The 130,040-nt window shown below is 45.0% G+C and overlaps 3 protein-coding genes across 12 annotated transcripts; all 3 read left to right on the top strand.

Annotated features, from left to right (window-relative positions):
- The first annotated feature begins 2,915 nt into the window (after positions 1 to 2,915).
- Positions 2,916 to 21,793, top strand: LOC128352214 (pancreatic lipase-related protein 2-like). The gene is made up of 6 exons (XM_053312589.1): positions 2,916 to 3,489; positions 4,213 to 4,325; positions 9,934 to 10,063; positions 11,896 to 12,007; positions 14,814 to 14,978; positions 21,656 to 21,793. The coding sequence occupies exons 1-6, from the start codon at positions 3,429 to 3,431 to the stop codon at positions 21,717 to 21,719; spliced, it is 645 nt and encodes a 214-aa protein (XP_053168564.1). The 5' UTR covers positions 2,916 to 3,428; the 3' UTR covers positions 21,720 to 21,793.
- Positions 21,794 to 36,552: 14,759 nt separating this feature from the next.
- Positions 36,553 to 83,033, top strand: LOC128352213 (pancreatic lipase-related protein 2-like). 8 transcript variants are annotated; one of them, XM_053312582.1, is made up of 14 exons: positions 36,553 to 36,644; positions 41,830 to 42,121; positions 48,174 to 48,222; positions 49,816 to 49,970; positions 53,143 to 53,268; positions 55,286 to 55,420; positions 57,854 to 57,983; positions 59,050 to 59,166; positions 59,249 to 59,368; positions 63,502 to 63,620; positions 70,063 to 70,192; positions 72,951 to 73,062; positions 77,380 to 77,547; positions 78,146 to 78,681. In XM_053312582.1, the coding sequence occupies exons 2-14, from the start codon at positions 42,119 to 42,121 to the stop codon at positions 78,207 to 78,209; spliced, it is 1,428 nt and encodes a 475-aa protein (XP_053168557.1). In that variant the 5' UTR covers positions 36,553 to 36,644; positions 41,830 to 42,118; the 3' UTR covers positions 78,210 to 78,681. The 8 variants fall into 8 exon arrangements, with proteins under 8 accessions (XP_053168557.1, XP_053168562.1, XP_053168559.1 ...); XM_053312587.1 differs by lacking the exons at positions 36,553 to 36,644; positions 41,830 to 42,121 and adding exons at positions 36,744 to 36,877; positions 38,435 to 38,767; XM_053312584.1 differs by lacking the exon at positions 36,553 to 36,644 and adding an exon at positions 36,748 to 36,877 and having other exon boundaries at positions 42,035 to 42,121.
- Positions 83,034 to 92,891: 9,858 nt separating this feature from the next.
- LOC128350748 (inactive pancreatic lipase-related protein 1-like) lies at positions 92,892 to 129,412 on the top strand. 3 transcript variants are annotated; one of them, XM_053309386.1, is made up of 12 exons: positions 92,892 to 92,949; positions 95,175 to 95,329; positions 95,641 to 95,766; positions 97,459 to 97,593; positions 99,715 to 99,823; positions 101,815 to 101,934; positions 103,810 to 103,929; positions 116,229 to 116,347; positions 119,126 to 119,252; positions 120,217 to 120,328; positions 126,569 to 126,736; positions 129,299 to 129,412. In XM_053309386.1, exons 1-12 carry the CDS (start codon positions 92,901 to 92,903, stop codon positions 129,360 to 129,362), a joined length of 1,404 nt encoding a protein of 467 aa, XP_053165361.1. In that variant the 5' UTR covers positions 92,892 to 92,900; the 3' UTR covers positions 129,363 to 129,412. The 3 variants fall into 3 exon arrangements, with proteins under 3 accessions (XP_053165361.1, XP_053165362.1, XP_053165360.1); XM_053309387.1 differs by lacking the exon at positions 92,892 to 92,949 and adding an exon at positions 94,122 to 94,276; XM_053309385.1 differs by lacking the exon at positions 92,892 to 92,949 and adding an exon at positions 94,303 to 94,519.
- Positions 129,413 to 130,040: the final 628 nt, after the last annotated feature.

The following is a 130,040-nucleotide window of genomic DNA, read 5'->3' as shown; positions in this document are numbered from 1 at the left end:
GGGGCAGCAGGGAGGTACACTGCCGCCCCCAGGGATTTTACAGAACTCCAGCTACGGTGGGGCGGAAGCAGGGGGAGGGGTAAGTGCACCCTCCCCCACCCTTAGTCCTACCCCCCACTGCTTCGAGCCACCTTCGCCTGGTTCCGTGCACATCTCTAACTTATACTACTATTACTCTTCACTGTTTCCTAATTGGAATCTATTTCCTTGCTGAGAATGCTGTATATTTCCATCCTTTCTCTCCTTTCACATAGAAAAACTATGGATATTCTCCTTTCAATGTCCATATTATTGGACACAGCCTTGGAGCACATGCTGCAGGGGAAACGGGAAGGAGGATACGGGGTGTCCGCAGAATAACAGGTACCATACTGTGAGGTATAATTTAACAGTTATGAGCAACAGAGGAAAACGTGTGAAAAACCAGAAAATCAATTGAATGAGGAGTAAGCCATGATACCCAGGCATCTTTTCTAAGAGTTGTGGTAAAATATGCTGGAAGGCCATGTGGCCTTATTCTTGCTCATTGAGAGCTGGAACTGACATGCAGAATTTGTGGTTACCAAACCAGAACTTCCTAGCTTTTGAATGAAAAGAGAATCTGCTTCAGCAGTGGAGAGGAACAATTTCCATTCTTCATGAAGCCCCATGCCACTAGTGTTTAATGTCAAAAAGCAGAGCTTGGGGTAATGAGCCTTATAACTCATGTACTGTTTAGTGTCCCAAACAAATCTCCTCTTCCAGTAGTAAGCCTTGATGTTTGGAAACAGGGTGGTGGTTTTTATAGAAATATATGTTAGAACAAGTATATAAATGTAAGTGCTATTGCTATTGCTATAGAACAAGTGGGCTAATAAAAGGGAGTTCAGAGAACTGAAAGGAGAAGCTGCCGCCCAAGATAGTCACAAGGCAGGCAGAACTGGAGCATGATTCTTTCCAAATAACAAAATCGTGTTTGGGCATGCTTTGCTATAAGGCCCATTTCATGTTAAATATCACTAAAGGTAATGTGCTGTCAAGTTAATTTCAACTATTGGCGCCCACAGAGCCCTGTGGTTGTCTTTGGTATAATATAGGAGGGGTTTACCATTGCCTCCTCCCACACAGTTTGACATGATGCCTTTCAGCATCTTCTTTTATCGCTGCTGCCCAATATAGTAGCAGTGGGGACTCGAACCGGCAATATCAGTAGTATGCCATATATTTCATTAGAAAATGCAGACCAACCATCTCTGTTTTATTTAGGTTTGGACCCCGCTGGACCTTTATTCCATAACACTCCTCCTGAAGTCAGATTAGATCCATCAGATGCAGAGTTTGTTGATGTCATTCACACAAATATAGGTTTTTTGTTTTTTGAATTTGGTAAGTTTTCTAGTAGCACAATCCTGAGCCTGGCAGTAGGAATGTAAGTGACATAGAGGCTGTATTCAGATGTACACCATAACTGTGGCTAATTGTGACTGGTGTTACAATTCCTAATTCCAATTTGCACCACATACGTACAGCAAACCATGGTCAGTCTAACAGGAGTTAAAGGAGAGGGCCCTTTAATTCCTGGCGCTTGGCCTCCCAGCCCAGTCCCAGCCAGCTGTGCGGCCAGACTGTGGGCAAAGTGTCAGCATGTCAGCTGCTTGGCTACGATTGGCTACAATCTCCAACTGGGCATATCAGGCATGCTTGTGCATTTTCAGAGTGCTCCGCTCACTCTCAGCAGGGGAAGCGCATGGAAAGCCCTTTAAATGCCCTGCAGTGCCATGCTGCTTCTGCCAGCCATGGCACCACTGCCTCCCCCAAGTTGCTCCACACCCTGAAAGCACCACACAAACTCCAATTCCCGAGGGGGAGGGGTTGGGGACCCGGCAGGGGATCTCACTCTCAGTGCTGGAGGGGAGAGGAAAACCCACATTCGCTGAAAATGGATCTGCAGATGGTTAGGGCAAAGGATGTGTGTGTGTGGGGGGTCTGTCCTACCATGACCAGAGATGTCACGAGGAGAGACCCTGGCAAAGCAGTCCAGCCAGACCCATCACAAAGCCACTGCAAGCAGCTTGCTGCCCAGTAGGCTCAGTTCAGTTTCAGTTTATTTGTGGTCTCTGACCAGAAAAATATATACATACAGTCCAAACAGTAACAATAACTAATCCAGGTATTCATAAACTCTGTGGCCTGACATTCTTGTGAGCAGGCGTAGTCCGCGTGGGCTTTGGTATCCATCATCGTCACAGAGGAAGAATCACTCCAAAACATGGAGCGATTCTGATCCTGCTGGCTCTGGCATTTTCAGGGATGCCTGCCAGGCCACGTGGGTGTGGTGGGCAGAGAAATCCATGCATATTTGCAGTGGGGCGACCTGATTGCCAGAGTGAGTGCTTTTAAGCCTGCTGACCACCAGCCACTGAGACCGGGAAAGGTGTTGTTGGGCTACCCTTCCCTGGGGCTTGCAGGGACATAGTATCGTGGCTGGGCAGCTGCAGCCCTCCAGCCCGCATGTGTGCCTCCATGGCCTGTCACTCTCATGAGAGAGCAGACTGGTCTGTAATGGCAGGGCAATATCTAGATGTGACACAAGAGAATCCTGATTGTTACCCAGGGTCGTTCTTCTCATGAGGTATGGCCAATATTGCATGCATGCACCCCAGGGGAAAGGGCTGGGGCCCCTTCCCCACCCTTTCTGTCTAAAAAAACAGAACTGACTTTATTTCTCCCCCCCCCAACCAGTTCCCGCCCTTCTCAGAGCCATGATGGGGTGCCATGCTTGTACTACCACTTGGAGTGTTTCTGCTTGTGGACATACATGACTGTTGCTCCCTTCTTGGGGAGCAACGCACTGAGTGCTTGTCCAGTCATCCCTTGCCCTCACCCTGCAGCTTGCAGGGTGGGGGGAGCTATGGATGGAGTGGGAATGGGGGGTGCCCACAAATGACTGTGTGTCTTGACAGGCTGGCTAGTCCAGGGTTGGTGTGTGTGTGTGTGTGTGTGTGTGTGTGTGTGTAGCATCCCCGTAGCCTGGCAACTCCATAGCTGCACAGCTGACAGGAGGGGCATAGCCTTTCCCCCCGAGCGGCTGCCAGGAAGAAATGCCGAAAGCATGGAGCAGCCACTTCTCTGGGCGGGTCTGCCTCGCTGTCTCTGTGAGTGGGTTTTGGAAATGGGCATGAAACCGTGGTTATAACTGGGTCAGCAGTTGGGTGTAATGCTTCGATGGCAAAGCCGCAGTTGTCGGTGGTGAAGCTTTGAGAAAGCCAAAGCTGCAATTGGAGTCTGGCAGGGCAAAACAGAGTTCGCAGTTACGACCTTGGCCAGCTATAACTGCGGTTAAAGTGTACATGTGAACCAGGCCTTAAAGTTACCTCATCTGTATTTCAGCTGCAGGATATATTGAACCGTGTGGCCATCTTGATTTTTACCCAAATGGAGGGAAAATAATGCATGGCTGCAAACAATTCCTGGCACCTAAACATTGGGATATCAATCAAGTTATGAGAGGTACATACAATTTATAAATTTAGCACCTCTGATATTTGAACTGTATTCGAATGGTAAAATTTCTACATATTAACTAGAAATACTGCTTTTAAAAATGTGCTCAGGTACATACGATTAAGTGCAAATGATAAAAAATCTCCATGCCTGGATTAAAAGAAGAAAGCAGTGGCCAACATCCAGACAACCATGGTGGGCTAATAAAAAGCATCATTTTTGTTGCATTGGGGCAGGGGTGATGATTCTGTCTTTCCTCTGCAGCCCTCTGTACCTCATAAAAGGTAAGTCTGAGGGTTCCTCAATGCATAAGGACATCTTTTGTGAGGCACAGAGGGCTGCAGAGGGAAAAGAAAACTGCCAAAAATCCACCCCCCACCCTTTGCATAATGGAAAAGACTGTGCTACTTGCGCTCCAGTAGTCTGGATGTCAGCCAGTATTCTACTGGAAATTTCAGATATAAAGTTGCATGCATATAATGTTTATTGTCTGACTAAAGAAAATATGGATTCTCCTTCTAGTGGTATCCTTGTTTATTAACTTGATATCATTCCCCCATTTAAGAAAAACTATGCTTTTTGTTCAATCCCTCCATTCCTTCAATATCCTCTAAAAAGGCATCTGTATTGCCATGTCGGTAGGGTGCTTTCAAGTAGATTGATTAATCAGGTAACAAATTTTATTAGTTTGCAGCCTGAACTAAAATAATTTTTGGACATTTCTTCCAGACATGACTTTAGGATGTTCACACAAACGAAGCGTGCTGTATTATTCTAACAGTGTTTTAATCCCAGATGGATTTCTCGGCTACCGATGCAATTCATACGACTCCTTTCTGTCAGCAAGTATCCAGTCCAAATGTGGTTTATAGCTTGATTCTAACTATGTTTTTCATGGAAGCAGATACAGACTGCTCAAGTGATGACTGTGCTACCTGCTAAAGGATACAGCGTAGAGCCGAGAGTGTAATGCTGGCTATGCTGGTAGTTAAATAAACATAAGAGTATTTCAGTTCCTGAGATGTCAGAATAGCTTTTAAAAACTGTTGGCATGTCTCTCTGGTAAGAGATACCCTTCTGTTACAGCAGAGTGCACTGAGGCAAAACACAGCGGATTCTGCCCAGGCATACGTGTTTGCTGAGAGCAAAAGAAACCTGGAGCCAGTTCATAGTTTCAAATCAATATAAGGAGTCTTTATGGGAGAACTCCATTCTAGATAGGAAAGTGGAGATAGAATCTCTCATCTAGCTAGCTAGCTGGATGAAGTGAGATGCTGTCTGCATCTCTGCACACATGGTGCAGAGAGAGAGAGAGGCGAGCGTGTGTGATAGGGAGAAGAAAAGGGAAGAGAGAGAGAGGCAGGCAGGCAGGCAGGCAGGAAGTCCCTGAGAGTAGCAATCTACATATCAAAGGGATAGTGTCAGAGCAGTAGAGGGAAGGGATGGCCAATTTCTTGACCCCTCTAGACCTCTGACTCACTAATCTGTCCCCTCTGTCATTGAGGCATGAGGCAGCACAGAGTCCTTCACTTCCAACACCCCCTCTCAATGTCTTGTGACTCAGTCTATAAGATTCATTTCCTTTCTCAGTTCTTCAAAGCAAGGTCTTGGTAGTGGCTTAGTGAGTAGATCTGCAAGCATTTCATTTATTGGGCAGTAGATCAGCTTGATTAGTCCATCCTTTTGCAGATTTCTTAGTACATGGTACTTCACGTCAATATGTTTGATATGCTTCTTTACATCTTCCTGTTTGGAGAGTTGAATGCAGCCTTGGTTGTCTTAATACACTGGTACGGGCTGTGGTACATCTATACCCAGATCTTTCAGTAGTTGACACCACCACTGTATCTCATGACAGCACTGTGCAGCTGGTACATATTCTGCTTCAGTGGTAGATGATGCTATTATGTCTTGCTTGGTGCTTGACCAGCTTATGGCTCCAGCTCCATAGAAAATTATGTGACCACTGGTGGATTTCCTTTCTGTTAGGTCTCCACCCCAGTCTCCATCTACGTACACTTCTAGTTTTGGTTCACTGCTAGCTGGTAGTTTGAGCTTAAAGTGTACAGTACCCTTTAGGTACGTAACAAGTCTCTTAATCACATTCCAATCCTTGACTGTTGGTGATGCAGTCTTTCTGCAAAGTAAGCTAACTGCTGTACTGATATCTGGTCTAGTGAGTGTACTAATGTATAGAAGTTTACCCAATGCTTCACGATATCTATGGTTGATAGATAGTGGTTCAGTTTGATCTTCTTGCTTTATGTAGTTCACGTCCATTGGAGTTGGTGTAAGATTCACATCTTCCAGTCTCAGCAGGTTCATCAGTTCTTTAATTTTCTGTTCTTGGTTGATGAGGAAACTTCCGTCTTTCTCTCTTTGTACATGAATGCCCAAGTACTGTGCGATGTTGCTGAGTCGCTTGACTTCCACATTCCTGTTCAGTTGATACATTATTTCCTTGCTGTCATCTGGATTCTCATAGGCAAGAATTAAATCATCAACATACACCAAAATGTTAGTCCATTTGCTTTCTCTGCATCTGGTGTACAGGCAGGGATCAGCTTCACTTCTTTTGAAGTTTGCTTGAAGTAACATATCATTCAGTTTTGTGTTCCACGCTCTGGCAGCCTGTTTCAAACCATAAATGCTCTTTTGCAGTTTGCATACAAAGTCTTCTTTGCCTTTCTCTAAGAAACCCAGTGGTTGTTACATGTAAATGTCCTCTTCCAGTTCGCCATGCAAGAATTTAGTTTTCACATCTAGGTGTTCAATGTGCATTCCTTTGCTAGCAGCAATACTTAACAGAGTTCTTACTGTGGTGTGTTTGGCTACTGGTGCAAATGTTTCATCATAATCTTCTCCATATTTCTGTGAATATCCTTTTGCTACTAGTCTGGCTTTGTAGCACTGTATCTCACCGTCAGCATCATGTTTGAGTTTGAAGACCCATTTGCAGCCTATAACTTTCCTCCCTTGAGGTAGCTTAGTAAGAGTCCAGGTTTTGTTTTTCAGTAGAGCCTCAAGCTCTTCAATTGCAGCTTGTTTCCACTTCTGGGCTTCTGGTTGTGGTAGCTGGGATATCTCCTCCCATGACGAGGGTTCTGGTTGTTCCACCATTCTTGTGAGATAGGACAGTCTCGGGCTGGAACACCTCTGGTTGAGCACATTGATCACCTCACCTCACCCTCTGTGGTCTCTTCCACTATCTCAGGTACATCTGGTGGAGTGCTGGAGGTCTCTATGTCGAGCGGGGTTGGATCTGGATCTGCTGTCTCCACCTCCTTAATTCTGCTGACATCAGGAAGCATAATCCAGTTGTCAGGGTGTTTGGTCTGGTCGCTTGCTTCAGTGTAGGCCCCCTCTGAAGACGCAGCTCTCTCATTCTCTTCAAAATACACTGATATGCTGATGGTCATCTTACTGGTGTCAGGATCCAGAATTCTGTAGCCTTTGGATTGCGCTCAGTAGCCTACAAAAATACCTTTTGTGGCCCTAGCTCCTAACTTAGTTCTTTTTTCCTTTGGGATGTATGAGTAAGCCATGCATCCAAAGACATGCAAATGCGTCATGGACGGCTTATGACCATGCCAAAGTTCATATGGTGTTGTCCCTACAGCCTTTGTGTGCATTCTGTTTTGTATGTATGTAGCAATCATGATGCCTTGTCCCCAGAGTTTCTGTGGGAGGTGTGCATCAGCAAACATGCATCTTACCATATCCAAGAGACGTCTATTCTTTCTCTCTGACACTCCATTCTGTGATGGGTTGTAAGCTATTTTGGTTTGATGCACCATTCCATGTTCTCTCAGGAACTGCTTCTTGGCACTGGACATATACTCTCCTCTACTGTCTGTAAGCAGGATCTTTGGCTTCCACTCAAATTTGTTGCTCGCCATGGCCACATAGTCCTGGAGTTTCTCAAGCATCTGTGATTTCTCCTTTAGTAGAAAGAGAACTGTATATCTTGAATAATCATCAATGAACGTTAGGATGTATTTGAAATTACCTATTGTTGCTAGTAGTGGTCTGCATATATCACTGTGGATCAGCTATAGAGGTCTTCTGGTCTTCATTTCATTCTGCTTAACTGTGCAAAGTTAACTGCTTTGGACTCAAGACAAAAACACAGTCACAATGTCACATGGTATAAAATTAATGCCATCAGCTAATCCCCTTTCCTTTGTGTTCTGGATTGATTCATAGCTCCTGTGACCTATATGTCTATGCCACAGTTGCAAGCGGTTCTCATGCGAGCATTACTGAGCAAGGTTCACTTCATTATGCTGACATGCTTCAGGTTTGGACCAGGCTGGTTTTTCTCTGTCTGCCTTTGACACAAGTTGCTCCTGCACATTGTATAGGCCTTTGCATTCAGTACCTACAAAGCAAACTTCTCCATTCTGGGTAACAACACATTGTCCATTTCTAATACAGTTCACAGCCTTGTTTCTCTAGCTCGGATAATGAAAGCAAGGAGCTTGAGAAATTGGGGATATAAAAAACATCTTTCACTAGAAATTCATTAATGGATCCATCTGGTAACTTGCAGTACAAAACTCCTTTGCCTTTCCTCTTTGCTTTAATTGTAGTATTACTGCCCAAATGAATGATCTCTTTGGGAATATTAAACAGTTCAGTATAGAAATCAAGGCGATTTGAGATGTGAATTGTAGACCCACTGGCTAAAATGAATCCTGCATCTCCTTGTAATAAGGACACACTATAGTTGAGACTGAATCTCTTTCAGTAAAATCAGCTTTCCTTGTCTGATTCTTGGGACAGTTCACCACCTTGTGGCCGGATTGGTTGCACAGAAAACATCTAAAGGCATTAGTGCCTGTTGGTCTCATTCCAGACATTCCAGGAGCAGTCTCTCTGGCAGCGGTCATGTGACCTCTCCCTCTGGACTGAGTTCCCTTGGCAATGGAGCCAGAGCTTTTGGTATGCAGATGAGGACCCCTGTGATTTCCTCTCACAGCATTCTTCCCTCTCCACCTTGGGTTTTCTCTGGCATGGCCACGTGTTGCTTTAAGAGCAAAGTTACTTGCCAATTCACCTTTATAGCGAGAACTCAAAACTTGCCTTCTGCTTGCCTCAGTAGAGATAGTTTCCACGGCTCTCTCAAAAGTTAGAGCGGTGTGGGTTTCCAATTGCCCAATAATATTACTGTAACTGGGAGGCATGCTTAGAAACAGAGCTTCCAATTTCTGATTCTGTGTAAATTCCTCTCTTGCTGCTTTAAATTCTGCCAAAAAAAGTCCTGTAGTACTCCTACATGTCTGGCAAAACAGCCCGCATCTTTATACTGGAGATTCTGCATTTTCTTTCTCAAAGGAAGAAAACCACCCACCCCTTTTTCATACGCAATGACTCTAGCTTACTTAGCATTTCCTTTAGGTCACAAGATCACATATGGTAGAAAGATAATGTTTACTCATAGAAGCAGCAATGAGAGCTTGGGCCTTGGCTTCGTGCAGTTCCCATGCCTCTTTAGCAGCCTTCTCCACAGCTGAGTTTCCATCTGTGGGGGCATCTTCTTCAGTGACCTTCTGTAGTCCTTCAGCTCGTAATGCAAGCCACAGTTGAATTTGCCATTCCAAGTAATTATCTGGGTTCAAGACAGTCAGCCTAAGCTTTCCTTCTAGATAAGTAGCCATCCTCACTGTGCGCCATAAAAGCAGCTGTAGATCAGCAATTCAAAGTGCTCATGGCTAGATCTCACTGGATCTCCGGGAACAAACTTAAATCTTTAGTTGCAGTATACACAGTTCAAAGCCAACTGGGTCCATAACCTGTTGGGAAGTCTCTCTGGTAAGAGATTACCTTCTATTTCAGCAGACTGCACTGAGGCAAAACACAGCGGATTCTGCCCAGGCATATGTGTCTGCTGAGAGCAAAAGAAACCTGGAGCCAGTTCATAGTTTCAAATCAATATAAGGAGTCTTTATGGGAGAACTCCATTCTAGATAGGAAAGTGGAGAGATAGAATCTCTCATCTATTTATTTATTTTATTTATTTATCTGATTTATATACCGCCCTTCCAAAATGGCTCAGGGTGGTTGGCTCAGGGCAAAATGGCTCAGCGCATCCAGCTAGCTAGCTAGCTGGATGCAGAGAGATGCTGTCTGCATCTCTGCACACATGGTGCAGAGAGAGAGGCGAGCGTGTGTGATAGGGAGAAGAAAAGGGAAGAGAGAGAGAGGCAGGCAGGCAGGAAGTCCCTGACAGTAGCAATCTACATATCAAAGGGATAGTGTTAGAGCAGTAGAGAGAAAGGATGACCAATTTCTTGACCCCTCTAGCCCTCTGACTCACTAATCTGTCCCCCTCTGTCACTGAGGCATGAGGCCGCGCAGAGTCCTTCACTTCTAACAAAAACAACACTAACAAATAGCAGATATTATTTATTGATTATTATTATTAATATTAATGTTAATAATATTTAGGGTAAATGCTTCCCATGTCCCAAGGAGACCTGTCCAATGATGGGCCACTATGCTGATAGGTTTCCAGGTAAAACTACAGAGGTGCACCAAGTGTATTATTTAAACACAGAAGCTTTCCAGCCATTTGCTTGTAAGTGTTACTTCCATTTATTCTTATTAAATAATTCTGTTTAATATCCTTTTCATGTCTTACTTCCTTTGTACTACTACTACTACATCATTTTCAACCAGAAAAGAAGTTTACAAAGCATTTTGCATTGGAAAGAATGAGAAGAGGTTGTCTGTCCTGAAAGAGTCTAAAAAGAAACACAAGGGAGACACCAGCAACTCCCACTGAGATGGGCTGAATAGGGACAGTTGCTCTCCCCTATTAAATATAAGATAGTCCCCACTTTAAAAGTGCCTCTTTGCCTAATTAGCAGTTATGATCCTGATCCTGCAATCAATTCCATATAGAAGGCCTGTGTAGATGTCCAGAACATGTCAAGCTACTATCTCAAGGCCAATGCAGACAAAATTGCTACCAGATACAAACCACATGTAATTGCTCTTCTGTCCACAAAGTTAGCCATTAGTGTAGCAGGTCATCATGGAGATTTTGAAGTTTGCAGTACAGACAGTACTCCAATCCATGTGATACCAGCATGCATGCCAATGGCTTGCCAAAGAGACAACTACCACACAGCCAGTTTTAAGAGCCCCATGTGGTTGCTTTTTCAAGAGCACCAGTTCTTGGACCACATAGAGTGGCATTTGCTTGTATGGAATTTGCCAATTGGTGATGCACACGGCTGCTTTTGGCTTGTACTTGATGTGATGCACTTGGCACATAATCATTGCAATGCATCACAGAACAGCAATGTGCCACATCCTGTAAAAAAACCTTGCCAGAAGTGAACTGAATGTAAAGTTGGTGGGCAAATTTCAGACTAGTTAGTAATAACTAAGACCACTGGCATTCATGACAAATTCGTCATGACTAACTTAAGTCCCATTAATTTCAATAGGACTTAGTAATGACTAACCTAGCCTGGATGTTGCCTGGTGGATCTTCATCTAAAGAAGTCCCACAAGTATTTTACATGTCAAAAATAATTTCAATATGGTTCTATGAATTATATCTGAAACTAGAGTTTTCTTTGATAGACTTTTTTTGTTGTAACTCAACTTCTTCTCACATAATCTCCCATGCAATTACTGAATGGGGAGGGGAGGAGGACTATGCCTCCTGGCTGCAACCACTGCAAGTGACTCACCTTCTCAGTTGTTGCATATTTGACTTTCACGAGAAAGGAGCCCTTCTACTGCATATTCCATACATTGAATCCTGTTCAATCAGGATTCCCTCTAGAGTGGAGTATGCTGGTAGGCCTCTTCCTCATGAAAGCCAAATGCACAGCTGCCTGAGGAAGTGTGGCCAGTGGACACATTAGTGACAAAGGGTAGTGCCAGAGTTGTGGTCTCATTCCCTTCTCCCTACATTCAGTAAATACAAGAAGGTTTACATGAGAAGAGGGCTGTGTTTGGTTGTAATGTAACAATGCACCACTTAAAACAGGTTAAAGGTAAAGTGTGTCGTTGAGTTGATGTCAGCTCCTGGTGACCACAGAGCCTTGTGGTTGTCTTTGGTAGAATACAGGAGGGCTTTACCATTGCCTCCCATGCAGTATGAGATGATGCCTTTTAGCATCTTCCTATATCACTTCTGTATCTTCCTATATAGGTGTTTACCATAGACTGGGAAACATACTGTACCAGCAGGGATTCAAACTGGTATATACATTATCCTGTTGACTTCAATGGAATTAAGGTTCACATCGAAATACTCTAAGCAATTGAGTTGAAACATTACATGAAAAAAGGAGTAATATATTATCTGCATCAAAATATGGATTTTTATCTCTTTCAGATTAATTGTTTCTGTGTTGCACATTCATCTAAATTATTTTTGTTCCTGCATAGGTTGGAGGGAATATGTATCTGTGAAATTGTCTGGAACACAAAAAATGTGGGGAAATATATACGTAGCCTTGATTGGAAGTAATGAGCACAGAAGGCAGTACCCAGTTGCCAAGTAAGTTTAACACCAACATGAAATAAAAGCTCTGCCTATAGGGCCTGCTCAGGGTAATCCCCCCCCCCATATTGTATTTGGACTAAAATAATTATTACTGCTGTATTATCCACTTTCTACCCCCACTCTCACCCCTATACTTGAATGTGAAATCATTATATTGTATGATATCTTCTGTAAGATGTGCTGAGAGGGCTAAGTGTCATGGCCAGGTCTGAAAAAGATGAGTGATGCAAAGTGAACATTTATTGACAATGAATCAGATCAGCTGATCTCCATGGGTTGTGTCCTAAAGAAATTGGCCAAGAATAAAAAACACTTGAAATCAAAAAGGCAAGTTAGTTTTAATTAAATTAAGTCCCATTAATTTCAATGGGATTTAAGTATCTTAAGTTTCTTAGGCTACAACCCAATGTACAGTATGCTAACACAACCCATTACGTTGTAGCTTTGCATTACAAAAAAATCTTTTGCTGGTGGCTGCGTTAAGAGGAATACCACTAATGTATTTTATACTTTCTGTTCACAGTTCTTGGGATCCAATCCTTTATAAAGAGTGCTGTGCTTATGAGATCATTACCATAATTCTAAAAGCAATTATTTTGCAATACCCCAAATTACTTCTATATGACTCATACTACTTACATATGGTGCAGCTCCTTTTACTTGAATAGAATCAATCCAAAATTCAGTTTAAAGACTGGAATTTTAATTGCCTTTGGGTTTGAATCTTACAAACTTGTACAAAATTGATTTTGCACATGTGCACGTATATGAATATAAAGGGACAGCTGTGTTACTTTTGCATCAACACTACAACCCTTTAGTACTGTCGAGGTATTGTTCTTATAATTATCTGGGGGCACTCCCCATTAGCCACACTCCTCCTTTTCCACCATTCCTCACCTCCCCCTCCCCGGCTGGATACTCAGCAGGGCAGTCCGTGTCAGCCACAACCCCCACACTCCCTATCAGCCGATACTCCTTACCCTGCTCTCCCTGCTCAGTGAAATGAAATTAAAGGATTGTTTCTGTAGAGGAAAATTTCCTAGTAGTTTTAGGGTTAATTTAGCACATAGCACTAATGAGTTCCATGGCCTCCCTCCTCCTCTGAGCAAAGAGAGGCAGTCTAACTTCCCAACCCCGTGTGAGCTGGATACTAAATGAGAGGCCCATCTGCGCCCTGATTAAGCATCAGGATGCACGCGCCTCTCATTTAGTATCTAGCTTCTGGATTTGCTGCTCTCCTCACTGGAATCAGGAGGGAGGTGATCAAACTCCTTAATGCTGTACTACTGAATATCTAGCACTCGCAGCACTAAGAAGTTCAATTGTCTCCATCCTCATTCCAGCAAGGAGAGCAGCAACTGAACTTCTCAGCACCACATGAGCTGGAGACTAAATGAGAGGTGTGCATGCACCCTGATGCTTAATCAAGGTGCACATGAGCCTCTCATTTAGTATTCAGTTCACAGAGGGTTGGGAAGTTTGATCACCTTTCTCTTTGCTCAAGAGAGGAGAGGAGTGAGTCATTGTGCTATGTGCTAAACTAACCCTAAAGCTACTAGGGAATTTTCCTCTACAGAAGCACTCATTTCATTTCACTGAGCAGGAAGGGGGGGCGGACCTGGGAGAGTGTGGGGCTGGGGTACAATTGCCTTGCCTGCCTCACTTAAAGGATGGGCCACTGTATAGGCCAGATAGGATTTTCTATTCAAGAGAACAAATGGACACAATATCAGACATTAAAAATGGAAAATCGGCAACCACTGGGAAAGCATTCCACCTCTCTGAACATTCAGTAGCAGACCTCAAAGTTGTTAAAGTTCAATAAAAATGGTGTCAAAGGGAGACTCCAGCAAGAAGTTGCTGAGCTGGAGGAATTCATTTGCAGATTTGGTATTACCAGTCTTGGGCTCAATAGAGTCTAGGAACAGTTAGCTCACAATGGAAAGTAATTGTCCTCCCAGTACAGAAAATATTGTCATAGGAAACATAGGAAGCTGCCACATACCGAGTTAGACCATAGATCCATCTAGCTCAGTATTGTCTACACAGACTGGCAGTGGTTTCTCCAAGGGTGCAGGCAGGAATCTCTCTCAGCCCTGTCTTGGAGATGCCAGGGAGGGAACTTGAAACCTTCTGCTCTTCACAGAGCAACTCCATCCCCTAAGGGGAATATCTTACAGTGCTTACACCTCTAGTCCCATTCATATGCAACCAGGGCAGACCCTGCTTAGCTAAGGTGACAAGTCATGCTTGTTACCACAAGACCAGCTCTCCTCTCCTATGTGTTGCCTCCCTAAACTGATGACTAATTCCACCCACCTCCCCGACAGTAGATGAACCACAGAAACGTCACCGCAAGAGCCACCATTCCCAGGAAGCCACCAGATTCTCCTCTTCTTCCCGATTCACAGCCTGCAGCCTCGCCAGGACAGCCCCCAGCTGGCCTCCCCACCTTCATCCACCACACACAACTCCCCAAATGTCCTCCAGCTTCTGGCTGTCCACCGTGCCCCCAGAGGAAGGGAGTTGGAGAATTGCCTGCCCCATCCCCAGTCTTCCTCCAACAGGGTAAATGTCCCTTTCCCAAAATTTGCAAAGGGCTTTGTGATTTCAAAAAAAATATTGTACATTCAGGCAAATGGACAAAACCCATGACACCCAATCATCTCTCTCCTGCATTGCTATTTTAAAAATAAATTTTATATTTGAATTAAGTGAATCAACTGTGGAGAATTAGTTTAAAAATTCAGATTAATGTTAATTTGGATTGCCTGGTGAAATTTTTCCTCTTTTACAGTGGATTGTTTTCCCCAACAAGTACATATGCAAAAATTATTGATGTATCTATTCCTGGAAATATTACGGCTGTTGAATTTCAGTGGAAAAAGGATCCAGCTTGGAAAAGGACTGGCTTAATAGGAGCACAGGAAGTCACCATACTATATGGAACAAATGGTCATAAGTAAGTGTATTATTGTATCTTCCAACATGGTGAAAAATAGTCTTGTGTTTAGATGGCAAACAGGAGAAAATTGTGGGGTCACAATGGGTGACAGGTGCAGCTAGATGATTTTGGACCCTGGGCCTAAAGGGCTAATGCCCCCCCCCCCACATAAGCATCCCCCCCCCTTTATCCATCTAATGGTGCAGTAGGGAAATAACTTGACTAGCAAGCCAGAGGTTGCTGGTTCGAATCCCCGCTGATATGTTTCTCAGACAATGGGAAACATCTGTATCGGGCAGCAGCACATCGTCTCATACTGTGCGGGAGGAGGCAATGGTAAACCCTTCCTGTATTCTACCAAAGAGAACACAGGGCTCTGTGGTCACCAGGAGTTGACACCGACTTGATGGTACACTTTACCTTTTACCTCTATCTATCTATACACACACGCACGTATGCGAAATCTGGCTAATTTCTTTTTTGACACCCCATTTGGATGTGCACAATTAGAAAGCACCTGTTGAATAAACCAAGTGTAGCAAGCAAGGTCTCAGACATTTGTTTCCTGCTTTTCCACCAGCTACATGGTCTTTAGAGCTTACCTTACAATAGAGTTCCTTTAGAGCTTACCTTACAATAACTCATTAAATATGCAGATAACAATAAAAATCAATGATGTTCGTAGCCATGCTAGCTCAGGATAAGCAAGAATGTTTTATTCCCTTCTGTCTTTAGCCCCTTGTTAGGCTGTTATCTGAACTTCATTTTGGCCTTGAAACCTATATCATATACCATTATATCATTCTGCAATACTATATCTTACCACAGGCACCATGAATATTGCAATCCCCAAGCTTTTATGAAAACAAAGGCATTTACCATTTATTTCTGCCAATATTTAAATAGCAGTGACAAACATAGATTCACTCTTGCCACTTAAGTTAGCAGAATGTGCTACTTTTCACACCAGAATATGCTCAGGGGAAGGTTGGAATTTTGGTGGTGGGGAGATATTTTTAGAAGGCATTCTGAATCAGACACTTATTGATCTGTAGATACCAAACTGTGTATGGAAAGTCCAGTCACTCTCCTCTCTGTTTGGAGCCTGGGAGCAGGAAGGAACTACCCCAGCAAAGGCAGGGGTAGAGGAGAGAAACACAGCACAGGCAGGAAGAATCTCTTCAGTGGGCAGGGTGCAGGGGAAGGAATGTGGCAGAAGTGGGAAACAGCTCCAACGAGCGGGAGGAATGCTGCCGTTTCAATTAGTGAGGAGGGAAAACATGCGGCTGCGGATCTCCTCCCATCCCCGTTCCCCAGCAGTCAGAGCATGGTGCACAGCCTTTCTCCTACCATCCATCAAAGCGGTGGCAAGATTCTTCCCCTCTCTCTAGGACTAGTTTTTGCCGCTGCCATGTTCCTTCCCCTCACCCTGCCAACTGCACCTGCCAAACTGGTGGCATTTCTCCCCACTTGTTGGGGCTGGAAGGAACCAGCCCCAGCAAGGATGGGAGGGACGGGGAGACACACAGCAGCAGCGGGAATCAGCCCCAGAATGGGGAGGAATGCAGTCCCAGAGTGGGTGTAGGCAGCAAGGGCAGCACAGGCACACACTGTATGCAGGCTGCTCACCTCAGCTCCACTGCTGAAGCCATGCCCAGAACTGGGGGAGATCAAGTAGGATGCAGGCTGGCCGCACTCTGCCCCCAGCCCCGGGCTGTGCCTGTCCTCACAGCCCCTTGAAAACATTTATGCTTGGCTACCCATTGAGGTGTGGGCCAGCGATGGGCAGTAGCATAGCCAGCAGGGACAGCCGGCAGTGGAATATAAATTTAAAATAAAATAAAGTAAATAAATAAATAAATAAATAAAATAATAATAATAATAAATAATTCAGAGGAATTGGGAGTCCAGTGGCTGAGGGGGGCTCGGACACCCTCCTGGAAGTCCAGGGGGGACAGGCACCTCTGGTGTAGGGTTGCCATATTCTGGCTCTCTAAATCCAGGCACCCTAATTTGCATATCATGTAAATTGGCCTGCAAATATTTTGCATATTATGCAAATCAGCAGATGCACTTTCCAGTTGATTTGTATTTGCTCCGGATATCTACCAACAAGATCTCTTTGGCTGACCATTTCCCTCAGCATTAAACACTCAGACTTTATATCCCAACACTTTCAAATATAGAAATTCAGTTTTTAACATTGTCTAATGAGCTGTGTGTAGTGCTGTCATGGATTCTTCACCAACTGCAGACTACCATCCCACTCTATTTTCCAGTACCTGAATATGCTATTTATTGCTTTAAATGTGCTGGTTTGGTGAAGGTGAAGAGAATTAAAGGTCATGCTGAGGGTTAGTGCTGACTCTGAGTGCATTTTCATTGCCACTAAATTCTACAATTGACCCACAAAATTGGTACTAGAGAGTAAGGCTTTCATGGTTAAGCCTTGTCACAGTCACCATTTACATCCTGAGATAAATACATAAAATGTAACACTAAAATGTCTATAGGATGTAAAAAGAGCAGGTATCAGGGAGAATTTACGGTGGCTTAAAGCAAAACTAAAACAAAAAACAAAAACAAAATAATAAATGAATTATTAATAAACTAGTGTTTCAGGCCCGTTGTGATAACGGGCGCTAGTAGGGGAGAGTTCCCCCCCCCGCCCCACTTCCTCTGGCCTCCCCCCCCCACGCCCTCCCAGCTGGCCGAGACTTCCTTACCCAAAGCAGCCCGCGACAGTCGGGCGATCAAAAATCCATTTTTTGCGAAGAAGAGAGGAGCTCCGGAACAGAGCTCCTCTCTGTGCTAAGCCAATGCCCAAACTGCTGCTATGGACGCAAAGGACGCAATAGGTGTCCTTTGCGCCCAAAGCACCACTTCGGGGAGAGACTTAGCACAGAGAGGAGCTCTGTTCGGGAGCTCCTCTCTTCTTCGCAAAAACAGCTTTTAGTTCGCCCGACTGTCGCGGGCTGCTTCGGGTAAGGAGGTCTCGGCCAGCTGGGAGGGCGGTTGGCGGCCATGGCGGCGGCCGCGGAGGCATTCTTCTGGGCCGTTTTGGCCCTTAATCATTTGCGGGGGGGGAGCGGGGAAGGAGTATGTGGGCAGCTGGGAGGGCGGGAGAGTGGGCGGTGGCGGTGGTGGTGGCCGGGCAGACTCTGGGGGCGGCGCTGCCGGTCCGGTCCGCCCCCGCCTCACATTCCCGGCCGGTCTCCCCGGACGGGCAAGGGCCCCAAGGACTTGCAGCCGCCTGGCTGCGGCGGCGGTGCCAGGCCTCGGCGGCGGCTCTGCCGCCACCTCGGCCGGCTTACCCCATCACCTCCTCCCCCCGCCCGGCTTCGGCGGCGCGGCTCCACCGCCGCCTTGGCCGCGCTGCGTCCTCTGGCCGAGGCGGCGGCTTTGCCGCCGCCTCGGCCAGTCTCCTCCTTCCCCGCATTCCCGGCTTCTTCGGGGCGGCCGCTTCTGGCCGCCCAAGATGGCCACCGGGTGCCGGCCCTCATGTCTCCCTTGCCCTGTTCTGCGCCTGCGCTTCGCGCAGGCGCAGAACAGGGCAGGGAGGCACGAACACACGCTTGGTGCCCGTCCACGGACGGACACCAAGCGTTTTATTAGAGAGGATTAATAAATAATTTATTTGTTATAAGAAAATAAATTAAGACTACACTAAGTTTGACATAGCCACCTAATGACACAGTGGGGAAGTAACTTGTCTAGTGAGCCAGAGGTTGCTGGTTCGAATCCCCACTGGTATGTTTCCACATATATCGGGCAGCAGCGATATAGGAAGATGCTGGGCTCTTTGGTCGCCAGGAGTCCAGTGACTCGATGGCACAACTCTACTTTACAAGTTTGACATATTAACAGCAGCAATAGAACAACAACAACAAAAAAGCACAACTTTTCAGTTAAGGCTGCAGTTCTTTACACACTTACTTGAGAGAATATTTGATTGAAACCTGCAGTGCTTACTCTTAATTAGGCATGCATAAAATGTCAAGCCAAAGTCCTTAAACATTAGAATACACAGCCTGGTAGGCAGGCAGTGGTTTACACAAAAAACAAGCTATCCTCTCAACTGATAAATAGAGATCCTCTGTTGATAAAAAAAACCCACAAAGGCAACATTCCTCCAGCAAAAGAAGAATGGCTGATGAAGGCATATGAATATGTAGAAATGGCAAAACTTACTGTATTAGTAAGAGATAGTCATATAGAAAACTTCGTAGAAGATTGGAAACCCTTCTTGTGGTATATGAAAAACAATGTGAATTTGGATTTATTAACGGGGGTTGAAATGTAAAAATAACAGTTGGGGAATTTGTTATAGTAATGAAACTAATAGATTACTATGGTGATGAAAACAAGGATTAGGACATAATAACCAGATATATAAATACAAAGAAAATATTTACATGAGAGCAAATATGGATGTTGCAGTATAACTGTGTTGAAAGATGAACGGGAAGTCAATTGATATGTAGAAAACTAATAAAAATAAAGTGCAAAAAGGGGGGGGGCAACATTCCTCAGGGGATTACTTTATTTGTGAACCTTTCCCAGCTAGCCTCCTGTGTGTTACCTGCCTTAATCTAAGTCCAGCAGATGAGCAGAATAGTGACCGCACATTTTGCTCCATAACTCCACTTCTACAAGGGCTAGAGCTTAGCCTTTTTAAAAAAATTAAAGCTGAAATCAGGGGGAATCCAGGTGGACTAAGCAATCTGGGTGACATGCCTGAAATCCGGATACTACCCAGAAAATTGGGAGACATGGCAACCATATTCTGGAGACAGTTCACATAGATTAAGAGTACATCAACCACAAATACCCCAAATCTCCTTGAGGGTTGTGGATATCCAGATTTACACTAAGGTCCTGAACCAGGTCCTATGAGAAAGTTCCTGTATGGATGTGCTAGTAGACAGCATTCTAGTCTACATGCTCAAATGGGTTTCCATTGATTCAACGGATTTGGACTGTTGTATGAACATACATCCTTTGCAATGTATGCTTCTTGACTCAAATGGGCTTAGACCATACAGTTCATGCCTGCTTACAGCTGCAAAAGTTTGTTTTTTTAAATCAAAGACATTAATGAAGTTTATTATCATTTGGCTGAGAGCATAGGCAAGGGGCTATTTATGGCACTATTTTTTCCCCTTGTGTTGGTAGTTGTTCCTTGTTCATGAAGACCAAATACTTCTCACGCCTTTGCCATAAGCACCTACAGTTTTGTACAATCTAATGCATATATATAGGAGGGTTGGTGGTCTGCTACAAAATTGCAGGTTCTGCTAGCAGCAAACAAGCAAGAACTTTTTAAGATGGCGACTTTACCACAACTTTACTTTGGGAGGGTGTGTGTGTTCACACAGCCAGATTTATGCTGAAGTCCATGTGATATTTCAGAGAGCACTTCACACGCGATTTGTGTTTTCTCCTCCATATTGGAATCTAGCCCATTTCTGTCCTGTTTAAAAAAAAAAATCCTCTTTTTGCATCAGAGTATCTGTTATGCCCTGAACTTGCAGTAACGCCTCATGGTAAATCCATGGTAAATCCTGCTTTCTGAAAAGCCTCCAGGTTATTCATCTATCTATCTATATAAAATTGAAATGTGCATTTGTCTGTTCTCTATGCATTCCCACACCCTTTGAGCTATCAGGACCAAACTTGCCACAGTGACTGCCTGGGACCCTACCTACATAAGGTACCTGGGGAACCCGACAACCATTCCGCACAGACAGACAGGCGGATATACAGCGGGTATAGTCATAAAACAAAAAGCAATTCTGGGGCCCATGCAACGCCGGGCACTTATAGCTTGTTTGCTATAAACTGGAGCTTTCCCAGACAGCAGGCTTTACTGTTTTCTGCGAAGCTTAATGTGAGTTCAAACCTGATGCCAAACACAGACACAGAGTGGATTTTTAAACTCCAGATATAAATTGGGCTACACTCTTAATGCAGGATGAAAAACCTGCATTGTGTGTGAAGTGCTCCCTGATAGCTTACAGTGACTTCAGGGTAAATTTGGCCGATATGTGAATGCACACCTCCATTCCAGAGGAGAAGTGAACTAAAAACCGGGTGTGAAAATCTTCCTGGTGTGATAGGACTGGAATGACCTGGATTGAAATCCACATACAGCCATAAAGCTCACTAGGTGACTTTGGTCCACTCTCTCACCTACCCTTTGCTATTGTGAAGATTAAAAAGGGGGAGATCCATGGATCCCACTCTGAGTTCCTTGCAGAAAGGTTGGGATAGAAAAGTAACAAATACATAAGCATGGAATCACCAACAACAGGTGAAGAAAAGAGTCACCATGAGCACCATAATCATGGCTGGCTCCTGTTTTGTGCATTTGTACCAGGGATCTTGGTTGCACTGATGAGCTTGATTTCTTAAAGATATTACAGTGCTTTTGGCTTGATCCTAAATGATCTTAAGTTGAGTGGAAAATAACTGCAGATGAATTTAGCCATTTATGTAACAATGTAACAATGATGTAACAATGTAATAGCAATGCTAAAGCAAAGGATTAACAAGGGTGTGGAAAAGTTACAAGAGAGTTCAGAGAGACCTGCACATTTAAGAAAGATGAAAAAATTTAAAAAGACATTTTAGGATTTGAATTGTTTTATTTTTTCCTTGAAGACTTTAGCTCAATATTTGTCTTTTCTTTCCAGATCTGTATTTTGTGGCAGTCAAGTTGTCCAGCCTGAGGTATGGCAAAAACTTACACTTTGCTAAAACACACATGAAAGCATTTGCATTTGTGCAAACTGTCATCTGAGAATATAGAATAAATTAATTTTCTATTGTCACTGGTGAGTTCTTTGGAAAGTCGGTTCTTTTAAAGATATCATCATCATCATCATCATCATCATCATCATCATCATCGATTTTAAGCAGCCTCACTAGAATCAGAATTTTAAGGAGAAAAGGCACTTCGTCTGAATCCACTGCCTATTGTAGTAGGAAGTTCTAACCAGATTAACTGCAATGCTGGCTCAAAGATAGAATGAAGGCCTGTGTGTTGGATCAGGATCCAACAACAGTGATATTAACTAGCCCCTGTGCCAAGTGCTGCACCAAGGCTGCTACACAGTGCCTGATATCCTGACTAAATGTGCACCAGGAAGAAGCAGCCCTGCTGCGAATAGCCTCCACAGTGCCTATTGCGTATGTGTCTGTGGGTCTTTGCTGATCTGTTTCCTTCGAAAATGCCCAGTACCCTAAAAATATGTCCCTGAGGATCATGCATGCAGCCCTAAGGGATATATTTTCAGATGGCACCGGGAAATTCTGGGGGAAGGAGAGATAAGTGTTCAGATAAGTATGAGCCTTTTGGAAGGACGGTATAAAAGTGTCAATAATAAATAAATAATAAATAAGTGAAAATTGCGAACAAACAAAAAACCAAACAACCTTTTGCAATAGGTGCTGAGGAGCTTAGGACGTTCTCCACAGTGGGGATGCTTTCCCCCCAGTGCATAGGGAGGCCATCCTCTATGCTGGGTTGTCAGCCTCTGCATGCTCCGAGACAGGATCCAATCAAAGGAGCAGGGAACCTTGCAAAAGACCCTCAGAGGGGTTCAAATGGCCTCACTCAGTCTCCTCTCTGTGTGAGCCTTTGAGCTTGGAGCCCTCAATTTCAGCCGGGAAACTGCACAAGAAAGCAGTCAAGAAAACAAAGCATCTGAAGGGAGTTGAAGGGAAGCTGCCTGCAAAAAAGAAAAGAAAAAAAGAGTAAATTGCATTCCTCGGAGTTCAGACTCCATGAGAGGCTTCTGGTACAAGCGGTTTGCAAGCAACGCAAACCATGCCATTTCCTACCCGACCCTCCTGCTTCTGCCTCCATTTTGGCTACTCACTCGTGGATGACCACCATTTTGACAAATGCCGCAGCACCCACTATCTGAGAGGAAGGCACTGCTACTGTTCTCTTGCAGCCTGTGATTACTGATCAGGGTCTAGCTTGCTACTGCCTGACGCTATATTTAAAAGAACGGCACCTGCACAGCAAATACAGGACTCGCCTGTGGACCTGATCCTGAAAGAAGCTCTGCTCCTGCCTGCTATTCTGATAGCTGTTACAACAGAGCCTGCTATGCCTGCTCCCCAAATGCCAGAGGACCCTGGCACAACTGTCCCACATACACCTTCAGGACAACCAGTGAGTACAATTCCAAATGCACCCTCTCTCCCTGCAGATATTACTACCTGGCTTCAAGATTTTATAATAAATCAATGTAAGGCATGCTCGCTTCGGCAGGACATATACTAAAATTGGAGCAATGTAAGGCTATAGGAGTTGCATCTCCAGCTGCTCCTATACCTGTTTCCTCTTCTCCTGTTATTCCAACACCACTCCCTCTGTCTGCACCTACCCTTCCCTCAAAACCCTTCAGATGCCCTGCACATCCATTTTCCCCCTCTTCTCCTAACTCTAGCCTAGCAAGGGAAGCTATTCCCATCAGGGAAAGGGGGAGATTTGTTTCTAAGCATAGACGTTTTTCCGTGCAAGAGGAGCCCAGCAGCCTCTTCCTCATCTTCTGTTGAGGGGACTCCAGTGCCTAAGAGACCTGCTCCAGTTCCCCAGGGTTTGATCCCAGTGATACCTTCTCATCCTCCTCCTATGGTACCAGCTATGGTTCCTGTGGTTCAACTACCCCCTCAGGTGCCAACTGTCTTGCCTCCTATGATGGTTCCTTTGAATTCAGAGTCTTCTGATTCACAAGCTACCCAGACTGACAAGGGGGGAAAGGAACTTTCAGATGTGCAAGAGACTATTCAGACTTCCAGTTTACCACATGTTTATTTGTCACAGCTGATTTTGAGGTGCTTCTTAGCAAAGCAAAAAGGGCAATTAAGGAAGTGACCAAGGAGAATGATTCGCAGGTTGCATCAGGACTTGACACACAAAAAATTTCTTTCACATCCATGGCGATGGCCATGGTTCTTTTCCCTTCTCTTTTCAAAAATATTATGATGACAGAATGGGGGGACGGACCTGTTTATTCTCAATCTACTCTCTCTTTTCTTAATTTTTATTACAATTTGCCTCAAGACATTATGTCTTTATTAGCAGTGCCTCTGGTGGATGCTCCTGTGGCTCATTTGGTGTCAGGAGCACTCAGGAGGAGAGCTGGTCTTGTGGTAGCAAGCATCACTTGTCCCCTTAGCTAAGCAACTAAGTAACCCTGGTTGTATATGATATAAGTTTATTCAGTCATTGACCAGCAAACATTTACAATAAACCAGTACGTATTTTACAAATAATATAACATATGAATAGGAGATTTGTTGTGTGAGCACGGTTAGATAGTCCCCTCAGGGGATGGAGCCACTCTGGGAAGAGCAGAGGGTTTCAAGTTCCCTCCCTGGCTTCTCCAAGATAGGGCTGAGAGAGCCTCCTGCCTGCAACCTTGGAGAAGCCACAGCCAGTCTGTGAATACAATACTGAGCTAGATAGACCAATGGTCTGACTCAGTATATGGCAGCTTCCTATGTCCCTATGTATGAACAGAGAGGAAGATGAACAGCTTAAATATCTAGAAGATAAGAAAGCAGATTCATTCCTAAGGAAGTTCCATGATGCTTTGGCCACAGTAATCAAGCCAGATGCTACCAACTCGATCTTCACAAGAGCTTCGAACTTGTGGTTGAAGGAATTCCTTCTGAGAATATCAAGCTACCTCAGGGCATTAACAAGATTGCTAAGGTGGCAGCCCTTATGGCAGATTCTAGTTTGGACTGTATCCAGCATGCTTCACGTGCAATGGCATCCGGTGTGGCTGTACACAGGGGTCTTTGGCTGAAGCATTGGAACGCTGATTCCAAGTCTGAACTCACTTTAGTTGCCACCCCTTTGCAAAGTTCCAAGCTATTTGGGGAGTCTCTCAAACCAGTCTTGGTGGAGACCAGAGATAAAAAGGACATGCCTTCCAGGCGAATGGTTTTCTGGTCAACCACCAGAAGAGCCATCTTCAACCTTCTCAAAGACTGCAACACCCGGGTGCGCTGTTCAATACACGGACAACTACCATCTCCCTTCCCCTGGAAGGCAGGGAAAACCTGGACCAAGGACGATATGAGGCTCAACATCAACTGGTTAGAATTGAAAGTAATCTGTCTCACTCTCTAGCATTCCTGCTGATAAGCTTACACTCTCATGTTCTGGTTCGTACTGACAATGTGATTGCAAAGTCTCATATCAACAAACAAGTTGGCACGAAGTCCCACACTATCATGAAGGAGACCAACCTAGTATTCACCTGGGTGAAGACTCATATTCAGTCAGTCATCACAGAACATCTGAGCAGATCTGCCAACCAACAAGCCAACTGGCTGAGCCGCCAGTCGATAAACCCTGCAGAATGGGCTCTCCAGCTAGAGATCTTTCTTCAGGTGACAGCCACTCTGGGCCTTCTCGTGGTTGACCTCTGCCTCACTTTGCAATGTCCAGCTGCCCCGCTTCTATATGAGCTTCCAGTGTCATTAGGCAGAACAGATCACCTTGATGTCTCCCTGGTCTGTTGTACGTCTTTCTGCCGATGTGCATCATTTAACAGGTCCTTTGGAATCTATTACTGGAAAAGGTGGAAATCAGCTTGGTGGCTCTGTATTGGCCATGATGGCCTTGTTTCTCCGACCTTCTGTCCCTGTCAGTTCAGCATCCCTGGAAACTCCCTCTCCGCTCTGACCTTCTGTCTCAAGGCCCTCTTCTGCACCCAGATCCAGAGTGGCTCTGTCTTCACGTGTGGAGATTAAGCGCAAGGTCTTCGAGCACAAGGGTTACTCAGCTCAGGTCCAGAACACTATTCTAGCTTTGAAACGGATCTCTACCATCCTCATTTATCAAGCTACATGGGCCACATTTTCCTGTTGGGGTTGTAGGAAGCAATCAATCCCTAAGATGGGCCACTGGAGTAACAGGAGGAAGTCCTAGTATTTTTCTCAAAAATTTAGTTTGAGTGATCTCCAATACTTCCTTTACTTTCTCTCTCCAGATTTCTGCTCCATATAACATTTGAGAGATAGCTTTAGAAACATAGATCTTCAGAAGGCGGTTCATCAATTGTCCTTCTCTAGAATAAAAGTAGTGTTGCAGCTGTGCATTAGTTTTAGCACCTGCTAGCAAAGTGGCCTCTATATGATGTTTCCAATTAATATTAACATCAAAATTTATCCCCAAATGCTTAAAGGATTGCACTTGCTCCAGAATGTGCCCATCGAGTAGCCATTTGAAGTGTTGTGGTCTCTTTCCAAAGACCATTAGATTTGGAATAATTTCTGGACAGTTTTTCCTTATTACAGAAACTACCAAACTTAGTTAACATTCTCTTTAAGCCTAGTCTATTTTGAGAAATCAAAATTAAGTCATCAGGATACAAAAGCACTGCTACTTTTTGGGTTCTGAGGGTGCGAAGAACAAAGGAGAGGTCATACTTGTAACTATGCTGTTTACATATATATTAAAAAGGACAGGGACCAATATACAGCTGTACATCTATACATCTCAAATTACTCCTCTGTGTAATTTGAATTGGTTCTGACAGAGTACCTTGAAGCCCAGTTCTAACTCACATGATATCATCCTGATATAGCCCTTGAATGAGCCATAGAAGTCTTTTCTCAATATTGGTTGTAGCTAATTTAAGCCACAACCGATCCCTGTCCAGAAGGTCAAATGCTGCAGAAAAACCAATAAAGGCTGTATATATATACTTATTTGGACCCTGAGTATGTTTTGAAATTAAAATTATGTAAAACATATATCTGGTTGATGGTATATCTGCCTTTCCTAAAGCCAGCTTGCTCCTCATGGATAATAGCATTTTCTTCCTCCCATATATGCAGTTTATGGAGAAGATAGCGAGCATACAATTGATAGGTCGTATCGAGGAGACTGATGGGTCTGTACTGTAGTTCTTAGGGTCTGAAGGATCCCCTTTCTTATAAATTGGCCCCACAATGCCAGACGACCACCCTGTAGGAAAGTTACCTGTGCTGTTATCTGGGAGAATAACCTGTCTAGAACTGGAGCCCACCAGCTTATATCCAGTGTAAATATCTCAGAGGTAGCCTATCTTCCCCAGGAACTTTCCCTGAATGAAGCATGGCAATTAAATCCTTAATGTCCATTATAGTGACTGGAGGCTGCTCTGGTAAATGGTCATAGGGTTTCCTAGGCTTATTATAGATAAAAAGAATCTGTGCAGCCTGGATGGCAGCTAATTAAAAGAGTTATATATTTATGCCATAGATCTTGGTAAAATTGGCAATTAAAAAACCACAGGTGCCACTGTTTCAATATCTCCCGAGTTGCAGGAACAAGTACATTCTTTGTAGGGGATTTTTTGATATCTCCTTTCCATGCCTCTTTGCAAGGCATTACATTGTGCCTGTGTCAAAGCTCTGTGATATTTTGGTTTGGTCTCTGACCGTAATAAAGCTTGATTCTGATATTTTGGTACAGTTATCAAGTTTAGATATCTGGCATGGTTGAAACTCACAACTTGGTTGCCCAAATGGACACCAATGGGAATAGAGTCCTGGTCAGTTTAACGCTCCATATCATATATTCTTTATCTGAATTTGACCCTGGCATTTTCATACCCCAGAGTTAACAAAGCAAAAGGGGGAAAACCATAATGATGTAGCCTTTCCCCCAACTCTCTTTTCCACCTGGAGTGGTAGGTATCCACTAGCACAAGTGGAGCTAAACCTATGGGGTAGAAAACCAGCTTAACTAGAATTCAAAGATAGTAATCCATGCTCTGACCTCTACTTTAAGCAGTCCTGCTTCCAGTCAAAGGACAGCACTAGGCACAGACTGGGGTATTTGAAAAATGTTCCTCAGGATCAGGAACTTGGATTGCACGGATCCTACCTTGAAGAAGTTAGAGTACAAGCCAAGTTGGGCTCCATATAAGAGCTGTGCTTGTACTTTAGCCAAAAAAGGTTTTATTGTGGAGGAGATAAATTGGGCACCTCTAGAGCGGTGGAAGGATTGAATTGCTTGTGCACTCTTGTGTGCTTTCTGCCTTAAATATCCTCTATGTGCACTCCTTCTGCCTGAAGCCTGGAATATTACACCAAAGTTTTTGAAATACTTAACTTTTTCTAACCTATGACCATTTAGTGACCAGTTCTGAAACTTTGGTCTCTTTGCAAACACCAAGATCTTAGTTTTATTTCTAAAGATTATTCATTGCAATAGGTAGCAAGAGAGAGAGCAAAGCTCTTCTTAGGCCTATCGGAGTTTGCGAGAGAATGACAGCATCATCTGCATATAAAAGCATGGCAAGATGTTTGTCTGCTAATTTTATTGGATGATGGTCTAGATTCCTTAAATGGGTAACAAGAGAGTTAATATAGAAATTAAACATCAGCGGAGCCAGGATACACCCCTGAATGTTGACTCCCCTGAATGTTGGTATTTCCTTGGTGAGATGTCCCTGAGCGCTGCAATGCACCCTTACATGAGAGTTTTCATATAATTTGAACATCAGAAGTAAAAGGCGGTCTACTGATGATCTCAGTAACTTACACCAAAATTTCTCTCTGGGGATCAGATCGAAAGCAGATCTAAAATCAACCAATCCTGCATATAAAGCAGAGTTAGATTTGGAAGTGTATTTTTCTACTAAATGTTGTAGTATCAAAGCAGGGTCCATAACAGAGCGACCTGCACAGAAGCCAGTTTGCTCCTCCGCCGGGATATTTTCAGAAATCTATCCAGTCCAGTAAACACTCATATAAGTGCCTAGCATATATCTTGCTCACCATATGAAGAAGACTAATAGGTTGGTAATTTTGGGGTAGCTTCCTTTCACCCTTTTAATAAATTGGCATTATTATTGCCACTCCCCAATCCTTAGGGATACATGCAGTCCTGGCAATAAAAGAAAAGAATGAGGCCAGGACTGGGGCCTACAATGCCAAATTATTTCTAATTACTTCTGTGGATAAGTAGTCATTGCCAGGGGCTTTGCCAGGTTTAAGCTGCCTCACCAGGGATTCTATTTCAGTTCAACATACTTGTGGCCACTCTGGCAACTGACCCACATCCAGGTCTAGGCTTGTGACAGCTGCATCATCTCTCTTATACAACATATGGCAATACTCCTCCCATATAGGTGCAGGTATCATACAATCAGAGCGGGATAACCCACGTGATGGATGGGAGCCAACCATACTCCAAAACAGGGATAGATTTTGGGATCTCGATGCTGCTATCAGTTGTTGCCAAGACAGTATCATGGTGTCTCTCTTTTTGGTTTTCAGCAGCTGTTTGTATTGCTTTTCCTGTTGTATGATGCTCTGGGGGGAGGAAAGTGATGGATGATTTCATTCGATATGTGCTCTTTTAGCATTAATGCAATCTGTATCAAACCAGCTCTTAGAGTAATAAGTAGCACCATAGTCCTTCAGAGATTTGGTAGAAGTTCTGTATGCAATGTAGGGTTGTGCATTTTTGGTTTTTTTCCTGTTTTGTTTTTGGCCCGAATCCGAAATACCCCTGTTTTGTTCTTTGTTCAAAACCAGCCAATCCGAAACACCCCAGTTTTGTTCTTTGTTCGAAATTGCAAAATCCGAATCCGAAATGTTTTGGATTTTGAAAAATGGCCCCAGGGAAAAACTAGTGGGTGTGGGTGGTGTTGCCCAATGGGTGGAAACTACCACGCAAATTCAGCGGAATTGGGCAAAGGGCTGGATTTTGGTGAAATTTTGAAGTATAGGATTTTTCCCTTAGGGAAGAATTGAGGTTTTAGCAAAAGTATAGCTTCATGTGGGGGGGAAAGGGGTGGCCCAGAGCAGAGTAGGGTGGGTGGTAGTGCCCAGTGCGGGCAAGGAAGCTGCCAGAATTATTTCAAAGGAATAGGGCAGAAGGCTGATTTTTAAAGATGTAATGGAGTTTGCGTGTCTGTAAAGTTCTTCCCCATAGGGAATGATGGACCTCCATAACTCCTGCCCCATAACTGCACTTGGGGGGCACCAGAGTGGCCCAGAGCGAGTGGTGGTGTAGACCACATAGGGTGCCAACCACCCCCATGGGTTGCTAACCCATGGGGTACTGGGTTCTGTTATTTCTGAGATGTTTTGAGTGTAGATTCAGATTCTCTGGTAGCATATGAGAGTGGATTCATGGTTTGTCATTGAAAATCTCATATGCTACCAGAGAATCTACACTCAGAACACCTCAGAAACAACAGAACCCAGCACCCCATGGGTTAGCAACCCATGGGGGTGGTTGGCACCCTATGTGCACTACACCTCCTCTCACTCCCGGACACCCCAGTGCCCCCCAGGTGGAGTTATGGGTCTGCTGAAACCTCCATTATTCCCTGGGGTGGGGGGACCTTATGAAGCGTAAACTTCCAACAAGTCCTAAGAAATCAGCCCTTTGCCCTATTCCTTTGGAATCTGGATTGCGGCAGGCACCCCTTGGGGCACTGCCACCCAACCCACTGTTGTGCCCCTCAGGCTCCCTTTCTGCCCTGAATCTGCCCCAAAGACATTTCAACTTAAGAAATTCTTTAAAAATCAGCCCCTTTCCCAATTCCTTTGGAATCTGGGTGGCAGCAGGCACCCATTGGGGCACTACCACCTGAACCACTCTTCTGCCCCTAAAGCCCCCTTTCTGCCCCCAATCCACCGCAAATAACATCAACATCACACATCAACAACAGCAGAGCTTTGGAAAAAATCAGGCAGATTTCCAAAGGTCATGCACATCCACACACACACACCCCCACTCGAGATGCAACCGATCTACACACAACAGTGTGAAACAACAACAATGAAATGCACACCGCCCCACTGGCCAATGAGGGTAAATTTTTACCCTTAAATTTGCTTAAAAGGAATAAGGAGGCAATTGCCAGCAGATCAGCCCATGCTTTTGCTGGCCAATCTGCGGGCTGGAAGGCCTGGAAATTCAAACAGATGTCAAAACTCAAAATGGATACTGAAGGAGAAAGACTTTCTGCGATTGCAAAATGGAGTTCCAAAACAGCCGAAAGAACAAAACATTTTGTATCCGAAACAGGGACGTTTTGTCTACAAAATTTTCTGTTTTGAGCATTGGGTGTTTTGTTTTGGCTACAAAACAGCTGAAATGGCCTGTTTTGTTCACAAAACGTTTTGTATCTGAAACCAAATGCACATCCCTAATGCAATGCCTGGACAATTTTACTATAGTGATCTAAGATGCTATTGTCCATCTCGGTAGCCAGTAATATTGAACGGAGAAGACAAGATTTTCAGGATTCAGTGTTAAAGCGCCTTGTTCCTCAGTCCTTTCAGACCATCTTACGCAAGAGGATCTCACCTATAATGCTGAATTTGAAAAATGGGTTGGTTCTGCAAGTAAAAAGCTTCCAAAGAAATTCAGATGTAACTCTCTAGGGAGATGGTCACTATCTGGATGGCTAGCAATGTTAAATTGCTCCAGATGTGTTAGTAAACCTGGAGAGATTGCCATGTAATCAGTTGTGGAGAATCTGGAACCAGCCCAGAAGGCATACTTAGCTGGATGGTCATCAGCTGTGGCACCATTTAACAGGTATAGATTTAGTCTATCTAAGGTTTGAGCCAAACATAGACCTGCATAGTTCCCTACTCTATCCTTGAATTGACAGGAAATAAGTGGTAAGGTGACCTCATATGCAGGAGGGAAACACTGAAATTTAGCATACAACAGCTTGTCATCAGTTCCCACTCTGCCATTAAAATCATCAGCAATTACATGTGCTTGTGGAAAAGAGCACTGTAGCTCTTTTATATATCCCTTGAGTTTGGACTAGGGATGTGTACGGAACTGGTGGTGGTGGCAGAGGCGGCGGCAGCGGTGGTGGTGGGGCTCGAAGGTGGGGGGTACCTTTAAGGGTAGGGGAGGTATCCTTACCCCTCCCACCATGTTTCTCCTGTAGGTGCAGCATTTTAAAAGGGTCCGGCGGGGCAGCAGAGTACTTCCCTGCTGCCCCATTGCCTCAGCGGACCGGAAGTGACTGGAAGTACCCGACACGTGTGCACATGTCGGTAAATCATTGGAGAGAGGGCCTAGCTGAGAAGAAATTTCTGAAGGGGTGAGTTTTGACATCTTAGCAGACTCCTCTATAGCTTCTGTGGTAGAAGTCAAAGATTAAACATCCAGCAATAAATTGTTTTCTGAAGCCTCAAATCTGTTAGCTAGTGTAATATTTTCAGTACTTATAGTCTCGTGGGATATCAGGTAGGTATCAGTTTTAAGTTGCTTGGGAAGCTTCTTGTTTTGTCCTGATGGTGAATTTCTACAGCATTTTTTTGCTTCCCATTTTTGGCTGGAGAGGAGATGTACGAGTCACTCAAGGAATTATAGTCAGCCAGGAAGAAAACCTGTCATAAAAGCATCCAAAAACAGATATTGAGTATACAGCAAATAAATCTGATAAAACAGTCATCCAGGCTGAAAGAAAGGGAGACCAAGAAAAAAGTGCAGATTCCAGAGAGGAGCTCACACCAGGAGCTACTTTCTCGCCACCATCTTGGCTCCTCCCCCTGACCACCCAGCATAGAGGATGACATCCCTATACCTAGAAAAGAACCCTTCATAGTAAGTCCAATGTTTCTTTTCCCAGCATGCAGGTGCATGCTTAGTTGCAAAGTAAGCCAGAGTTGGCAAGGATGAGTCAAAGCTGCAAGAAGTCTCACACCGGATAAGCTTAGCTGCCAAGGAAAGACAACACTTTGCTTCTCAGCATAAGCACTTGAGGATGAGGATTGAGCTTTTTAGGAACAGAGCTGGCTAGTCTTGCTCTACTGGCCAATTATTGGATGCCAGCGTGGTGTAGTGGTTAGAGTGCTGGACTAGGACCGGGGAGACCCGAGTTCAAATCCCCATTCAGCCATGAAAACTAGCTGGGAGACTCTGGGCCAGTCACGTCTCTCTCAGCCTAACCTACTTCACAGGGTTGTTGTGAAAGAGAAACTCAAGTATGTAGTACACCGCTCTGGGCTCCTTGGAGGAAGAGCGGGATATAAATGTAATAATAATAATACTAATAATGATGATGATGATGATGATGATGATGCTTTGGCCATAACTGTGCCAGCCACTCTTGTGTCCTTTGCAGCTGGAGGAAATATTTAAAACTGGGTTGTATCTCCACATCAGTGTACCTAATCAAGCAATAACTTTTTTAAAAGCATGCATTTCTTTGGCTTTATAACAGGCTTGCACAACTGGTTATCCACCACATCAAACACAACTCACCAACCATATATTGCTTACCTTGTGCTTCTTAATAGCCCCCCCCCCCCCGCCCTCATTCTTGCAGTCACAAGCAGGCAGCAAAAGCAGGTATTTTAGGGCTGCCGTACCTGGCTGGTGGACTCTGGTTTAGTGTTTCCCAAGGGGATGCAGGCTTAAAGGTCTATATGGAGCTAGTTGCCTATGAAGTTCAACAGAACTACATCAACAGAAGTGACTTGGTTTTAGTTCTATATCATTATTAAAGAAGACCTATTCAAAAAGGTCATCTTTTTATTCAGTTATTAGTGAAAGTGACATCCTTCCAGACTTCCTCCCTTCTGATATACTTATTGAAAGTAGCAGGACCTATTTAACATGTTTTAAAAGTGAAGATATACTAGATAGGCACAATAGGAAGGTAGAATTAGCAGAATTTTAGCTGGAACTAAACTAAGTATGTGTTGCTGGAAGTGCTGAGGTACTAGGGGATGAAGAAGTGGTGGATATTGGGTATTTTCCCCTGCTTTAGCTTTCCAAATAGTTGGGAAACTGAGCTGTGACTGGCTGACAAGGTAGTCCACATCACACCACCACTGCCTGAATATACAGGCTGACATACAGAGCAAGGATGCTTCAGTGCAGTAAGAGAGCACTGACCCCCAAGGGCTGTGCAACCTACAGGGACATATTTTCAAGTGGCACAGAGGGCTTCCTAGGGAAAGGGAGGGCACCAAGAACTGCCACTTCTCTGCTGCACTGATGCAGTTATTTGCGATGTTCTGTTAGGGTGCTCTCTTGCTGCACCAGTGAATCCTTGCTTTGCAAGTCAGCGATTAGTTTGTAGTCCTAAGCTCCTCTGCCAGCCCACTGCCTCAATCTTATCAATCTTTGCTATATGAAAAAGGTTAGGGATATAATCAGTCATAGAGACTGGGATTCTGACTGAGCATAGAGACCGGGATCCTCTACTACCATCCTGAGATACGAGCAGAAAGCACTTCCCTACACAAACATATATGGATGTAAGCATTTCGAACAGCTTTCCTTTGCACTGTAGTGAATCCTACTCTTATGGATCCCCTGGTCTTCAGTAGTAGCTTTGCAGGTGTGCAAAGTGGCCATATTGGGAAGAGCTCCTCTGGAAAATTTTCACTTTATAACAGTTCAGGATTCCCTGAATTTATTTATTCCCTGAAGTATTTATCCTCTTGAGTGAGTACTTCATGTATCTGATGATGTGAGCTCTGGTGCATAAAAGTTTGTGCCACAATAAAATTGTTAATCTTTTAAGTGCCAAAGTCTTTGTTCTAGTTTAAAAGAAAAACAAAACCCCACAAATTCTAATCCTCAGAAAATACAGCTCTTTCGCCACTAGAGGTCTCCAACACCAAGACTTTAACTTGCGGAATGGAGGAAAAAAAAGGCATGCTTGTCAACTCAACAAGTTGTACATCATCAGATGCTGTCTCACCATGTGCACTGCATGCTCCTTATTCTAACACCTTATTATCCAATAAACATCATTAATATTAGAACACTATGGCTCCAAAGAACAGCTTAAAGTAGACCAGTCTGTTGTATCTTACACAATGAACTACTAGCTTTCCGATTCTCCATTGTGTACCTCTAAATTATATAGGATGAAGTTTGAAGGAAAGGCCTGTATAGTTCTGCAAGGACACCAAGTAGCTGCAATTGTCCAAGATTCACCACCATGTGTCTATTATATGTTTAGCAATACACATAACCTTTTAAAAAGCTATAGGAGACCTGTTAGATGGATAACCTGTCTGCTACAGAAAGTGTGCATTGGCCCTAAGTAACCTACAGCTGATACTGGAAAAGGATTGCTTTTCATATGGATATTAGGGATAATTCATCACAAACTATGCCATTGAGGTGTCCCTGTTTGTCACTCGCTGCAACTGTCCCTAATTTGGTTTAAATTGGTTAGACAGTCCACAAATTAGCCCACTTGTGCCTCATATGTTCACATGGCTGCCATCTTGAATTGGAGTGGATGACATCATCACACACCACACCATTTTGGCATCCCTATGTGTCCCTGAAGCTGTAGAAAATTTGGTTCAAATTGGTTAAGTGGTTCACAAGTTAGCCCACTTGTGCCTTAAAACTTTATGCATCTACCATCTTGGATCAGGGTGGATGACATCATCACAAACTACACCATTTAAGTGTCCCCATGTGTCCCTACAACACGTTGCAAAGTTGATAGGGAGGGGGAAACACATAAACACACATACAGAATGCCGGGTGATCTCATAAACCTATTGGAAAGTAGTTGAAAAGTAAGGGCTGTCCTTGTAGTAGCAAGGCATATTGTGGAAGAAGAAAGCTGCAGATGCCAAACACTCACAATAATGCAGTAATTCAAATAATGAGGTAATTCAGCTCATATCGTGGTAGTCTTATATTCAAAGGATTGTAGATTCTGTATCCTCAAGGTGTCAAATAAATTTTCCAAGGAGACTTGGTGATTCACTGGGTCTGACTAGCTTATTTTAAAAAATCTGTGTTGACTGCTTTTATTATCTGAACACACTGCCATGAACACTAACCATGCTTCATGGTTGGCATAGTGTGCTGAGCTGCTATTTCTATTACGTGGTGAAATGATCATCTAATTAAAGATGTATTAATTTGACCAGAAGAAATTAAAGAAATATCCCATCGATTATGAAAGGGTGGCCCTTTCAGAAACTCATAGGGCTGCCTCAACGTGTATAATATACATCCATAGATAAGTGGAGCTTTACCTTTGGGAGAGCACTGAGTGGGACTATTTATGCAAAACAACATACCTGCTTCCAAGACCAGAAGAGATCTGAAACATGTTCTTCCTGTAGAGATCCTAGTTTGGAGTTTCAGGAAAGATGTGGAAAATGAAATTGTTGAAACAGTGTTAGTCAGTGCATGGATGAGTGACTGGGAACTCAGATATGCTGCCTTGAGTCCTATGATAGAAGAAAGGTGGGATATAAATGTAATTTCTAAAATGGAATGCTCAAGCTGGGTTCCATGTTCTGGAACCTTGGTATGCATGCATAGCCTACAGAAGGCTTTTATACTTTCTAGGGTTGCTAACCTACCTGGCTTTGAAGCTAGAAACTGAGGTTACAATACTGTTTACCCAATACTGGGTGAGCAGATGTGACTTTGAAATTTTTTTTTTAATTGTCAGAGATGAGGAGGCTCTTATTTCAGCAGGGAGCGCATTCCAAAGCTTTGGGGCAGCAGCACAGAAGGCCCGTCCCTGAGTAGCCACTAGACGAGCTGGTGGCAACTGCAGATGGACCTCTCCTGATGATTTCAATGGGCGGTGGGGTTCATAATGAACATTATGAAAGATGTGAAGAGGAGATGTGAAGAGGAGGAAAATAATTGAGACTATTCTGACTAGCCTTCCAATTAATGTGGGTGTTTTCCGGAAAGACAGGTCATGTGTGCTTAATGTTCCTTCTTATCTCAGCCTGCCTAGTCTTCCTTCCCTTAAATTTCCCCTGCATTCTTGCACTATGTAGTCACGGGTGGAGGCCATCTAAACAGTGGGGGTGGGGAGGCCGCAGGATGCCAGGTCAAGTTCCTTCCCACAGGATGCTAGGTTGGGCGTGTCTGCCCTGCACAGCTTTGTAGATACCAGTAGTGGGTAAGTTTGCCACTGGTTAAAGAGATATTTTCCTGCCCCCATCACCACGACCCCCCGCACTCTCCAACTGCTACTGAGTGAACTTGAGTATAAAGATGCTACTTTTGTCTCCATCATATGGGATTTGTTGAACATTAGTCACAAAAAGCCCTCTTAACAGTAATAAGCAAAATCATACTTATTCTAAAACATTAAAACATTAAAGTAAGTTAAATAGCCCAAGCTTCACAAGGGTCTTGATAGGGATAGAGATAGATAATACAGGCATAGGAGTGCCTGTATATTATGGGTGGAGAAGTAAAACAACTATCTATAATGTTATTTCACCTGTGAATCCCCCCAACCTTCTGTGGCTTCTCAAAGCTTTCCCATTGCATTATTTGTGCAAAGAGACCTTTTACTCTCAGAATTGCTTGCTCATCAAGTGCGTCAGGGGTTTTTATTGAATCTGCGGGATTACAAGCAGCAGAAGCTGAAAAGTAAAGTAAAGTTTGACATCGAGTTAGTGTCAACTCCTGGCAACCGCAGAGCCCTGTGGTTTTCTTTGGTACAATACAGGAGGGGTTTACCATTGCCATCTCCTGTGCAGGACATGAAACCTCAAGATGACAGTTGGGTCTTCCCACCCACCCATCTTTATAATGGAATTTTATACATCCCAATAGGGAAGTCTAGACTGACTGAAATATTTTGGGAAAGGTCTCTTTAGATGGTCTATCTACTGTGCAATTCTCTTTCATGGTTTTCTCAAAGTAAATATGTTTTGGATTTCTACAAATTAAGAAAATAGCTTTCATGGCAGGGGTAGGCGACCTTTGGCACTCCAGTTGTTGCTGAACTACAACTCCCAGGATCCCCAGCCATAATGAATTTAATGTTCATTATGAACCCCACCGCCCATGAACCCCACCGCCCATCAGGAGAGGTCCGTCTGCAGTTGCTACTGGCTCGTCTGGTGGCTACTCGGGGACAGGCCTTCTATGCTGCTGCCCTGAAGCTTTGGAATGTGCTCCCTGCTGAAATAAGAGCCTCCCCATCTCTGACAATTAAAAAAAAAAATCTTTTAAGACACATCTGTTCACCTAGGCTTTTAATTAAATGCCATTTTTACTGTCATTTATTTTAACCAATATTTTAATTTATCTGTTTTCATTATTAGTTTTAATTAATGTTTTAACTTTTCTGTTATTTTGTTGTTGTAAACCGCCCAGAGATGTTTGAGCGGTATATAAATATGTTAAACAAACAAACAAATAAATAAATAAATGTCTTGAAAATAAGGAGGAGCAGGCTCAGTCATATAGGACTTGGCTCCTCAGCAGTGGCCGTTTCTATTCTGCTTCATTTTACTGGTAGGCCTCAGTGGTCATGTTCAAGAGTATACTATGGTCCAACCTTGTTCTTCCTAAGAGGGAAGGGCTGCTGCGTTCCTTGTAAGGGCCAGAGGGCCCAGGACTTTTAACAGTTGTGTGACAGGTAGACATTCAATATATTATATGTGTAGCCCTCTGTTAGATGTGGATGGAGAGTGAGTTGAATTATTTTTTGGCCCTTGAGAGATGCTGTAGGAGAGAGACTGAGGGAGAAGAATTCTGAGAGAAAAAGTAGAAGAGAGGAGAAGCTAGATTTCTAGAAAAGATGAATTTATCAAGTATTTAAGATGGGAAGAGCTCAGAAGGGACGGAGACTAGGAGACTGAAAGAAGCTTGTGGCAACATTCTGCTATCCATCAGCTATAGTGTCAGCACTTGTGGACTGAGGCCTGAAACTGCAGTCAGGCCTAGGATCTGCTTCATTATCCATCTTGTAGAATATAAACTTCTATGAGACTCCTTCTTTGGAACTGTTTGCTTTCATCCTCATGACCAATCAACTTCTGAGGGAATTAAGGTACAGTGTGTGTTTGATTAATAAATATGAACAATTCATTCAATCTGATTTATAAATATTATTGTTTGACCATATATGCTTTCTTTTCATTGTCTCTGAATTCATTTCTGTGTTGGTCTCTGCCATGTGGACACAGACTAATTGTGCTGATTGTAGTTGTTGCCTGCTGAGATACCAGTACTCACCATATGCTCAGAAGCACATGGTAACCAAATTCTTCTTAAACATTGCTGTAACACTAATCCCCAGCTCTTGCTGTTGCCACCAGCCTATGCAAGTAGTGGATTGGAGCATAGAGGACCTAGCCAAATTGTGTTTCCATGGTTGTGGTTTTGTAACCTGCTCTCCTCCTTTTTAAAGGTCCTGTTCGCCACTCCTTGCCTGAACTGGTTTGGCGCCAAACCTGTGCACAACCCTCAGTTTGTGCACATCCCTATTTAGAAGTAGAAATCAGATCCATGTTTGGTCCTCCAAAACTTAGCCGTTTGGCCGAAACTGGGCCACTAGCCTCCCCCATCCAGGTCTCAGTTATACAAGCCAGGTTGGCTCCCTCATCCATGATCAAGTCATGGATGATTTTGGTCTTATTCTGAACTGACCTGGCATTGCAAAGGAGCAAGGTTAGGTTCTGTGGGAAGCTGGAACTGCTCCCCGAGGCCAGAGAGCTGACAGGGCAGCCGGAAGTGGAAACAGTTACTAAATTACTGGTTTGCCTTCCCCTGTAACGGCCAGCTGCTCTGCCAATGCCAATTCTTCTATTCTCCACCACAACAGTAATAGCTGCCCCAGAGCCACTGGACACATACCCGGCATCATTCTGCCCAAGAGAACCCAAACACATGACAACAAAGTCACGTTGCGGTTGGATTACTGTAACGCGCTCTACGTGGGGCTGCCCTTGAAGAATATCCGGAAACTGCAGCTAGTGCAAAACGCAGCAGCGAGGGTGTTATCTGGAGCTGCCCGTTGGGAACATATCACCCCCATTTTGAAAAAGCTGCACTGGCTGCCGGTTCGTTTCCGGGTCCAATTCAAGGTGCTGGTTTTGACCTTTAAAGCCCTTAACGGTTTGGGCCCGGGGTATTTGAGGGACTGCCTGCTCCCAAGGGTTGCTGCCCGCTTGACAAGGACATCTGAGGGGGCCCTGCTCCGGGTGCCGACAATGAGGGAGGCCCGGCTTTCGTGCACTCGGGACAGGGCCTTCTCTGTTGCTGCCCCTAGACTCTGGAATGCTCTCTCGGTGGCCATTTGTTCCTCAGACTCCATCACGGCTTTTAGAAAGCTTTTAAAGACTTGGCTTTTTACCCAGGCTTTTACATGATCGTTTTTACTGCGGCTTCTCTGTGTTTTTATCTGTTATTTGTTGTCATGTTTTTATGCTTGTTTATATGTTTTTAGCTTGATGTTTTTATTGCTTGATGTTTTTACTGCTTTTATTGTATGTTTTAATTTTTGTAAACCGCCTTGGGGTTTTCTTTTAACGAAAGGTGGTATAGAAATGTAAAAATAAATAAATAAATAAATAAATAAACAAAAGGCCTGGTACAGCCCAATTTAAGGGAGGACTAACAACATTCAACCCAGACCTCCAAGCCCACCTTATAACTCCCTCCCCCCAGATCCCAGACCCACACCAAAGGCCCAGTACCAAAGGCTGCCCCCCTTTGGTGGCTGGCTTTGGCGGCTGCCTACAGGCGGTCCGCTGGCGTGCCTTCCTCCAATATATGCTGCCAAGGACTCCAGAAATCTCTCCTCTCACAAGAGATCTCTGATCCTTAGGGACAGGTGGAACAAGTCAAGCGCTCAGGTAGAAGGCACAGGTGGAATAGGGCAGCAATCAGGCTGCCACAAGCTGGTCCTTCAGAAGGTCTGGGGCTGCAAAAACAAACCTTCTTGGCCGAGACAGAAATGCACAGGCAGGGTGAGGCGGCTGTTTGTCAGGAGGAGTCAGGGAGAAGATAGAATCTACCCACTTCCACTCTTCACTCTCTCCGACCTCCCAGATGCTCTAAGTGTGCCTTCCTCCAATATATGCTGCCAAGGACTCCATAAGAGAATGGTGAATCAATATAATTTTATGGAAACCAGAGAGATACTCTGCTCAGTGGAAGAGTGCATGTTTTATATGCGTATAATTCCAGACTGAATCACCCATCAAATATTCAGGGAGGGTAAAATGAGGCATTACTTTAAGCATGCACTATGCAGCTTCAAACTTGTTTTTCTCTATGTAAAATAGTGTGTGCAGGCCAGGCAGATCCAGATTGGGGTGGCAGGTTTAAACCTTTGCCCTTCCCATGGTTCCAGTCCAGACTGGACTCTCTCTTGCACTGTTTGACCTGGGGAGATCTCATTGACACTAATCCAGATTCATCCTCCCCACAAACTATTTTACAAAGAAGAAACAAGCATGCAGCTGCATAGTGCCGGCTTAAAGTAACGTGTCTTTTGATCCTCAATACAAGGTCTGGGAAACTACATTGGCTTAAGACTCTGGAGAGCTTCTACCAGTCAGAGTAAACAATACTGAACTAGATAGCCAAGGGCTTCGGTTGTGTGTTGTGTGTGTGTGTGTGTGTGTGTGTGTGTGTGTGTGTACACACACACACATATATACTGACTAACAATTACACAACTAGTAAAAATTGTACAGGAGTATATGTTTATTTAACATATTTATATACCACCCCAAACCTGCGTCTCTGGGCGGTGTACAACAAAAACAATGCAAATTAAACACAATTTTAAAAATGATTAAAACATTAAAATCATTTAAAACCCAACATTAAAAACCATTAAAACTATAAACCGAATTAAAAGCCTGGGTGAACAAATGTGTCTTCAGTGCCTTTTTAAAAGTTGCCAGAGATGGGGAGTCTCTTATTTCAATATCTCATTGAAGTTTCACCACAGCCAAACACTGAGGTAGGGGACTGCGTGGGCCCAAGTTAAAGAACTCATTACTCACAGGAGAAGCAATGGGTAATTCCAAACTTTCTTTTCCCCTGAGGCATGCTTCATAATTCAAATGTAATTCATATCTTAGATTATCTTTTGTATAGACGATTACTTCAGGAAGTTATAAACAAAATGCGACCTCAATGAGTGTAAGTTCAGCAAATTCAAGCCAAAGGAACCAGAGACATAAGATGAGCCTAAGTATTACAGTAACATACAACACACCCACAAATGCATAATTAGAACCCATTGATAGCATCCACACCCACCAGGAACCTTGTTTTGCCATTGTATCTATGCGCTTCTAAGTCAGGGAAGAGAGGAGGGAACAGCACGGCAGCAGCAACAGCATAATCTGAGGATTTTACAGCATAAATAGAAGCTGAATTTAAAATGGTAAGTGGCTGATATGGCATACAGATGCTTAGAGCAGTTTATCTGATGTGAGAAAATAAGATAAATTAATGAGTGTAAGAAAATGAAAATGCAGGTTGAATTATTCAGCTATTACAAGAGACTAACACAAAGAACAGAGGGTTAAAAAAGAATTCTAAAAGGAACTGGCAGGCAATTCCTAGCTTGTGCAGGCAATGCTATATACATCAGGGTGCAAAACCCAAATAACCTGGTGGGCCAGAACCACTCATGACTTAGAGTGTAGGGGGCTAAGGCAAATGTTCAGCCCATAATTATTACATTAACATTAATTATTAAATATAAATGAAAGCAACTACTACTCATTAAAAATATTAATGAAATGAATTATTAGATACAGCCTGAGGAGAAAAGAGGCTGTTAGCACTCTTCCTTCCTTCCCAGGGGCATATCTAGGGTGAGGCAGGCAGGGCACGTGCCCCGGGCACCACGGCCACCACGCATGCTCAAATGGCCTCTGCGAGGCCCTAGGCCATGCCAGGCCTCACAGAGGCCATTTGAGAATGCGCGGTGGCCATTTTGATTGTAGTGGCCATTTTTTTAAAAAAAACTTTTTAAAAAATAGACACTGCACATGCTCAAATGGTTCCTGTGAGGCCTTAGAGGCCAGCGGGGGGAGGGGGAAACTTTGCAGACCCTCCCATGGCCTTTAGGAAGCCCCCCAAAGGGGCTACAGATATATATATTTTAAAATATAATATAAGTCACTGTACACATATTTAGTTTGGCACTATGTACAGAGAATCAGGGCTTGTGAATACTGAGCTGAAGCTTATCAGCTACAATTGTATTCATTTGCTCTTACTTTGCTTCTTGTGATAAGTGAGTTAAATGTGATGTCTTAATAATATGGCTATTAATGATGAGTTTGTCTTTGAATCAGTGTGAAATCCTTAGTATTAAGGCCCACTGGGAGTTTATTGCTCTTTTTCCTCTCATTTTAACTGTCTTTCTGAAATACTAGAATATATTCCAAGCAGGGACACAGTTTTCTCTGCATATTCTTTAATTATTTTCAGAGTATCTGGGAAAAGTCAAATTCTCCATTTATTTTTAAAACTTATGTAATAGTGATGCTACAATGCATCGTAGAGAATTAGACAGGCACTTCTGTTTAGTTTTCCAAGTACACCTCCACATGGTATTTGGGTATTTCATGAGCCCCAGCATACTGAAATTTGTAGTTTTCCAGCATTTTTTGGTCTTGCTACATCCACTGCTAAATAGTTTTTGAAATATAAAAGATTAACGAGCTTGATTTGTATTTTTCAGCTGATATTATGGTAGAGTTATCTGAAAGATGGGTGTCAGCCACCTCTGGGGCCAGGAAAAAAGTCCCTGTGGATTGGGTCCGGTCCCCAGGCCTTATGTTGTGCAAGTCTGCTATACACACTCTGGTGATGCGCAGACAGGAAAACTATTGACAATCTTTATATAGCTGATCTCTATTTCTGCATAGTTGATGAAAAGCTTTAGTTCTTCATCAAATCATTTACACTTCCCACCCCAACCCCATTCTAAACTGCTATCCTAGTGTCACTTTCAGGGTGTATATAAGCTCCTTGACCTGACCTATAATTGCTTTGCCAAGTTATTAAAGTCCAAAGATTTTGCAACATAGGAGGAGTGTTTTGTCTCGTGCTGTTTTCTTGTGCCACATACAGAAAGACAAAGGCATTCCCACAATGTTTGCTACTGAGTGGCAAGTGGGGGGAGTGGGGGGAGGGGGGAGAGAAGCCTGCTTGCCGCCACCACTACAGGGGGTCACCTGTTCACCCTGGCAGTGAAGATTATGGGTAGTATGAGTGGTGGGGCTGTGGTGGGACAGCGGCAGGCAAAGACGGCAGCGATGGGCAATGGGGTAGCTGTGGGCACCAGCAGGAGCCCTTGTGGGCCCAGGGACATTTGCACCCCCTTGTCCAATGCACACTACACCCCTGATGGGGCAAACAAGCTCAAACTTAATCCAGATAAGATGGAAGTGCTATGGGTTGGTAAAACTGATCATCCAAGTATTGAGGTAAATCTGGTCTTGGATGGGGTCACACTCCCTTTGAAAGACAAAGTCTATAGCTTGGAGGGTGTTTCTGGACCTGACACTGCCCTTGGAGGCACAGGTGGTAGCTGTGTGTAAGGGTGCCTTTTACCAGCTATGGCTGGTACGCCAGCTGTGACCTACTTGGAGAAGTTCAGATCTGGCCTCAGTCACTCATGCTTTGGTAACATCCAGATTGGACTACTGCAGTGTGCTCTACATGGAGCTGCCTTTGAAGACAGTTCGGAAGCTTCAGCTGGTCTAAGATGCTGCTGCAAGGATGCTCGTGGGTGCAAGTCACTTCATGAGTGTCACACTCATCCTGAGGCAGCTTTATTGGTTACTGGTCTGCTTCCAGGCTAGAATCAAGGTCCTGGTCTTAGGGATGTGCACGGTCCGGAGAAGTCCGGACCGGCACCGAAGGGGGGCCTTGTTTTTAGGGCGGGGAGGGCTTGCTTAGCCCTCCCGCCTCCTTGCCCCCGCCAGCGCCCGTATTTAACATTATAGGGGCGCTGGAAACCAGCCGCCCCCCCCCCCGCCGCCACCCGCCGCCGCCGCGAAATCACTCTTAAAAACATCCAGCCCTCCCTCCCTCCCAGGTAGACCGGGCCTCCGGAGAACGGCGTGGTTTGCGGCGCGCGCATGCGCGCGCGCGCGCAAGCCACCATTCTCCCGGAGGCCTTCCTAGCGAGAGGAGCTCTGTGCCGGAGCTCCTCTCGCTTAGTATCTACCGACCGGGTGAGCGACTGGGTGGGTGGGTGGGGGGGCGGGCGGGCAGCTAGCTGGGAGGGAGGGAGGGCTGGATGTTTTTAAGAGTGATTTCGCGGCGGCGGCGGTGGCGGCGGCGGGGGGGGGCGGCTGGTTTCCAGCGCCCCTATAATGTTAAATACGGGCGCTGGCGGGGGCAAGGAGGCGGGAGGGCTAAGCAAGCCCTCCCCGCCCTTAAAGATATACCCCCCACCCGGACCCGAACCAGCCCAGTCCGAACCGGTCCGGCAGTTCGGCCATTCTTTGGAATGGCCGCCGGACCGGTTCGGGCACACCACTACCTGGTCTTGACCTGTAAAGCTCCACATGGCTTGAGGCCGAGGTACCTATTGGACTGCATTGACCCATATGAACTTGCCAGGGCTCTCTGCTCATCATTTCAGACCCTGCTCATGGTCCCACCACTAACAAAGTTTCGGTTGGTGGGGAATAGAGACAGGGTATATTGGGTTGTGGCCCCTCCCCAAAGAGCTTCACCATGCTCCCTCCTTCAGTTTTTTTTTAAGAAACAACTGAAAAGGCTAAAGAATCTTTTAAATGTTTTATCTGCTGCTGATATCTGGTAGGTGCTTTAGTTTTTATAGTTCTCCATTTTTAGCTTTTAAAACAACCTTTAATTTGAAACGTTTACAAAATTGTAATTTTAATTGTTGTTTTAACCTGGGCTTTTAAGTTTTTTAACTTAACTGGTTTAATTTTATTGGTCTCATGTTTTACATTGTATCTGTTTTAGTAATGCTGTGAGCCACCCCGAGCAGTAGTGAACTGGAGGGGCGAGGTATAAATATTTTAATATTTATATTTATTTATAAATAAAGAAATACAAAGTCAAAGTCAAATAGCACTAGCAGAATGTATTTTAAAAACACCCCCCCCCCCGCAAAAAGACCCCTTTGGCTGACATCAGACTAATGCTGCACTTGCACAAACATGTTGCGCTAGCACAAGGATTTTGCACTAGCTAGCTCTGCTAAGTCAGAACTTGCATTCTAGAATCATGTTGCGCTGGTGTAACATGGAGCACAACATGGCTGTGAAGACAAACTCCAATCCTTGGTCTGTACATAAGAGAGGCATCACCAAAATGCAGTTGTCGGCGGCATAACTTGTTATAAACCGAACGTAACAGTCAGAGTTAGGGGAGGGGAACTGTGGGTCCATTTTTTCTTTTAACTCCAGTTCCCTGGGTCCAGACATTTGGCTAGCAAAACCAGAGCTGAATGGAGCTTTGGTTTTGTGTTTCATCTGAATCCAGCCATAATATGCAGAATATGGTCGTCGTAGTCATAGCAGTAGTAGTACGGTTTCCGACCAGCATAAAGCAACATTATATACATACATACAGATGTCTATATATGCACAGTATCATACTAAATACTCAGCCCAGCTATTTTTACATTACATATACATTCTTAGAAGTCAAGATCTGTTAGTGAATTATCATAGATGAGCCCCTGGTGGCGCAGTGGTAAAAACTGCCGCCCTGTAACCAGAAGGTTACAAGTTTGATCCTGACCAGGGGCTCAAGGTTGACTCAGCCTTCCATCCTTCCGAGGTCGGTAAAATGAGTACCCAGAATGTTGGGGGCAATATGCTAAATCATTGTAAACCGCTTAGAGAGCTTCGGCTATAGAGCGGTATATAAATGTAAGTGCTATTGCTATTGCTATTGCTATTGCTATAGCAGCAATGCAGAACTTAGCTACATTATATGTTAACATAGAGGCTTGATTAGACAAAAGATATAAAACACATATTTCATCCCCATCACCCAGCCTCCTTTCTAAGGATGGATATAACAACATAGCTTGTACGTCCTGAGAGAAACTACAGTGTTACAAGACATGCTAATTTAAATTACCTTTGCCTCACTAGGGTAGAGAGACATTCTTGATAAGGAATCTCATTTTATCTCCCCTTAGGACAGCAGATGGTAATGTATCAAAATGGGCAAGTGTGAATACTCTTCGATATTTGGCAATTGAAATAGCCATACTATATGTAATTGGTTTTACAATACGTGGATATCTCCATGACCTTAAACATAGTGATACCATGCCCAGCTGTTGTTGCCACTCCATACCCATCACTCTCTGTCTTAATACCGTTTTTGCTTGTTCATGTCCCATGATTTTAAGACCTTCAGCTGTAAAATCATATATGGCAAGCTTTTTCTTCAGCGTCTACTTCCATATTGACTTAAAGGCATCTTTTAATATTAAATATGAATAGGACTAATCCTTCAGCAGTTATGTTCTAACTTTACCCAATAATCAGGCAGTCAATAAATTTGTTAAATGTGGGCAGAACTGGCAAATGGGTCCATTGAGCACTATAAGATTTAAGGACAGCTAAATTTTTCTGGATTTAGTCAAACTATTAAAGACAAGTTGTTCCAGTAAGAACTCATCAGCCTACTTTCCTTTCACTGTCTCTACATCTGGACTAAATTTGGTACAAATCAAGGTCCACAAGTTAGATCTCCTGCGCATCAAATGTTCATATGTCTGCTATCTTGGATCAGGGTGGATGTCATGATTAAAAACTGCACTATTGAGGTGTCCCAGTGTTCTGGGATCACCCACTACAGGTGTTCCAAATTTGGTTCAAATTGGTTAGACAGTCCTCAAGTTGCGCCTCAAAAGTGTACGCGTCTGCCATCTTGGTTTGGCGTGGGTGACATCATCACAAACTATGCCGTTGAGGTGTCCCTATGTGTCACTCACTGCAACTGTACCTAATTTGGTTTAAATTGGTTAGATAGTCTACAAATTAGCTTGCTGGCACCTCAGATGCTCACACGGCCGCCATATTGAATTGGAATGGATGACATCATCACACACCATGCCATTTGGGCATCTCTGTGTCCCTACAGCTAGGTTAGGTGGTTCACAAGTTAGCCCACTTGGGCCTCAAAGTTTATGCGTCTGCCATCTTGGTTTGGGGTGGATGACATCATCACAAACTACATTGTTGAGGTGCACCTATGTGTCCCTACAACTGTTCCCAATTTGGTTCATATTGGTTCAGGCATTGTGAAGTTGATTGGCGGGGGGGACACACGGATGGACACACACATAGCATGCCGGGTGATCTCATAAGCCTACTGGAAAGTAGGCTAAAAAATGAGTGAATATTTTCTCCTTCTGGAATAATGACACACTTACTTTATTTATGTTGGCTTAACATGTATATTTAAATGTATTACAGATTACCAAAGTCTGGATTGCTGCCCTTTTTTTCTTTGGCACAGGACAAGGTGAGGCAATATTTTATACATTATGCCTTTCTAGAGATGCTATAAAATGTAAAATTTAAACAAATGAATAATAAAATCAGTTAGATAGATGTAACCTTGTTTGGGAGTACTGAAAATTCCATTAAAATCAGAGATTTACATGCTGTGCAGCTTTGCAAGTGTGATTTGGAACCTCCTGCATCACTGCAAGCATCTAAGAAAGTTAGAACATACAAGCCCTTTTGTTCAGCACTGTAGGCATGTTTAAGAACATAAGAACAGCTCTGCTGGATCAGGCCCAAGGCCTATCTAATCCAGCATCCTGTTTCACACAGTGGCCCACCAGATGCCTCTGAGAAGCCCACAGGCATGCCCTCTTTCCTGCTGTTGCTCCCCTGCAACTGGTATTTAGAGGCATCTTGCCTCTGAGGCTGGTGATGGCCTATAGCCACCAGACTAGTAGCCATTGATAGACCTGTCCTCCATGAAGTTGTCTAAGTCCCTTTTAAAGCCATCCAAGCTAGTGACCATCACTACATCCTGTGGTGGAGAATTCCACAGATTAATTACGCGCTGTGCGAAAAAAGTACTACCTTTGTCGGTCCCAAATTTCCCGCCCTTCAGTTTCATGGGATGACCCCTGGTTCTAGTGTTGTGAGAGAGGGAGAAAATCTTCTCTCTGTCCACTCTCTCCACTCCATGCACAATTTTATACACCTTGATCATGTCTCCCCTTAGTCGCTTCTTTTTCGCAGTAAAGAGGCCCAGATGCTGTAGCCTAGCCTCATAAGGAAGTTGCTCCAGGCCCCTGATCATCTTGGTTTCCCTCTTCTGCACCTCTCCAAGTTCTAGAATGTCCTTCTTAAGATATGGTGACCAGAACTGTATGCGGTACTCCAAATGTGGCCACACCCTAGATTTGTATAAGGGCATTATAATATTAGCATCTTTATTTTCAATCCCGTTTTATTTTCAGTCCCCTAGCATAGAATTGGTCTTTTCCACAGCTGCTGTCCATTGAGTCAACACTTTCAATGAGCTGTCCACCACGACCCCAGGATATATCTCCTGGTCAGTCACTGACAGCTGAGACCCCATCAGTATATATGTGAAGTTGGGTGTTTGTTTTCTCCCTGTGTGTGTGTGTGTGTGTTTGGGGGAGGGGGAGGGGTTAGATGATTGCAATGGTGTGAGCTGTTCTGAACCACCCTCATAGAACTGTGCATGAAAGCCAGTATGGTATAGTGGTTAGAGTGATGGACTAGGACCAGGGAGACCTGACTTCAAATCCCCACTCAGCCAAGAAACTCACTGGGTGACTCTGGGCCAGTCATGCATCTCTCAGCCTAACCTACATCACAGGGTTGTTGTGAGGATAAACAACCATGCAACTGCTCTGGGTTCCATGGAGGAAGAGCAGGATATAAATGGAATGAATGAATGAATGAATATAAGCCAGTGACGTTACTTTCAAGTGGATGTCTGTTAGTACAGATAATGGGAAAGGTCTGAAACACCAGCATTTTAAATTATAATAAGGGTTAATGGTCCTTGTTCCATTCGGAATAGTGGTGATCCCTCAGATATTAATGATATGCTTTGCGTATTCTCTAGCCAATGAAGTCTGCTATGAAAGGATTGGCTGCTTTTCTGATAAACCGCCTTGGTCAGGAATACCTGGGAGACAACTGTTGCCCTTACCTGCGTCTCCTGAAAGTATGAATATCACCTTCTCTCTTTTCACCAAAGAGACTGGAAATATGTCACAAGTGAGATCTCTTTTTCACTATATATTTAAAAGTCATTATAACTGTATATTTTCTGTTCATGTCTATTATTTCTTACCATCTCACAGTTACAGTGGGTATAGGAAAGAATCACCCCCTTTGATAGACCTTAAATTCTGGTTCCCTTACATCCTGAAATGAAAACACAAAGAAAATTCCCTTCACCAGCTGTACTTATCCAATGCAACCTATAACATCCAACTGAAAAACATCACAATTACAGTCTAGAAAAAGTGTCAGAAACAAAAAACAAGAATTACTGAGATTGAAAAAGGATCACCCCCCCCCCCAATGTCAATATTTTGTTGAACCACCTTTTGCTTTAATAACAGCCTTGAGTCTGTTGGGATACTTCTCTATCAACCTTGCACATCTAGACGGAGCAATATTTGCCCACTCCTCCATACAGAACTGTTCAAGTTCGGTCACATTGGATGGTAGGTGTTGGTGGACTGCTATCCTCCCTGGATCCGGTCGGCCCTCCAAACTGGATGGAAGAGCAAGGAGGCAACTGATAAGAGAGGTTACCAAGAGGCCAATGGCCACTCTGAAGGAGTTAAAGGACTTCATGGCAAAGAGTGGTTGTTCTGTGCATGTGACAACAATTTCACGAGCGCTCCACAGATGTGGCTCGTTCGGGAGGGTCGCAAGGAGAAAGCCACTTCTCAAGAAAGGCCACATTAAAGCTCGTTTGAGCTTTGCCAGAAGGCACCTTGAAGATTCTGATGCCAAATGGAAAAAGGTCTTATGGTCAGATGAGACCAAGATTGAACTATTTGGCCTCAACACCAAACAGTACACCTGGTGTAAATCCAACGCAGCTCACCATCCACAACACACCATACCTACAGTGAAGCATGGAGGTGGCAGCATCCTGTTGTGGGGGTGTTTCTCTGCCTCAGGGACTGGGGCTCTCATTAGGGTAGAAGGAAAAATGGATGGGGCAAAATACCGTCAGATTCTGGAAGAAAACCTGCTACCCTCTGCCAGACAGTTGAGGATGGGCAGAAGATTCACCTTTCAACATGACAACGATCCGAAGCACACAGCAAAATTGACCACACAGTGGCTGAAGGAGAAAAAAGTGAACGTCCTCATGTGGCCCAGTCAGAGCCCAGACCTAAATCCCATAGAAAATCTGTGGAGAGATTTGAAGATAGCAGTCCACCAACACCTACCATCCAATGTGACCGAACTTGAACAGTTCTGTATGGAGGAGTGGGCAAATATTGCTCCGTCTAGATGTGCAAGGTTGATAGAGAAGTATCCCAACAGACTCAAGGCTGTTATTAAAGCAAAAGGTGGTTCAACAAAATATTGACATTGGGGGGGGGTGATCCTTTTTCAATCTCAGTAATTCTTGTTTTTTGTTTCTGACACTTTTTCTAGACTGTAATTGTGATGTTTTTCAGTTGGATGTTATAGGTTGCATTGGATAAGTACAGCTGGTGAAGGGAATTTTCTTTGTGTTTTCATTTCAGGATGTAAGGGAACCAGAATTTAAGGTCTATCAAAGGGGGTGATTCTTTCCTATACCCACTGTATCTGGTTCTTTGTCCTAAGCGGGCAGATCCATGTCATATGGGGCTGAGTAGGCCATTCCAAGGCTCTATTAAACACACAGCAAGGTTGTTCTCATGACCGAAGTTGGGTGGGCTGGGAGGAAGGCAGGATCCTACCTGCCTTCCCCCAAATGATCAGTCTCCTTTGGGCTCTGCCATTTACGCACCCACACAGCTGGCGCAGCAGCAAGTTCCAGAGCCTGGATGGGAGGGGGAGATCTCCTGTTGGGTCCTCTGGAATCCCACAATGCACTGCACGAGCAGTGGACTCCCCAGCTCTGGGATTAAAATGGCCACTGGCTGCCTGGGAGCAGCTTTGCGAGCGGTGGCAGTACAGACGGCCAAATGTTGAAGTTGAACTAGCTCCATTTTCCTCCTACCTTACTTTTTACCTGGTTAATGGATCTGGGCTACCCAGGTCTGGAGCAGCTAGGTTGGGTGGCCTCCTGGTGGCTCAGATGACATGAGCTGCCTGAGTTCACTCTCTCCTTCCTGGGTACTTCATGTTGTGAGTATGGGCTCAAGATGTAATAATGGTTTCCTTTACCTTTAATGGTAACACGGTGGGACACAGTGGCAGGCAACCCCAGGCTTGTTACATCTTGGTCTGTTCCCGTTTCATTAATCTGCCCTAAGGGAAGTTCTCCAGCTGCTTCCTCCAGTTAGACCCTGCAGGCAGGTTTATATTCTTAGGATAGCTCTCTCTGTGCCAGTGTACTCATGTCTGGGCCTAAATTCCCCCCAAACCTGCTGTCTTCAGGCTTTAATTCCTCTCTCTGCTTGGCTGCTCCCCTGGGTGGGGCCTGCCCCCTTCAGGCACAGTGAGACAGCACAGATTTGCTTGAATACTACTTAAAGGCAGTTTGTTTCAAGCTAGTGAGGAACAATTTTAACAGAGGTCTCTTGAAAGTTTGAGTATTATAGAGGCCCCAGAAGGAGGACTTTTTGGATGAAATGCATTGAGCTTCAGTAACATACATTCTCAAACATTTTGAGTCATGGTCTCTGCTTGTTAACAATTGCCCAAAGTAATTGCCAGCACTGATTAAGAATAAATTAATATCAAAATTGGAATCATAGTAAGTTATCCAGTAGATGGAATTGTAGATTTGATCCTGAGTTGTCGGATGTCAGGGCAATGACTCAATATCTCAAGTATGACTGAATTATTATTGGGAAGATTATGAAGTTATTTGCACACTAAAAGGATATATACATAATCAATAGTCCATTGTAGTTCAACATATGTTTATACATTGGACACTGTATAGTCTGATACATGTCAAGGAGGGGATATATTTGTCAAGTATGTTATAGCTAGCTATATATTATTGCCACAGAAGAATATGGGACATTTGAGGTTGGAAAACATCAGGTGTTAGAGGCTTTGTCCTGTGCAGTTGTCTGACCAACACATAGGTAAATTCATGGAAGTTACCAATACATAGGTAAATTCATTGCTGGACTTAAATCCAGAGAAATCTGATTAGGGGACCTTCATGAGGATGATACCTGAGAAAATGTTGGTTTTGAAGTTTTTGAAATTTTTTTTTTAAAAATGAATTTTATTTCTGTTTTTACATTCTGAACAGGAAATATCAGCCACCAATATATCAACTATCCGAAACTCTTATTTCTCTCCATTAAGGAAAACACGCTTTGTTATCCATGGATATACCAGCACTGGAAAATACGGTTGGGTGGTGGAGCTGTGTTTGGTATGAGAGTTATATTTTATTCACTCTTGCTGTTTGAGACTATGAGGCTATTCCCACAATCACTGGAAAGCAGGCTAAGGGAGCTTAGCCTGCTTTCCAGTGATTGTGGGAAGCACTGGGGTCACGAGCGAGCCCAGTGCTCCCAAGGTGGCTAGCCCACCTAAAACACACTTCCCTTCAGCACGATTAATGGAGCATGTGCTCCGTTAACCTTGTCTTCTTGCTTGTGTGCTGCTGCAGTGCAGGGCGACACACAAGTAGACCCCCGACTGGGAGGCTACAAGCAGCCTCCCCAGAATGCCCCGCATACTCATGCAGGGCATCCTGGAACTTCTGGGGGGGGGGTGCAGCCCTCGATCCCTGCAGCACCCACCGGCTCTGTGATGGAGCTGGCAATCATGTGGGTGGCCAATCTGTCCGCCCAGGGCTGAACATTTGATAAGCCCACTCTCCCTGCAGACCCGCCAGAAGCTCTTCTCACTGATCATGAGAAGAGCTTCACAATCTATCCTGTTTTGTGCATTCATTGTTTTAATTGTGATTTTATATTGTTATACAGGGTCTTATTTATTTATTTAATCCTATTTCTGTCTGATATGTACATCTCTAGGTGGTGTACAAAACTTAAAATATTTCAAAGTTACGAATTATAATACATGACAATAAAAACTATAGAATCAGATAGAGATTAAAACAAGGTTTTAAAATTATTAAAATTAATTCTAATTAAAAGCCTGTGAAAGCAGGAGAGTTTTGAGGTTCTTCCTGAAAACAAACAGAGAAGGAGATGCTATCATTTCAGTAGGGAGCATATTCCAAAGCCTATATTCCATATACCATTCCTCCAGCTGGGCTTGAACCTGGCTCCCATTCCAGGTCTCTGTGCAGTGAGCTACCAGCATCTGCCATTGCCTGAGTGCAATTGGGGCTTTCCTTGTGGCTTGTCCTAGCTCTTTCCCTGGGGGGGGGAAACGTGTTTTCCTGCACTTGGACACTTGGACCCATGTCCCAGGTGGGGGGTGGAACTTGAGGTTTATTCCCTGTTAACAAGGGAGCTGTATTTCTTCTTGTCATCGAATGCAGTCAAAAACATAATTATTGGCAGGTTGTATCTGTGTGAGTGACATAAAGGGATTTGACTTCTGTGTGCTAGCTTTCCTGGCAGCTGTTTCTGCCAATAGCTCAGGCAGTAGAAAGCGCTGTGGCATCCATGTGTCATCAGGGTTGTGTGTAATGTATTGCCATCATGGGAAAGTCTCCTCGGCTCTCTTTGTGTGGATCAGATTCTACCATCACTGGTCCTCATAAAGGTATCCTTGGTATGCCATGCCTGGTATGTGTTGGCAGTGTTGCCATGGTTGCTAGGAGAGTGGCTGGTAAGTTTGCACCTCTCTAGGATTGTTTCAATTCTTCTTTCCCCCTCCCTTCTTGTACTGGACAGGTATAGGATCCCACCCATATAAGGTCAATGGAAATGTGACAGCCTAACCGGAATATAAGGTTGCCTGGCCCAAGAACGTCTGTTGGATCCGATTTAATAGTATACCCAGTAATAGAATAGCATTTATACATTGAATAATTTGAGCCCCAAATGAGTTTTTTTAGGATATGATCATTATATATGGTAGTATGGGCTTATAGCTCCACAGTTTCTCTGCAGTTTGGGAGAATAATCTGATTTAATACTCTGTAGAGTGGCAGAGGTTTTATACTATCTAGTATGTATCTTACCTTTAAGTTCTTTAATATTAACAGATGCAGCAATATATGGAAAAAGCCACCAAGTGTCAGCTCATTTAATTGTGTTAGCAGCCTGTATCTTTGGTCCACTTAGTAACCTTTAAAGGATTTTCATCCACATTATAGAGTGAAATCATGTTAATAAACCTTTATTTATATACTTAATTGTTTACTTATTTGGATTTGATTTATATCCCGCTCTATTCCATAGACTCAGAGCATCTTTCAGCAATTTTCTAAAGGTTACTTCTTTTGATGTATCATATGTATACTGCAGCTGCTGGTGAAGGTGGAAAACATAAACTGTATTGCTGTTGATTGGGAAGATGGAGCAAAATGCACATACTTCATTGCTTCAAGCAACACCCGTGTTCTAGGAGCTGAAATAGCTTATCTTATCAATACCTTCACAGTAAGAATGGTTTTACTATAAGTTACTTATCTTGCTTCATAGCTGGATACCAGATTTGGGAAGGAGATGAGTCCAATTGTGTCAGCTGAGTATGTTCAACTAGCTGTAATAGTCAGATGCTTTATATTCCTAGAAGGCTTGAATCATTTGTGTTAAGAGTGGATCAGATAATGGACATTCTCAGGATTCTTACAAGGTTTATAAACAAGCTGCCTTTGCTGCTTGAAGGTTAAGTGGCACGAAACCTAAGATCACAAAAGTAATGCAATATTGTGTTGTAAACAGGGGTAGGGGTGTGTGTGTGTGTGTGTGGTGGGGTGGGTGGCATTTTTTTAGTATGCTGGGACAACTTGCACTAGAAAAATCAAATATTTGTTCATTGAAGAGAAGCCGTGATCTAGCATGACTTTGCAATTCTCACAGGGAACCACTCCCATCCAGTTTACATAGCAAGAGATGAGAAAGTGGTTCCCTATTCCAAAAGGGATTACAGTCTAACACCTCCCCCACCATCTCTCTCTCTCTCACACACACTCTCTCTCTCTCTCTCACACACACACACACACACACACACACCACCAGCAACAGCTGGTGAGAACCATAGCGTTTTCTGCTACCTGTGTGACATGGATCATTTCTGTACTGCCAATGTACCCTGCTAGAACCAATAACTACTGAAGTGAGCTGATTTCTCTCCAGAGAGTTTAGAGTTTATATTTGACAAGAAAGGGACTAATTAACAATGAGTAAAGGTGGGAGAGTAAGTTAGCTGGCACCAATGAATTAGGTAAAATTAGACAAAATTGATTCAGGAAAGGCTATAATAGAACTACTGTCCTTGTCTGCAAGCTCCCAATTTCAAAAATGACCTGGACATGAGCACATGACAGGTCTATAGGCCGAATACACAACCTATCCTCATTTAGCACTATACCCGACCAAAATGACTTGGCATATATGTTGATCTGTGCTTTAGCACAGTTAACAAATCATACAGAACTAAGAATTTATTTACTAAGCAACTCATTAGCCACTGCAAATGATACTATGCAACATTGTGTTGCAAGGTAATGGTAAAAGGGACAGCTGTTACCTTTACCAAAGGGCCATAGTTTCAAGCATATTCGCCCCTCACATGATTAAAAAGGTGGCACACCAAGAGCACACCTTTTGTGATATTGCAGATGTCCTGTTGCCCTTCAGGCACATCTGGGGGTGCAGAGCTTGATGGGGAAAGCACTGGGAAGGACTACATTTCCCATTGCTCCCCACATGCTTTGCCACATGCCTTCCAAGATGTCACATGGGCTCCCTATGGTTCCGAATCTCCTTAACAGCCCTCCCAGATGCTGTGCACAGGACCACTCTGCATGGAGTGAGATAAGCACTGGAAACTGCTGCTTGCCTTCAGGAGAAGGGGCTATGTGCAGATGATTCAGCTTCAACACTGGAAAGCTGAATCTTTGCACAGCCCTACTATGCATACTGTGCAAGGCGTTGCTCATAGGGATGTGCACAGAACAAGTCGGGGAGTGGCTCAAAGGTGGGGGGCATACCTTTAAGGGTGGGGGAGAGTGCCCTTACCCCTTTCCCATGTCCGGCGTGCATATGCGCACCAGGTATTTCCTGTTACTTCCGGCCAAAGTGGACACGGGGTGGCAGGGAGGTACACTGCCACCCCGACGGACACTTTTAAAATGGAGCGCCGGTGGGGGAAATGCAGCAGGAGGAGTAAGGTCATCCTCCCCCACTCTTAAAGGTATGCCCCCTGCGTTCAAAACTGGTTCGGAGGCCTTAAAAGAGCCCCCAAACAGGTTTGTGTACATCCGTACTTGCTCATTCATCTGAAGTTTCCCTCTCATATATAGTGGCTCACATTCTCCACCACAGTACAAGAGGAGAGCAAGAGATCTGCCCTTGCAGGGAGCCAGGAGAGTAGCTCATGGAAGTCTTGCCAGGCAGCCCAGGGCACAGGGAAAGGGACAGAGAAGCAAATTTCAAGTTTCTCCCCTCCCTGTAAAAGGTCCTTGTTGCTTCCACAGATGTATCCCTGAGGGCTGCACAAAACTCAGGGACATATTTTTATAAGTGAACAGGGCTTTTGCAGAGAGGGCAGAGAAGTGGAAACAGTTTCTCTATGCCGCTCCCTGTGCACTTGGATGCGCAGATGCCTTTAGCGCAGCTAGTCTCCCAGCTCCCTGGGAGGGCACAGCTCTTCCTCTGCCTTGCAACACTCTGGGGAATGTAGGCTATTAATCTTAAGCCCCAGTAAAATTATTTTAGGTCTTACAAAGGATCAGTTTCAAGAAGATCAACAAAGAAACTGGAACAGATCTCTCCACTGATGCTGCAAAATTTAAATATGGATTTTATTTTTGCTTATTAAATGTATATACATAAATACAAACATATTTCCTGTTATTGAACTATTAGAAAATGTATGCATACTGCCCTGCCCACATCCACCTCATTGGCCATAGTCTTGGGGCTCATACTGCTGGAGAAGCAGGAAGAAGACTTCGAGGTGTTAACAGAATTTTTCCAGGCCTCGGCAGAATAACTGGTAGGCTATTCAAAGAGACAGTGTGATAAGCTTTGACAAATGGATAGGATGACATGATCAGTGCATGACAATAGTCCTAGTCACATTTATGTTCAGCACTTGTACAATCTGTGTACAGTATACACAGGTACAGATCTGTACACAGGTACAATTGTTTGTTTGTTTGTTTTTACATTTATATCCCGCTCTTCCTCCAAGGAGCCCAGAGCAGTGTACTACGTACTTAAGTTTCTCCTCACAACAACCCTGTGAAGTAGGTTAGGCTGAGAGAGAAGTGACCAGCCCAGAGTCACCCAGCTAGTATCATGGCTGAATGGGTGACTCTGGGCCGGTCACTTCTCTTCACATGTTATGTTGCACACAGGTACAGCAGTACACTTCCATGGATATGAGGGACCTGTATCCAGGTTCACTTCTAAAATGAATGCAGGTATAGTCGTTCACACAAAAACATGTACCTGTGTACAGACATCTGAATGCACATACAGCATAATAGCTGAATGATTATATATCAGTCTAGAAAAATGTGGCACAACTAATGTGTGCTGATTGGTTTACCTGTAATCCAGTTGCCAGTGCTTTCTGGTGCTCACACAGTAAGACTAATGTGGAGGGATGGGCCATTTGAAAGAATGTGCTCTTAGATAAAGATAGGGCAAAACATTATTCAGTTTCTCAGTCTACATTAGATAGTCTTACTGAACACTGAAACACTTGTGTGCAAGAAGGGAGGAGAGAGCAGGTGCGCTTGCAACATACACCTATTTCATATATGTACTGGCCCAAAACCTTTCCTGAAGTTCAGAACAGAATAGTCAGAATAATCCTGACTAAATTATTCACTGGAAGTCCTGTTGAAAGAAAGGAATTCTTTAGAGTAACTTTGGAGTAGTACTTTTGAGTAACTTAGTCTGGATATCAGCTGCTCTCTTCATTACAGTCTGTGTAATACCTAATCTAGGAGAATACTTTCCGTGTATTTTTAAATATTAGCATGTCTGGGTGATTTCATTTCTTCTGAATCAGATTTCCTCATTCCTAACTAAATTCTCTTATGTTGGCATAGGCTTGGACCCAGCTGGGCTCTGTTTTGAAGGTTTCCCTCCTATGGTCAGGCTGGATCCTTCTGATGCTGAATTTGTGGATGTCATACATACCAATGCTGGCAGTTTCCCCACTATTGGTAATTGTCAAAAACACATGCATTTCTGTTGAATGGATACATATCTGACCAAACCACTTACTATATCATGAATGTATTTTAGGATATGGGATGGTGAATGCAACTGGTGATCTTGACTTTTATCCCAACGGTGGAACAACTATGTCTGGATGTGACAAAACTACACCACTGATAGAAATGGACCCCGAAGGCTTTGTTAAAGGTAAACCTGTCTATAGCATGTACATACAGTGTCTATTTGTATTGAAGTTCAAAACCAGAAGGGACCAACTTGCACTCTTTGTGATGCCTATTGTGAATTATTAAGTCACACTGCTTAAGTTGCATTGCTTATTCATGCATACCTGCTGTATTTTGCACATTTTGTTGGAGGTTGCTTTGAAACTTGATCTCCATGAGGGCAAAGTGGCTGGGAAACTTCAGGAATATTATAGCTGACATTCCTTCTGGGAAATAAGAAAGGTGATATGGGCAAGTGCTTTGACTAAGGAAACTAATTACTGTCTACAGTTCCAAACGAACACTGAAAACACACCATGGATTGTATCCACACTTGGGTGAATACAGTGACTCTCATGTAAGGGATCTTTTCTCACCACCTTCTCTCCACTGCAGCCTACTGAGCTGCCTGAAAAGATGCTCCTGAGTGTTGGGGGAACTTGGGAATAATGTGGGATGTGGTGCATAGGACTGCAGTGGGAGGAGGGACTTCCCAGGAATAAGGCAGAGAGGCCATCCATGAGCAGAGATCATTGCAGCATTTGACCCACTGATTATTATCTTCAGAGGAGGTAAACATCTGGAAACCTAAATCTCCTCTGAAATAAGAAAACCCTTTCCATAGTCCTTGCAGAAAGAAAAGTTACAAACTGGACACTCCTGAAATTGTGGTTGTGATTTTGGTACATTTGATTTACTGGCTTTCTCATTCTCAGCTGGGAAAATAGTTATAGAAACTGGTTATAGAAGCCCTTGAATCACTTTGGCATCTCTTCATATGTTTGGGAGAAACATTTGAAGTCTGTTGAAAAAAGTAAAACCAGCAGTGATCCTGAGATATGTGGTCATGTAAACAGTAGATATATTGTATGTGGATGGAAGAAAGTCTAGACAGACTGAGGGCCAGTTCACACAACCTTCCCCTCCTATGGCAGCTACATAATTTACAGTTGCAAATGGATATCAAAAGCCAATCCATGCTGCCTCTAACACATGCTTGATAGAGGTCCTATTCTGCCTCCCAGGCTGTTTAACCTCATCTGGGGGAAGTCATTTGTGGGTTTGGTGTTGAAAGTGAGGATAATACCCAGTTGTATATATCTGTGCCAGCCCCAACTGGAGAAGCAGTGGAGGTACTGAACCAGTATCTGGTTCCAACCCAGGCTGTGAAGAGTTGGAATGTGGGCTAACAAGCTGAAATTAAATCTGGGCAAGACAGAGACTCTTCTGTTCAGGAGAACTACTGCTCTGGAGCTGGTGTATCAACTTGTTCTTGGAGGAGCTGGCCTTGAAAGAGCAGCTTTGCAGTTTGGAAGTCTTGCTTAGTCCAGCATTATAGCTGGATGGCCAGGTGTCTGCTATGGCTCAGGAGACGTTTGCCCATCTTGGGTTGCGGTTCAAGCTATGTCAGTTCTTGGACCAGCAGTCACATTTGTTTAGATTTATCTATGTCCCTGTTGTAACCTGTAACGTGCATTACTATAATGCACTCTATGTGAGGCTGCCCTTGAAGTTCCTCTAGAAACGAAAACTGGACTAAAATGCATCAAAGTATCATATTACACCAATTCTTCTTGAGCTATATTAGTTTCCATTTTGACTCTGGGTGCAATGCAAGATGCTGGTGATGACCTTTAAAGCACTTTTGGGTTTAGGATCAGGGTATCTGAAGGATCACTTTCTCCCACCCAAATCTGCCTGCCCTCTAAGATTGGATAGAGAGGTCTTCCAGCATGTGCCACCTGCAGCTGAGGCCTGTTTGACAGCCATGCAGTGTAGGGCTTTTTCTGTTGTGGCCCCTTTCTTTGGAATGCTGTCCTTAGAGAGGCTCAATTGGCTTGCTTCCTCCCCTGTGTCACGCCCTCAATCTCAGATATCGAGGAGGAAGGGGAAGCTGACAGCCTTTCAGCTGATGCAGGGGTGCCTGAGGGGCAGAGCCCAGCTGTCAGTTCCCAAGAGATGGCTGAGGAAGGTCCAGCTGATGTTTCAGAGCATGCACAGCAGTCTGAGGCAGCAGAGACAGCGAAAGACAGACTAGAAGATGATCTGTGCAGGCAACCCCCACTGACTCCACAGCAATGGCGTGTCACAAGGCGGAGAGCACAGCTGGAAGCTATCAGGAGGAGTAAACACCTCTTGCAGAGGGCTGATAAGCCTTGAATCCCTGCCAACTGAGAGTTATCAGCTTGGACTATAAAGCACGCCAGCAGCTTTCTGTTAGCTGCTGGAAGACAACATTTGTCAATCCTCGTGTCGAGCTTTCAGCCCGAGCCTGATATAAAGAACTATTCCGAGCCATGTTTCATATCTGCAGCCCAGTTTGTATTGTGGACTATCTTCCTGTACTTCCCTCTGGGTGGCCAGATTGCTGACACCCTGTTTTAGACATTTGGTAAAGATGGCACTGTTTAGGGCAAGCTTTTACATCAGTGAGCTAAACTGTCCTGGCTTTTCTTGCCCTAGTATCTGTGGTTTTATTGTTGTACTTTGGTCTGTGTTTTTAAATTGTTTTCAGGTATGTTGTTGATTGCTTATTGTTTTTATTGTTGATTTTTAATTTTGTAAGCCACCCTGAGATTCTGTGAAGGTGAGGGATATAAATCTTTTAAATAGAATATGACCAACACAGTCTGTAGCAGAATTGCTAAAAGCCAGCAGGGGCGACTAAATCATAGCTGCCACAGATTGATAGGGTCATGTGAAATGACCAAAATGTGAAATGGTCACAGTGACCCATGAATAATCCAAAGCAATGAGCAAGATGAAATGATGGAAGATGAAAGGCTGAAATGGTCTGTGCAGAACTATTTGTCTCAAAAGGACAACCAGTTACTTCTGAACCTAGGCTTTAGAAGTCCATGCTGTATTATGCCGGAGTTCTACAATAGGAATTAATCCCGACTCCTCCAGCTGCAAGACAGCCTCTTTCAACTCATGACATGACACCAGTCTAGCAATCTTTTTAATGTGATCTGGTACAAAACCAGAACATTTCACATAATAAAAATAAGTCAATCATAACACTGTTCCAGTATAAATCATTCACAGCAAATCTCATTTATCTGAATTTTCAGGCTGCACAAATCACTGGATAACTGTGAATAAACCAGAAATGGTATTTTCATTGGGTTACAATGTTATGATCTCTTGCAAAAGGAAAATGTAAAAAGGACAGGACTGGGAAACTGAGGGTGAAGACAGGAAGGGTGGTGGTGGTGGTGGTAGTGGTGGTGGTTTGGTAATGCATTCACTGCCCTGAAAAAACCCACCTCAGAATGCAGCAAATCTATGTTTAAGCTGAATAAGGTCCAGGCACAGTGAATTAACCTAGGAAAAACTCTGCTTGTAGACATGTGTTTAGAATCCTGCTGGGGAACTGCATATTAGAAGCCTCTTCTTTAAGAGTTAAGTTACCATCACAGGTGCAGTGCCTGAATTCGCTAATCAAGGCTGAACAGACAAGACACAGAGGCTATTCCCATGCTCAGCCGAAATCAGGCTAGGGTATTTCAGCTGATCGATTTCGGCTGATCATGGGAGCCATCGGGCTCGCAGGCGAGCCTGGTTGCCACCTGGCAGTTAACCCACCAAACAACCCCTCCCCTTAAACTAGGTTTGCGGAGCAAGCGCTCCACAAACCCGGTTTTTTAAATCGTGAGTAGCCGCGGCGTGGCTATTCATGAGTAGATCCCCAGAGGGGAGGCGAAAAGCCACCTCCCGGCTCCAAGGGTCTCTCCAGTATGCCCTGCGTGCTCGCACAGGGCATACTGGAGCTTCTGAGGGCCACACAGCCCCCAATCCTCCCAGCCCCCGCCAGCTCCATCACAGAGCTGTTGGTCGTGTGGACGGCCGCTGCGGCCACCCAGAGCAGACTGCCTGGTGGTCTGTGAGGAGAGAGGGCTTAATCCGCTCTCCTCGCAAACCCCATAGAGGCTCTTCTCTGAGATCGTGAGAAGAGCCTCACAACCTACTTTATCCACACTGAAAATGTTTTGTTTGTCTTCACAGTGGCCTAAATAAGGACTCTATTGTATTATCAGTACAATCGGATGGAATGATAAAAGGTCCCATTTTTCCAGAGAATTGGTTTTCACTGATACAGCTTTCTTTTCATAGAGCTTCGCAGTGTTGGAAATTGTCACCACTCACGAAGCTATGAGTACTACAGATACAGTATTCTCTTTCCTGAGGGATTCCTTGGCTACCCATGTGAATCATACAAATCCTTTGAAGAGGTAAGCTTATGTCCCAGGCCTGCTAGTGGGCTTTTATTTTCCATTTTAGCCCTGCTAACTGAGCAAAGAGAGACCTTTTAAAAGTGATGGCTCCCTTATATTTTTCAAGGGGGAACAACAGTCCCTCTCCAACCCCAACGCAAAATCCCTCCAGTGGTTGTTGCTGGTGTCTGCCTTATGTTTCTTTTTAGAGAGTGAGCTGTTTGGGAACCATCTGTAAACCATATTGACAACTTTGGGGTTGAAAAGTGGGATATAAATATTTATATTCATATTGATTGATTGATTGATTGATTGATTACATTTATAAACCACCCCATCCAGAGGCTCTGGGCAGTGTACAACAACTTTTAAAAAAGACATTAAACTCACAATTCAAACACATTGCTAAAAACAATATAAAAACAATTCAAAAATGATTAAAACCATTTAAAATCAATTAAAATACTTTTAAAAAACAACAACACTTTACAAGCCTTGGAAGGCCAGGCCAAACAAATAGGTTTTTAGGGCTCTCTTAAAGGCCGACAGAGAGCCTAGACTGCGGATATCTGCCGGGAGTGACCAGGAGCAGCTGCAGAAAAGGCCTGGTTCTGAGTCGCCACCAGACGTACCGGTGGTAACTGGAGATGAACCTCTCCAGATAACCCCAACGAGCGATGGGGATCATACCAAAGAAGGTGCTCTCTAAGGTAACCCAGACCCAAGCCGTTCAGAGCTTTAAAGGTAATAACCAACACTTTGTATTTCACCTGGAAATATATCAGCAGCCAGTGCAGCTGTTTTAAGACAGGCATAATATGGTCTCTCCGAGTTACCCCAGAGACAAATCTGGCTACTGCATTTTGAACTAACTGAAGTTTCTGAACTACGTACAAAGGCAGCCCCACATAGAGCGCATTGCAGTAGTTGAGCCTGGAGGTTACCAGCTGATGCACCACTGTTTTGAGATAGTTCTCTTCAAGGAATGGATGCAGCTGTCGAATCAGCCGAAGCTGATAGAAAGCACTCCTGGCCATAGCCTCCACTTGAGATACCATGATGAGGCCTGGATCCAAGAGCACTCTCAAGCTGCGTACCAGTTCCTTCTGGAGGAGTGTAACCCCATCCAGCACAGGAAGATCTAACTCATCCCTTAAATTCTGATCCCCCACAATGAGCACCTTCATCTTGCTTGGATTCAGCTTCAATTTGTTATCCCTCATCCAGCCCATTACTGCCTGTAGGCAGGCATTTAGGAAGTGAATGCTCTTTCCTGATGATGATGATGATGATGATGATGATGATGATGATGATAAGGAGAAATAGATTTGGGTGTCATCAGCATACTGATAACACCCAGCACCAAATCTCCTGATGACCTCACCCAGTGGTTTCATGTAAATATTAAAAAGCATTGGTGACAGAATGGAGCCCTGAGGGACTCCATATAATAGCACCCGTTTTAAACAGGAACTGTCACTAAGCTCGACCATCTCAAATCTGCCTGAGAGATTAGGAGCGGAATCATTGCAAAGCAGTGCCTCCTATCCCCAATTCCCCCAGGCGATCCAGAAGGATACCATGGTCGATGGTATTGAACACCGCCGAGAGATCCAAAAGAACCAACAGAGTTACACTCCCTCTGTCGATTCCCCGGTAAAGGTCATCCATCAGGCCAACCAAGGCAGTCTGAACCCCATATCCCGCTCTAAAGCCAGTTTGAAATGGGTGTAGATGATCGGTTTCCTCCAAAACCGCCTGAAGCTGGTTAGCCACCACTCTCTCAATTATCTTGCCAAACCATGGGAGATTGGAGGCCGGCCTATAACTATCCATCACTAAGGGATCTAGGGAAGGCTTCTTAAGAAGTTGTCTAATCATTAGGCTTGTGCCCGAAACGTTTCGGCGGCCATTGAAAAGGCCGCCGAAACGTTTCGGGTGTCGGGGCAGATTCGGTGATTCGGTGCCGGCGGGGGTAGGGCTTTAAGGGCGGGGAAGAGTGTACTCACCCCCCCCGCCGCGTTTCCCCCGCCGGCGCTCTCCGAATTTGAAGCCCCTCGGGGTGGCAGCGTTCCTCCTTGCCGCCCCGTTTGCCCCCTCGGCCGGAAGTGGCCGGAAGTTCCGAGCGCGCGTGCGTCCGTCGTGCGCGTGCGCGCTCAGAACTTCCGGCCACTTCCGGCCGAGGGGGCAACCGGGGCGGCAAGGAGGAACGCTGCCACCCCGAGGGGCTTCAAATTCGGAGAGCGCCGGCGGGGGAAACGCGGCGGGGGGGTGAGTACACTCTCCCCCGCCCTTAAAGCCCTACCCCCGCCGACGCCGATAAATATCGTGCACATCCCTACTAATCATTGCCTCCTTCAAACAAGGAAGCATCCCACCCTCCCTCAGCGATGAGTTAATGATATTAACTAAGCCATCTCCAACAATCTCCCTGCTATATAAAAGCAGCCAAGTTGGGCAAGGATCCAGAGAGCAAGTTGTAGGCCATATTGCCCCAAGCAGCTTGTCCACATCATCGGGCATCACAGATTGAAACTGATCCAATCTAATACTGCAAGAGGGATTGCTAGACACCACCTTCATAGACTCTGCAGAAAAAGGGGAGTCCAAGTTGGCCTGAATACAGGAGATTTTGTCCTCAAGGAACCCATTAAAAGCATCACAGCAGAACAAAGTCCCCGGGTATTGGTTTGAATTGGAAGGAGCCAGAATCAAACTCCTCACAACCCAGGTCAGCTCTGCCGGACGCAAACCCGCAGAAGCAATGCACGCAGACTAGAATTGTTTTTTTGCCACATGCACCGCCTCCGCATAAACCTTCAAATTGGCTCTATGCTGTGTCCTGTCACATTCAAGCTGAGTTCTCCTCCACTTGCACTCCAGTCACCTACCTTGCTGCGTCAGACCCCGTAACTCCTCTGTATACTAAGGGGCCACTTTTAAAGCAGATTGGAAGGGACGCTTAGGAGTGATCGTGTCTACTGCCCTGGTGAGTTCCCTATTCCAGGTTCCCACCAGGGCATCGACAGAATCACTGGCAGGACCAACATCAAAATCCTCCAAAGCTTTTTGGAATCCTCATAGGTCCAGCAGCCGTCTCGGGTGGACCATCTTTATAGGTCCTCCACCCCTGTAGGGCTGGGTTGTGGCTGTGAAACCAACCTTAACCAGGTAGTGGTCCATCCATGACAATGAGGAAACCACATGATCCCGCACCTATGGAACACCCCCCTGATCCAAACAAAAGACCTAATCAATTTATTTATTTATTTATTTATTATTGAAACATTTTAATACTGCCCAAAACTTACGTCTCTGGGCAGTTTACAACAGAAACTACAACAGAATTACAATTTGTAATAATTACATATTTATTTCATAAAATTGACCAACAGAATGCACATCTTCTTGATGTAGCAAACTGCACTAGAACTGCTGCAGACGTATAAGGCAGCCCCAAGGCTGTTGAGGATGAATAGTTGTGCAAGCAGTGCTGCCACAGTTACACCCACTGTAGTAAATGGGAGTGACTGCGGCAGCACAGCTTGCACAGCCCATCATCCTCAACAGTGTCAGGCCCGCCTTACATGTCTACTGCAGCCCCGATGCAGTTTGCAGCACTGACGATATACTGCCCATCATGATGGCCATTTTACTCTGCAATTTTCACTCCCAACAGGCCACCCAGAGAGGCTTGCATCAATCAGCATAAACAACAATCAAACAACAAAACAACAAAATAATAGCTAAAAGCAGCCAATATAGAGGCATTAACACTAGAATTTATAGCCGCAATGAACAAAATTTCTAAGAAGGAGCACCATGAAAAGCACAGTTTTTACTTGCTGTCTTAATGTGCTCAGTGAAGTGACTAAATGGGTCTGTCTCCCTGGGAAGGGTTGTATAGAGGTAACCCAGGGAAAACATAATCTTGTGTGTGTGTGCGCGCACATGTGTGCATGTGTACACACACACATACACACACTGTCAATATGAGCCAATATGTTGAGGACTCTCTGATTTTTCTGGGACAGTTTGCCCCTCTGGGGGGCATAGCTAGGGGAGAGTGGGGCCCATGTTTCCCCTCTCCATGGTGGCCCCTCAGCATGAGGGAGATAATGAAGAAAATAGGGAGTGGAACTGGGGAGCCCTCAGGAGTGGGGGGTGGGGGGGTTCTTTGAACCTATCTGCTCAATTATAGCTACACCCCTGCCCCCCACCTCATACCTCTGTTCTTGGGTAGTGAGTTCCAACTGCTATCAGGAAGACCTGGTCTCATGTCCCTACCCTTTACACTTCATTAGGTGCAACTGGTACAATAGGGCTGTACAACAAGACATCTCCTGCTGATCATAGTGTGTGGACAGTTCATGTGGAAGAAGACAGTACTTCAAATACCTTGGTCCCAAACCATTTTGGGTTGAAAGGTCAGAACCAGCACCTTTAACTGAACCCAGAAACAAATTGGTACCACCTATGCAGCTGGTATAAAATACCAGCTTGATATGATCCTGAGCCCATATATACAGTATGCTAGCAGCCCTGCTGCTGCATTTTGAAGAATTGCAGTTTCCAGACCCTTTTCCAAGACAGAGAAGCTATTCTCATGATCAATGGAAAATGGGCTAAGGGTGCTTAGCCAGCTTCCCACCGATCGCGAGACTTACCGGGCTCGCAGCCGAGCCCGGTTTAGTCAAAGCGGGTAACCTGCTTAACTGCCCCTGCCTTAAGCCCTGGTTAGCGGAGCGAGCGCTCCGTTAACCTGGGCTTTCTGATCATGAGTTGCCGCAGCACGGCTCCGCACTATGGCAACTCACGAGTAGACACCCAACCGGGAGGCTGAAAAGCATTCGGCCGCCTGGAGCAGACTGCCTACTTGTGTGCGGGGAGAGCGGGCTAAGCCCACTCTCCCTGCTAACCCTTCCCAGGAGGCTCCCACTGATCGTTGGAACTGCCTCACAGTCAGACAATAGTCCCCAAATATGGTGTTCTAGAACCTACTCTTCAGACAGGACTGGAATCCTATCTTCTGACTGTGAAACCACTATCAGAGATTTCACACCACCGCCTCCTTCAAAGTAGTTGGGATTATATATTCACATAATGAAGCCTTAACTATATCTGCCTCTCAGTCTATCAAGCCTCTCCTAACTACTTTTATCATCATAGAAATAAAGCATACATGTGGTAGGCCTCATCCCTCCAAAGATCTCATGAACGTCCTCAGGCTGCACAAACTGAAAGTACCCATCATTCATTCATTCAATTTCTACACCGCTCTTCCAAAAATGGCTCAGCGCAGTTTACACAAAGAAATAATAAATAAATAAGATGACTCCCTGTCCCCAAAGGGCTCACAATCTAAAAAGAAACACAAGATTGACACCAGCAACAGTCACTGGAGGTATTGTGCTGGGGGTGGATAGGGCCAGTTACTCTCCCACTGCTAAATAAAGAGAATCACCACGTTAAAAATGTGCCTTTTTGCAAAGTTAGCAGTGGTCACAAAACTTGGCCCGATGGGACTATCAACCAGACATACATCCAAACAGTAGTTCATTGGAATGGATGCAAGTGATTTCATCTACCAAATACTGTGTGAACTGTTCACAGCAGAGTTTGCCATTCCAGTTTGCCAGAGATCATAGGCAACTTTTGGTGTTCCAGTTGTTGCCTACAACTCCCATCATACCATTCACAATTTATTTTGCTGGGGATGATGGGAATTGTTGGCAACGACAGCTGGAGTGTCGAAGGTTGTCTACCTCTGAACTAAGGCTTCAATAGCACTGCCAACCAAGAAAGCAGAACATTCCCCAAAGGCACTCAGGAATCCCCAGATCTCTCAATCTCCAGGAGTGGACTATCTTGGGTTCCCTACCCCCTGCAGAGTTTTAGAGTGCCAAGAAGCCTACACCCATGTAAGTAATATTATGTCAATGGAATTAATCTCCTCCATTAACAAATCGCTCTCCCCTTGTCCAGAGAAAAACCACACATTTCATAATCATACAGCAAAAGATATTGGATTGCCAGTATTGTTCAGGTGGCTACAGAACTAGTCTGCATTTCTTGGGATGCACAAATGGGTGAAATCTGGGGCTTCGTTTGAATCAGAGCTCACTATTCTCAATGTCAGGGCTCAGATATCAAATACTTGAAGTTATATCAGCAAATAAAGACACCTGGAGGATGTTCAGGATCACCAAGCAACCAGCACCAGTCCTCACACATCAGGAATTAGTGGCAAAGATTTCCCAGGCAGAAAGTGACAGGTTTGAATCACAGCACCTCCCATTTTAGAAATTAAGCATTAAGCAGTAAAGAACTGATCATGTGTAAACCTTGTAGTTCAAGACTGAGACAGGACTAGCAAAGGGTTTCTGAACCTAGGTTATAACAAATATTAGAATGGAAAGAAAGAAACAACTTGTTAACCAATGCACTTGTTTTCTTCTAGGGCCAATGTTTTCCATGCCCCAGAGAAGGTTGCCCATTTATGGGCCACTATGCCGATAAGTTCCGTTATAAACGGAGGAAGAACAATTCAAAGTACTATCTAAACACAGCACCTGAAGAGCCATTTACCAGTAAGTGCAGAAATTGTACATATATGCATATGGATGGAATTGCAGCAAAATGTATCAATATGAATATTTCATTGTTGGCAGTCCATGCATTGGCCATGATTTAAATTTCCAAAACTATACATATAGCTGTGATTTTCTCCTAAATTTATGTGTGGAGAAATGAATGCATTTCACCTGGAAAAGATATGGAGTTGAGGGTGAGGATAGTGAGGATATAGGGATAATTTTTTGGCTTATGCTGTCAGCCCATGCTGAGGCCATTCACATGACCAGGCAGGCAGGGGAGAAGGCTCTTCCAACTCACTTTCTCCCCAGACAGTCACGGAAATGCTGCTGGTAGCACAGAGCACACTCCCAGAAGATCCATGCTGCACCATGCAGCACGGAGCTCCTGAGTCCGGGACAACATGTCCTGGCCTCCAGATATCCCACAATGCACTGTGCTACAAACATGGTGCATTGATGGGATCCCCTGTCAGACGGGCGCTCTAGGCACTTGTCTCTGTGCAGGGGCATATCTAGTGTAGGGCAGGCAGGGCACGTGCCCCGGGCGCCACTTGAAGGGGGGCGCCATTTTTCTAAAATTAAATTTTTTTAAAATGGCTACTGAAAACAAAATGGCCACCGCACATGCTCAAATGGCCTCTGTGAGGCCCTAGGCCATGCCAGGCCTCGCAGAGGCCATTTGAGCATGCACGGTGGCCGCCATTTAAAATATATATATATATATATTTTTTTTTTATTATTTTTTTTAATGGGCATCACATATGCTGAAATGGTCCCTTCTAGGCCCTAGAGGCCAGAGGGGGGAGGAGAAACCTTTGCAGACACACACACCCCCACGGCCTTTAGGAATCCCCCTGAAGGGGCTACAGGTAATTTTTTTTTTAATTAATATAATATAAGTCACTGTACACATATTCAGATTGGCACTATGTACAGAGAATCAGATGGGTGTCAGATGTTTGGGCAGGGGGTGCAATTTCAGTGCTTGCCCTGGGCACTATTTTCCCTAGATACACCTCTGTCTCTGTGTCTCCTTGGGCTTTGTGTAGCCCGAGGAGACACCTGATCCTGGCAGCTGGGCTAAGGGACAGCATGCTCTCATTTAGCCTTGGCTAAGTCCCGGGCTTGGGAGCAGGATTAGGCTGGGCAAGAGCGCCAAAATCTGTGTGGAGCCTGGTACTCCATGCTTGTGAGAACAGCCTCACTAAGTGTTCTTTTATCCCAGGTGACCATGTACAAAGTCCAAGAATGCATTTGAAGCTGCGTGTAAGTGTGCCTCAGGTTCATGGCAAATAGGTATTTCTTCCAAATTGTGAGAGCTTAAATCATGGCTGCACAACTTCAGCCCTCCAGATGTTGGCCTACAACTTCCATCACCCCTGACTATTGGCCACTGTGGCTTGGAATGATGAGAGTTGTAGTCCAACAACAGCTGGAAGGCCAAAGTTGTGCAGCCCGAGCTTAAATTAAAGATCACATTAGAAATCACAGAGTGTTGATAATGGCTCACATAACAAACAGGGGAAGAGAGGGGGCTTGAGCACCACTGACGACCCAGTATGCATGTAAACACCACCAATGGGGCTGTCCTGCAGGGCAGCAGCACTCCATCATAAGCAATCAGTGCATGCAGTTGCATGATGTGACACTCATTGTTTCCAGTGGGCATAGTGTCATGCCAACTGTGTGCACAGAGCACTTTCAGCACACAGACTGCTACTGTGCACAGACTACTACGACGATGACGAAGAATATTTATATTCTGCTCTTCTCAAAGCGGTTTACATTGAAAAATAAGTAATCCATAAATAAGACCCAGACTGTTACGATGCAGTGGGCAGCATAGCATTTTTTAACCTTAAGGTTGCTGACGCTGCCACCACTGCTCCTGCCATTGTGCCCGCCACCACTGCCTTGATGGTGGCAGCGGAACTGAATAGTGTGCCACTGCCCATGTGAAAAGCCAGCTGTGAAGTGACATGTGTGCACCTGAAGCACTTCACTTCCTTACTCACTTTTCACATGCTTGGTGGAGTCTCCTTTCCTTCTCCTCTGTCTCCAAGGACAGGGGGGAAGAAGGAGGAGGTGGTAAGGAGGAGGAGGTTGCAAAGGAGGTGAGAGGTGAGGCAAAGGAAGTCCATGGCACTCCCCAAAACATTGGGGGGTGTCCCCTAGCCCCCCCCCCGACACTACTGCCTGTCAGCAGTGCTTACATGTATGCAGGGGCACCAGTGGTGCTCAGGCCCCCCACGTTCCCTTGTGCAGTATGCTAACAATGCACCACACACTCATGCAGTACATTACTGGAGCTCCAGATGGTGGGGTGGTGCGGGGCAGCACGTCCTGGCACCCCGACCACCAGAGCTACCGGCAGGAGCTGGAGCTCGTCTGGGTGGACTATCCGCCTACCCAAGAGGGCAGCACTGCTCATCTGTGGGGAGGGTAAGTGTAACCCACTCTCCCCACAGCCCTTCTCATGGATATTTATTGTTCTTTGTTTTAGAGCATAGTAACAACACTTTGATTCAAATTTTCAGTTTAGTCTCAAATGTTAAAAGCCCTTTTCAGATCACCTTGACTCAGATTTCTTAAGACTCTTTAAAACTGCTTGCTTTTAAAGCAGCAAAGATTAGTTTTTGTTTTCTTTAGTCTTCGGCACAAATGCTCATACACACATTATTACCATCTGTTTGCAGTTCATGCATTTCTTTCTTTGTCTAACCTCTGGATTTGTTATATATTCATTATGCAGGTTGGAGATACAATATTTCTGTCAAGCTATCTGGAATGAAAAATGTCAGAGGAGAAATAAACATTGCTTTCTATAGCAAAGATGGGACTGGAAAGGACTACCCAATTGTGAGGTATGCTGTTGTGTTATAAAGAACTTGCAAGTTTGAGGTTTTGCTGTTTTAGGCATAAATACATCCAATGAAGAAACATCTTTGTTGCTAAATAACGTACAGCTATTTCAACAAGACAGCAGTTCCATTTATATGCTTTAATGTATGTGTGTTTTAGTCTAAAACAAACAGGTGACAATGGCAAGTTACAGACTTAAATCGTAAGTCTAGCAGTAGATGGTGAGGCTATTCCCATGACCAGGAGAAACGGGGCTAAGGGAGCCTAGCCCGGTTTTTCCTGGTTGTGTGCTGCAACAGGAGCTCCACAGCTCCCAGCAGCAAACCTCCCTAAGTGCCCCTCCCCTTAAATGAGGTTAGCAGAGCGTGTGCTCTGCTAATCCCGTTTTTTTATTGTGAGTCGCCACAGGATGGCTCTGCACTGTGGCGATTCATGAGGAGCCTACAACAAGCCTCCCGGCAAGGGGGTCTCCCCATAGTGCCCTGCGTACTCACACGGGACATGCTGGGACTTCTGGGGGGTGGGCAGCCCTGATCCCCGCTGCCCCTACCAGCTCCGTGATGAAACTGGTAATCATGTGGGCGGCCGATCCGGCTACCCAGGGCTAGTGGCTCAAGCGTCTGCAGGGAGAGCGGGCCAAACCCCTTCTCCTCGCAGAACCCTTGTAGACTCTCCACACTGCTTGTGTGGAGAGCCTCAGTGATTCAGAGTACCTTGTGCATTCTGAAACATGGCTAGAGCTGCTTTGCAGGCTGGCAGCCCTATTTCACTGAAGGCAGCTGTTCTCTGCTTCTCAAATGTATCAGCTGTTGGGAATCCTTTCTGGTAGGAGAAACCCTTTTTCATTATAGCAGAGCGCACAGAGGCACAACACAGCGGAATTTAGTTAGGCATGCGTGTATGCTGAGAGTAAAGTAACTTGGAGCCAGTTCATAGTTTCAAATCAATATAAATGGTATTTATTAGAGAACTCCATTCTAGATAGGAAAGTGAGGAGTTAGGATCTCTAATCTATCTAGCTAGCTGGATGCAGATGGATTCTGCTTCTCTGCACACATGGTGCATGGAGAGGAGCTTGCATTGTTGCAAGGTAAAAGGAACAGGAAGAGAAAGGAGAGAGAGGAAGTGCAAAGCAGGAAGTTAGTACAGTAAGTTAGTCCCTAAGGGTCGCAATCTACATTCCAAAGGGATAGTGTCGGAGCAGTAGAGAAGGGATGACCCTGTAGCCCTCTGACTCACTAGTCTGTCCTCCTATGTCATTGAGACAAGGGGCAGTGTATAGTCCTTCACTTCCAACATCAGCATACAGAACTGCTTCCATCATTGAAATGAATGAGGCAACTGCAAATTGGGGGAAGCATTTTGATCCAAGTATATGAGAAGGGAAAGAGTTTGTAGCTGACATACTGCACAGCATCCCATGGGTGTTGTGGGCAACTCAGGAGCTGCTGCGCACTTGTTCAATGGTGGTTCATGCAGTTGCAGAAGATTGCTCTTGTGCAAACACAAGTATGCAGTATGTCGGCCAATGTAGTTTCATGAAATGTAATTTCGTGAAATTGGTTTTTGATTGAGAAATTGGTTCCTAATTTTATTCTATTCTAGTATTTCCTCTTGGGATTCATACCCAATCTTGCTCATAAACCTAAAGACAGAAAAAAATCACATGATAATAAGACAGACAGCTAATTATGATATGCCCAGATAAGTGGCCATTGGTCATGTAGTGCCAGAAGCAGATTCTGGGCTTCCTTGCTCTGCTCAGTGAACAGAAGCTATAAACAGGATCTATTATGGGAACAAAAATGACAAAGAGGCTATTCACATGTTGGGAGGAAATCGGGCTAGCCTCAGCTAGCCCGATTTCATCCCACCGTGGGAACTACCAGGCTTGGCTGCGAGCCCGGTGGTTCCTGAGCGGGTAACCCACTCAAGTAGCCCGCCCCTTAAACTGCGATTGCGGAGCGAGTGCTCCAAAACCCCAGTTTTTGGGATCGTGAGTAGCCACGCCGTGGCTCCGCACCATGGCTGCTCACAAGGAGACCCCCAGAGGGGAGGCAAAAAGCCGCCTCCCGGCTATGGGGGTCTCGCCAGCATGCCCTGCACGCTCACGCAGGGCATACTGGAGCTTCCGGGGGCCGAACGGTCCCCGCTCCTCCCAGCCCCCACTGGCTCCATCACGGAGCCAGCAATTGTGTGGGCAGCTGATCCGGCCGCCCAGGGCTCCCGCCCTACTTGTGTGCGGGGAGAGCGGGCTTAGCCTGCTCTCCCCGCGTAGCTCCCCAAACTGGGTCTCACTGATCGTGAGACCCGGCTCAAAGAGTTCTACACAATCAGCTAAAAGGAACAAAATGCCAGATAAACTATTTTAAATCAAACCGGAATTCAACCAGAGTTCAAGTGGTTATTGAATACCCCAGCACAGAATCCAGTCAGAATAGGTATATGCAACCTTTTCAGTTCCATCTTTAACCTTTAACCGGCACCATGGGACACCCTTTTAATTTTTGAATCTATATGTCTTGCTCTTTCTTTATGGGTTTTTCCACTTCTCCCTCCCTCCCTCCCTCCCTCCCCTCTCCTCTTTTCTCTCTCATTTGCTTGGAATTAGAAAGAATACTGTGAGCTACAGAGAAACACAGGAAACGATGGGCCTTTTCTCATGAGCAGTGAGAAAGGGCTACCGGGTTTGCGGGGAGGAGGCCCTAAAGAGCTTACCTCCCCGCAAACAGGCATTCCACTGTCCCTGGGCGGGTGGATCGCCCGCCCACATGAGCACTGGCTGCTGCTGGCAGCTATGAGGGTTGGGGTGCCGAGATGCCCTGCATTGCTCCACCCCCAGAGCTCCAATAATGGGGATTTCCCTCCCCTCCCCAAGTCTGCCAGCTGTGGCTGCTTGCAGCTTGACACACAACCCCCCCCCCCCGCCCAAAGGGAGTGATCGCTCCCTTAACCTCGTTTTGAAGGTTGTCTCCGTAGGTGGGTTTGCTGCCGTGGTGCTGCTGGGACTGGGCCCGATCCCAGCGGTTCATACATGTGTGCAAAACCGGGCGGGGCAAAACCTTAGCCAGGTTTTGCACACACGTGCAAATAGTCTCTGAAGCTATTCTCAGGACGAGGAGAACTTGGGCTAAGAGAGCCTAGCCCAATTTCTCCTGCTTGTCTGCTGCCACGGGAGCCGCATGGCTCCTGGCAGCAAACCACCAAAAGTACCCCTCCCCTTAAATGAAGTTAGCAGAGCGAGGGCTACGCTAACCCTGTTTTGATTGATCGTGTTCTGCTGTGGTGTGGCTCTGCACTGCAGCGACACACTAGGAGACCCCCGCCAGGAGGCTAAAACAAGCCTCCCAGCCTCGGGGGTCTCTCCACAATGCTCACTCCGCGCACTTGCGTGGAGAATCCTGGAACTTCCAGGGCCCAGCTGGCCCCGATCCCCACTGCCCCTGCCAGCTCAGTGACGGAGTTGGCAATTGTGTGGGTGGCTGATCCGGCCGCCCAGGGATGGCTCCCTGCTGGTGTGCGGGGAGAGCGGGCAAAGTCCACTCTCTCTGCACTAACCTGAACGGCGCTTCACACCAATCATGTAAAGTGCCTCTCTGAGGCTCAAGAGCCTCTAGGGGGGTTTGCGGGGAGAGCGGGCCTAGCCAGATCTCCCCGCAGACGAGCAGATAGTCTGCTCTGGGCAGCCGCAGAAGCCACCCACACGACTGTCGGCTCTGTCATGGAGCCAGCTGGAGCTGGGGAGTTTGGGGGCCACGCGGCCCCCGGAAGCTCCAGCATGCCCTATGCGAGCGCGCAAGGCATGCTGGAGAGACCCTTTTCAGCCTCCTGGTCGGGGGTCTCCTTGTGAGGAGCCGCACTGCAGAGCCGCACTGCAGAGCCGCACCGCGGCAACTCACGAGCAGAAAAACTGGTTTTGCGGAACGCTTGCTCTGCAAACCCAGTTTAAGGAGAGGGGTGGTTTGGCGGGTTAACCGCCTGGAGGCCACCGGGCTCACCTGCGAGCCTGGTGGTTCCCATGATCAGGCAAAATCAGGCTAGGCTCCCCTAGTCCGATTTCGCCTGATTGTGGGAATAGCCTCTCTGTGTTTCATTTTAAACTTATTGTACAATGCCTAGCTTAATATAAAACATGCAACATGGTCATGGATTCTAACATGTCAGTCTCTCAGCCTCAGTTGGCCATCCTACCTGATATGTGAATGATATAAAATATGAACAAACCATAATAACAACATGAACTGGTTGATGAGGTAATGATTCTATAGCAATGGTTGTGTTGTGTTATCTTATTCTTTTCTTCATTTGCTCATGTACAGTGGCAGGCTTAACCGGGGAGACATCTACTCAAAGCTCACTGATGTAGAGATTAATCCAGAAAATGCTGGAAGAGTTGAATTTCTTTGGCATAAGAAGGCATTTACTTTATTATGGGCTGAACTGGGAGCAGAAAGAGTGAGGCTAGTCTATGGAAAGGATGGGCATGAGTAAGTGCTTTTGATGTTTGGTTTCGTTATATCTCTCTATATAAAACTTTCAGCAGGCCTTCACCTAACTCTATATATTTCTTTGTGATTCCCCTGTTTTAATTACTGTCTTATTCTGCACTTCCACAATTTTAGAGATTGTTTTACTTTGCTTTGCTCTGTTTCATTTGGTTTTTAAATGATTTTTGTAGTAAGCCGCCATGAATTTGTTTATGAAGAAGGCAGAATGTAAATCTTGTGTGTGTGTGTGTGTATACACACACACACACACCCCTCATTTGGCACCAAAAAGCCCACAAAACATCCTTCTTTGCAGTCATGTGTGCTTAAATGCCATTGATGGGAGTGGAGGGAGGCTTCAATGCCCTTAGTTATTGGACTTCCCCAGAGCATGTAATCCAAGGGGTCATAAAAAGGAAATTCTGACATATAGCAAGACTTCTTCCCCACTTCCAACAACAGCTTCCTTGTATCACCTGTCAAAATACTCCTGAAGCTTGGGGGAGTTTGAACACTCAGCAAGTGTCCTAAAGGGTGGGGCGGGGGTGGCACTAATTGAAATGGAGAACTTATTGAAATGTGGTTTTTTTTCCCCCAGGTCTTTCCTGTGTGGCAGTGGGACTGTAAGAGATGAAGTTTCTCAAATACTTACACCTTGTTGAACAATGAAGAACTAAACTTACATATAAACTGTAAGAGTAATGGAGAACAGCTTTCTTTACTCGGCCTGTAGAACACTTTGAAACATTGCTGTTTTAAACCAAGAGCTGGGTCTCATGCAGGGGCATAACAAGGCTGGAGTGGGCCCAGAGACAAAATTTTAAGATGGGCCCCTTGCTGATACACACACACTTCACAATATAGTCATGTGACTTGCCTCTGGGGGGCCCCTCGAGGCGTGGGGGCCCCCAGGCAGCCGCCTCCCCTTGCCTAATAGTAGTTACGCCCCTGGTCTCATGATCAGTGAGACCCGGTTTGTAAGAGTGAGCGGGGAGAGTGGGCTAAGCCAATCCCCCAGTGGGATTGGCCGCCCACATGACTGCCAGCTCTGTGACAGAACTGGCAGGGGCTGGGGCTGGGGAATTCGGGGGCCACATGGCCCCCGGAAGCTCCAGTATGCCCTGCACGAGCACAGAGGGCATACTGGGGAGACCCCCGAGCTGGGAGGCTGCTTTTCAGCCTCCCGCCGGGGGTCTACTCATGATTAACCACGGCGCAGAGCCGCACCACGGCTACTCACAATTTTAAAAAACCCGGGTTTGCAGAGCACTTGCTCTGCAAACCCGGTTTAAGGGGCGGGCTACTTGAACGGGTTACCCATTCAAGAACCACCGGGCTCCTAGCCGAGCCCAGTGGTTCTCACGATGGTAGGAAATCGGGCTAGCCGAGGCTAGCCCGATCTTCTACAATCGTGTGAATAGCCTCCAAGTCTTCTATTACATTCGCTTAGTCTTTTCAGCTCTATGCAAAATCATTTCCATTGTTTTAAAAGCCAGTATTAAGAGTACTAAGATCTATCTGCTTCCTAAACACATGGAAGTACTGTATACATCAGAATGGGGGTTCTTGATTTTGCCACAGCAAGCCTCTGTATACCAAGAAACACATTTCTTGAATGTCCCTAGCTACAAGGTACATATTCATGTTTCAAGTTCTTTCAAGTTCAAGTTTTCTCTTCTGTTTTGGCTTGTGGCTGTAACATTAAATATTTTATATTTATTTATTTATTTATTTATTGTTACATTTCTATACCGCCTTTCATTAAAAGACAACTCCAAGGCGGTTTACAAAAGTTAAAAAGACACAATAAAAAGCAATAAAAACACCAAACTAAAAAATATAAAAACATATAAAAAACAGGCATAAAAACAATACAAGTAAAAACACACAGAAGCAGCAGTAAAAACGATTATGTAAAAGCCTGGGTAAAAAGCCAAGTTTTAACAAGCTTTCTAAAAGCTGTGATGGAGTCCGAGGAGCGAATGGCCACTGGGAGAGCATTCCAGAGTCTGGGAGCAGCAACAGAGAAGGCCCTGTCCCGATTGCACGACAGCTGGGCCTCTCTCATTGTCGGCACCCAGAGCAGGGCGCCCTCAGATGTCCTCGTCAAGCGGGCAGCAACCCTTGGGAGCAGGCTGTCCCTCAAATACCCTGGGCCCAAACTATTAAGGGCTTTAAAGGTCAAAACCAGCACCTTGAATTGGACCCGGAAACGAACCGGCAGCCAGTGCAGCTCTTTCAGAATGGGGGTGATATGTTCCCAACGGGCAGCTCCGGATAAAACCCTCGCTGCTGCGTTTTGCGCTTGCTGCAGTTTCCGGATATTCTTCAAGGGCAGCCTCACATAGAGCGCGTTACAGTAATCCAGCAGCGACGTGACTAAGGCATGGGTAACCGTGGCCAGATCTGCCTTCTCGAGAAAGGGACACAGCTGGCGCACTAGCCGAAGCCGTGCAAAGGCACCCCTGGCCACCGCCTCCACCTGAGCTTCCAAAAGCAGAGCCGGGTCCAGTAGTACCCCCAAGCTGCATACTTGCTCCTTCAAGGGGAGTGCAACCCCATCCAGAACCGGTAAAATCTCCTCATCCCGATTGGCTCTCCTACTGACCAACAGTACCTCCGTCTTATCCGGATTCAATCTCAGTTTATTAGCCCACATCTAACCCATCACGGCCTCCAGCCCCCGATTCAGGACATCCACCGCCTCCCTAGGATCAGATGACAAGGAGAGATAGAGCCGAGTGTCATCTGCATATTGCTGACAACTCAGTCCAAGTCCCCGGATGACCTCTCCCAGCGGCTTCATGTAGATGTTAAACAGCATGGGGGACAAGACCGATCCCTGCGGGACCCCACAGGCCAACGGCCACAGGGCCGAGCAGTAGTCCCCCAGCACCACCTTCTGGACCCTCCCCCCAAGAAAGGACCAGAACCACTGCAACGCAGTGCCTCCGATTCCCATACTCAAGAGGAGGCCCAGAAGGATACCATGGTCGATGGTATCGAACACCACCGAGAGGTCCAGCAGAACCAACAGGGACGCACTCCCCCTGTCTAGTTCCCGGCGTAGGTCATCCACTAGAGCGACCAAGGCAGTCTCAGTACCATACCCGGGGTGGAAGCCAGATTGAAAAGGGTCCAGATAATCCGTCTCATCCAAGACCCTCTGTAGCTGGGACGCCACCACATGCTCCATCACCTTGCCCAAAAAGGGAAGGTTAGACACAGGTCTATAGTTATCCAGGTTGGAGAGATCAAGGGAGGGCTTTTTTAATAGTGGTCTTACCACCGCCTCCTTGAGGCACAATGGCATCCTGCCCTCCCTTAATGAAGCATTAATGATTACCTCCAACCATCTGCCTGTCCCCTCCCTGGCAGCTTTTATTAGCCATGAAGGGCAAGGGTCAAGAGCGCAAGAAGTCGCCCGCACACTGCCCAGGATCTTGTCCACATCCTCTGGCCGCACCAACTGAAAAGAATCCAACACAATGGGACCAGATGGTACCAAAGGCACGTCTGCCGGAACTGCCAAAACTCTGGAGTCCAGGTCAGCACGGATGCGAGCGACTTTATCTGCAAAGTGACAGGCAAACTGATCACAAAGAGCTGTAGATGACTCCTCCCCCATTGTCTGGGGGGATGTGTGGAGCAAGGTTTTTACCACACGAAACAGCTCTGTTTGTCTACACTGAGCAGACGCAATGGAGGCGGAGAAAAAGCATTCTTCGCTGCCCCCACCGCCACTGCGTAGTCCCTAAAATGGGCTCTAGCCCGTGTTCGATCGGATTCGTGACTACTCTTCCTCCAGCGTTGTTCCAGCCGTCGCCCGAGTTGCTTCATCGCCCTAAGCTCTGCGGAAAACCAAGGAGCAGATCGGGTTCCACCAAGCCGGAGAGGGCGTTTAAGAGCAACCGTGTCAACAGCCCGGGCCATCTCTCCATTCCAGAGATCAACCAGGGCCTCGACAGGGTCACCAGCTCTGGACACTGGAAACTCCCCGAGGGCAGTCTGGAATCCAAGCGGATCCATAAGCCTCCGGGGGCGGACCATCCTAATCGGCCCACCACCCCTGCAGAGGGCAGATGGAGCAGTCAAACTAAACCCCACCAGATGATGATCTGTCTATGACAAGGGTGTGGTCTCAAATTCCCCCACCTTCAGATCATTCATTTCCCGGTCGGCAAAAACCAGATCCAGAGTGTGTCCCGCCACGTGGGTAGGGCCCGATACCAATTGAGACAGGCCCATGGTTGCCATGGAGGCCATGAAATCCTGAGCTGCACCCACTAGGGGGGCCTCAGCGTGGACATTGAAATCCCCCAAAACAATAAGTCTGGGGGAACCCAAGGCCACCTCCGAGACCACCCCCACCAGCTCAGGTAGGGAGACTGAGGTGCAGCGGGGTGGTCGGTACACCAGCAGAATCCCCAGCCTATCTCGGAGGCCCACCCTCAAGGACAAACACTCGAAATTCTGAGATTGCCTGACCGGGCACCTGGAAACGGGGAGGGTCTCTCGAAAGATGACTGCAACGCCTCCTCCCCGACCCTCGAGGCGGGGCTGCTGCATGATCTGGAAACCTGGAGGACAGAGCTGGGAGAGACCAACCCCGCCCAGCGCATCCAACCAGGTCTCCGTCACACATACCAGGTCAGCATGCTCATCCACGATCAAATCGTGGATGAGAGATGTTTTTGCATTAACTGACCTGGCATTCAGCAGCAGCACCCTAATCCTCGAGGGAGTGTTCTCAGAGCTCCCTGGGGTCAGAGGGTTGGGAGAAGGGCCGGAAAAAGGAACAGGCCTCAATTGCCTGGACCGTTTTCCCCTGTAACGGCCTGCCCAACTCCTACCGCCATACCTCCCTCTGCCTGCTACTTGTGATATTGCTGCCCCCACTCCATCCCCACTTTTTCGCTCTCCCAGACACATCTCCCCAGACTAACCCACCACAGCTTCTTGGCTTAATAAAAACCAGAACCAAACTTGTGCAATCTCTTGCTGGCTTCTTGATTGCAGGAAGAAGGATTGTCAGGGCAGAAGGAAAAAGATCTTCTGGGCCCCAGGCAGCACGCCCCACAGTTGAGAGCCACAAGGACGAGATACATTCATGTTTATGAATATGATAAACATATTCATGTTTATCCCTGACATGGGACCAATAGATCAACAGAAAGGAGAATGCAGCAACACAGATCATTAGGGAAGAACTTCTGGAGGACAGAGACAGACCCTGAAAAACACGGAGTACTGATTTGTTATACTTAAATGCTGTCATTCAACAAAACCAATGGAATCTCATGTCTGTACTCTTCTAAATGAATCAAGAAATTCAAATGAATAGAGTGTGTGTGTGTGTGAGAGAGAGAGAGAGAGAGAGATCTTCCCTATTAAATTGGTCACACCACAACAGTGGAGGCCTACATCATCTACAGACAAGGCCTACCTCATACCACCAGATTATCTGGTAGAGTGGCATAGTATGTAGCAACACAAAAACCACAATAAAGACATTTTAACAAATGAATAAAAGTGTTGCTCATTGTTTTATATTAGTACTTATAAATGTTTTAACTTGTAAATGTTTTTTCTATATTTCAAATATCAAAAGTTGAAAAATGGATCCAGAATTCTTTGTAATTAATATATTACCCTGGTAAAACAGTTGCTAAAACATTTCAGTAACTAGGTCTAGTAAAACAAAGGCACATAAATATACTAGTCAATAAACATTCCAATATTACAGAAGCTTAGGAGAAAAAAAATTATTTTGGCACCAAAGGAAACTTGGCACTGGCATAACATTTGCTCAAAAGTCAACTAGCATCAGAATGGTGACTGCATTGTGTTATGCATATGTGTGGTATTGTAGGGACAAGAATGGACAGTGGATTGTTTCACAACCCTAGCTTTATCAAAGCAATAATCAACTCAATTAAATCCCATTGACAGGAGTGGAGGGAGACTTCAATGCCCTTAGTTGTTGGACTTCTCCCCAGAGAATGTAATCCAAAGGATCATAAAAGGAGATTCTGACATATAGCAAGACTTCTTCCACACTTCCAACAACATTGGAAAGCAGCGGTGTGACTATAAATTAATGGATGGGTTCAGAGAAACCCCTCCCACCACACACACACTCCAGAGGTCACTCCAGCTCCACCCCTTCCTGTTTTCTTCATTATATCCCTCACTATAAGGGGCTGCCAGAGGGAGGGGCAAACACGGGCCCCCTCTCCGTTAGCTATGCCCCGGCCAGAGAGGCTTATTCACTGGTGGTGAGAAGCAGGAACAGATATTCCCCTTCATTCCACCGCCAGAGCAAAAGTTCTAAAAGAGGCTGATTAGCCTTCCTGGCACCAGGCGCCATTGGGTGTGGGTGTGTGTGTGTGTGTGTGTGTGTGAGAGAGAGAGAGAGAGAGAGAGAGAGAGAGAGACTAGTGAGCACACTGAACAGACCAAGTGTACACCACTAGGCATCCAATATAGGAGGCCTTGGCACAAGGCTTTATCAAAAGATCCCTTGCTACCTGTCACCAGCCCTGATACATTGCATCACAATAATTCCTTAAAGGAAAGAAAAATATAAACATAGCAAAAAACCAGAAAGGAGAAATTTTATGCAAAATAATACATTTACAGGATAAGAATTGCCGAGCTGCAACAGTTGAGTTGTAAAGCTTTGGTTTTCAAATTGCTACCCCAAGGCTGGCCACTTCATTCAATGAAGTTTCCTGTTTTTCTAGGGAGTGCTTTCCAGTAGGCTTATGAGATCACCCGGCTTTTAGTGGGTGTGTCCGTCCATGTGTACCCCCACTCCATCAACTTCGCAATGCCTAGATCAATATGAACCAAATCGGGTACAGTTGTAGGGTCACATAGGGTCACCTCAACAGCATAGTTTGTGATGATGTCATCCATCCCAAACCAAGATGGTGGATGAGTGAACTTTTGAGGCACAAGTGGGCTAATTTGTGAACTATCTGACTTGAACCAAATTTGCTACAGCTGTAGGGACACATAAAGGTAAAGTGTGCTGTCAAGTCAATTTCGACTTCTGGTGACCACAGAGCCCTGTGGTTGTCTTTGGCAGAATACAGAAGGGGTTTACAATTGCCTCCTCCTGTGCAGTATGAGTTGATGCCTTTCAGCATCTTCCTATATCGCTGCTGCTCGATATAGTATGCCCAAATGACGTGATATGTGATGATGTCATCCATTCCAATTCAAGATGTTGGTCGCATGACCATCTGAGGTGCAAGCGGGTAGATAGGACTGTGGCACGGGGTGGCTTCCCCTTCACCATTTTCCCAATGGAAATTCCTCCAAGCTGCTGTTCTGCCCTGGGAAATAATCTGTTGGCATCAAAGTTGGGGAGGATTGTAACTGGGAATATGATTCAAAGGAAAAGGGGTAACCCCCTTCCTTCCATGGCATGCTCCCAATCTGGTTTGGCCTCCCTGCAGGCGCTACTGAAAAAGATAGAAGAAGAATGACACTTCTAGGGGCTATTCTCACGATCAGCAAAAATTGGGCCAGCCTCCGCTAGCCCGATTATTGCTGATCATGAGAACCACCGGGCTTGGCTGGGAGCCTGGTGGTTCTAGAGTGGGTAACCCGCTCAAGTATCCCTCCCCTTAGCCCGGGTTTGCGGAACAAGTGCTCAGCAAACCCAGTCTATCTGATCGTGAGTAGACGCGGCGTGGATCCGTGCTGAGGCTACTTGTAAGTAGACCCCGGAAGGGGAGGCGAAAAGCTGCCTCTCGGCTCCAAGGGTCTCCCCAGTATGCCCTGCGCTTTCCGTCATGGAGCCGGCAATCGTGTGAGCGGCTGATCCGGCCGCCCAGGACTCCCTCCCTGCTCGTGTGCGGGGAGAGTGGGCTTAGCCCATTGTTCCTGCGCACTCAGAAAAACCGGGTCTCACTGATCATGAGACCTGGTCCATCTAGAGTCACATGTAGTTTGATCTTGAAAGTCATATAGTTTCTCTAGAAAAAGGATCTTGAAGGTCACCATAATCTAAAGAGCTACCTTCATCTAGTGCTTCAGAAACTTATAATGATTGTAGGTATTTGGCAGCTTTTAAAATTTGTTTAAATTGGACAATATAACTTTAATTCTGCGGGATATGACATGAACGTCTGACCTGAAACTGTAGAGTTCAACTGAAGCAATTTGTTTTTAATAAGAGAGGGTGAGAAGGAAAGAAGTTGCTTCTGTTCACAGCAGAAATTCAAAACATATTAATCGTTTCCTTGCTTCCATTATCTGACAGAAGCTGATAAGTAATTGACTGTATATATGTTAGTGGGTGTCCAGTCTTCAGAGGGTCAAACCTTTTAGCAGCAGTTGATCTCTGTTTCATCCACATATATAAAAGTGTAACGTTAATGTTGGGGGAATTACTTACTTAGCAGAGTATTTCAGGAGCTAACTCACTTACATTACAGCAGAAGTTAACAGGGTCTCAGGGGCAACAGCTTGTAAATGATAAGCACTGAGATTCATGTAAGGTTAAACTAATCTACTTTATTTAGAAGTACATGATGATAGGAAAAGACCTATATCTAACAGCTGGCTACATGTTGGTCAGAGAGAGACATATAGATGCATGGTGCTGAGAGAGAGAGAGAGAGAGAGAGAGAGAATGAACTAGAAGCATTCTGGCATGAAGCAGGAAGTCACTCCCAGGAAGTTCCTGAGTACATTCTATCAATAGAGGAGTTACAGAGGCAGAGATAAATAGGAAAAGAGAAGGAGACCCTAACTATCTACTGTATCTCTACTCCCAATGCCCCTAGTGGTCATTAGGGTTACTGGTGCAAAAGGCTGATGCCATCTGGAGCTGGATCTCCAACAGTTAAGACAGGCCTGTGGTTATCCCAAGCTATTTCTCCTCACTCATGCTGTCATATTTGCAGGAAAGAGCTCAGTATTCCAAAATGCAGTGCCCATGATTCTTGAAGCTAAAAGCTCAAGGCACACAAATATGTCCTTGGAAGATCTGTCTCCAGCTTGGCAGGTTTTTATTTGGTCCACAGCTGGAAACAAGACAGCAGCATCTCTGGTTGTATAATTCCTTCTTGGTTCTGGAAGAGAAAGAAGCAGGGGAAGGGCCATGACTCAGTAGGCAGAGGGTTTAGGTAAGCCAGGAAAAGACCCCTGCCCCAAACCCTGGGCGGTTACTGCCAGTCAGTGCAGATAATATTTAGCTAGACCAAGGCTAGATCAGATCAAGGCTCTGACGCACAGTAAAACAGTTTCATCATATTTCAAGCAAGACCACAGGGAGAGGGAGAATTATGCCAAGTATTTTTCTTGCCTACCTTCAAAATATGTCTGGGAGAGGGAATGAGTAAGCTACTTAGAGTGGCACTGATCTTTAACATAGCTTAGATCAAAACAGGCCTGGTCCTGAACTGATCTGCAGTGCAGCGGACACTTGGGGTGTCAGATCTGCAGAAGCAGGTGTAGCCAATGGCTGCCTCTGCCAGCCACTTGCTTCACCATATCTTCATTAGCTGCCATAATGTCACCCCTATCCTACCCTGTAGTGATGTGCATGAAACAGATATTGCATTCTGTTTTGACTTCGAAACAAAACACAGATGGCCAAAATGTTTCATTGAAACAGCGGTCAAACCAGTTGTTTCAAAAGAACTGACTTCGAAACATTTTGAGTGTTTTGGTCATAGGGAATAATGGGCAGCCATGGGGAGCTTCTAGGGCACCAATGTGGGTTGTGTTGTAGGGCATGGTGTGTGCTACCTGCCACCCAACCCACAAAATAGATGTCCAAGCGGGAGGTTTTAAACAATTTTTTAACCTTTTCCCCAAACCCCCATAGGGTTTGCACATCCCTGCTATTTTTTAACCTTTTCCCCAAACATTTTTTAACCTTTTCCCCAAACATTTTGCACATCCCTGCTACCCTGCCTCAGTTTGTCTCTTGACCCAGTTTCATGGGACAATTAACAAGAAGGCAAAAACCATACTTTCTCCCTCAATCTGGGAATTACACAAAAACATTTGGAAATTACCCCATGACAAACATACTGGGAAAATAGTACATTTATGTTGTGAACCAAGCCTGATTTGTATGAAATTAGGCTGGCTTCACCAGTGTCACAAAGTGACCAGTTCTTTTATACGGTGACCATGTATAGTCTGGGCGCAAAGGTAGAAAGAAGATCAAAAACACTCCTAAATGATTCAATGGACTTTATTATAGAAAGTTGCTCATCAGGATAAAATTCAAACAGGTCATCTAAGTTAAACATGTCTCTGATTCAAGGTGTAATGCAGTGTGCCTAGCTATCATATGTGTGTGCAATCAATCATTGCAGCTGTCTAATAAATCCTAATAAAGCTGGACTGTGCGTTGGATGGGCATCTCACCAGGTTCACGAAGAAGGCTTCAAAGGATTTGTTCCTTGCTGGAGCTTGAGAGCGATGCAGGCTTCAGGTGCAAGGAGCTGGCGCTGGATTTCACAGACAGAGGTAGCCCTTGATTCTTTGCCTCGCAGCAAGAATAACTGAGCAGCCTCTTGTCTACAGGTTTCAAGCCTCTGCTAACCATGCAACATGGACAGCAAGCACTGGGGATGCGCACATGAGCAAGTTCTGCTGGTTAGGCAAATATTGCTGGGAGTGCCATGGCTGGGGAGTCTTGACTTCTCACTGTGCAGCAGCGGTCAACAGACAGTCCCTTCTCCCTGGAAAGAGTTCCTGCTTTTAGCCCCGCGGCTTAGGCAGCAAACGCTGGGATCGCTCATGAGCAAGTATTGCTTGTAGGCAAAGATTTCTGGCTCTCTGTTCAGTGCGCTCCATTCTTGTAGTTGCTTCTTCCTTTGATGTCCATTCCTGTTATCCTCTGGAAGTTGTCTTTTAGTTATCAAAATTAGCTCAGGATATTTGGTCAGTCAGGGAACACAGGATCTGAGTTCATCTCCTGTTAGCTGCTGTTTGGAAGGATATTGCTCTATTGTATTGTTCTATTGTCATTCCCCAAAGTAAATTTGCCTCTCTTGGTCCCAACAATGTTAAAAGTCAGCTGAGTTAGTGAAAGAATCAGATCTATTTGTGTGAGAAAGCAATTAAATTACTTCTTGTGTACATCTATCTAGTGTGTGATTATAACAAAAGAATGTTTAAAGTAACAGCAAAGGGGTGCATAGTTTGAGGCTAGTTAATCAATACATTTGACTAAGGCAGAACCATCCTGCCAGCGGAGGTAGGGGATTACCTGAAAGCATGTTAATTTTAGCAGTGTGGGACAGGTAATCAAGCCTGACCCATTGTGAGTTTCACAAACACTGATAAACAATGCTAGATAGCCCCTGCCTTCACAAATCATTTACCAGGCAGTCATGAAGTCTGGGTGTCATGCACTGGTCAAGTTCATCTGAATTCAGGCATCAATTGATTCCTTAATAAAATGGAATTCAGACACAGGCCTGAATCTTACACAATTCTGGGTTGGTAATTCTGGGTTTAATGTTGGGGTCAGGGTGTCCCCAACATATTCCCCCTCTCATATACCTTTTGCCTTAGGCAAAAAGGTATATGCATAGACCTATTAAAGAAAAATAAGCAAACTAAGACAGACAATACTTTTCCCTGGTTGCATGTTCACAAGATAGCAGTGGACAGTCTCAATAGCTGTCCCTGCTCCTGTCGGTAGCTGACCCAATAGGGCTTTTCAAAATTCACCAGCAGATGCTGTTACATCTTTTTAAACCAGGAGCAGTTTAAGCAGGAGCTCCAACATAGAGTCCTCCACTGCTGCACATTTGTGCAGTTGGGTAATAGTTTAAAGATAAACATATCCTCAATATTGCTGTTGTGATCTAGAGTGTGGATCAGAAGGGAGCACCCCCTCTTGTCCCATTTATTTTGAGTAGTCTGAGAGAGCATTTTATTCATGGCCAAATAGTTTGCCAACCATTTGCCTTCAAATGTGGCAGAATTTACAACCTCACAGGTCCCACAGCAATAGAGATTTACCAACTGCCCTTTGTCCTTGGCTGTCCCAGCTCACAGGGATCCACACAGAGTGGAGTCCTGCAATCCAAGTGGCCGAGGAGGTCATAAGTATCCCAGTTGTAGAAGGTATATAGCGCATGAATACAATTACATCTTGTGGCACCACCCTACAAACAATTCAAATATACACTCAATCAAGCATGCACTCCTATAACCCCAACATCCAGAAACTCTAGCATGTAGACTAAACCCATAAGTACAGACAGCATAAGGACATATGTGCAGACAGATAGATTTTGCAAAGGACTTCAGTGTTCAGATTGGGGAGGGAGTTCAATATCACACATGGTCCTGGCCCAGACACCCAGAAGTAAGTTCTATACATGTATACAGTGGCACAGAATGAGTGCCCAAACCAGGTGCAATGCAGAAGAAAACATGTCCTTGGTCAGACACAATCTATTTCTGTCTGTCTCTCCCCGCCTCTTGGTTTCTTCTGTATTGGCAAGCAGTAATCCCTGCTGGTGTCAGGTTTGAGGAACTAGGGATTATTGCAATTGGGGTGCGCAGTCCGGCATGGGGTTCAGTCTGTGGCATAGGAGTAGCAGAGCGGGCAGGGTCTCTGAAAATCAGGAAGATCTTCACAAATGGGGCAAGTTGGGTGTCCAATTTCACTAGCGGTGAAATGGATCGGAAAGCTGTGCAGTCCAGGCAGAATGGGTGGCCTGCTCTTCAGGGTTGGTAGGCCTTGCATCCATCAGGAAGAAATGAGCAAGTCTCATCAGGAACGGGGTGTAGGGTGGTTAAAAAAAATCTCCCCTCAGTCTCAATCTTTTCTCAGTCCACTCTCTCTGTCTGCTTGCCATGGCCTCTCACTAGACTGAACAAAGAGGGAAGTAGGGGAGCTTTAGCAAGCAGGTAGGGTGCAGAGGAATAGAGGAGTTAGGAATAGAAGAGATGATCAGGAGGAGTAACTTAAGAGATAAGCAATGTGCAGATATCTGAAAAGAAAGCAGCAGGGTGGTTGCCCATCACTGTGGGGCCCTTTGTTTCCTCAGTCTATCTGACCTTTGGATGCCAGTGTCTAGATGGCCTTGACCAAATGCATCCTGTGCTGGAACAGCTGGGCTGTGCCAAGTTTTCCCCTTCCTGCATCAGGGGGTCATGGTTTTTGTGCTACTAGTGTCTGCTGGAGTAACTTGGCTCCTGTGATCTCTGGCTTTGCAAAATGTGCCCAAATGTCCTGCAGGGGAAGTGTGTGCCTTTTTAAGGCAGCCAAAGATCAGCGGAAGCAGCCAAATAATTCAGAAATATTATTCTGAATTGGATAGTCCAACATTTAAGGAGAATAGCTGACATGATGAAGAAAATTACTCAGAGTAGTCCAAGTGACATTAGGTTTCAGTGGGACTACTTTGAGAAATTTTCCTCATATCAGACAATATGAATAAGTGTTTATGACTGGAATACAGTATAGCCTATTACTTCTTTTCTGCAACAGAAGGGGGGACCCCCCCCCCCGCACAGCTTTGTTGCTGTGCATGAAAAGCCCCTTATTCAGGGGCTGGTTGGCTAACCATAGCTTCTTCTTGAGTGAGTAAAACTAAGTAATACATCCATAAGTTTGTAAGACTAAAGCTCATAGGACAGTACTGTCCTATGAACTTATTCTATTGGTTTTTTAGCAAGTACAGAACCAAGAAACTTTGTGGTGGTCCTTGTGTTTGCTAAACAACAGATAGAAAAAGGCCCTGAATAAACAGGGTTTAACAGATGGTGGTTTTAACGCAAACTGTGTTATAGAACTTGGCAGCTCCATCTTTGTATGTACAGGTGCTGTCCCTTTATTCCTTCACACCACTGGTGATTGGGAGATACCAAAGCCTTTTGGTGGCATGTACTTCCAAGAATACAGCTTATGGTTGCAGAGAGACTTTTTAAACCTGAGAGAGAAGTCCTGGAGGAGGAGAAAAGTATTAAATCTATGCACCACCTTATTCCAAGGAGAGTCCAACATTTAAGGAGAAGGGCTGACACGATGAAGAAAATTACTCAGAGTAGTCCAACTGACATTAGGTTTCAGTGGGACTACTTTGAGTAATTTTCCTCATGTCAGCCAATATGACCCCTTGTGCCCCTTGTATAGCACCTCTGAATAGGAAATTACTTCTTTTGCATTGAATCAAAAAATAGCATCAGAATTCTGGTTCAGGATTCTGTTCTCATTAGTTACTTTTTAAAGCATTCTTCCACTTTAATTCTAGAAGAATGGAATCTAAGTAAACCCTATTTATTTCATATCTGAAACAATTACACATTTGTTAGACACATTCTCATGAATGCGCTTCCCTTGATAGAGAACTGTGAGAGTTATTGTAGCCTGCAGGCATAGGCTGCATCAACCTCAAAGGTTCCATGGTGAAAGCAGGCAGAAACAAACAAGAATCTAGTTCCAGAAAAACATTTCTAGAATATAATAAATGGTCATAATAAAGCTTAAAGTTCCCCAAAAGGTATTTGCCACAAAGCATGCAATCCATGCATCAAAAGTTTATTTCTCTTTCCCCTCTCTTTCTTCCACCCCCATCTATTCCAATAGTAAAAGTAAAGTTGTTCCCTCAAGTCGGTGTTGACTCCTGGCAATCACAGAGCCCTGTGGTTTTCTTTGGTAGAATACAGGAGGGGTTTACCTTTGCCTCCTCCCACGCAGTGTGAGATTATGCCTTTCAGCATCTTCCTATATCGCTGCTGCCCGATATAGGTGTTTACCATATTCTGGGAAACATACCAGCAGGGATTCGAACCAACAACCTCTTGCTCGCTAGGCAAGTCATTTCCCTGCTGCACCATCCAATAGTGCTTTCCACATATGTCCTATTGATTGCCAGTCACATTCTTAATTGGCTTTAAAATGATCAGACACTGAATATTGACTTCCAAGTTAGGCATTCTCATTTTCTCTGGCAAAACAGGTTCTTTGATCCTACATATAATTTAATAATACTCACTCTTTCCATCTCCATTTTATATATCAATATGCCAGCTCTCCTTTGTGTATTTATGATAACCGTAATCTGGAATGCACACGTCAGTTTCTATCTTTATCTACGTTTTTTATTTTCAAGAATAAGCCTCAAGGATACATCAGTTTATAAAAAGGCCAGGCCTCGTTTGCTAAGCCATGTACATCAGGATGGGGTGTGCTGTAAGTCATGTCTTATCTCACCAAGTCAGTTTTAAAGCAGATGCATTTTCATTGTATTTATATGGCTATTGTAATGGCATGAAGTAAATTCAACATTAATACAAAAGGACAAGATTCAGGAAATCCTCTCTCTCTCTCACTCTCTCTCTCTCTCCCATTTTAGATGCTTGCCTTTTGGGGCTTTGTACTTCTACTGATTGAAGCAGCAAGAGGTAAGATGTAAAATTGACCATTGTTTTTATCATGGCATCCAGCAGACCTTTATCATGGCATCCAGCAGAATTAATGTTGGTATGTGAGATTATGTGACAGAAAAAAGGAATTTCTCACCAGAAGAAAGAATTTAGGACTCTGTCAGATGCCAATTTGCTCTGAGATTAATTACCCACATTTAATTCTGTGTTTAACAGATCCATAACTATCTTTTTTAAAGAAGAAAAAGCAGCCTTGGGGTCAGTGTTCCCTCTAACAGGGATTCCCAGATGCTGTTGACTACAACTCCCATAATCCCCAGCCAAAGGCCATTGCAGCTGGGGATGCTAGTAGTTGTAGTGAACAATATCTGGGAATCCCTGTTAGGGGAAACAGTGCTTGGGGTGGAGAAGTTTGGAACAGAGGAAGCAGACACTTAATCCTTTCCCCACACATCACTTTTCCACTCCAGATTATCCTCCAACACACGTTTCCAAACACAGTGAGGTGGGTATACAGAGTGTGTGTGGGCACCGGCTCTGTGAGTTCTGGAGTTCCTTTTTTCTTTTTCTTTTTAATGAAGAGGAATGCTAAGATTCCATAATGATATATATATTTAGAGAAACTCAAATGTTGCATTTTGCAACAACTACCATGATGCAGGGGAAGGCTGGTTGCTCATGACAGAGCGTGTGGCCTGTGTGTAGAAGGACCCTAAATTCAGTCACTGAGATCAGTGGCACACCTAGGTCCAAAATCAGCCCAGACCTGAAGGACTTTGGAGGGCCCCCCTCCCCCGTGAGTCCCCACTGCAAGACCCCCCTAAAAATTGTTTTAAATATCTGCTGCCACCCCCACTGCTGCTCCTGTTTCGGGGGGGGGGTGTCCAAATGTTCTGAGGGGGCCTCCCCAGAGCCCTGCTGCTGCCCCACTGCCCTGTGCCAATATTTGCCATTTGTGCAGCCAGGGGTGGGAGGTGAACCGAGTAGGCCTCCCATGGTGGCAGCAGTGGGTGCAGTGGCTGGTGGGCCTGGCAAGAAAAGGTCACGGCCTCACTGGAGCCCAGCTCAGTCTCCTGGCTCCTGCTTCTGCAGGCATGCCTGGACGGACAGGCCCATGCCCACCAGCCACTGCGCCCACTACCACTACCACCATGGGGGAGGCCTGCTCGGCTCACTCACCCCCTGGCCACACAAATGGCAAATATCGGTGTGGCAGGGCAGCAGCGTGGCGGGTGTGGGGCAATGGTGGGGTGGGTGCAGGGCAGCAGCGGGGCTCTGGGGAGGCCCCCCAGAACATTTTGAGGCCCCCCCATGGAGGCAGGAGGCAACAGACCAGATCCCCAAGGTCTGTGGCTAAGAGTGCCTCTGACTGAGATTGCCAGTTAAATTATCTCTGGAAGCTGAGAGGCTGCAGTCCAAGAGATTATAGAGCTGTTGTATCACTGGGCTGAATGGACTGATGTTCTGATTCAATACAAGACAGCTTTATATGTCCTCCATATACCACTTACGACATATATGGAGCAAAACAAAACAAAGCAAAACATAAATAGCAAGCCTGGAGGACCTTATTTTTTTGTAAGGAGAGGTATGATTCAGATTGCTCCAAGTTCCTGCATAGTAACCTGGCCAAATGTTACTGAAATGCCATTCCTTGCAGGCTGAAATGAGCTACCTCTTTCCTACTTGGAGGTTGTAAGTTCACAGATTGTTTTCTCCACATATTATTCATATTTGTGACCAGGGAGAATCTGTTGAAAGTAAAGCAGAAGGCATTTAATAGCCATGTTTTGAATGTAAACTGATTTCTCAGGCACAAAGGGCAATGACGTCTCTCTGTCATAGGAACATGGGAAGCTGCTATATGCTGAGTCAGACCATTGGTCTATCTAGCTCAGTATTGTCTACACAGACTGGCAGCGGCTTCTCCAAGGTTGCAGGCAGGAGTCTCTGTCAGCCCTATCTTGGAGATGCCAGGGAGAGGATTTAGAAACCTACCCTGTGTCCCCTATAGTGGTCTAGTTATGGGTTTCTACAGAAGTCATGTGGTCTAGCCACAACCTTTTTTTGAGATGAGTGTCCATGAGCAAAGAAAATGCAGAAATTGAGAGAATGGCATTTATGTTGATAGTGATGACCATAATCACAGATTGTCAGAGGAAAGGTGCTCTAAGAGGACAGAATGTAAACTTGTTTATTATCTTGGCTATTCATATTCTGATTATTTCGTTCACATATAACAGGGAAAGAAGTCTGCTATGACAGGCTGGGCTGCTTTTCAGATGACATACCATGGTCTGGTACTGAAGAAAGACCAATTGCAAAGTTACCTTGGACACCAGAGAGGATAAACACTCGTTTCCTTCTCTATACAAAGCAAAACCCAAATAATTTCCAGGTAAAACCCATTTCTGGATAAATATTGCAGTGTGTTGCCAAATATTGAACAGAAGAGGAAAATATAAGGATGTTCTGATAATGACCAATTTGTATGCAAACATGCACAAATATAACTTTGCTGGTAAAACCATCAACTGGTATCCCATGCCCAAAACTTAAAATCTCTTTGTTTGGGTTTGGAATTGGAACAGCACACCAAGGCATTCATGAATTAAACTCAATATTTGTTAGTCAAAATGCTGTTCTGAATATTTTTTTAGAGGGTGGGAGAAAATCTGAAATGCTTATATATGTTTATATCTTCCACAGGAAATAACTGCGATCAATCCAGAAACTATTGATCATTCAAACTTTAATGCAAGCAAGATAACGCGTTTTATTACCCATGGATTTGTAGACCAAGGCGAAGAAACCTGGCTGTCAGACATGTGCAAGGTACAATCCAATGTAATATTATTGCACTGAAATCAATTCATGTCTAGACAGGTAATCCTCAACATTATGGGGCAGTTCAAACAAACACAGCCCTGACATATAAAGAGGGGTGGGGATGCGACAAGCGTACACCTGCTCCAGCATCACTGAAGGACATCTTGACACGCCATTGAGATGTCCTTCAATTGCATGTGAGGACTGTCCATCTGAACGGCCCCTAAACACATGCTCCAAACCCCTGTTTCAACAAGGTGTTGCAGTGCATATTTAGGGGCCATTCGGACGAACAGCCCCCACATGCTGAAGGACATCCCAACAATGTCCTTGAAGGACTGAAGGACATCCCAACCATGCATTAGATTAGGACATGCTTCAGTGATGCTGGGGCAGGTGCGTTCTCATTGTGTCCCCACCCTGTTGGGGCCATGTTCGCCCTATCCCTTCTCTTTATCTATAATCAGTTTGACACATATGAGATATGGTAACAAAAAGAATTGGCCTTTAATTATGACATTCAGATTTAGGTTTGCCAAGAATAATATAAATATTATTCTTTAATATTTAATAGGACTTTTAAGGTCATGAGGTCTAATACCGTACAATGAAGCCAGATTTGCCACATGCAAATGCTTCGCACTCTGATTCTAAAAATATCGTTTTCTTCTGAGAAGATGCTGGCACATGATGGGGGCATGTGTGCTGCACGCTCTCAATTAATCTTCTTGCAAAACAGTTTGTCCTTGATATTGGTTAAGCTATTATGTATCCATGGCTCATTCCTTCCCAGTCAGTCCAACACAGGTGGCTGTATGCTAAGAAATGTTTTTTGATGCAGTGTGCTAGAGAGGGGCCTTGGGCCTGATCCAGCAGGGCTGTTCTTATGTTCTTAGGGGCCAATAAGGTAACCTCCTGTTTTGCTTGAGTTCTTCTAAATCTCCCTTTGGTACTTCAGTGCTAAACCAAAACTGTGAATAGCAATAGTCTCTAAGTTATTCATTCATTCATTCATTCATTCATTTATTCATTCATTCATTCATAAGCTATTTATAATAGTCAGATAGTACCACACTTGCTTGGGGTTGCCATAACATTCCACAAGGAAGGCTGCATGGTGTGCACAGCACCTGTTCAACATTTCCCTGATGTTGCCATGAAACACAGAAAGCGAAGGACCTAGGTTATTTTGCAGAGCACAGAACAGGATAATACAAACACGTAGGCCATGAAACATGGCCCCTGACAGCTATCAGCCAAGATGGCTGCAGCAGTAGGCTTCTGTGAATGATAAGATAGATGTGGCATGTAGATAAGATGTAGCTGTGGCATGTAAAGCAAGCTATGTGGTAGTAGGAAGAGAGCTGGTCTTGTGGTAGCAAGCATGACCTGTCCCCTTAGCTAAGCAGGGTCCACCCTGGCTGCATATGAATGGGAGATTACATGTGTGAGCACTGTAAGATATTCCTCTCAGGGGATGGAGCCTCTCTGGGAAGAGCATCTAGATTCCAAGTTCCATCCCTGGCAACTCCAAGATAGGGCTGAGAGAGACTCCTGCTTGCAACCTTGGAGAAGCCGCTGCCGGTCTGTGAAGACAATACTGAGCTAGATAGACCAATGGTCTTACTCAGTATATGGCAGCTTCCTATGTTCCTAGGAACATTTCCCTGATATAGGTTTTTATGTTCTTTGCATCAGAGGATGTTTGAAGTGGAAGATGTGAACTGTATCTGCATAGACTGGAGTAGTGGTTCCAGATGTTCATACACCCAAGCATCAAACAATATCCGTGTGGTGGGAGCCGAAGTGGCTTATTTTACAGATGTCCTTAAGGTAAGGGAACTTCTGTTCATTACCTCACAGTTTCAGATCTTAGAGCTACTTGAAGGCTTTCTGGCCAATATAGATTAAAGTCTGGACAAATATAAAATCTAATAATTTTCTAAGCAGCACCATTTGATAAGAGAAACAATTTTCAGTGTGACTAAGTGATTCTTATTTTCAAACTTCGGTTTTCAGTGTGGGAGAATCTCTTTTTCTGTTCATAGTTCTTTGGATACAAACCCACAGCTGTAAAATCTACACTGCAGATAGTGGGGTAGATTCCCAATAATTGGCAAGACGTGCATTAACTAGGAATTTGATAAAAAGATAACACTGTAACATTCCAAATAGTACCACCTTAACATAAATATACAGATACTTTATGAACTGTAAATAGAAGAAAGAAATATTATCACTAGGGTAATTTATTAAAATTGTCCCTTGAAAGCTTTCTTTCATTGCAATGTTATTCTTGTTACTTATCGCTTTCTATATCAGTACACAAAGTGCTTTATGATTCTCTTACTCTAAAGAATTATGACTTGCCAAAGGCTGCCAAAAAAAGCCTGTGCCTTTCATCCAAATCCAGGTCTTTGATGCCTAAATCCAACAATTATCCCATCTACTAGGAATTGTCCACCTCCACCCCCGGCTCTCAAGACGTTATTAATTGAATTTCTGTTAATAAAATGCACTGGCTTTGTATCAACTGTAACTAGCATATAAAAACAAGATGAAACACAAATATATGGAATCAGAGTCCATTTTTGCCCCTGTGACAACAGCCTAGAATACCCTCGGGTTGAGCGTCAAAAGTCACTGCCAAATGTACGGCAAGTATGTGCACCCAGTGGATCTGAACTGAATCCAGCATGTGGTGAATCACACGTGAAGCTTAGATTTTACTGCACCACTGCAAAGCTGCCAAGTGGTTATTACCTATAAAGCCCTAAACAGCTTGAGTCCAAGGTATTTAAGAAAGTGCCTTTTTCATCATCAGCCTCACCACCTGTTAAGATCACCTGGGTAGGTCTGGTTGTGGTTGCCAGCGACTTGGTTGGTGGCGACTTGAAACTGGACCTTTTCTAGAGTTGCCCCAGGACTCTGGAATGTGCTTCCTAACGCAATTAGTGTTTCCCCTTCTCTGAATGTTTTTAAGAAGGACCTAAAAACATACCTGTTTATTCAGGCTTATAGTCCATAGTTCTAAAACTTCGGTTTTAGAGATTTTATTGTATTTTAAATTGTTTTAATTATGTTAATATTTTGATGGTTTTATGTTATGAACCACCCAGGGACCTTTTTGTATGGGGCAGTACATAAATGTACTAAATAATAATAATGATTATGATAATAATAATTAATAATATGAGTGTGAGTTGGCCATGGCTTGTAAACATGGACTGAGTGGACATTTGAGCAAATGCCACATAATTGCTTCCCTCATGCCAAACTTGGGTTGGAATCACTCAGCCCATGGAATTTACCATATTTCGTTCAGACGAAATATGAAACTGGAGGACCTTTCACCTCCGGTTTCGCTAACCAGATGCCCCAAACTGGGGAACTACAGTTAAAGGAGAAAATGGATCTGCGATTTCCCTCCCTAAACCTATTTGTCACCTTCAGTTATTTCAAGGTTTGTGGCCTCCACCTTCAGTTTTCCTGAGCCAGCGATATTTTTGAACACTCACACGCAGTTTCACCCCTCTGAAACTGGAGTTGAGGGAAGAAGCTCCTCTCTCACTCTGGCTGCTATTGGCTGTGCCTGCTGTCCTTCAGGAAAGAAGGAAGCCTGCACAGCCAACTCCCCCACCTCTCTGCAGTCTCACTGACTGCAAGAAGGCCCCTCTCTTGCAACAAGCCAAGAAAAAAGCCTGGGGCTCTATTCGGACACAACACAATGGCAAATACAGCCATGCTTAAAACACAAAAGCCAACTACACACCTTGGTTTCAAAGCTCAGTTTGTTTGGCCAAATCGAACCTTGGGTGATTCTGAGAGGTGCATTCAGACAGAAAAGCACAGAGGGGATTCTCAGATTTAACCAAGGATCTGAGTTGCGTTTGTTCAGTATCTCAGGGCAATCTGCCAATATATATGTTCTGTTTTCTTTATAATTACTAATAGACAAAGTATGGATACTCGCCTTCAATGGTACATTTCATTGGCCACAGCCTTGGAGCACATGCAGCTGGCGAGATGGGGAGAAGAGTACCAGGAGTTAGAAGAATAACTGGTAGGCTAATGAAATGCAGCCCAAATCAGTATCAAACTAAGAATGGCTGAACTTGAATCTTTATCTGGCATGTCGCACTGGTGTCTCTAGAGTGACTGATTGTACTGAAATAAGAGTGTAAAGAATAGACAGATGTGAATGGATATAGGCATTGGTATTTGCTGCATACACAATTGTATTTTGCGGAAAGCCATTTGAAAACCCAGCGTGTATTGCAATCTTGCATCTCCAAGAATGGGCCAGCCCCAGGGGCAGATTAATTGTAAGCAGCCTGATAAATGTAAAATCAAAGTTTTACGTTTTATGAGTTATTCATTTGGACTCTTGATTAACCACACAAGCAATTCCTTATGTCCCATTACCAGTTTCAAAGGTTACTAACTCAGTGGTTTTCTATTAGAGATTGGTCCTGGCATCTCTTGAATCAATTGCCTGAAATATTCAATTTAACACCAACACCAACTGCCCAGATGCCACTGATAACAAAAGTGTTGTGAAATACTATGACAAAGACGACTGCAAATATTTATATACCACTCTTCAACTAAAGTTCTCAAAGTGGTTTACATAGAAAAATAAATAATACAAAAATAAGATGGTCCCCTGACCCCGAAGGGCTCACAATCTACAAATAAACTTAAGGTAGACACCAGCAACAGCCACTGGAGGGATGCTGTGCTGGGGTTGGATAGGGCCAGTTGTTCTCCCCCTGCTAAATATAAGCGAATAACCACTTTGAAAAGGTGTCTTGCAACTCACACAGTTTTCCAGATTTTTGAGCTGTAGCAAATCCATTTCAGATTTATGCATGTAACAGAAAGAAAATCCAGCACTGGAGAATGAAGGAAAGTTAAATCATGTAAATGTCTCTGGCAAACATGAATATTCATTCCAGTATTAGGTCCTAGTCATAATAAAATCAAGCTATTTAGAATCCTCACATATTTGCTCCTGATTAATCCTATTAAAACCAATGACCATCTTCTGGTGTCATTAACTACTAGCACATACAGTTACATCACTTGCTAGTGGTGCCATAAAGTTGCTTATTCCTTGAAATTAAAAGTGAATGAAAAATAGATAGCCTTGAGAGGCAGATTTCATAGCAAGGTATCTGAGGATTTCATCCTACAGCATGGCACTTTGTTTTCCAGACTTCTAAGCTTGGTTGTACCATCTGTGGCATTGGAATGCTGGGTTTCTGGGAGCTTCCCCTTGCAATGAGAGCAGAGAACCCCTATAGGGGCAGTTGAAATGGCAGTTGCTTCTCCTGAAGTATGCACAGTGAAACTTCATAAAAACACTTGTGCTATGAAGTTAGGAGCAGGTTATCAGTACTTCCCCAGAGTGACAGATAGCAAACCTTTCAGGCTCATTGGGACTTTCCCCGGGAAAGAAGGAATACAGATTACTCCAGCCAGACACGACTGCCCCCTTTACCACAAATACAATACTTCTGTTAATGGTGGTTCAGTATGGTTAGTCTGCAAATCAATGAGGCTGTTCTCATGAGCAGGCAGGACTGGGCTAGGGCACCTAACTTGTTGCTGGGGAGATCCCCACAATGCACCGCACACTCATGGTGTGGGATTTCTGGGGGCTGGGACAATGTGTCCTGACGCCCGCACATCCACAGTGTGCACCATCTGGGTGCATGGTCCATGCGTCCAGACCCACACTGGGATCATCTGCAAGGAAGGCAAGCTTCTGCTGCCTTCCCCACTGCCCACCCCAAGCCCTCTCACGTAATCATGAGAAAGGGCTCCTCATCTTTTAAAACTGCATTTAAAAAAAACAACACAAACATTTCATGGCCTTCTGGCCTCAGTGATTGCAATTTTTTGAAGTGGTTGCTAGGTCACAAAAGTGTATGGCACAATAAAACTGTTAAACTTTAAGTTGTGCCAATGGTCTTTGTTGGTTTTTCTGCAACAAACTAATATAGCTACCTCTCTGAAAGCTGTTACATTTAAAAATGTGTGGGTTTACAGGACTGGATCCAGCTCAACCGTATTTCCAAGGCACACCAATTCTGGTCAGATTGGATAAAAGTGATGCTAATTTTGTTGATGTTATTCATACCGATTCAGCTCCAACCATTCCATACCTGGGTAAGTTGGCAACAATACATAAAATATTCAGTAATGTGATAGTAAAATGCATGCAGTTTACTATATAATGTGATAGTAAAATGCATGCAGTATTACTGATGAGATTAACTGCAGGCGGACCAAAAGTTTAAGATGTTCAATTACAATGAGGAGAATATTCCATTTTGACCTCCCATACCCTCACTCCTGATAAAAGATTTGTACTTCTGTTGTCACCAACAAAGGAAGAATGAAATGTTTTCAGTTAAATGCTTCTGCACATTAACTACTTTTTCTGAGACTGACTTATGAGAATATGAAGTTTTCAGTGCCCTGGATTACCCTGCTGGTATTTCTCTCCCAATTCTATTCTTGGGCTAAAAATAATTGTGGGGAGAGAGAGAAAAGAAAATTGAAGGTTTTTCTTCTCTCTCACTGCTTTGTGTAATGTAGCATCAATGGGCGGCACATTCAAGTTGCAGTCACCCAGAACTAAACCCATTGGATTTTTCTTAAGCATTTTTTTTTACTGACTAAATTATTATATCAGCAACCAAAAAGATTACTGAGAAAAAGATTTATATTTTACCAGTTTATCTATTTTCTCTTTTCCCAAGGAAAGACTGAAATTACACATAGTTAAACACATCCTCTTTCCCTAACTGGTTCACTAGCATTTTTTAAAAAAACAAACCCTTTTGCTTGAGTTACAAGCCATTTTCTTTTTTAGGTCATGCCCATGGTTTGGGATGTCTAGACTTGTACCTCTCTTCTCCAACTGCTTCTGGGTGCCCCAGGCTCTCTAAATATGTCTCTTTCTCTCACAAAGGGTTTCTCCCTGCTAGTTAACTCTTATTTTGACTCCATGTACTTTCCCTAGAAGCTTCTAGCAGATTCTTGTCCTAGAGACTTCTAGATCAGGCCTTCCATCTTTTATGTGTTCTCAGTCAGGTAGTCGTGTTGCCATTGCAAAAGCTGAGACGTTTACATCTGAAGAGACATTTTCTCTGTGCTCATTTCTCAATTAAATCAGGGGAGGGGTTATGTGGTTTTGGTTATATGATTTCTCCCAGAAGAGAAAAAAGCAGGGCAGGGTCTGTAGGTCAGTAGAAGAGCCCTTGTTTTGCATATAGGAGGTCCCAGGTGCAATTCCTGGTATTTCCAAGTAGGGCTGGGAAATACTCCCTTTCTGAATTTGGAGAGCTGCTGCCAGTCAGTTAAGACAATGAACCCTTCCTCACAGCTAGTGAGTAAAGGCTACCCTGTCTGCAGGAAGAAAGCCCAGAAAAAAAGCTTACTTCCCCTCAGACGATCCTCCAGGATGCCCTGGGCAGGCGGATCGCATGCCCAGACGAGTACTGGGGCTCTGGGGGTCAAGTTGCTGGGACACATTGCATCCCCCCTGAGAAATACCACAATGCATGGCACAAGTGTGTGGTGCATTATGGGGATCCCTCCTCCTCTTCCTGGGCTCCCTACAGCCTGGTAGCTGTGGCTACAAGCAGCCACGACTGACAGACAGTTTTAAAAATGAGGTTTGGACAGCGCTCGCTCTCCTAACCCTGTTTTAGAGGGAGTCTTCACAGGCGAGTTTGCCGCCATGGTGCTGCCAGGACTGGGCCTGATACTGACAGTTCACATGTGCGTGCAAAACAGGGCCGGGCTCCATTGGCCCAGTTTTGCACATGTGTGTGCACAGTCTCACTACCAAGCTAAAAGGACCAATGGTCTGACTCAGGATATGGCATCTTCATTTTTAATAAATAGTGTAGATTAGCTTTAGAATGCAACAGACGTTTACCAACCACACAAAGAAAACGTTCCTCAGTTACCTGTGTGTGAAAATATATGTCACATGTAACATACACACGTGCTTATATGTTATAACCTTTCTAGGCTTTGGAATAAGGCAAGCTGTGGGGCACCTTGATTTTTATCCAAATGGAGGAGAATTCATGCCAGGATGTAAGAAGAATGCCTTATCACAAATAGTGGACATTGATGGAATCTGGGAAGGTATGTATCAAGAGAACATGATGGAAAGCTTCTACAGGCACAGGGATACAGCGGTGCCCACAGCTATACAAAAGATGCACATGATTATGGCTAGAATCTTACGAACACTTCTTTGAAAATGTTCCATTGAAACTAATAGGACTTGCTTCCATGTCCCAGGCCCTGGTCTAACTAGAGGCTGGCTGATAAGGAACCACACATACAAAGACCTCTTTTCTAATCCATCTGCTGGGGCTCCATGGAGAGAGCCCTGGTAGAAAATAAAATGGCCAGTGTTATAATGCCTTAAATACATCTATGATGTAGCTGCATCTGGAATGCTGCATAGAGTTCCAGTCATACCTTCCTCAGAAAGGATCATCACAGAGCAGAAAATGGTGCAGAAAGGAACAATCCGAATGGCCAGGGAGTTAGAGAACCTTCTTTACAAGGAAAGGCTAAAACATTTGAGGCTTTTTTTTTTGTTTGTTTAGAAAAAAAAGATAACTAAGGTTTATGAAACAGGTTTATATAATTATACATAGTAAGGAGAAAGTGAATAGAGAGACATTAGAAAGACAGAAAACAGAAAGAGCCCCTGGTGGCGCAGTGGTAAAACTGCCGCCCTGTAACCAGAAGGTTACAAGTTCGATCCTGACCAGGGGCTCAAGGTTGACTCAGCCTTCCATCCTTCCGAGGTCGGTAAAATGAGTACCCAGAATGCTGGGGTGCAATATGCTAAATCATTGTAAACAGCTTAGAGAACTTCCAGCTATAGAGCGGTATATAAATGTAAGTGCTATTGCTATTGCTATTAAGTCTGTTCACACAACCATCAGCATCAGGGTATTAGGCCTTCTACTCTGGTTTGCACCGTTGTGTGAACTCATGAAAATCCCTTCAACCCAGGTTGCTCACAGCAGGGTAGCCCAGCTTTTGTACCCTGCTCTTAAGCAAGGTGAGAGGAGAGGAGAGTGTTCCTGACTTGCTTTTCTGATTGTGTGGATACATTTACCTTTTCTAGCAGCTGCCTGCAAACAATAGAGAATATTATAACAATAATATTCTATTGAAAACAATAGAATATTGTTTTCACTAATGGAAACAATAGTGGCTACCCTGCAAAGCACAGGCTCTTCTCATGAGCAGCCAAGTGCAGGCTTAGGCAGCCAAGCCTGGCAGTAGTGGCTGGTGGGCATTGGAGTGGGTGGGCGGGGGGGGGGGGGCGGCGGAAGGGGAGAACCTAGTCACTGAGGCAGAAGCCTATCCACCCTTTCCTCTACATCAGCGAGCTTGGATATTTACCCAAGCCTGCCAGCACTGAGGAAAACAGAAAGAGGAGGAAAAACAGAAAAGCAGGGGCAAAAGTAGAAAACAGAAAAGTGTTTTGTTTTTCGGGTGGGGGGAGAGGCAGAAAGAAAAAGAAGAAAAAAACAGGGCAAAAAGCAAGGAGAAAGTTAGAAAGCAGAAAGGAGGGGCAAGAGGCTGAAAGAGGGACAGAAGGGAGACAGCAGGGATTGTATCCCCCCTCCCACCAAACAAACAAGCTAGTAAAAGATCAGGCTTAGCAGCTAGCGAATCCTCGAGAGCAGGGAGCTTCTTCCAGCCCTTCCCCACCACCTGTAACCTCCCCCCCCTTTTTTTTAGTGGCTGGAACAGCTGCTACTCAAACTGTTCCAGCCAATCTGACTCCTAGGGGGCTCCTCCATGGTACTGCCCTCAGGAAGAAGGGGGGGGGAGTTAAAAAATATATACTCCCTGAAGCAACCAGGAAATGCATTTTTAACCCATTAATTTAGTTCTTCCTGGTGGCAGTGCCAGGAGCAGCCCCCTAGGAATCAGATTGGCTGGAGCAGCTTGAGTAGCAGCTGTTCCAGCCAGTAAGACCAAAACAAGAAGTTACAGGCAGGGGAGGAGGGCCTGAAAGAAGCTCCCTTATCTTAAGGTTTCCCTGGCTGCTGGTAAGTCTGATGCTTTATTAGCTTGTTTGTTTGGGGGTTGGGGTTGGGGGAGTGCCCTTCCAGTCCTTACTGACCAGCTGCCATTGAAGCCTGGGCTTGGCTGCCTGTGAAAACCACACGGATCCACATGGATCCCGGTGGTGCCCTGGCACCAAAACCAACGCTGAAGCCCAACTCTTAGCTGAGATTAGGGACACAAATGCACCCTTAACCTGGTTCCTGGGATCGTGTGTCAGCACAGGCTACTTGTAGCTCACGTTAAAACAGAGATGGGCACCTAGAGTGCCTGTCCCCTGGGGGAATCCCTCAGTGCGCCACACTCAGTGCACAGTACACTGTGAGATACCTGGAGACTGGGATAACAAGTCCCAGCATCTGTGCCATCTGCCCTGCTCTGCGCTGCACAGAGCAGTGGGGATTGTGTGAGAGTATGGAGTGCACTCCCACCAAGCCCAGGCTGCTCATCTGGGGGAAAGGCAAGTTTTGCAAAGACCTGTCCCTGCCTGCCTGCCCGGTAGGTTGTGTGAATGGCTCCACCCTCTATGATCTTGATGCTGGAGTAGCTTCAGCAGGGCTGGGCCGAACTCCTGCTTCTGCGTGGCCAGTCAGAGGGAAGCTCCTGATGTAATGAGACTCTCCAGTCTACTGGCAGCGCAAAGTATGCTGGGAAGGGCTGCAAGGCCCTCTGTGCTTCTAATTCTCTGTCTCAGCAATGGCCGCAGCCTGGCTTAATCAAATGTTTCCTGAGTTTGCTAATCCAAACAGAAGTTGTGATCATCCATTGCTCTCTGACCTTCCAGCCCATGGCCATATAGTCGTGTGAACCGCCCTATCTTCTCCTTTTCTCATAATACTAGCACAGTACGCCAATGAAACTGATTGTGCAATACATTCAGGGCAGAGAAAAGAAAGTACTTCTGCACACAATGAGGTTATTCCCACGATCAACGGAAAGCTGGCTAAGGGAATTTAGCCCACTTTCCATTAATCCTGGGAACCACTGGGCTCGTGGGCAAGCCTGGTGATCCAAGGCGGCTAGCCCGCCTAAAGCACCCTCCACTTAAATGAGGTTAACAGAGCAGGCGCTCCATTAACCTCATTTTGTTGCTTGTGTGTTGCAGCGGCATGTGGCAATACACAAGGAGACCCCTGACCAAGAGGCTGCAAGAAGCCTCCCGGGCTCAGGGGTCTCTCCAGGATGTCCTGTGCACTTGTGCAGGGCATCCTGGAACTTCAGGAGCCAGCCGGCCCCCGATCCCCACCACGCTTGCCAGCTCAGTGATGGAGGCGGCAATCGTGTGGCCGGCTGATCCAGCCACCCAGGGCTCTGGGCTGGATCATCTGTGGAGAGAAGAACTTCACTGCATATTTCTTATGGAGTTCACTGCCACAAAATGTGGTAAGGGTCCCTAGCTTTGATGGCTGTGGAAGACAGGACTGCCAATGACTCCTAGCCATGATTGTTAACTGGAATACAGGTTGTCTACTGTTAATACAAGTTGGTGAGAATCAAATTATGGGATGGTTGTGATCTTCATGCTCAGTTTGTGGACTTCCTGGAATCATCTGGCTGGTCATTGTGGGAAACAGAATGCTGGACAAGGTGCACCTTTCATCTGGTCCAGTGGGGTTTATGATGTTTAAAATAATCAGCAATAACACTGATCAAAGGTTTAGGGGGCTTCTGGATTTAGTTCCTCCTGCTCTGCCTCTCTTTGTCAAATTGTTTATTGATGAGATTACTGATTTTCTGACAGGGATGCCTGAGCCCTGAGCTGTTTGATAGCATTGTTGGACCAGGGATAGAACGTTCAAAATCAATGTATAAGTATGTAGCCTACTAGTAGGGATGTGCACGAAACAGAGTCTGCATTTTGTTTTGAGCTTGGATCCTATGGGGATTTTGTGGGTTTGGTAGTAGGTTGCATCCATTATGCCCTACCACACAGCCCACTTTGGTGTCCCTAGGAGCTACCCATGGGGAACAATTGGATGTTTTGAGTTTTCCCAGTGTTCCCTACAGCTACAAGTAGCTGAACTCACAGAATGCACACACACGATTTGCATTGCAATTTGCAATGCATTTTCCCACCTTGCCTTGGAAAACATTGCAGAAGCAAACAGTAAATGGGAATCTGAAAGTCCCAACACAGAACACACATTTCAAACACCGTCCAAAATGTCCCAAAAAGAATCACTGTCTCAGAATTTACTGCCACCCACAGTGCCTGTGCTGCAGTAACAGGAGGAGGGCTGAGAGAGATTCCTGCCTGTAACCTTGGAGAAGCCACTGCCAGTCTGTGTAGACAATACTGAGCTAGATGGACCAATGGTCTGACTCAGTATATGTCAGCTTCCTATGTTCCTATTGGCACAAGTTGCTTTTCCACATGCAGTTATGATGCCTTACTTCCATGCATTGCAATAGCTGCCACAGCAGCTCCCTTAGCAGCAAGCATAGTCAGAAGCTCAACTAGAGCAATTTCAGCACATTTTGACTGGGTTTACCTTGTAATGCAGATTGCAGAGCAGACCAGAGCAGTGAGTGAAGCATAAGTTAGTCTCAAGGCCAGTCATAGAGCTAATCACAGCAATAATAAAGAAATATCACACACACACCCCACCCCACCCCACCCCACCCCACCCCACCCCACCCCACACCTGCCACTCTCCATTTCTCACCACAACACTATCTCACAAACAAACCAAATCACAACTCAAGGAAGGAAGGCATTCAAGTTCTGCCTTTGTCAATCTGCGATTTAACAAAACCAGACCGTTATAGTAGCAATAGCACAGCATATTATACTCAGTGCTGAGAAAACCACAAAATCAAACCTTCATTCCTCCCTCCCATCCTGCCTGGTACAGAGAGACAGATGGACAGAGCAATCATGGCCTGGGTAGCTCAGCTCTGAGCTTAGCTGACTGAAGACTCTGAACAGGATAGAAGGAGCAGGAAGAAATGTGAGCAACACTCTAAGATTTCCCCCCTGGAGGATGGGGCCACTCTGGGAAGAGCATCTGCATACTTGCATGCATGCAGAAGGTTCCAGGTTCCCTCCCTGGTATCTCCAGATATAGGGCTGAGGGAGAGAATCCTGCCTGTTACCTGGGAGAAGAAGTCTGACTCTGAGTACTGTAGACCAGTGTTTCTCATGACTCTGAGTACTGTTGATACTGAGCTAGATGTACCAATGTTCTGACAAGAAACAAAGCTTCTAGACTCACCATGAGAAGAATTCTTTCTTCTCTTCTCCCGTGTATATCCCATGACATTGCTGCCTGCCTGCCTGTGTCCAGATAACACCATGGCTTCAGACTGGTGCTGGACCCTGGCTGACAGCCTGACACATGGGCCATCTCATCATGAGCCATGGCAGTGGTGTTCATGTGGTGTCTGTGTGTGTCAGCAGCTCTAACAGGCAGGCTGTGACACATCTGGTTTGGGGTTTGGTCAGGGTGGGGCAAACTGTTAGTGGTGTTGCGGTGAGTGGGGGTCGCCATGAGTCACCCGCTCTCCATGGCCAGCATGGGATAGCCCAGCAGGGGGAGGTTGGTCTTCAGGAAGACCAGCAGCTCCACCAAGTCAGCCTCTGTGAGCGATAGGGTATCATGATGTCCCTGGTCATGGAGAACACCCTCTCACTCCTGACACTGGTTGGTGGGCATGAGAGGAACTGTATGGCAACCATCTCCAAGTCCAGCCAGACTTGGCAATGCAGTTCCCCAAACTGGATCGGCTCCCTCTCCCGGCCTGCCACCAGCTCCTACAGGTACTGCAGCACACACTGCTCAGCACTGCTGCAGTGCTTGGTGGGCTCCTCCTGCACCCCTAGCAAGGTGCCAAGGAAGCCCTCTGGGGACCACTGGGAGAAGCGCTGAGGCAGAACTACTGGCTCCCTTGGCCCTGCCAGGGACGCCATGCTGCTGGACCGGGAATGGTGGTGATGCTGCTGCTAGGGATGGAATGTGGACTAGCAATAGGTACTCGACACCCTCCTCCTGATTGTGCCCCAGCCTCCTCTCCTGGGCTTGCTTAACCTCTTTAACCATGAGGCCCTCCACCAAGGCAGCTGGTCAGGGGTGACCACTTTGCCCTTCATCCTTAAGTCACAAAGGCAGGAAAAAACCTGCTCTGCCAATATACCCAAGGGTGTCTTGAGCTGATCCAACGCTCCGGTCCTCAGCCAACCTGTCAAGGTAATTGCTTCCTCGGTTTTCAGCTTGAACTGGACCTCACCCATTGTCTTTGCCCAGCTTAGTGTTGCTGCCTCGGCACACAAGCTGCTCATGGCAATAAATAATGGCTTGAGTGTCAAGACAACCTCGGAAATGAGCGCCCAGTCCTGGGTGGATAGGTCGAACACTTCCAAGCTACGCCTCTGTGGATGGCCGAAGCAAGAGAAAGGTGGAGTTCTGCCAGATCGGAAGATCCTGAGGCCTCATTTGGGAGGAAGGCAGGGCGAGGAAGGGACTCTTTCACCGCCTTCTCTCCCACTCCATCCCTCCCTCCTGCAGTGAGTCAGTGGTGGTGAGTGCTTGAGTGCTTTTAGTTCAGCTTCAGCATGCCTCTTGCCAGCATGTACACCCCAGTGAGTCCCTTCCCCAGAGCAGCCAAAGCCCATTCCCAGTTTGGGAGGCAGGACAGCTCTCGCCGCCATCCTGTTCCGCTGCCGTTCAGCGGCGGCTTTAAACATTTTTCAAAAGAAGTATTTATTTTAAGGTTCAAAAGTGGGAGAAATTGCTTCTCTAATGGGATGAGCGTTGACCCGCAGGAAGTACCTGTGCCCTGCAGTGTGTGCAGACAGCATGGATTGGGTCACTGGGCCGAGCCCAAAGTGTTCCCACAACATACTGCCATTGCGGCTAGTCTGGCCCCATTTCGATGGTGGTGGTACTGGGGCTGCTGGTTCCTTCTGGGGCTGCTACCACCACTACCTTTGGTCAGGGTCAGAGAAGGTCCAGGAAACAGAATGACTTCCTCCTTAGGAACATAGGAAGCTGCCATATACTGAGTCAGACCATTGGTCTATCTAGCTCAGTATTGTCTTCACAGACTGGCAGTGACTTCTCCAAGTTTGCAGGCAGGAATCTCTCTCAGCCCTATCTTGGAGATGTCAGGGAGGGAACTTTGAAACCTTCTGCTCTTCCCAGAGCGGCTCCATCCCCTGAGGGGAATATTTTTCAGTGCTCACACTTCTAGTCTCCCTTTCATATGTAACCAGGGCAGACCCTGCTTAGCTAAAGGGACAAGTCATGCTTGCTACCACAAGACCAGCTCTCCTCCCAAGCTCTCCTTATCTTCTTCAGTCTCAGATCTGAGGGAGGGGGTCTTGCACTGCCACAGGGAGGATAGTGAGATTGATCTGGCTAGCAGCTGGCACAATTGCTGCCTCCTCCATTGCCACAGGAAGAGCTTCATTCCTGACAGGGGAGGACATCCCCCCTAATTCTAGCTCAGCTGCCAGTGGTGGCTGTGCTGCAGAACCACCCTCCTCCAGAAAAGAGGCCTGGGGGACACTGTTCTTCAGTGGTTCCGGTCCTACCTCACTGGGCAATTCCAGTCGGTGTCGATGGAGGGGGGGTGTCCGGCATCCTGGCCCCTTTCTTGTGGGGTTCCACAGGGCTCGGTCCTTGCTCCCATTCTCTTTAACATCTACATGAAGCCTCTGGGCCTAGTCATCGGTATCTCTACCCCTGGCCAAGCAGGTGATGCCATCCATGTGCTGGCTCAGTGTCTAGAGGCTGTCAGGACCTGATGGGCCAAAACAAGCACAGGCTTAATCCCTCCAAGACCAAGTTGCTCTTGTTCAGTTTGCAATCTGGCCAATTGCCATGAGTGAGTTTATCTCTTGACAGGGTTGTGCTTCCCTTGAGAGAGATGGTTCATGATCTCTGGGTCCTTCTGAACTTGCGACTCCTGCTTGAACAGCAGGTGGAGGCCGTGGCCAGGGGTGCCTTTGCCCAGCTTCGGCTGGTTCACCAGTTACAGCCTCTTCTCAACTGGCAGGCCTTGGCAACAGTAACTCATGCCTTGTTACCTCTTGTTTGGATTACTGTAATGCACTCTACCTAGGGTTGCCTTTGAAAATGATTCAGAAGCTTCAGCTAGTCCAGAATGCAGCGGCCTGCTTCCTCATGGGTGGCTGTAGATTTGATAGTATCATACCTCTTCTATGGTCACTGCACTGGTGGCCTGTTCGCTTCCAGGTCCAATTCAAAGTGCTGGTTCTCTCCTACAAAACCCTTATGGGCTTAGCACCTGTATATCTCCCGGACTGCCACTCTTGGCCGGTTGTATCCTGTCCAGTTAGGTCTTCTCAGCTGGCCTTCCTTAGTGTCCCAGGCCCTGGTGTAATGCATGGTGCCTGGGCCCATAGGAAGGCCTTCTCTGTGGCCGCCCCTCTTCTTTGGAACACTCCTCCCCCACAGATTCATTCAGCCCCCTCCCTAGCTGTTTTTAAGGCCCTTATTAAGAGCCACCTGTTTCACCAGGCATTTGCCCTTAAAAAAAAATAATTATTGGTATTGTTGTTGTTCACTGCCTAGAGTCTTTGGAGGAGGCAGTATATAAGAAAATTTAAACAAACAAACAAACAAATATAATATGCTGGTTCCTTGTCCCCAAAGAGCCATGGGAGACATTTCAACGATCTCTCAGTACTGACAAAATTATAGGTATCATCGAGTTAGAAGTCAGCATTTTAAAGTCAAATGGATTTTAATGAAAGAATTAAGCATGCATATACAGTATATCTCTCCCACTGAGAACAATGAGACTTTAAAGTGCTTAACTTTCTATAGATTGTGCCCTGGGTCTTCAGTGCAACTTCTTAGAAGCCTTCTTCAGGGAGTCACTCTCGTGTAACTTTTATGGAATTTTATTGTATTTTAACTTTGGTAAACCACCTTGAGATGCGTTATGAAAGGTGATATAAAATCTGAACAATAAATAAATGCAGAGCAATGGAGAAGAAGTTTAATTCAGAATTTGTAGTTTATTCTGATATTTTGTCTCCATGAGAGTTTTCTGAAATGCCTTCTATAGAAGTGAGGTACAGTATGTTTGGAAACCATTGCATTGGGATTTTGCAGGAACCATGAATAAGAAACAGCAGGAATCGAGTCTACTTGCAACAGCTTCCTAGAAAACATACATGGATTTTTCTTTCATGTTTTCGCTGTATGTTCTTCGATGGGAGCCATTTCAAAGAATGCATAATGCAGGGGAAATCTTTTATCAGAACCACCCCTAAGGATTGCAGATTTGAGACTTGAAATTATTTAGAGTAATTCCCCCCCCCCCCACCCATGGTATCTAATATAGGCATGCACGGTGGCCATTTGCATGGTCAGAAACCATGTGACGAGCAGTGCAGGTGGTGGTATAGACCTGCGCTCTTCCATGTTAAAGGGGCAGGAGGTGTGCTGCCATTTGGCACTCAGATTGTGTTTCGTGCACATCCTTAAAATATAGCCCAAGGCAACTTGACATGGAGTTATTAAAAACAGGCTGTTTTCTGGCAGGTCCTAAAAATTAGGATTTTGTTATATTAAGTATAGCATTTTATGCTAAATATAGCTGCTGAATCCTCCTCAGTTAAATATTCCAGAGGTTGTATTTCCCATCCATCCCAAAACCTCCTAACTGATTTATTTACAGAAAGGTTTTTTATTAATGTGGTACAATAGACACAACATGTTTTCAGTGAATGATAATCTGTCATTATGACGGCAGATTTAAGAGAGAAAGAAATGTAATTATAGTTGTTTCATTGCATCCAAAGCTTTCCTCGGCATATAGAACAGAGACAAACAGGACTGAATTCAGTTACCTAGAACATCCAGAAAAGCTGTCAAGCAATTAGTGGTGGAAGTAAATATTGTTTAAAATGTTTCAATAGGTTGAAGACTGAGGAAGGGATATCATTCAAGTCTCTGTTATTTAATTGTCTGGCAGAAATAGGATGGCAGGGTGGGGGAAATAACTTTGATATTTGATTATGTTATTGTATTGGCAGTTACTTTATTGGCAGCTAAAACAATTACGTGCCATTCTGTAATTACCCATTTATCATAGAACTGAAAAGTATGATTTTGCTGACATATACAATGAGATTTAGAACAGAGCAGTGGCCTGTGCTTTTGATCTGCACACCCTTCATTGGTCTGTTGAGAGGAGGCTTGTTCCTCAATGTTAATTTCTCAATTGATATTTGATGGATAAAGCTGGGCCCTATCTATCTTCTGCACAGCATCTCTCCAGTGCATAGGAGCATAGGAAGCTGCCATATACTGAGTCAGACCATTGGTCCATCTAGCTCAATATTGTCTTCACAGACTGGCAGCAGTTTCTCCAAGACTGCAGACAGGAATCTCTCTCAGCCCTTTCTTGGAGATGCTGCCAGGGAGGGAACTTTGAACCTAGATGTTCTCCCCAGAGTGGCTCCGTCCCCTAAGGGGAATATCTTACAGTGCTTACACTTCTAGTCTCCTTTTCATATGCAACCAGAGCAGATGCTGCTTAGCTAAGGGGACAAGTTGCCACCACAAGACCAGCTCTCCTCCTCCTCCTCTCTCTCTCTGTCTCTCTCTCTCATCCCAAAGTGGCTATTGCTGGTTTCTATCTTATGGTTTGTTTGTTTGTTTGTTTAGAGCATGAGCCCTTTGGGGACAGGGGGCCTCTTATTTATTTACTTATATCTATGTAAACTACTTTGTGAACTTTTTTTTTAAAAGTGGTATATAAATATCCATCATATTTGTATTCATAAATGCATTGTCCATTGTTAACTGAGTGCAGCTTACGCAGAGCGATATAGGAACTTTACACTCACATGCAAAATTAAAATATTTTCCTACAATTTTAACCAGAAGTTTCCCGGATAACCAATTCCCTGGCAACCAGTAGGGGTATAAGAATTATTGGCTGTCATCCAGGTTAATGCTGTGCATGCATGCTACAGTGTAGAGATGTGCACAAACCTGGTTTTGCCAGTTCGGTTTTGCCGTTTTGGTCCAAACTGGATTCGGTGGTCTATTGGTAAAAAGGAATCTGGTGAGGATTCCCCTTTACCAGTAAAGGGGCAAGTATGTAAGTATGTAGTACTTTCAAATATTATTGGTGGCGGCAGCTCCACCCCCCCGCCCACTCCACTGGCCTTTCCCAGAATAGCTAGGGCCGGTGGTGGTCCATTTCGGGCCTCCTCCAGCCTGGTTCTGGTCTCCATGGACACGTAGAGACCATTTTAGTGACCTCTACACATGCACAGAGGCCATTTGTGTGACCGCTATAATGGCCTCCACACATGCGTGGAGGCCAGAATTGGGCTGGAGAAAGTCCAATCCGGGCCACAGCTGTACCTGTCTACTCTGGGGGAGGCCAACAGAGGTGGGGGAGTCGCCGCCCTCACCGCCCTTCTCACAGCTGCTGCCAATAATAATTGTAGGCTTAGGGAAGCCCCCCCCCCCGCCCCTTTACTGGTAAAGGGGAATCCTTACCTTGGTTTGAATTGAGTTGGCTCCCACATCCCTACTTCAGAGGATGCTTTTCACCATCTCCATTTCCCTCTGGAGCCCTCTGAAAATGGTCATGCAATAATGGGCAGCAGAGGGAAGGGGAGATGGGGGGCGGGGTGTGTGGGTAAGGCCTTTCTCTGTAGCATGTGTGTAGCATTGGTTCAGATGTCAAGCACCCAATATCAGGTTGGTTTCAGACACTGATAATCAAAAGGTAGAAGAACAACTGTAAAATGCTGGAGATTATATACTGGATATTAGACATTAGTAATAAGTATTTACTTATAAAATACTGACCACAAAACTTTATTGAATGTCAGATAGCAAGAATAATACTAGTAATAGGTATTAACTATTTAAATATAAAGTATTGACCATAAGACCTGGGTTGGCTACATTGTACATTTTCCCCAGATTTATTTTTGTTCACCTATTAATGGAAGAATAGATGGTGTCTGTATGTAAATATAGTTAGAATGCAATATGAGGCAAATTCATAACCTAACTCTAGTGACTTGTGCAACACCATTTTCAAGTCTCTCTTTGGAGTAATGTCATATTCTCTGCAGCTATAACCAATATTTTGCTGTATTGCTCCTGCCAAGTCCTGATATATCCCAACCTTATAGAGGGATAAGAGCCACTGCTTAAATTCAGCTTTAGTACAGTCTGTGATGAAAGGCCAGGAATAATGTTACATGTTTCAGTTCAGTCCAGGAATTGTGGAGTAAGCTGTAAGATGTGCACATTGTCTTGTTCAAACAATTTCGTAAATGAAAAGTAAAAAAAAGAAAAAGAAAAAAGTAAAAGTACATTATATTCTCCCCCTACCCACAGGAACCCGTGACTTTGTGGCCTGTAACCATTTGCGGAGCTATAAGTATTATTCAGAGAGCATTATCTCTCCAGATGGATTTTTGGGCTATCCCTGTGCTGCATACAACTTATTTGAAACAGTATGTTACTTGTATATCTCAGAAATAGTGGGAATATTGGGCTATTGCTCTTTACACATACAGCAAAATGCAGTTTTCCAGTATGCTGAAATACTTTGCCAATATGTATATGTGAAGAAGTTAGTTAGCATGTAATGTGAGGTTAATTCACAGGGAATGCCATATTGTCATTTGGCACTATGGATCCAAAACAAGCTCTGTGTTCGTGTGCTCCAATTAGTTACTTCATGGTTTATGACAAACCCTAGTTAGCGACTGCATCCCAACTGGCAAGCCATGGTTGGTCAATAATAATAATAATAATAATAATAATAATACGATTTCTATACCACCCTTCCAAAAATGGCTCAGGGTGGTTTACAAAGAGAAATAACAAATAAGATGGCTTCCTGTCCCCAAAGGGCTCACATTCTAAAAAGAAACATAAGACACACACCAGCAACAGTTACTGGAAGTACTGTGCTGGGGGTGGATAGGGCCATTTACTCTCCCCCTGCTAAATAAAGAGAATCACCCTCTCTAAATAAAGAGAATCACCCTCTCTAAACCACCCTCTCTAAATAAATTACTCTCTCTAAATAAAGAGAATCACCCTCTGAGCCAGGATTACAAACCACAGTTTGAAGCTGTTTTGCAGAGCAAGTTCAACCCATAGTTTGATGGTTTGAATATAATAGAAAACTATAGTTTGCTGCAAACCAAGAAGTAACTAATTACGTGGAGTGTTCAAGAGGTGGGGGGCGAGGGAGGATAAGAAGCGAGCATGTGCTCCTAAGTCTCAGTTATGTAATGCCAAACAATGAGGCTATTCTCACGACCTCAGGAAAATGGGCTAAGGGAGCCAAGCCCGCTTTCCTGCAGTTGTGGGAACTGCTGGGAGCTGTGCGGCTCCTGGCGGTTAGCCTGCTTAAGTCCCCCCACCCCGCCGCCAGATGAGGTTAGTGGAGCAAGTACTCCACTAACTCTGTTTTGCCGATTGTGTGCTGCTGCAGTGCGGCTCCGTGTCATGGTGACACACAAGTAGACCCCCCACCAGGAGGCTATAAGCAGCCTCCCGGCACGGGGGTCTCCCTAGAATGCCCCACGCACTTGCGCAGGGCATCCTGGGACTTCCGCAGACCAGGTGGCCCCCGATCTTCACTGCCCCTCCCAGCTGTGTTACAGAGCCGGTAGTCGTGTGGGCGGCCAATCCAGCTGCCCAGAGATGGCTCCCTGCAAGTCTGCAGGGAGATCGGGCTAAGCCTGCTCTCCCCACAGAGCTGGCTCTCCACACTGCTCATGTGGAGAGCCTCAGTGGTTCACTATTACATGTGCCCCAATCCTGTACGTTCTAGCACTTACAGAATGGTACTCACATGACTAGTCAAGGTCTATCAATGAGTCATTGGAACCTTGTTTGGTAGTGGCAAGATGCTGAACAGACCTAGGGAAAATTGCAGTCAGTAACGAGATTAATCTGAGGTTGCTTTCTAAAAAGAAACGATACACTATAGGGACTATTCTCATAGGCTTATATGCAGTGTAGTGTGCCACCATCCAATGTATGCTGGCTCTGTGCATTCCCACACCCCCGTAAGGCTGCTACTGAGCTTCCAGAGACTCTGATAATTATGTCACTGCTGTAGCAATGACCTTCCCATTGGGAATAATGGGAGGCTCATCGCTGCCGTGCTAATGCAATCATCAGTAGCAACAGAATCTCTGCAAGCTTGGTAGCAGTGCCAACGGAGCTTGGGGCTGCATGGAGCCGGTGCACACACCCTGCTCTTGGATCAGCAGCACTCTGTGCTCTATGTAAGCCAGTGTTCTTTGGGGAGAAATCATGATGGCTATACTGGATAGAACAGAAAAATATTTGTCGTATAGATATCACCTAACGCTGAATAAGTGCTTAGAAGTGCTAAAATAAGGAAACCCTAGTGTTATTTGTTGATGACAAAGAAAAATGACATGTACAGTGTCACTCCATCCATCTTAATGGCTTATGAGATATGGAAACTATTTAGATGATACAAGCACTGTTTACATAAGACCATGAGGCTATTCTCACGATTGCCCCAAAGCGGGCTAAGGGAGCCTACCTGCTTTGGGGCAGTCGTGTGCTGCAACAGGAGCCGCATGGCTCCCGGCAGCTAGCCTCCATAAATACCCCTCCCCTTAGACGAGGTGAACGGAGCGAGAGCTCCATTAACCTCATCATTTTGCTTGTGTATTGCCATGGCGCGTGGTGACACAAAAGTAGAGCCCCAACTCTCCAGGAGGTCTTGCCAGGAGAGATCCCCACAGCCCCCACCGGCTCCGTGCCTGAGACGGCAGTCGTGTGGCTGGCCAGTCCGGCCGCCCAGGGCTACCTTTGGATCATCTGCCCCCACAAGCCCCCTTACAGCTCTTCACACTAATTGTGTGGAAAGCCTTCATATTTAAGAGAAGAGACACACCATTTATCCATATAAATCCAGAGTGCTGTATGACCAAGGCTTTGTAATGATGCTACTTTATCTAAAAAAATACCTTTGAGGACAATAGCGCCAAAAAAGAAGGGAAGGTATTCAAGGTTGCCTTAGATCTGGTGGAAATCTAATAATTAGTTTTTAAAAGGTCTTCATAACATGACATGGAGTCTCCAGACTGCTCTTAAACAAAGAAAGGTGTCATTGCTCCAAAGAAGGGCAAGAGAAGAGAAATGCTGTTGCACAGCATTATTAGGTATAATATTCCGCTGGTGCCAAATTTCCGTAGTAATGAAAAGGTGTAAATGTTCTATGTCTGTCTTCATAGGACTGCTTCCCATGTCCCAAAGGTGGATGCCCTAAAATGGGTCACTTTGCAGATGAATTTAAAGACAAAATCACCTCTGACTTTCAGAAGCTTTATTTGAATACTGGAGATGCCAAGAACTTTACTCGTAAGTTCGCAGCATATGTTTTAACTTCTTTTTTGTAGTCAGCATTGAGGTCTGACCTCTAACCTGCATTGACAGCTCAGAGAACTGCATGAAACAATGAACTGCTACAAGCTACAATTTGCTTTAGACATAGCATATAGAGTAAGAAATAGCCCACATTCCAGGAAACCCTACTCCAAAATCCAAGGAAGCACTTGAGTGGTGTATATATTTTGCATTGATAGGTACACTGACTGAGCAAGACAAATCCATGGGCATCAACAATCTTCATATATTAAAAGCAGGTGTGCATCTAATGGACATCTACATTTCAGTGTGCCGTCTTGATCTAAATGCTACCCGCTTTGCAATCACATTCCTATCCACACGGCAGTCTAGATGAGCATGCTCATACACCCTCTTGCACTACTAGTCACATGCAATAACTTCTTATGCATAGCTATAACTAGTCAGGAACATCATGAGTCCTTGGCCCACATTGATGATGTCAATGAATAATTATAGATTTTAAGTGATGAGGGATATCTTGTGATATGATCTATTTTAGCATTTGTCATCTGCTGAAGATGTTTCTTTTTCAACAGCTTTTAGCCAGACTGGAAGTTAGGCTGGATTGATTTTTTTGTGTCCCTCTTTCCTGGATTGATTGTGTGCGTGTGTTTCTATTGCTGCGTTTTGACCTGTTGTTTTCATTTAAGGTATTATATTGATTTTTATTGCTTTAAAGTTGGTTGGTGTTAGCTGTTTTGTGTGTCCCATAACTGGGAAGGAAAGTAGGGCAGAATAGTTTTAAATAAATGTGTTTGCTTTTATATACTATTGCTAATCTTCAGCTGGAAGATTTATTTCACCTTCATTGAAAGGTAAAGTTAGCACCCATAATATAAGTGCAAACAACAACAACAAGTTCTATAGCAATAGAAAAGTGCTGACAGAAAACAAACCCATTGTTTGTGTTGTATAGGTTGGAGGTACAAAGTATCAGTCACACTTTCTGGAAAGAGCAATAACAGGGGATACATAAATATTGCATTGTACGGATCTGGAAGAAACACAAAACAATATGAAATTTTCAGGTAAGTTCAGCGTGTGGGAAGTTACCCATTTCAACAGATATGTATGTACTTGACATTTACTTGACATGTTTCTACTTGACATTTGTATTTCTTTTCTCTTCTATTTCTGAGGCACTCTTAAGTTGATTTGATAGGCTTTTTGATATGACACACAAAATGACTGAACACAGTATGAATGTCTACAGAATTTGAATATGACCAGAATTGACACAATTTGAATTTGATCAGAATTGACCAGAATAGCACAGAAAATACTAAATCTGGCCTAACAACATTTTTATGCAATGACATTACATTACTTCCTGTTTCATTTTCAATCAATAAACTAAGAATGCCTGGCAATACATTTGCCTCATTTACTGCCACTACACAGGGCCTATACTGTTGTTATCCTGCCACTAACAGCCAAAATCTCAGAGAGACCATATTACTCTTGTATTGAAAGACCTACACTGGCTACCGATTAAGTTTCCAGGCAAAATACAAGGTGCTGTTTATCCTCTATAATAAAACCCTTGAGTGTGCGGCCGTGCCGCCCGTGTCTTTCTCGGCAGTTCTGGGCATGCGCGGAGCAAGATACGGCTGCCCAGACACGGGTGGCCATGTTGATCAGTGGCAGGGGGACCGGGAGGACAGAAGCAGCAGCGGGGGAACCGGGAGGGCTGAGGCGGCAGCGGGGGAACCGGGAGAGCAGAGGCGGCAGCGGGAAACAACAACCAAAAAAAAAATGGCAGGGAGAAAAGAGAAGCGGGGGGACCGGGTGTCCGGCTCCCGTCAGCGACAAGCGGGTGGCTGGCTGAGGCGCTCCGCTTCTCTAAAGCTGTCTTGGGGCTGTCCGGACGTGGGGAGTGGGGAACGCGTGTCCTGCCCTGTATCTTACGAGGCGCTCTGGAAGCCCCGCCTCCCCCGGGGCCGCTTCGCGCACTTCTAGGTGCGCGCCTACCCCCCCTGTGATTACGGCGACAGGCACGTGCCTCCCTAGGGAAGGCCTCGCCAGAGGAGCCGGGGTCGGAGTAGCGCCGCTGCCCTTGCCCAGGAAGACGCGCTGGTGGCGGGCGGCCTGCCACGTAATGTGTGGCGCTCGGCCCAGCATCCGTGGCGAGGAGACAGAGGCAGGCGGGCGCTTCCAGCAGGCTGACATGCGCGAGGAGAGGCCAGCCTGCGCGCCCCGGCCATGCCGAAGGGCCCTTCGTGGGGGGCCCCAGATGGTGGTGGGCCCCGCGCGCGCGGCAGAGAGGGAGAGAGGGAGGGGCCGGTCCCAGCAACACAAGGCCAGATGATAAATGTCAAGCAGCAGCAGCAGCGGGTTGATTTCCTCCGGTGGGCTTTCACTTGAGAGTCTGGAGGTGAGTCTCTACGTGACAGCCTGGCACGCTTGGGGGAGCTCCTCCCACAGCTACTGGAAGGAGCTCCGCCTCTGCCCCGCACCCTCAGCTCTCCCACTGTCCATCTGCCACCGGGAGCTGGTTAGGTGTGACAAAAAGCAAAAGAAAGAGAGGCAGGTACCGGGAAGGTACTAGCTAAAATGGGCCAGGGACTGAAGAAGGAAGGCAAAGACAGAGAGAGAGAGAGAGAGAGACAGACAGACATAAAAGAAGGAGTGAGGGAGGGAGACAGGACAATAGAAAGATGAAAAGAAAGAAAGAAGGAAGGAGAGAAAAGAGAGAGAAGGGAAGGAAAAGGACAAAAGAAACAAGGAGAGAGGGAAGGAAATTAGGAAAGAGAGAAGTAAAGGAAGAAGAAAGAAGAAGGAGTGAGGGAGAAGGACAAAAAAAAGACAGAAGGGAGGGAGGAGCCGCCAGCCCCAAAGAGCGCGCCCATTAAAGAAGGAAAAGAGGAAAAAAACAGAAAGATGGAAGTGAGAAGAGGTGGAAGAAAGGAGAGAGAGGGAGAGGGACAGAGAGGAAGTGAAGGAAAGGAAAGAGAGGATGAGGGAGAGAAGAAAAAAGAAAGAGAGAGGGAAACGGAATAAAGGACACCAAAAAAAAAAAAAAAAGTACTAGCGCCCGTTATTTTAACGGGCTAAAAAAATACTAGTAACTTATAAAGCCCTAAATGGCTTGGGCCCTGGGTATTTAAGAGACCGTCTTCTTCGGTATGAACCCCACCGCCCATCAGGAGATCATCAAGTTAGGTCCGTCTGCAGTTGCCACCCGCTCGTTTGGTGGCTACTTGGGGACGGGCCTTCTCCACTGCTGTCCCAGAGCTTTGGAACGCATGCCCTGCTGAAATAAGAGTCTCCCCATCTCTGACAACTTTTTAAAAGGCTTTAAAGATGCACCTATTCACACAGGCTTTTAATTAAATATTGTTTTAACAGTTTTATCATCGTTTTAAAATGTTTTTTTAATTAAATTGTTGTAATGTTTTAACTTTTACTATGTCATTTACTTTGTTTTAACTACAGTTTTAAGTTTTTTGTTGTCTTTTATTTTAACTAATTAATGTTTTAGCTTTTTGTTTGTCGTAAAGTGCCCAGAGACATGAGTTTTGGGCAGTATAGATGTATGTTAGACAAACAAACAAACAAACATATGATGGGGGCAAATAGGAGTATGGCGGCTAGCCATGTCCCTGCAACAATACACTCGCTGGCCACGCCCCTGCACCTCCATGTGTTTGGTGCTTGTCCGCAAAAGGCAATACTGAACATAGGAAGGGTTCCTCTGCATGAAGGGAGCCCTGTTACCAAGGTGAAAGTTACCTAGGGTAGCCTGGTTTCCTAAGGCTTCCTTCACCAGCAGGTCTCCCTGGGAGGAGTGAAGGAATTACAACAGGGCTTTTTTCAGTTCTTTCAGGGCAGGCATTTGTGTGAGAGTAAGGCAGAAATTTACATACAGGCAGTATCTAATGAGGTACTTAATGTAAACCCAGGGCCTAGCATGCTAGAATGTTTTACTTGTTTTTGATTTGAACAGTAGACATGCATGCTATATCAAAAATTACTTTTGAAAGTATCCTCAGTTAGTTTCCAAAATGGCTTGCCATGCAACATGAAAGGCTAATAATAGTAAACACAAGATCAGCACTTATTTTGGACAAGCAGATCTGGTTTCATGTTTCTTTGAATGCTGACCAATAGCTGGAATAATGGCCTGATTCCTCTTCCCCAATTATTATCTTGATTGGCTGGTCATCTCCCTTAACTGCCTTGCTCGATGACATCATCCCCCTTTGTTAGCACTGATTTACTGGCTGACATCTAGAGCATACCTTTGGTAGGAAAATGTACTGCAGTGAGGGAGAGCTTGACCACAACCACTCCAGCCACACAATCTCAGGCATGCAAGAGGGTTCTGCCTTCTGTCACCTAAAAGATGTGTCCCTGAGGGCTGTGCAACCCCCAGGGACACATTTCCAGGTGACATGGGGCACTGCTAGATCCAGAACCAAGGATCAACATTCACTCCCCCCTTGGGCAGCTGAGGTGATGTGGCTCCAGAGCACATAGGAACATTCTCCCTCAGAGTGTACATTTTAGGTTTGTTTTTTTTTTTTTTTTTAAATCGGTCTGGATTCTTCGATTGGTTTCAAGGTTGTTGAATAAAATCTGGTCTGGATTCTTCTGTGGGTATTTTTTTAAAAAAATGTTATCTCACTCACTTACAGCATCTCATAAATAATGTTAAATACATATCATCCACACATTTAATGTTAGCAGCTCTATTTTCAAATGTCATCTGCTTCAAAAGGTGAAAAAGCCCTTAACGGTTTCCAAATGGTTGTGATTTTAACCTTCTGCTTTTTGTTTGCTGTGACTGTCTGAGCTAAAAGCCTTGCTGTATTATAGCTGTATAAACATGTCATTTCCAGCCTGCTAGTTATTTAGTCCAGCCAGCAACATGTTTTAGCGCTGAAAAATAGATTTAATAGCAGGGAAATTTTAAATGCTTTCTACATTTTCATCCAGACTGAATTTATTCTTGCTGTCAAGCTATACTGGAACAGATTCACCTTGCACATTTTAGTATTTCTTTTTCTATTCTTGCCATTCGTGTGGACCTAGGTCCTTTCGAAAACAGCCTAGACACCATGCTAACCACTGAAATCACGTATGCTCCAAATGCCCCAAATAGGGACAGTCCCTATTTTCTGGTACAAATCCCTGATGAATCACTGTCCTGTTTGTTCTTATTCTTGCCTTTGAGGGGATAACTTATTGAAAATGTTAGTGTCGGTTGCTAGAGTCTTCATTCTTCAGGGTTTAGCCCCTCCCCCTGGGTTTCTGGAAGTTTAATCTCTGAGTGTGGAGAGGTGGGTGCAAAACCCACAGAGTGGGACATGATGACAATATGCTGTCAGTTTTCCATGAACTGGTTCAGATGTCATATGGAGCCAAGATTAAACCTCGGCTTCACACAAAACATCAGCCTCATGCAACATCCCTGAGCCTTGGGAGTGGGCACTCCCCCCTCCCCTGTTCGTGCACACCTCAAAAGACTTCTACTTCCATTGTAGCTAGAAAGAAGCAGGATTGGTTGCTTTTGCTATCTGAATGACCACTCTTGGATTATTCCCACCCAAGTCCTTGAAACAAACCCTGATTTGTAACTGAGGCTCAAAGTTCAGCTCAGACCATGGTTTACTTTGCAACTTTGATTAAATAAGCCAGCATTTGTTAGTTCAGAGAGCACAAACCATTGTAGCTTCTTCCTAACCATACCTGGAAGCAGAATACTTTCTGGGCTCATGTGCAAAGTGAGAAGAGGTGGATGCATGTTCCTAAGGGTAAGTGTGCAAAACCAAGGAGGCTGTTTGCATGACTCGAGCTGCCTGTTTCCCCAGGCAGCCCCTGTTGTCTGGAGCTCTGGGAATGAAGGGCTCTCAGCTGCTTCAGAAGAAGTTAGCCCAACTTTTTAACCTGACGTTTTACTGAGGTAAAACAAACCTGTGCTTTGTTTTACATTGGTAGGTTAGGTGAATAATCGGGTAACCAGAAAAAAATGCACATGAAAAAAGCCCACAAGAAAATTGTGCACAGAAAAAACCCCATTGTCATAAAAGCCCACAAGAAAAATGCGCACACACGGCATTGCTCACATGGAAAATTGCTCACATAGAAAAATGCCCACACGGAAAAAAGCCCACATATATACTGCGCTCCAATGCAAGAATTTTTCTGTGTGGGCATTTTTCCATGTGGGCATTTTTTGGTGTGAGCAATTTTACATGTGGGCATTTTTTGGTGTGAGCATTTTTCCATGTGAGCAATTTTCCATGTGGGCATTTTTCCGTGTGAGCAATGCTCCGTGTACGCATTTTTTGTGTGCGCTTTTATGACAGTGGGTTTTTTTTTCTGTGCGTAATTTTCTTGTGGGCTTTTTTCATGTGCATTTTTTCATAGAACCGAATAATCGCCCCTGGGTAAAAAGGCTTTGGGCAGTGAAGGCTTCTGGCCAGTTCTGGCAGTGAGCAGGGGGGGGAAGAGTGGCTGCACCGAGTGCGGCAGCTGCTCTAATGATATGGGGGGAGTCCTCCTGTTCCCAGCTTTTGCCTTTGCCGCACATGAGAACAGCCTCATGGAGAAAGATCACAGGCAGGTAGAGAGATCCAGAGAAATAAGGGAGATGTAGAAAGTTGTTACGGAAAGGTGGGGAGGAAAGAGGAAGGCACAAATCAAATGTGGTCTAAAAAACAGAATTGTTCTGTAACCGCATGGTACTGTCATACTATGGCTTCCCCAAATTTCCAAGCAGTTGTGGGAGCATACTGGCATGGTGTTTACCATGGGGCAAAAAGTTACAGACAAAGGCCCCACCTGTTGGGGTTTGTGATTGTTTAGCAAAGCACCAAGGAAGCTACCAATCCAGTTACAGAGTGCAGAGTTTAGTTGTTGCAGCTATTTAAGTAACATGCATGGAGAACACTGTAGAGTCTAAACTAAATTGATTTATTGGTGAAGTACATTTGGGATAGGAAATACTTATCCTATCTATCAGCTACATAATGAGGCTTTTCACACGATGGAGGAAAACTGGGCTAAGGGAGCCCAGCCCGGTTCTCCTCCATCATTTATTTTTCAAGCCAGGCAGTTCATAAAGCAACTTCACTGATGTAGAATGCAATGTTGGAACAGTAACTAAAGTTCCTTTGGAACAATGATGTCATAAACTCAAGCCTTCCCAAGCTGGGAGCAGCAACAATTCTGGTGCAAGATGGTAAGGTGGAACAATATATATGTTTATAAATTATTAAAAGAGAGAACCCCCTCAATTATGTCTTTTTCTTTTTTCCTCCAAGGGGAAAGCTTGAACCTGATGGGGTTTATACCACGTTAATTGATGTAGCACAACATGTTGGACCAGTTACTCACGTTAAATTTCTTTGGGACAACAATCTCATAAACCCCACTTTGCCCAAAATGGGAGCAGCAAAGATTACAGTACAAGATGGAGAAGATGGGCATGTGTATGTATACATTTGCTGTTAAAAAACCCCCACCAAACTAAACCTTATTTTTTAATTATACACAACTATATTTTCCCTCACACATGGAGACAGAAAACCTTTTCAGGAACTTAAGAAAACACCCTCAGTTTCGTTGAACAACAGGATACTGAAGCACTCATATTTAGCACATTACAAATACTATTAAAACAAGTTTATGCTCCAACGCTTAAATTATCTTCACTGTACTTGGACATACATAAATGAAAATATGAGTATGCCAAGGCTTGGAATCTGGCTAAATTCAGGCTTATTATGAGGAGATGCATTTGAAGAATAATTACATTTTATGTAATCATTCTTCTCTGAATTTCAGGGCGTTTGCCCACTGGAATGTTGCTTTTGCTAGTTACAGCATTTGTAGGGTCTAGTAACAAAACCATTATATTAGCATGGATCTTTCTGTGGAGTTTGCTTATAGTCAGTTAAGGCCCTATCCCCCAATTCAGAGCTCCATGCACTTATAGAGGGTTTGCATACAGTCAGTGCCTTGAAAACTTCAGGAGCCCAGGGCAGGTGCCTGTGTAGTCTGAAGTGCAGGTGGGTGGCAACCAATGTTACCTGTAACAGGGATTCTCAGATGTTGGTGACTACAACTCCCATAATCCCTAGCCAAAAGCTATTGAAGCTGGGGATGATGGGAGTTGTAGTCGACAATATCTAGGAATCCCTTTACAGGGAACACTGATTATAACCTGATCCTGCATCATCTCCATAGTGGCACCATCCCTGTATAGAAGTCCCTTCAAAGGGAAGTCAAGTTGAGCAACTCACACCAGGCACTGCTAGAAAAGCTTTTCCCTGATCATCCCTATCTCAGCTGGGGTTTCGGTGTGTTTTCAAACAAATATAATTGATGTGCTTGTTATACATTTGTTTCTACTTATCAGTGGTTAGGATGTCATGTTTCAGATTGATCATTTCAGTTGTGGGATTAGTTGGATTTAATTTTCATAGGAACTTGTATTCATTTTTTGAAGGTTTTTTTTTTTTAAGCTGAGGTGCAAGATGAAACTATAGAACTAACCAAACAAACCTGTGCAGCCTCTCCAGTTTCCCTGCTGAGCTGTTCCCAGATGGAGATTTTACTTTAGAAGGGCAGGTGAAGGGCATAATTCATAATATTATCCAGGTTTAGGTCAAAGTCCCTGCGAGCTATCAGGGAGCACTCCATACATGATTTGGGTTTTTCATTGCACATTGGCACTTAGCCTGATTTATGTCCAAGGTAAAAAATTCCACTTCTTGTATCAATTTTGGGGGGCAAATTCAAAATATCCTATATGGCCTATAACTCGCAGTACTTCACCCCTCTTAATCACACGGTAAAGCCTGCTGTCTGGGAAAGGCCCTGGAAAATCTTAGGGATGAAATCTTAGGCATGAAATGTGATTTGGAAACTGATTCGCGGCACATCCCTTTAAAATGGAGGGATTACACGTCCTCTTTAACACAGATGAGAACAGGTCCATACCTGCTCCTCCACTTCCATAATCATGGCACTCTCTGCAGATATGATTGTGCACTGGTGGGGCATCTCCAAGCTGCCCCCGCATGACACCAGTACACAAATGGCCGCCGCACATGCACGGAGGCCATGTGTGTGCCAGCGGCATGCAGGGGCAGCTGGGAGATGCCCCAACAATGCGTGATCATACCTGGGGGAGCACCATAACAATGGAAGTGGTGGCGAGTGGAGGAGGAGCAGTATGGGGTGTTAAAGGGGATGTGTAATCCCACCATTCTCATGCACATCCCTAGCAAATCTGCATAAGGAACATGTGCACAAAACTGCTGTAACCATGAATGAATGGACCAATCTTGCAGCAGGATTTCTGTGTATGCACCACAAAGGTCCTCACACCATGATCCTGTCACTTGTCAGGAATGCAACCAGAATGCAAGTCATCGAGAGGTTTTCCTCACTGCGATTTTCTGCTTCTTCAGAACTGTCTTTACAACTAAACATCCCTGCTTTAAACAACAGATTCTGGCTTCTCCCCTTACAATTAGACTTCCAGTGCATCACATAACAGCCAGGGGGGAAAAGGTACAACTACTTACCACTGATTATTTGGAGTGATGCATTGGAGGCCTAATCAGCAGGAAAAAAGCCAGGATCTGTCATTTAAAGTATGAATGCTTAGTTGCGAAGACCATTCTGAAGAAGCAGTAAATCGCAGTGGGGAAAACTTCAGGGATAAATATGCCTCTTTGAACTGAATTGGTTCATAAATCCCTAAAGGTATTTTCATTATCTTTTAAAAAATGTTACTTTAATTACCAACATATTTCTAGTGTTGGACGCATCTAACAAATGAAAACATAAAAATGAAACAATGGTATTATTACAATTCTGTCAAAGCAAAGTAAGAAATATAAAGAAACCGCATTGCAATTATGATATTTTCAGAGATTTTATGATACAACAATAAAAGCTATAGTTCATCCTAGCAAAAAATAGGATTGCAAAGCGAAAATCAGTATTAAAACTGATATATATGTATATTCTTTCATCCTCAGGTACAATTTTTGTGGCAGTGAAACTGTGAGAAAAGGCGTTCTGCAAACACTTACACCTTGCTGATAATATGAAAACACTGCAAAGTTGCTCATCTTAATAAAAGGTCATACTACTGTGTTGTTCTGTATTTGTTGTACTAACACCTGTGAACATAATCAGTCCATTTATTACTTTCTTCAGGCACTTTTCTACGAAGTGAAAGGAATGATCTAATAAGCAATTTGTAAAACCAAGACTCTCATTCTGTATGAAAGACCCAAGCATAGGTCAATAAGCATAGGCAGGCACATTAGTTCATCACAGCTTTGGAGGTCAAAGCCCCATTCCAGCCACCTGTGCCTGTTGAGTGCCAAATTCATCCCCATCAGTGGGGCAGATCCTTGTGCACACAGTGTATCTGTTTTCCCCACTGATATGAATGGGGCACCTTTTGCATATAGGAAGCTCTGTCTGTACCAGGGGTAAGCAACCTTGACTCTCAAGCTGTTGTTGAATTACAACTCCCATCATCGCTAGTCACAATTTATGATGGGAGCTGTAGTTCAGCAAAAGCTGGAGAGCCAAGGTTGTCTACCCCTGGTCTATACAGACCAGCAAAACAACATGCCCTGTCTTGTCATGGTGTGCTAGCAGTTTCATTGCACACCAGCACTGTGGATTTGTATGCACATGCTCATCCACATTTTATATATTATTTTTATATTTTGACTGAAGCAGTGAATTCTGATCCAGTAAAGGGGT

Source organism: Hemicordylus capensis, chromosome 3 (genome assembly GCF_027244095.1).
Source record: "Hemicordylus capensis ecotype Gifberg chromosome 3, rHemCap1.1.pri, whole genome shotgun sequence".
In the NCBI taxonomy this organism is placed as follows: Eukaryota; Metazoa; Chordata; class Lepidosauria; order Squamata; family Cordylidae; genus Hemicordylus; species Hemicordylus capensis.
The sequence above is the reverse complement of the archived record's forward strand: the minus strand, read 5'-3'. Positions and strand labels throughout refer to the sequence as shown.

Coding starts and splice junctions, on each gene's coding strand:
- LOC128352214 (XM_053312589.1), top strand. CDS start 3,429: ATGCATGGCTGCAAACAATTCCTGGCACCTAAACATTGGGATATCAAT. Junction 4,326..9,933: donor CATACGACTCCTTTCTGTCA/GCAAGTATCCAG, acceptor AATAATATTTAG/GGTAAATGCTTCCCATGTCC. Junction 10,064..11,895: donor AGCTTTCCAGCCATTTGCTT/GTAAGTGTTACT, acceptor GTTCCTGCATAG/GTTGGAGGGAATATGTATCT.
- LOC128352213 (XM_053312580.1), top strand. Junction 55,421..57,853: donor ATCTTATCAATACCTTCACA/GTAAGAATGGTT, acceptor TTGAACTATTAG/AAAATGTATGCATACTGCCC. Junction 57,984..59,049: donor AGGCCTCGGCAGAATAACTG/GTAGGCTATTCA, acceptor ATGTTGGCATAG/GCTTGGACCCAGCTGGGCTC.
- LOC128350748 (XM_053309385.1), top strand. CDS start 94,450: ATGGAGCAAAACAAAACAAAGCAAAACATAAATAGCAAGCCTGGAGGA. Junction 101,935..103,809: donor TCCAACCATTCCATACCTGG/GTAAGTTGGCAA, acceptor TAACCTTTCTAG/GCTTTGGAATAAGGCAAGCT. Junction 119,253..120,216: donor AGATGCCAAGAACTTTACTC/GTAAGTTCGCAG, acceptor TGTGTTGTATAG/GTTGGAGGTACAAAGTATCA.